The following is a 144,179-nucleotide window of genomic DNA, read 5'->3' as shown; positions in this document are numbered from 1 at the left end:
TGGTCTTCTAAAATGGGGCAACTTATAACTCATGTACATGTTTTTAAAAAAGGGGTTTATTCCCATAAAAAACAGTAAGAAACAATGAAACATTAGCATGCAGAAACTTTTTCCAGCTATTCAAACATCAGTATTTATAAGTCTACACCACATACTGTATATAGTGATATTTGGTGGATCAGCAGGAATGCAGGACATCAGCTTTATTGAACAAATGTATTCATTTTAAAAGCTTGACAGCAGCAAAACAAAAATTGCATTTCAACAAAGAGTACTTAAATGCTCGATTTCCGGCCAACATAATGACAGAAACCGAAAGAGAAACTGCTCCACTGAAGTATTATAGGTTCACGTAAGCATGAGTCCAAGTATTCCTTCCAAGCATTCCTTTCGTCCAGTATATTTCCATTCCCTTCAGCCTCAACCAGGATGAGGTGGAGGTGCAAGAAGATCCAAAACAGCGGACTCATCAGCATTCTGACGAAGTTTCCTGGGTCTGTGCTCCACAGATATATTAGAGAACCTGAAATGATTGGGTTATCCTGGCATGTGTCCCCTTATTCTGGTGCATCTATGTTACTGGCACATGGTCTGAAACTAGCCAGAACTTTCTTCCCAAAAGGTAGTACCAGATTGACTCTAAAGTCTGCCTAATGACCAAACATAACTACTCTACCACTGCATTTCCTTATCCATGGTTACCTTCTGATTGAGAAAGACCACAGGATTCTCCTTACCATGGATGTCCTATGCAGTGATGGTAGTAACTGCGTTTAAGTAAACGGCGTTACTTAACGCAGTTACTTTTCAGGGTAACGAGTAATCTATCTGATTACTCGTTCCCTCCCTGTAACGCCGTTGCCGCTACTTTCGGCTGCGTTACTGCAATTACATCTACCGCGACCAGATGGCAGTAGATAAAAAAGTAATCTATTTCTCAGTCTCACGCCTAAACTGTGAAATGATCTCCGCGCTCTAGGATGCACCAGCGCACAGCTGGTAAAGGTGAATACCAATGAAGCTGCTACTTAAACAAATATCAGGTATATTTGATGACACTGTAGAAAGAATAATAGTAGCGCTTGAAACAATATAAAAAAGTCTCTTAAAATAAACTATAGAGATCCCCCAAAATGCCAGTGTGGTTAGTGATTCAATCCTCCCAGCATTTGGAGAATAGTCCCACAAGCTTATTGAAGACGGTATAAATGAACATCAGTCCATTTCAAATCCAGATCTTCCACAATCATGAGGGTCTAAGTGTTCATAAAGAGACGCCAATAATTTGTGTAGTCTGGTAGGGTCACCGCTAATCCACCACCAAGTGCAGGGGGACAATAAGAAATGGCCACTCACTGGATCACAATGCTCACTTACTCTCATAAATGAGCACACCTCGCATGTACACAGCAAATCCACACGCAAGCAGATAACAGCAAGGGATAATTCCAAATCCGGTTCAGTAACTCTCTTCCTCTATTCCTCCCATATCTGGAACCTAATCAGATGCCGATGTTAAATTGCCAGGATTTCAGCAAATGTTAACTCTTCATTTGAAGACAAAGCTGATCAGCACACTTTTTTCACCTGCACTTCTGTCTTTGTATTATTTACATTATTTACATTATTTACATGTGCCTGTATACAGGCACATGTAAATAATACAAAGACAGAAGTGCAGGTGAAAAAAGTGTGCTGATCAGCTTTGTCTTCAAATGAAGAGTTAACATCTGCTGAAATCCTGGCAATTTAACATCGGCATCTGATTAGGTTCCAGATATGGGAGGAATAGAGGAAGAGAGTTACTGAACCGGGTTTGGAATTATCCCTTGTACATGCGAGGTGTGCTCATTTATGAGAGTAAGTGAGCATTGTGATCCGGTGAGTGGCCATTTCTTATTGTCCCCCTGCACTTGGTGGTGGATTAGCGGCGACCCTACCAGACTACACGAATTATTGGCATCTCTTTAAGAACACTTAGACCCTCATGATTGTGGAAGATCTGGATTTGAAAGGGACTGATGTTCATTTATACCGTCTTCAATAAGCTTGTGGGACTATTCTCCAAATGCTGGGAGGATTGAATCACTAACCACACTGGCATTTTGGGGGATCTCTATAGTTTATTTTAAGAGACTTTTTTATATTGTTTCAAGAGCTACTATTATTCTTTCTACAGATGGCAGTAGATGTAATTGTAATTCCCCCTCTCCTCTATGACCGCTGTCTGCGGCACAGGAAAGAGAAGAGGAGGAGACTCAGACAAGGAGACATGAGAGAATCCGCAATACACAGGTGTGAAAATCGATCTCCCAGAGAGAAGCAGTCTGCATGCGCAGGGTTTACCGAACAAGCCGAGCCCGATTATACCTTGGTATGATTAACCCATTATGAGATCGATGATGGCTGCAGAGGGGCGGAGATGATGGCTACAGCTGCGGAGGCGGAGATGCACTGCTCTGGCAGAACCTGCCTGGCTACATATCTATCCATGGAGGGTCCTGCAAACTACAGAGATGACTAAAGCGGGCGGAGGCAGATCGTTTTTCATGCTACGGAGCTGCGGTGTGGAGTACGGGGAGATGCACTGCTCTGGCAGAACCTGCCTGGCTACATATCTATCCATGGAGGGTCCTGCAAACTTCAGGAGTTGGGGCTTGCCATCCACCATCCATCAACTAACTCCCATCCCACTACTAAACAGGCCCAATACACACTTATCTGCAGCCCCCCCCCCCCAGAGCAGTGCACCTCCCCGTACTCCACACCGCAGCTCCTTAGCATGAAAAACGATCTGCCTCCGCCCGCTGTAGTCATCTCCGTAGTTTGCAGGACCCTCCATGGATAGATATGAAGCCAGGCAGGTTCTGCCAGAGCAGTGCATCTCCCAGTCATCTCCGCCTCCGCAGCTGTAGCCATCATCTCCACCCCTCTGCAGCCATCATCTCATAATGGGTTAATCAGGTATAAGCGGGCTCGGCGCTTGGCTTGTTCGGTGGAAATCCTGTGCATGCGCATTTGCGGCAGGCAGACCGCTTCTCTCTGGGAGATAGATTTTCACGCTACACCGGTTCACACTAGGTCGCTCCGACTTCAGGGGCGACCTGAGAGGCAGAGAGCACAGCGCGCCAGCCCCAGGAGGAGGACAGAGCCAGACGGACCCGGACAGGGTGCCAGTGCCTGCCAGGCCACACCAACTCCAGCAGCCAGCCCAGCACAGCAGGTACCAAAAAAAAACCTCACAGTCAGTCAGGACTCAGACCCCCACCACCGCCACCATCAGTGTGACACACCACCACCACCAGTGTGCCACACCACCACCACCAGTGTTCCACAACGCCACCACCAGTGTTCCACACCGCCACCACCAGTGTGCCACACCGCCACCACCAGTGTTTCACACTGCCACCACCAGTGTGCCACACTGCCACCACCACCAGTGTGCCACACCGCCACCACCAGTGTGCCACACTGCCACCACCAGTGTGCCACACTGCCACCTCTTGTGTGCCACACCACCAACAGCCAGCCACTCCAGGCAGCAGGTACCAAAAAACAAAACAAAATACAGTTACTCACAGTCAGGAGGACTCAGGACTCAGACCCCCACAGTGTGCCACACCGCCACCACTATTAAAGATCTTATAGAACGTAATTGCATTATAGAATAATAAAAATAAGTCGCAGTTTCTTTGCTGAGTAACTAATTACTTTTTCAATGTGGTAACTGAGTCACCAACTCAATTACTTTTTGGGAGAAGTAATTTGTAACTGTAACTAATTACTTTTTTAAAGTAAGATGACCAACACTGGTCCTATGACAGAACAGCACCAAGTCCAAAATTAGAGATGTCAATCTGAACAACAAATTCCTTTAAGAAATCAGTAGCTATTAAAATGAGATGTTGGTACAGTGCTGACTTGAGCTCCAGGAAGGCCTTTTCAGCATTTGCATTCCAATCAACAAGGAGACAAAATTAGGCACAAACCATTTGTACTTCCTCTATATGCCGAGGAATGCAAGTATCTGATTTTTGGTGAAGTAGCAGATCTAGGCCTGTATAGCCACTATTGTGCTGACTTGGGGCTTCACCATCCTTCCTACAATTCATAGTACTTTTTACTAATCATGCCTAAATCACTTTTTGGGGGTTCACAATAAATTCCCCTCTTCTCAGAGAGTGTAAGAAAACTCTGCATGGACTTTGGGGAAATGGAATTCCCTGTCCCTACTGAAAGTCACAATGTCACCCCGATACACAGAGATGTGCCTGTTCTATTGCTTGCTGAAAAGGGGTGGGAGCACTCGGAAGACCAAATGGCTTTCTTTTGTACTGAAACAGCTCCTCTCCTAAGCAGTCTTGGTTAAGGTTATCTGCTAATATCTCTTCGTAAGGTCCAAAGTAGAGATGGCCTTGAGGTTCGCCCAGCGGTCGGTTCGCGGCAAATTTTGCTTGTTCGCTACCCGCCAAATTTGCGAACACATGGCGTTGTTCGCGGCGGCCATATTAGTTTACATGGGGAGAACTTTGACCCATGACACAGCCGTCAGGTGGAACGGGACAGCCAATTAAAACATTTCAGCACATGGACATGCCCCCTACCCTATAAATAGACCTGAGCTGTCGGCCATTTCACATTCTGCTTTTTGCCAGCGTAGGGAGAGGTCTGCTGTATGCATCAGGGAGAGATTGCTAGACACAAATAGCTCTGTTAAGATCCACAAAAGTCCTTTTCAGGGCTGGTATTTCGGTATAGGTCTACTAGTATCTTTTCAGGTTATGGGGCAGGTATCCAGTCGGTGCTTTAGGGGCAGTTAGAGATCGGCAGCAGTCACACAAATCACTCTGTTAATGTCCACAAAAGTCCTTTTCAGGGCTGGTATTTCAGTATAGGTCCAGTCTCTTTTCTGGTTAGGGACGGGAATCCAGTCTGTGCTTTAGGGGCAGTTAGAGATCGGCAACAGTCACACAAATTGCTCTGTTAATGTCCACAGAAGTAATTTAAAGGGCTGCAATTCTTGGTAAAGGTCCAGTCTCTTTTCAGGTTAGGGACAGGTATCCAGTCTGTGCTTTAGGGGCAATTAGAGATCGGCAGGAGTCACACAAATTGCTTTCTTAATGTCCACAAAAGTCATTTAAAGGGCTGCAATTTTTTTTGTATTGCTGTGCAGTGCACTATATAGGGGGGGGGGGGTTAATCCACAGTATAATATACTTTGTAGAAAGCATATTATAGTAGATTAGTAGTATTATTGTGCACTGTGCAGCATTGTGACAGGTGTGGTGACTGAGTGTTGCTGCAGCAATACTACAAACAGTGACAAAAGCACTTATAATGTATTATAACTGGTGTGATAGACCAATGGCCCCCCAATACCACATATTGAAGTGGGGTGTTATCTGAGTATACTTTTACAAGTGTCCTGTAACAATATTGCCTCTTTTGCTGAGTTAAGTCTGATACACACAGTGCCAAACTCACTGGCCAATTTTTTGAACAACTGGTGTGATAGACCAGTGGCCCCCCAATACCACATATTGAAGTGGGGGGTTATTTAACAGTATAATTTTCTAAGAGTTTATTTTAGTCCTGCAAAAATTTGGCCTCTTGCTGTGTTAACTGTGCTACACACAGTGACAACAGTTACTGGCCAATTATTTGTAAAACTGTTGTAATAAACCTGTGGCCCCCCAATACCACAGATTGAAGCAGGGTGTTATCTGAGTATACTTTTATAAGTGTATTTGTGTCCAGCAATAATATTGCCTCTTTTGCTGGGTTAACTCTGATACACACAGTGCCAAACTCCCTGGCCAATTTTTTGAACAACTGGAGTGATAGACCAGTGGCCCCCCAATACCACATATTGAAGTCGGGTGTTATTTAACAGTATAATATTCTAAGAGTGTATTTTAGTCCTGCAAAAATTTGGCCTCTTGCTGTGTTAACTGTGCTACACACAGTGACAACAGTTACTGGCCAATTATTTGTAGAACTGTTGTAATAAACCTGTCGCCCCCAATACCACAGATTGAAGCGGGGTGTTATCTGAGTATACTTTTACAAGTGTATTTGTGTCCAGCAACAATATTGCCTCTTTTGCTGGGTTAACTCTGATACACACAGTGCCAAACTCCCTGGCCAATTTTTTGAACAACTGGTGTGATAGACCAGTGGCCCCCCCAAAACCAATATTGAAGTGGGGTGTTACTTAACAGTATAATTTTCTAAGAGTGTATTTTAGTCCTGCAAAATTTGGCCTCTTCCTGTGTTAACTGTGCTACACACAGTGACAACAGTTACTGGCCAATTATTTGTAGAACTGTTGTAATAAACCTGTGGCACCCCAATACCACAGATTGAAGCTGGGTGTTATCTGAGTATACTTTTACAAGTGTATTTGTGTCCTGCAACAATATTGCCTCTTTTGCTGGGTTAACTCTGATACACACAGTGCCAAACTCCCTGGCCAATTTTTTGAACAACTGGTGTGATAGACCAGTGTCCCCCCAATAACACATATTAAAGTGGGGTGTTATTTAACAGTAAAATTTTCTAAGAGTGTATTTTAGTCCTGCAAAAAAAATGGCCTCTTGCTGTGTTAACTGTGCTACACACAGTGACAACAGTTACTGGCCAATTATTTGTAGAACTGTTGCAATAAACCTTTGGCACCCCAATACCACAGATTGAAGTGGGGTGTTATCTGAGTATACTTTTACAAGTGTATTTGTGTCCAGCAACAATATTGCCTCTTTTGCTGGGTTAACTCTGAAACACACAGTGCCAAACTCACTGGCCAATTTTTTGAACAACTGGTGTGATAGACCAGTAGCCCCCCAATGCCACATATTGAAGTGGGGTGTTATTTAACAGTATAATTTTCTAAGAGTGTATTTTAGTCCTTCAAAAATTTGGCCTCTTGCTGTGTTAACTGTGCTACACACAGTGACAACAGTTACTGGCCAATTATTTTTAGAACTGTTGTAATAAACCAGTGCCCCCCAAAAAAAACCCATATTGAAGTGGGGTGTTATTTAACAGTATAATTTTCTAAGAGTGTATTTTAGTCCTGTAAAAATGTGGCCTCTCTTGCTGTGTTAACTGTGCTACACACAGTGACAACAGTTACTTGCCAATTATTTGTAGAACTGGCAGACTGACGGACCGGCAGATAGGGAGGAGAGGCAGGCAGAACTTGCATTGCACAAGAGGTACAAAGCAGACTGCAAATGTATCAGGAGCAAGCCATCAACCATGTACAGTGACATCTGGTGCTCCCAGGACACCGACACATGGCTCCGCAGTGTGGGCTTTTTTTTAATGTGTCCGTTGCTGACAACAGTGTTGCCATCTGCAGCCTTTGCAGTCAATGCATAAGTCGCGGTAAGCCCAACACTCACCTAGGGACAACCGCCTTAAGAAGGCACCTGAAATCCCATCACCAAGCCCAGTGGGAGCAACACCGTCAGAACCCACAAAGCCACACTCCAGGCTCTCACTGTCCAGCCTCTTCTCCTTCTCCTCTCCTCACATTTGTCCTCCACTCCACCTTCCATGATGCCATCGTCACTTTGTTCTGGAAAAAGGCAGGCTTCTGTGGCCCAAATGTTGGAGCGTAAAAAAAGGTGTCCGACAAGTGTCCAACTACATCGGGGTAACGGCCGATGTGGACGCTCTGAGGAGTGATGAACCCCTGGACTACTGGGTGGGCAGGCTTGACCTCTGGCCAGAGCTTGCACAATTTGGAATGGAACTGTTGGCTTGCCCCCCTGTCCAGTGTTCTGTCTGAAAGGACGTTCAGCGCAGCAGGGGGGAACGTGACCGATAAGCGCACTCGCCTAGCTCATGACAGTGTAGATTAACTCACATTTATAAAAATATATAAGGCACGGATCTCTGAGGAATTCAACACATGTGACGAGTAGACCATGTTTCACTGAAATTCCTCATGCCAGGCCACAAATATCCGCCAGAACGCCATCCACCCACAGCAATTCCTGGTCCTTGGCTAAGCTACATACAGCGGCATAAAAGGCATTTCATGTCCATTGAATGGCTAATTTTTGGGGCCTATACAAGCCAACACTTACTTCTGTATCCTGTGTGAATGCCTAATGTACCTCTAGCCATCAAATACACTACGTTCTTAGCTGTCAGTTAAACCCATGCGGGCTGATTTTTGGGGCCTATACTGGCCGACACTTACTTCTTTATCCTGTAAATGCCAAATGTACCTCTAGCCATCAAATACACTACATTCTTAGCTGTCAGATAAACCCATTTGGGCTAATTTTTGGGGCATATACAGGACGACACTTACTTCTGTATATTGTGAATACCTAATGTACCTACAGCCATCAAATACTACGTTCTTTGCTGTCAGTTAAACCCATGTCAGATAATTTTTGGGGCCTATACAGGCCGACACTTACTTCTGTATACTGTGAATGCCTAATGTACCTCTAGCCATCAAATACTACGTTCTTAGCTGTCAGTTAAACCCATGTGAGCTAATTTTTGGGGCCTATACAGGCCGACACTTACTTCTGTATCCTGTGTGAATGCCTAATGTACCTCTAGCCATCAAATACACTACGTTCTTAACTGTCAGTTAAACCCATGTGGGCTAATTTTTGGAGCCTATACAGGCCGACACTTACTTCTGTATCCTGTGTGAATGCCTAATGTACCTCTAGCCATCAAATACACTACGTTCTTAGCTGTCAGTTAAACCCATGTGGGCTAATTTTTGGGGCCTATACAGGCCGACACTTACTTCTGTATACTGTGAATGCCTAATGTACCTTCAGCCATCAAATACTACGTTCTTTGCTGTCAGTTAAACCCATGTGGGCTAATTTTTGGGGCCTATACAGGCCAACACTTACTTCTGTATACTGTGAATGCCTAATGTACCTCTAGCCATCAAATAGACTGTGTTCTTAGCTGTCAGTTAAACCCATGTGGGCTAATTTTTGGGGCCTATACAGGCCAACACGTACTTCTTTATCCTGTGAATGCCTAATGTACCTCCAGCCATCAAATTCTACATTCTTTTCTGTCAGTTAAACCCATGTGGGCTAATTTTTGGGGCGTATACAGGCCGATACTTACTTCTGTATACTGTGAATGCCTAATGTACCTCCTGCCATCAAATACTACGCTCTTTGCTGTCAGTTAAACCCATGTGAGCTAATTTTTTTAGCCTATACAGGCCGACACTTACGTCTGTATACTGTGAATGCCTAATGTACCTCCAGCCATTAAAAACACTACGTTCTTTGCTGTCAGTTAAACCCACGTGGGCTAATTTTTGGGGCCTATACAGGCCGACACTTACTTCTGTATACTGTGAATGCCTAATGTACCTCTAGCCATCAAATACACTACGTTCTTAGCTGTCAGTTAAACCCATGTGGGCTAATTTTTGGGGCCTATACAGGCCAACACATACTTCTTTATCCTGTGAATGCCTAATGTACCTCCAGTCATCAAATTCTACATTCTTTGCTGTCAGTTAAACCCATGTGGGCTAATTTTTGGGGCTTATACAGGCCGACACTTACTTCTGTATCCTGTGTGAATGCCTAATGTACCTCTAGCCATCAAATACACTACGTTCTTAGCTGTCAGTTAAACCCATGTGGGCTAATTTTTGGGGCCTATACAGGCCGACACTTACTTCTGTATACTGTGAATGCCTAATGTACCTCTAGCCATCAAATACTACGTTCTTAGCTGTCAGTTAAACCCATGTGAGCTAATTTTTGGGGCCTATACAGGCCGACACTTACTTCTGTATCCTGTGTGAATGCCTAATGTACCTCTAGCCATCAAATACACTACGTTCTTAACTGTCAGTTAAACCCATGTGGGCTAATTTTTGGAGCCTATACAGGCCGACACTTACTTCTGTATCCTGTGTGAATGCCTAATGTACCTCTAGCCATCAAATACACTACGTTCTTAGCTGTCAGTTAAACCCATGTGGGCTAATTTTTGGGGCCTATACAGGCCGACACTTACTTCTGTATACTGTGAATGCCTAATGTACCTTCAGCCATCAAATACTACGTTCTTTGCTGTCAGTTAAACCCATGTGGGCTAATTTTTGGGGCCTATACAGGCCAACACTTACTTCTGTATACTGTGAATGCCTAATGTACCTCTAGCCATCAAATAGACTGTGTTCTTAGCTGTCAGTTAAACCCATGTGGGCTAATTTTTGGGGCCTATACAGGCCAACACGTACTTCTTTATCCTGTGAATGCCTAATGTACCTCCAGCCATCAAATTCTACATTCTTTTCTGTCAGTTAAACCCATGTGGGCTAATTTTTGGGGCTTATACAGGCCGATACTTACTTCTGTATACTGTGAATGCCTAATGTACCTCCTGCCATCAAATACTACGCTCTTTGCTGTCAGTTAAACCCATGTGAGCTAATTTTTTTAGCCTATACAGGCCGACACTTACGTCTGTATACTGTGAATGCCTAATGTACCTCCAGCCATTAAATACACTACGTTCTTTGCTGTCAGTTAAACCCACGTGGGCTAATTTTTGGGGCCTATACAGGCCGACACTTACTTCTGTATACTGTGAATGCCTAATGTACCTCTAGCCATCAAATACACTACGTTCTTAGCTGTCAGTTAAACCCATGTGGGCTAATTTTTGGGGCCTATACAGGCCAACACATACTTCTTTATCCTGTGAATGCCTAATGTACCTCCAGTCATCAAATTCTACATTCTTTGCTGTCAGTTAAACCCATGTGGGCTAATTTTTGGGGCTTATACAGGCCGACACTTACTTCTGTATCCTGTGTGAATGCCTAATGTACCTCTAGCCATCAAATACACTACGTTCTTAGCTGTCAGTTAAACCCATGTGGGCTAATTTTTGGGGCCTATACAGGCCGACACTTACTTCTGTATACTGTGAATGCCTAATGTACCTTCAGCCATCAAATACTACGTTCTTTGCTGTCAGTTAAACCCATGTGGGCTAATTTGTGGGGCCTATACAGGCCAACACTTACTTCTGTATACTGTGAATGCCTAATGTACCTCTAGCCATCAAATAGACTGTGTTCTTAGCTGTCAGTTAAACCCATGTGGGCTAATTTTTGGGGCCTATACAGGCCAACACGTACTTCTTTATCCTGTGAATGCCTAATGTACCTCCAGCCATCAAATTCTACATTCTTTTCTGTCAGTTAAACCCATGTGGGCTAATTTTTGGGGCGTATACAGGCCGATACTTACTTCTGTATACTGTGAATGCCTAATGTACCTCCTGCCATCAAATACTACGCTCTTTGCTGTCAGTTAAACCCATGTGAGCAAATTTTTTGGGCCTATACAGGCCGACACTTACGTCTGTATACTGTGAATGCCTAATGTACCTCCAGCCATTAAATACACTACGTTCTTTGCTGTCAGTTAAACCCACGTGGGCTAATTTTTGGGGCCTATACAGGCCGACACTTACTTCTGTATACTGTGAATGCCTAATGTACCTCTAGCCATCAAATACACTACGTTCTTAGCTGTCAGTTAAACCCATGTGGGCTAATTTTTGGGGCCTATACAGGCCAACACATACTTCTTTATCCTGTGAATGCCTAATGTACCTCCAGTCATCAAATTCTACATTCTTTGCTGTCAGTTAAACCCATGTGGGCTAATTTTTGGGACGTATACAGGCCGATACTTACTTCTGTATACTGTGAATGCCTAATGTACCTCCTGCCATCAAATACTACGCTCTTTGCTGTCAGTTAAACCCATGTGAGCTAATTTTTGGGGCCTATACTGGCCGACACTTACTTCTTTATCCTGTCAATGCCTAATGTACATTCAAGAAAAAACAAAACCTCCTGCGCTCAAGTGCTGTCTGATGGAGTAGAAAGAGGTGCACTGCAAACTCAGATGTAGAGAGAGCTGTTTGGTCTTGCTGCCCCCTTCAGGATCAAGGGTATCCAGAACCACTGGTAGAAAGGACAAAAAAGAAAAAGAGGGGCGCACCGACCTAGTGCATTACCATAAAACCATTTATTAAAATATTAAAAAGTGTACAAAGTACTCACAAAACTAGTGTGATACAACACACATCGAGAATAGCATATACAGTCTCCAAGGTAGCCAGGTCCCAATTGTGACGAATGGGCATGCAGATGGTCGCATGGGGCTGCTATGACTAGGCTGACGCGTTAAGGGGCGAGCCCCCTTCCTCAGAGCCAGATGAAATGCATTTCATCTGGCTCTGAGGAAGGGGGTTCGCCCCTGAAACACGTCAGCCTAGCCATAGCAGCCCCATGCGACCATCTGCATGCCCATTCGTCACAATTGGGACCTGGCTACCTTGGAGACTGCATATGCTATTCTCGATGTGTGTTGTATCACACTAGTTTTGTGAGTACTTTGTACACTTTTTAATATTTTAATAAATGGTTTTATGGTAATGCACTAGGTCGGTGCGCCCCTCTTTTTCTTTTTTGTCCTTTCTACCAATGCCTAATGTACCTCTAGCCATCAGATACTACGTTCTTACCTGTCAGTTAAACCCATGTGAGCTAATTTTTGGGGCCTATACTGGCCAGCACTTACTTCTTTATCCTGTGAATGCCTATTGTACCTCCAGCCATCAAATACTACGTTCTTTGCTGTCAGTTAAACCCATGTGGGCTAATTTTTGGGGCCTATACAGGCCAACACTTACTTCTGTATACTGTGAATGCCTAATGTACCTCTAGCCATCAAATAGACTGTGTTCTTAGCTGTCAGTTAAACCCATGTGGGCTAATTTTTGGGGCCTATACAGGCCAACACGTACTTCTTTATCCTGTGAATGCCTAATGTACCTCCAGCCATCAAATTCTACATTCTTTTCTGTCAGTTAAACCCATGTGGGCTAATTTTTGGGGCGTATACAGGCCGATACTTACTTCTGTATACTGTGAATGCCTAATGTACCTCCTGCCATCAAATACTACGCTCTTTGCTGTCAGTTAAACCCATGTGAGCTAATTTTTTTAGCCTATACAGGCCGACACTTACGTCTGTATACTGTGAATGCCTAATGTACCTCCAGCCATTAAAAACACTACGTTCTTTGCTGTCAGTTAAACCCACGTGGGCTAATTTTTGGGGCCTATACAGGCCGACACTTACTTCTGTATACTGTGAATGCCTAATGTACCTCTAGCCATCAAATACACTACGTTCTTAGCTGTCAGTTAAACCCATGTGGGCTAATTTTTGGGGCCTATACAGGCCAACACATACTTCTTTATCCTGTGAATGCCTAATGTACCTCCAGTCATCAAATTCTACATTCTTTGCTGTCAGTTAAACCCATGTGGGCTAATTTTTGGGGCTTATACAGGCCGACACTTACTTCTGTATCCTGTGTGAATGCCTAATGTACCTCTAGCCATCAAATACACTACGTTCTTAGCTGTCAGTTAAACCCATGTGGGCTAATTTTTGGGGCCTATACAGGCCGACACTTACTTCTGTATACTGTGAATGCCTAATGTACCTCTAGCCATCAAATACTACGTTCTTAGCTGTCAGTTAAACCCATGTGAGCTAATTTTTGGGGCCTATACAGGCCGACACTTACTTCTGTATCCTGTGTGAATGCCTAATGTACCTCTAGCCATCAAATACACTACGTTCTTAACTGTCAGTTAAACCCATGTGGGCTAATTTTTGGAGCCTATACAGGCCGACACTTACTTCTGTATCCTGTGTGAATGCCTAATGTACCTCTAGCCATCAAATACACTACGTTCTTAGCTGTCAGTTAAACCCATGTGGGCTAATTTTTGGGGCCTATACAGGCCGACACTTACTTCTGTATACTGTGAATGCCTAATGTACCTTCAGCCATCAAATACTACGTTCTTTGCTGTCAGTTAAACCCATGTGGGCTAATTTTTGGGGCCTATACAGGCCAACACTTACTTCTGTATACTGTGAATGCCTAATGTACCTCTAGCCATCAAATAGACTGTGTTCTTAGCTGTCAGTTAAACCCATGTGGGCTAATTTTTGGGGCCTATACAGGCCAACACGTACTTCTTTATCCTGTGAATGCCTAATGTACCTCCAGCCATCAAATTCTACATTCTTTTCTGTCAGTTAAACCCATGTGGGCTAATTTTTGGGGCTTATACAGGCCGATACTTACTTCTGTATACTGTGAATGCCTAATGTACCTCCTGCCATCAAATACTACGCTCTTTGCTGTCAGTTAAACCCATGTGAGCTAATTTTTTTAGCCTATACAGGCCGACACTTACGTCTGTATACTGTGAATGCCTAATGTACCTCCAGCCATTAAATACACTACGTTCTTTGCTGTCAGTTAAACCCACGTGGGCTAATTTTTGGGGCCTATACAGGCCGACACTTACTTCTGTATACTGTGAATGCCTAATGTACCTCTAGCCATCAAATACACTACGTTCTTAGCTGTCAGTTAAACCCATGTGGGCTAATTTTTGGGGCCTATACAGGCCAACACATACTTCTTTATCCTGTGAATGCCTAATGTACCTCCAGTCATCAAATTCTACATTCTTTGCTGTCAGTTAAACCCATGTGGGCTAATTTTTGGGGCTTATACAGGCCGACACTTACTTCTGTATCCTGTGTGAATGCCTAATGTACCTCTAGCCATCAAATACACTACGTTCTTAGCTGTCAGTTAAACCCATGTGGGCTAATTTTTGGGGCCTATACAGGCCGACACTTACTTCTGTATACTGTGAATGCCTAATGTACCTTCAGCCATCAAATACTACGTTCTTTGCTGTCAGTTAAACCCATGTGGGCTAATTTGTGGGGCCTATACAGGCCAACACTTACTTCTGTATACTGTGAATGCCTAATGTACCTCTAGCCATCAAATAGACTGTGTTCTTAGCTGTCAGTTAAACCCATGTGGGCTAATTTTTGGGGCCTATACAGGCCAACACGTACTTCTTTATCCTGTGAATGCCTAATGTACCTCCAGCCATCAAATTCTACATTCTTTTCTGTCAGTTAAACCCATGTGGGCTAATTTTTGGGGCGTATACAGGCCGATACTTACTTCTGTATACTGTGAATGCCTAATGTACCTCCTGCCATCAAATACTACGCTCTTTGCTGTCAGTTAAACCCATGTGAGCAAATTTTTTGGGCCTATACAGGCCGACACTTACGTCTGTATACTGTGAATGCCTAATGTACCTCCAGCCATTAAATACACTACGTTCTTTGCTGTCAGTTAAACCCACGTGGGCTAATTTTTGGGGCCTATACAGGCCGACACTTACTTCTGTATACTGTGAATGCCTAATGTACCTCTAGCCATCAAATACACTACGTTCTTAGCTGTCAGTTAAACCCATGTGGGCTAATTTTTGGGGCCTATACAGGCCAACACATACTTCTTTATCCTGTGAATGCCTAATGTACCTCCAGTCATCAAATTCTACATTCTTTGCTGTCAGTTAAACCCATGTGGGCTAATTTTTGGGACGTATACAGGCCGATACTTACTTCTGTATACTGTGAATGCCTAATGTACCTCCTGCCATCAAATACTACGCTCTTTGCTGTCAGTTAAACCCATGTGAGCTAATTTTTGGGGCCTATACTGGCCGACACTTACTTCTTTATCCTGTCAATGCCTAATGTACATTCAAGAAAAAACAAAACCTCCTGCGCTCAAGTGCTGTCTGATGGAGTAGAAAGAGGTGCACTGCAAACTCAGATGTAGAGAGAGCTGTTTGGTCTTGCTGCCCCCTTCAGGATCAAGGGTATCCAGAACCACTGGTAGAAAGGACAAAAAAGAAAAAGAGGGGCGCACCGACCTAGTGCATTACCATAAAACCATTTATTAAAATATTAAAAAGTGTACAAAGTACTCACAAAACTAGTGTGATACAACACACATCGAGAATAGCATATACAGTCTCCAAGGTAGCCAGGTCCCAATTGTGACGAATGGGCATGCAGATGGTCGCATGGGGCTGCTATGACTAGGCTGACGCGTTAAGGGGCGAGCCCCCTTCCTCAGAGCCAGATGAAATGCATTTCATCTGGCTCTGAGGAAGGGGGTTCACCCCTGAAACACGTCAGCCTAGCCATAGCAGCCCCATGCGACCATCTGCATGCCCATTCGTCACAATTGGGACCTGGCTACCTTGGAGACTGCATATGCTATTCTCGATGTGTGTTGTATCACACTAGTTTTGTGAGTACTTTGTACACTTTTTAATATTTTAATAAATGGTTTTATGGTAATGCACTAGGTCGGTGCGCCCCTCTTTTTCTTTTTTGTCCTTTCTACCAATGCCTAATGTACCTCTAGCCATCAGATACTACGTTCTTACCTGTCAGTTAAACCCATGTGAGCTAATTTTTGGGGCCTATACTGGCCAGCACTTACTTCTTTATCCTGTGAATGCCTATTGTACCTCCAGCCATCAAATACTACGTTCTTTGCTGTCAGTTAAACCCATGTGAGCAAGTTTTTGGGGCCTATACAGGCCAAAACTTACTTCTGTATCTTGTGTGAATGCCTAATGTACCTCTTGCCATCAAATACACTACGTTCTTAGCTGTCAGTTAAACCCATGTGGGCTAATTTTTGGGGCCTATACAGGCCGACACTTACTTCTGTATCCTGTGTGAATGCCTAATGTACCTCTACCCTATACAGGCCGACACTTACTTCTGTATACTGTGAATGCCTAATGTACCTCTAGCCATCAAATACACTACGTTCTTAGCTGTCAGTTAAACCCATGTGGGCTAATTTTTGTGGCCTATACAGGCCGACACTTACTTCTGTATCCTGTGTGAATGCCTAATGTACCTCCAGCCATCAAATACTATGTTCTTAGCTGTCAGGTAAACACATGTGGGCTAATTTTTGGGGCCTATACTGGCCAACACTTACTTCTGTATCCTGTGAATGCCTAATGTACCTTCAGCCACAGAATACTACGTTTTTAGCTGTCAGGTAAACCCATGTGGGCTAATTTTTGGGGACAATACTGGCCGGCACTTACTTCTGTATCCTGTGAATGCCTAATGTACCTTCAGCCACAGAATACTATGTTCTTAGCTGTCAGATAAACCCATGTGGGCTAATTTTTGGGGCCAATACTGGCCAACACTTACTTCTGTATCCTCTGAATGCCTAATGTACCTATAGTCACAGAATACTACGTTCTTAGCTGTCAGGTAAAGTCGTGTGGGCTAATTTTTGGGGCCAATACTGGCCGACACTTACTTCTGTATCCTGTGAATGCCTAATTTCTCAGACTGGAAATGAAAAACAATGGGTCTGTAAAGGTTCCGCCAAATTGTGAAATGGATGCGGACCCATTTTACAGATGTGTGAATGGACCCTATATGTATTTGACATGTATTTACCTGCTGCTGTCAGTTCTGGCTGATTTATGAAAAAAAAATAAACATTTTTGCTGTAAAAAAAATAAAAACATTTTAGGGCAACTTTTCCAATTGCAATACTTCTGTTATGACATTGTCCATCTGCTGGGACTATTTGTGCACAGCTAGTACGTCTTTTGTGGCTGCAAATATTACCTAAAGGTTTTTAAAGTTCTTTTCCCATTAAAGTCAATGGGGCCCGCCATGAACTTGCGGTTCGCAGACTTTTGAGAAATTTTGCGGCTTACGTTCGCGAACCGCCCCGGCCGATGTTCGTCCATCACTAGTCCAAAGTGGTGATGTATTTGTGTTAGAACCTGGGTCTGAACCTGCAACCTCTGTGGTGTCTGGCTGTTGCTCTTCTCGCTGTGCCACCAGGGACAGCGCCTGCCTGATTCTTTTGACGACCTTACCTTGTGTTTTGTTTCTCTTTAACTTTGCACCATTTGCTCCTGACATGAACTTCCTGATTTAAGCCATGACTCTGCATTTTCTGTTTGCTAGATTATCGTGCTCTGTCCAGCTAATATTTTGCTCCTTGCATACCTGCTGATGTTTTTACCACTACCACTCATAACCAACTCTTAGCTTGTTTATTGACTATGCTGCAGTCTGATCCCATCCTACTACTACTACTTGTTACTGATCTTTGACTTCTTTACTGACTATCCCTCTGCTTGATCCCTACATGCCTTATTTGCTTATGGGACAATCTTGAGATCCATGACCTAGTACTAACATGCAAAAAAATCCATCTCTACCATCAGGAGCTCTAGTAAATGCCGGTTAGTGCTAAGACCCACGCTTTAGGAGAGCCCGCACATTACGCTAAGGGGATCTGCTTTTTCATTTCCAGCTGACTACCTGTGAGCCTCTCTACTGCTACAGACACAGGTCTCTGAGCATGACCCCAGATCGTGACAATCGGGCTGGACCTAGTCTTCAATTAGCTCATCCATCCGAGCATGGGGGGGGCTTTGCATTCTGAATATTGCAGAACTGCAGAGTGGTTGTTGGACTTGGGAACCAATACAATTGTGCTCAGCACACTCTGAAATCTCTCAATTACTAAACAAACAATAGGTATACTTGTGTGCTGCTATATTCAAAACAGTAAAGTGATATATCTATGATCAAAAATATGTGTATCTAGTGCTATGGGATCGCTCACACCAAAACACACTCTCATAAGCTGAGTATATAAATAAAGGGTGATACTGTTCATTAGTGTTGCTGTCTCTTTAAATCATTAATAACATCCAGAGAAAAAGTCTATATAAAAAAAAATGTGTGACAAAGTAAAAATAAATAAAACAGTTTATCAATGTCCTTCGGTGTAATGTAAACCATGTGAAACACCAACTCTAACAAAGTGTGAATTAGCTGTAAAGTTCCCCATGTTCCCAAAGAAAAAACGTTTTTACAAGTGTCCACGTCTATGTGCTGGAAATATCTTCAAAAATAGTGACTGTTCCTTCACCAGATGTGCCCTCAGCTGGGGGATATGACCAATGGATGGTCTATATGCGCCTTTTTTCCCACCATAGGGGATCTTTAGTCTTATTATATTATGGAGACCTCTGGGATTTTTCCACTCCTCGATTTCACCTCTTCTCAGCCAAGTCCCCATAAAAGATAAGTGAGCAGAATGGCATGACTGTTGTTCTGCTGGCTCCGGAACAAGGAGGAAGTTAAAGACAGCTTGGAGAGGCTAAGGGACATTTTCATTTTTTTTTTTTAGCATGAGGGGAATTAAAAAATAAAAACAACAATAAAACAGGAGTGCCACTTCAAGTTGACAGTAGCAATCAACAGGTGCAGAGATAGTGCTTGAATTTTTCATTGGACATTCTAGCTTGAACTGATCACCCTGTATTAAAGCTTTATTTGTAAAAAAAGGAAATATATATAAATAAAATAATATGTATAAACTATCAATTTATAAAACTAAAAATGTAAAAAAAACAAAAAACAAAAACAACACTAGTTTTCGTGTAAAGCATTTGTTAAATAGGTACGCTCAACAAATGCTTCCAGATCCCACTTTCTACCTGACGTGGAATGTTTTTTTTTTTTTTTTTTTTTTTTTTTTTTAGTACATACCTGCACAGATCTGCACAGATCTGCACAGATCTGCACAGATCTGCACAGATCCGCACTACATAGATGTTAACAGTGTAAGACTACAGTACATATTGACGTAGTATATTTTTCTGTATGCTCTCAAATATATTCTCTCCATTAGACAGATGTGTACTTGTGGTTTGAAAGAGACAGTATAACTATTTTTCAGTGTCAACACAGCTCAATGATGTTGAAATTTTCAGAAGTAAACACAAGAACAGCATTTTTTGAGTGGTTAAAAATCTTTACTGATGCATATAAATGATTTACTAAAGAAATAATTTTTATATTGCTGCAGGATACTGTATTAATTTGCTTTAAAAGAAAAAAAAAACTTATGAAACTGATTGGACATTGGAAAAAAAACAACTTTGCTGTCACAGTAACAATTCCTTGATTTTTAAATTACCCACAAAATGTAAAAGCTATACTATGTTATACAAGCTGTGGAAAATTCCATCACAAGATCTTAAAGAAATACAAACTTTGTGAATCAGGTGATGATCTATATACTCATGCTAAACCTGTGCACCTAGCAGTCAGAGGGTATCTGCAAGCAGACAGCTGAGTTACATTCAATACTGTATGTCTGAAAGCTGAAAATCGGAATGCCCAATGCAGTTTCTACTTGCATTTTTGTTAATTCTTACTCATCAGGTGGCCCTTCAGTTGTTGTGGAGCTACAAGTTCCATCATTCAATGCAGTTTCTTTTTGCATTCGGGCACATTCTTACTAAACAAGTGGCCCTTTAGTTGCTGTGAGACTACATGTTCCACCATGCTCTGTCAACACATGCCACACATAGAGAAGATTAGCTTTAGATACATCGTAACTTTCTATATATTGTTTATTTTTTTTTGGTTTGGGTTGAATGTTGTTAGCATTTTGTTGCTGTCTGTGTGAAATTGACTCTATTTGTTTATCCTGTTCACCACTATCATTGGGTCTGAAAGTAAGGCAATATAAGTTGCCTTAGGAATACAGGGGACCTTTTTCCAATGGGACACTTGGTCAAGTGAGATCTGTCTAAGAGGGTGGTACCTCAACTTTGGAGAGATTTCCACTCACTTTTGGTTGTGTCTACAGGGCAGGAAATAAAGGAAAATCTCTCAAATTGGACACAGAGGGCAAAAAAAAAAAAAAACCCTTTGTGGGAATTTTCACACACGATTTCACCAACATGAAAGAAATGTGGTTTCTTTGGATATACTTTAAAGTGGTTCCAAAGGCAAGATATTTTTTTTACCTTAATGCATTCCCTGCATTAAGGTAAAAATGTCTTACACTTGCTCCTTCCTTCTACCCTCCCTATATACCTTTTTCTTGATCCATGTGCCCAGCTGTTGTGGTTGTTCACTCTCTCCCTCTTCTCACATAGTGGGGAGTCATTGGCTCCTGCTACTTTCAATCAAATCTTATAATGAGGGAGTGGGGGGCAAGATTGAGTCATGTGTATGTCTTGGGAGTGCACCCATACCTCCACAGCACACAGCTTGCTATGGGGGTACTCAAAGAAGGAGTGGACAGCACTGGCAAGGGACCCCAGAAGAGGAGGCAGGGAACTGCTCTGTGCAAACTATTGCAAACAGCAGGTAAGTATATATATAGAAATGATGAGAAGGACTGTCTGCGCAACCACTTTGTTATGAAACAAAACCTGTCTAAAGCTGTAGCACTAAGACCCCGTTCACATTAGGTCGCTCCAACTTCGGGGGCGACCTGTGAAGTCGCGTGCACCGTGACTTCGGCGCAACTTGCACGGACTTCATATAATTGAAGTCAATGCAAGTCGCCTCCAGGTCGCCCCGAAGTAGTACAGGACCCTTTTTCTAAGTCGGAGCGACTTGTGTCGCTCCTATTAGAACGGGTCCTGTACTACTCATTGGACCCGACAGTGCGCGACTTGCCAGGCTGACCAAGTTGCCTGGCAAGTCGTAATAGTGTGAACCGGCTCTAAAAGAGTGTTTCACACTCCTATTATTCAAATAACCAAAAAAAAGCGCAGTTCTATTCATATATAAACTTGATGACTGTTAATCTAACTCTAAAAACTATTGCGCATATATGCTGTAAATCCATATTATTAAAAAATAAAATACACAAAGACTATTATAAAAATTATCAAAATAACAAGAATACCTTGTTATATCTTGTATATGCAGCTGCAGCAATGATCAAGATATTGTTTTTTAGTGCTGCCAATTCCCTTCAGTGGAAAACTAATCCTTGTGGCATACCAAACAATTTGGTATTATATTGTTCTTTTGTGCATTAAAATGAATAAAGTGTATTTTTCCCCCAAAAATTTGATAAACCACTAAAATAAGACTGCATAAAAATATGTAACACCCACCATTTTATTGCCTAGGGCCTCTGCTCAAAAATATATATTGTTTGGGGGTTCTATGTAGTTTTCTAGCAAACAAATTATGTTTTTTACATGTAGGAGAAGAATGTCAGAATTGGCCCAAACTGGAAGTTCTTAAAAGTGTGAATATAGTCCCACGGTCCTAGGTGCCAAGCCTAAAACTTGTGACACTATTCAAATTGAAATATGTGCTGTATTCCCAAAAAAACATTTAGCTTCCTCCACCAAGTGCCAGCTTACCTCCTACATATTTAATAGGAGGTCTAAAAGTGCATTAATGAGACCGTAGGTAATTTAATCCTCCGTCTCTATATTCAAACGTTACACAGAATCCGTACACCAGGGGTAAAAAAAAAAAAAAAAATCCTTACACAGCTCAGAAAAGGACTTCCTCAGAGGAAGTCCTTATCAGAAGTAACACATAAGGGTCAGCGCTTCATAAGTACTGTCATCCCTCCGGCACCCTTCTGGCTGTGGATCTCTGCAGTTACCAGCGCCTTCCAGTTGACAATCTCTGTGCTAGCGGCAGCTTTTGGCTTGTAATCTTTACAAGTATACAGTGTCAGCTTCCTGATGTCGAGCAGGTGGGTATCATAGCTACCTGAATGGATTTTTTTATTAAAGTCATCTATGTTGTTTACTCGTGGAAGTGGTTTATAAGTGCATTCGGATGTCTTTTAATAAAACATAGCACTATTTTTTAGGTTTGCAAATTTGTTGCATGTACGCTTGGAGCCATGTAAGGATTACTCTTTCTTTTTGTACATCACATGACACAGAGCCATACATCATAACATATGGGTTCTATAGCCACCTATAGGTGAAGGACACCTGCAACCAACCAGAATTGATGACCCCTTATATAACCCCTCCCACACAGGAAGTGCCTCCGTTTTCTCGCCAGTGTCTAAAAGGTGAAGGTCGCTGTGGAGAGGTGCTCCACATAATTGTAATGTTTCAAAGAAGAAGAAGAAAGAAGAGTATGCTAGCATACCCCAAACAAAGATCACTGGATCTAAGGGGTTAGCTAACAGATCCATCTAAAACAGTCAATGGACTAAAAAGATGGACCCGAGCCTCAGGAAGCAGATACAAGGTCTTGCCTGTAACACTGTCCTTTTTAGGCACTGGACCCTGGCAATATCAAACCCAAAAGGTGCTCAGTGCAGGGTGCTCTACAGGTCCAAGGCCATGCCCCTCTTATATAGGGGACCCAGTCCTTGAATGTCTTCAAGACAAAGCTCGCCGTATTGGGTGAAGATTGGATTCTTGCTTATAGCAGATTCCTGTGGCAGGACTGGTGAGTCCATTTTAAATATTTACACAGCAAACAAACCTTAAAAGGTTAAAATTACAAAATTGTAAATATTTTATGCACTGTTCCCTTTAATAAGATTACAGAGACTTGTGCCAAGTGAATTTCTGCTTGTAATTACATTTATTGTAGCAGGTTTATGGCAAGTAGGTTAAAAGCATGTTTAAAGCATATTGTTACACTGTTTCTTATCCTGAGCTGATCACCTGAGAGGTATCAGCTGTGACAAACAAGATTCAGCCCTAAGCTGCTCTCACCCCATGTTTACTGTTTTCGCCTTGGCGTTTAAGCGTCCGCATGTTCGTCTCCTGCTTCCTGGCATGTCTGTGGCAAAGGATTGTTCGCCGCATGGGAATCTTCATTTTTTATAACAGGCGTATGCCGCATAGGAAGGTGGGTTCAAACGCAATGGCATGGCATGCACGTTGATGCCACGTACATGCTGCGCATGCATGATTCAGTATAAAGGCGCAAGTTTTAATGGAAGTGTTTCCAATGCGCTATCCTCAGAGGCTGAAGGGGACACAGAGTAGCAGCAACTGGGTTGCGTGGGTGTATGTTACTGGCACAAACAGGTCCTGTATCTTAGGATAATCAGTGCTGTGTGCATTAGGCTGTATAAGCTTGGCACAAGCCTTGAGTACACTTTAAAGGTAGTACCTCAAGTTTGTCTTGCTATACAGCAAAATCTGCCCAAAAAAAGGCTGGAGGGAGCACAGTTGGAAAGGGCAACATAATGCCACCGTCAGGCCTTGAAGGTTCTAGTCGTGCTTCCACTGTGTCTACTCCTCCTGATAATAGAATTTAGGTGTAGCACTAGATACGTGACACACAACTAATGTCCATATCCAAAAGGAAAGGCAAATTCAGAGAGAGAGAGTGTCCAGGTGTTCATATCTCCTGTAAATGGTATAGGGACCACCACCAGCACCCAAATGTGAAGCCTCTTACCAGACAGTATTGACCCTCATCAAAAGGGTCAATATAATTTCTATTGTTCTATTGATCTGTTATTCAAGATCTTGTGTTGGCTGCTTGTTTATCGAACTGAGGTTGGTGCAGTATATTACTACATCCATTACTCCTCCTGATAAGCCAGAGGCATCTAGCCAAACTGAACCATTACGGTTGTTAGGCATAGTAGCTACTCTCAAGATAGAAAGGAAAATCCTAGCGCTTATGGTTCTGCAAGAAATAAAGTGGTGGCTGCTGCTGACTAATAAGGTGTCTGTGCCTTTAAAAGTGGAAGTGTGTGAGTCAGCGCTGCACTCAGTGCAAAAAATCCATACAAAATATTAATAAATATTCAAATGACACAAGTGTATTACATACATAAATAAAGTGCTGGGTGCAACAAAAGTCCTTAAACTTGCGTGAATAATCAATAAATAAATCAATCAGTAAATGTCCTCCAATTTCATAATATAAAACAAATGTCCTTCAATTTAGTGCACACAATTCATAAAGTGGCTGTGCTGAAAGGTGCTCCAGTGCTCCACTCCTGTACAAGGTGCTGGTGCTCCCCCCTAAGTATCCCTACTCAACGGGACCCTGTGTATATAAAGCCTTATACGCAGATGATGTTTCCTTCAACCCTGGTAATCCAACGCTGTTTCTATATCTCACTGCAGGGGACTGCTGGAATGTATTTCTGGCTGTTTCTCCCCTCGCACTCTTCTCTCTTCCACCGCTGGCTGTAGTCCCTACTCTGTGTACGTCTGCCACAGCCTATGTTACCAGAGAGGATTTGACATCGGCATTAGCCAGCCTAGAGGGTAGGATTGCTGACATGATTGCAGCACCACATGGAGGAAAGAAGCCCCTCTCCTGAGCCGCCTCCTGAATCAGTTCAGGAATGGGCAGAGGATGTGGAAGATGTAGCTGAGGGTGACCCTATAGAAGGTCAAGCTGAAATTTCCACTTCCAGGGAGTCAGAGGAATCTCTATCAGCCTCTCAATCCCAGAGATTGTTTATTCAGTCTCTTGCTGTGATGGTTCAGGCTGAATTTAAACTTCCGCCCTTAGAGACAACTGAAACCTCTTTTTCCTCCTTGGGCTCCTCAGAGTCCTCGGACATTTCCCATACATCCGCTCTTGGAGCAAGAAGTGTATAATGATGGGGATCATCCTGACAGGATGTTTGTTCCTCCTAAAAGGTTTTCATTGTTATATCCTATGGAGGATAAGTTTTCTAGATGGGAAATTCCCACTGTGGATGCAGCCATTTCTTTGGTTAACAAGAATTTAACCTGTCCTGTGGATAATGCCCGGGTTTTTAAAGATCCAGCAGATAAGAGGTTGGAATCTTTATTGAAAGCCTCCTTTGTGGTTGCAGGTTCTGCAGTACAACCAGCAGTAGCAGCCATAGGTGTTGGACACTCGCTTTATGCGGACTTTCAAAGACTGACAAAGACAGTTCCTTCTCAAGGAGAGTCTGTGGAAGACCTGTCAGATCTACCTCCCACTTTGTGTTTCGCAGTAGATGGTTTTACAGAATCCATAAAGCAAATGTCATGGTTTGCTCTGATAACAGTGCATATGCACAGAATCCTTTGGTTAAAGAGCTGGTCTGCGGAATTACCATGTAAAAAATGAGTGGCTAGCTTCCCCTTTCAGGCAGTGACGACGGCCTCAACCACCTGCATCCGGACCCAAGCCATTAGGGCAGGCTCAGAAAAAGCCCTGGGCTGGATTTATTTCAGCCAATCACAGCGCACACGGTTTCCCTGGCTGCATGAAAGTTTCCTGCTGTGTCCCAGATCTGTTCAGGAAGAAGCATAACAACAGTTGTCTACTGCAAAACAAGACATGCTTAAAAAGTGTCTTTCTCTATATGGTCTGAAGTCATCATCTGACACCTAGAGAGGAACCGTGAGGTGACTGTTGGAAGAATCTTTCGATCATACCAGTTACATATAGAAGTTCCTGCCTTATATTGACCCTTGTAATGAGGGTCAATACAGTCTGGTGATAGGCTTCACTATTGGGTGCTGGTGGTGGTTCCTCTACAATTTACAGAAAATTTTCATTATATGAACACCTGGACACTCCCTCTGAATTTTCCTTTCCTTTTGGACATAGACATTAGTTGTTTGTCACATATTTAGCGCTACACCTATTTTCTATTGCTTTATTGATTTGGGATCTTGTGTTGGCTGCTTATTTATGCATTTGTGGGATAGAATTGAGGTTGGCGTGGTATATTATTATTTCAATTCTGATTGGCTGCCAGTGTCCTTCACCTATAGGCGGCTATATAACCCATATGTTATGATTTATGGCTCTGTGTCCCTTGATGTACTTCAAGAAATGGATTTTACAGGTAAGTATTAATTAAAAATCCATTTTTTTTATCCCCTGGTGAACTGGTCCAGTGTGACCCTTAATATGAAAATGATGGATTAAATTATCTACGATCTCTTTAGTGCGCTGATAGACCTCCTATAATATTAGAGGTCTATATAGGAAGTGAACTCTTGGGCTGGTCTGTGGTGGAGGAAGCCAAATGCTTCTTGAGAACACAGTACGTAACTTGATTTGAAAAGTGTCACAAGTTTTAAATGTGGCACCTTGGACTGTGGAACTATATTAACACTTTTAATGTTGTTTTGATAATTTTATAATAGTCTTCGTATATTTTATTTTTATTGCTATTGGATCACAGTATATATGTGCAATATTTGTTTGTGTTAGATTCACAATTATCAAGTTTATACATGAATAACACTACACTTTTTTGTGGGGTTATTTAGGTAAGTATAACATATTTATTATTTTAGGTAAAAAAAAGGAGCTTCCACAACCATATTAACTTTTATTTTTACCAGACAGATCAGCAGTAATCAGCACTCACAGATGGTGTCTTTCAGTCCAAAGCTAAATGCAACCGGGCCTGGCACAGGAAAAGGTGAGTATACAGAACAGTTGGTTTATAGCTGCTAATTTTGGAGTTGTGTTGGATATATGTTAGGGTCAGTAAGGTATAATGGTAACAAAGATTAAATTACTTCACACAGTTGTCCTATAATATGTTCTCCCACCTCCGTAGTGCTGTACACTAGGGGGTTGATTTACTAAAGGCAAATATACTGTGCACTGCAAGTGCAATTGCTCCAGAGCGTAAATGAGGTAAACCTTTACTATGCAAAGAATACTCAATCACATGCAAGGAGAATTAAAAAAACAGCATTTTTGCTTGCACATGATTGGATGATACAAATCAGCAGAGCTTCCCCTCAAATCTAGAGCAAGTGCATTTGCAGTGCGCAGTATATTTGCCTTTAGTAAATCAACCTTCCCAAGTAATACCTTCAGCCCTGCTCTGAAGATATTCATTGTGAAGCCCCTCCCAGAGCCACAAAGCCTTTCTACTGAAAATAGTGACTTTGCACTGCACAGGTCCCATTCATTTCTATTGGAAAGCTGTACTCCAAGTGAGAGCTTGAGGCTGCCATGAATATGGCTTTCATAGAAGAATGAATGTTCCTGCAACATGCATGTATAGATTTAACTGGTCATTTTCAGGAGAATGGCCTTGCAGCTCTGAGAGAGGATGCACAATGAAAATTGCTGGATGGGGATGAAGGTGAGAATCTCGCCTGGTGGGCAGCAATCAAAATGCAAGGGCAACCTATTATAAGGCCAGTGGACAATGGTACAGTTGCTTTTTAAATTGTGTACACTTTTCATACCAAATCCTGTGCAAAACAAATTTAAAAATGTTTTAACTTGTCCTTGGATGAATAAGCTAACAACTCTCCAAGCTAAGTGATCGTTCAGTTTAAAGGTGATCATGTACTCTGCTAAGCCGACAGTCTATATACCTTTAATAAATCAACCAGGTAAAAGCCTTGAGATTTTAATCCCTGGGATAACACACCATGAACAGATACTAGATGAATGAGATTGATTTTCTAAAGGAGTAAAGACTGTTTACCTTGCAAAATTAATGCAAAGCAGGTAACACTATGGGGTTGATTTACTAAAGGCAGTTTCAATTAGCAAATGAGGGAAAGCTCTGCTGACTTCCATCATGCAATCACATGCAAGCAAAAAATTCTGTTTATTTTTTTCCTTGCATGCCATAGGGTAATCTTTGCACAGCAACATTTTACCTCTTTTACTAAGTTCTGGGGCAATTTATTATTTGCCTTTAGTAAATTTACCTCTGTGTCTTTCCTCATCCAGGCAAATGCAAGCACAATAACTTTTTATTTTTTTATATTTCTCTTGCACTTAATTGTTTATTGAAAGTAAAGAAACTGTAGCTTCAGTGCATACTTAGATCTATCTACGAAATCAATACCAGTCACTTCAAGGTCAGGCATATTTAGTTTGAGAATACAAGGTCTGCCTTTTTTGACCCTCAATAGCTGTATGCGATAGACTTATTTTTACTACTTTAATTAGTTCTGATTTGTTCAAAGTCAAAATATAACATTCCATACAATGCACGACAGCTAAATTATTAATTTACATTTGTTATTAAATGTGGTTCAATACATAGCACAAAAGCTGCTTTCAGATTTAATGTCCTCACTCGCACAGGTCAAACAAAATAATATTTTGGTAATTGTATGTTACACTTAATAGCATATTAATACTATCTGTTGTGCTATTCCAAATGAAGGATAAATACCATTTTTTTATCTTACGTATGGTGCTGTGAGTTAAGGTATTGTTAAAAACAGACTTCAGAGAGAGGAAAAGAGCAAACAGAAACTATAATCCTGCAGACTTGAGATGCATAAATAGGAAGCCTGAAAAGTCATTTTTTTTCTGCAAATTTCCAACATTTTAATAGGTTATCTGCTTTAGCCCTCCAAGATAACTCCGAAGAATATCATCAGCGCTTATCTTTGCTGATCTGAAGTTGACAGCAAGAGATGGACTAATAAAATGTTAGCTTTAGTATTAAATCACCAAAGAAATGTTTTGACTTCAGAAAATATTTGAAACTAGTTTCCAGCATATTACCCTGAGTATATATTATTACAAATATGAGATTATTTCCAAGTAAATACTGAAATCAGATATGATAAAGCAATTTTAATAGAGGCACTACAAGATAGTAAGTGGCTGCCCATGTTTTGCTATTCCATCACAAGCACTGTTGTCACTTAGCTCTTGCATATAAGCTATACATATTTCTGAATATATACAGTATTTCTTTCTCTCTCTCTCTCATACATTGCATTTTTCTCAGCAAAACAATTTTGCTCCTTTAACTAACATAAGCCTTCCCACACCATGTGGGAAAGGACACTTGGGAAACGTAATTTTGGGGTGTCTATGTCAATAGGAACTAAGCTCTCCCCTGCACCTGCAAGAATATTACACAACTAGTGAAATCATTACTGAATAGCAATACTTTTTAAGCAACCAGCTGAATGTTATCAGTAAATGTTATGTTTGACCCCTGCTATTACTATTGACATTCCACTTCAGAATCTGCCCTCTACCCACATGAACGTGACATTTCTAGACCAATAGCTCCCTCAAAAGAAAACATGAAAGAAAAAGTTCAGTGGAGCAATGTTCCAATGTTGAAAGATTGAAGTTTTCTCTCTAATTTGGTATTTAGTTGTAATTTCAGCAGCCGTAACCAAGGTTTCCATATAGTGTCAAAAGTAATTGTATTTCCATTTCTCAAGGCCAGCACATTTTCATTCAAGTAGTGTGTTCTGGCCAAATCAAATCGTTTGTGATGGGTTGGATGCTAGATGTTGCTTCCATTACCTAGTTATGGTCATTCTTTTTGCTAAAAGGATGTCCATGACGATTGTACAGAAGTCGACTGTAACAGTATTGATCTCCAAATTTAGAATAGCTAAGAATGTTTTGGGGGTATTAGAACACCAGTCACCTCAGAAATAATCTGAAACTAGTTATGCTCTTGCAGAACCATAGAATGTACATTAAATTCCTGTTCTGGCCACTCCCTCACCAGCATAGAGGAGAGTAAGAAGGTGAGAATGGAGTCAGACAACAGGGGGTGAGATACCATCGTAATGTAATCTTTTGTGCCAACTCCCGTTGGCATTACACCATGTATAGATTTAGGGGCCAAGTGTCACTAAAGGTAGGGAAAGTAAAAGTAAAGATCTACCTCCCATTTAGGAAAAGGTTTTGCTTTACCAAAAGCATCTTAACCTGGTGTTGGTTATAAAATGGAGAATTGCCTTTACACACAGGTGTAGAGAACATATAGAACAGCCACACCTGATATGGAATATGTAACCTCGGGGGGAGGGGATGCAGAGAGGAGATGTTGAATCTGCATATAAGTAAACTGCTTTTTGAGTCATCAACCCAAATTCTATACACAACTCCTCTATGCTCTTGGGTACATTTGCATAACCATGCTTTAAGTGAAAGATGTGCGATAAGTGATTCAAGAACAGTAATAGGTATCTGTAGTTGAGTGTTAGACCTTCCCATTTTAGGAATGGAGTGGAAAGACCTCCATGCTAAAAGGGAAGCTTGAGCTTGAAGAGAGAAATCGTCTAATTTTAAGGGCCGCCACAGGTCCACTTTCAAAGCAGTACAGTATAGTGATCTGGGAAGAAAACTACGACTCAATCTCTGTCCAAAGAAAGGAGGTTGAGAGTTGAATCCAATATTTGAATTACCCATGCCACAAGTCATTCTATGTTTGATGAGTTGGGAGTATTGCCCCCTTCACCCTTGTTCAGACTACATCACAGTATATAATTTTGGTCCTTCCTGTCACCAGGTGTCGTTGCCAAGTGGCACCGCCTTACCTATAAAAAACTGTCAAATGACAAATTCCAAAATTACGATTCAATTAAGCTATCAGCACAGGTTATAACATTAGCATGGGGAATCACATATATTGGGTGTCCATACGGTTATACATTTAACACAAGGTGCCATGGTGTGGGATGATATATTCACTGACCAGGTGCATCTATCAGATATCACTGATAAGGGCAGGTTAGACTATCCCTACAAAGCTAGCATTCCTGTCACCTAGCAGTTAGGCAGATGTCATTCCAGATCCACCAACAGGGACATGGCTGGTCCACGCATGCGCAGTATGGCCCCTCATGCCAATATAGCATGTGATGTCAAGGGGGCCAACCACAGGAGCCCTGGGAACACATGACGCCAGAGTGTGCTTCTGCCCAATTGATTGTTAAGGCTTGTAGCAGTGTAGGGGTTCCAGTGCTCCGACAACAAAAAAAGAAATAAGTACAAAATAAGTCCCCAAAATATCAAAGAGTTGCATATGTTGCAATTGAAGAATTTGTAGGTCTCTGAAAATATTAAAGGTGATCTTAGGGTACATAGGCAGTATTTCTCAACCTTTTTTCTGTCAAGGCACCCTTTAAAAATTATGGACAATCTCAAGGCACCCTTTAAAAATTATGAACAGTCTCAAGGCACCCCATTCTAATATGTAAAAACTATTCATAACAGTTTTACATAATGCAGCAACATTCACAAGGCCAAGTAGGACTGGTACTGACTAGTATTCCAATGTTTCTCTTCTCACTCAGCTAATGTGAACCCAAGGGTGATGGAGAGGGGCAGGGGAGGGTCAAATACGAATGCCATGCAGGCGACTGACATCCTCCTTATCCACTGATGAGGCCATTGCTTGTTAGGATGACGGCAGCTAGAAGGTTGTAATGATGCACAATAAAAACCTGTGGCTTATTGTCACTAAAAGGCAGCTTTCATCCACATGCTGGCTTGTTTACCATTTTTGGGCAATTTCAAGGCATTTTGCCACCCCTGAAAAAACCTCAAGGCACCCTGGTTAAAAAAGGCTGTACTTAGGTTTAAAGTCTGCTTGTACCAACAAGTCACATAAAGTTCTCTTTTGTCTGTGAACAAGTGGTGGCAGTGTTTCAAGGTTTGGTGAGAATGAATTGTCAGATCCTATGTGTAAACATGATTCTATTGATTGCCTTGGGAGATTTGATATGATCAGCCAAAGATTAGTGCCAGTCCACTTCTTGGATAAAAGACGATGACCGTGCGTGGGACTTCCGAGGTGGATGCATAAGCTCAGAGCTTCGGCCCGCTCCGGGCCATTCCAGCCCCACATCAGCTAACAGCCTGATCACTGACTTCTCCTCCCGGGGTCGTTTGACAGCAGAGCTGCAAGGGAACAGTCCCATGCGCCCAGGATTGGTCAGGAGAGACCTGTCCCGGCAGCCTGGATTCAGCAACCTGGCCCCAGAAGCTGCTAAGATGGTGCCTGGAGCTCAACATGAGGAGGGAGACAGGGAGAGAGACGTGGTGGCAGGTGCAGGGAACCCACAAGCCAATCCACCTTCTGGGCATAATGAAGTGAGTAATATACTCTGTCAACTACTATCATCAGCATCCACAGTCTTCCTATTAGAAAGAACGCTGGATGAGCTGATAACTTCATCAGCGAGAGACACAATTGCTAGTCCAGCAATGTCAGAAATACTAGGCCCCAATTCTCATGCTAACCAGATAGATTTTCACAATATGATGAATACCTTCTCTAAAATGCACTGAAGAGGGCTGGCCCAAACTGCAGCCCAAATTACCTCCACCATACAAGCTGAACTACAAAACCTAGGCACCAGGATTGAGGCCATTAAACAAAAAGCGGAACAGACAGTCTAAAGGACTAACCAAAACACAGCCCATATACAAGATTCACAAGATCAATTAGACATGGCCCTCTCCAAAATTAATGGCCTTGTAAATTGATCCAGGCGCAATCATTTTTGGATTAGGGGGCTACCTGAAACAATTACAGAATTTCAAGGGGCAGTTTGTGCCTTTATTAAAGAAATTATTCCTGACATCCCAGACCATTGTTTAGAGTTGGACAGAGCTCACAGAGTGCTTCATCCCCCCCTCCCCGTTCTGATGGATTACCCAGGGAAATAATGGTCAAACTGCACTTTTGTGGACTGAAGGAGGAGGTTATGCATTTTTCAAGCTATAGAGATCAACTTTCCATACATGGTCACCTAGTCCAGGTCTTTGCAGACTTATTGCCCTTTCCCATACAATGGAGGAAATCACTGAAACCCCTTCTCCAGGTGCTATCCCAAAAATCTATCAAGTATTGGTGGTCATTTTCTTTTCATCTTTCCGTTTCATACAGAAACAAAATGCATGGCTTCTCTATTTTCCATAATGGGAAACGCCTGCTGGTACCCCTTAACCTTATCTCCTTGGAATCATCCTCAAACTAAAGCTCTGGGGGGTTTTATATCCTTATTTGGGGTACCTCTTTCCTCTTGTCTTCTCACTGGCTCTAGAAACCCCTGGAGGGGTGTTGGGGAGGAATGGGGACTTCACTCACTTCTCAACTACAGGTCACTCCAACACAGATGGGCCCTCCAATTTTTTGCTGGAGTGGTTGCTATGCGCCTCCTTCTGCCTCTAGGTGCTAAATGTGGGAGCACTTGCGGGGGGATGTAGGTCTGCTCTTAGGGCAGAAGTCTGTGTTATCAAATGTTGGAATGGAAGCTGGGTTTACGGCTCTGTCTCCTGGGTTCTGGGGGGGTCAATGGTAGTTTTTACCTGTGAGCTTCCCGGTTCTCACTTATTTGTTTTCTCTCTCTTTTTTTTTTCTCATTTGACTTTTTTTCTTTTTATCAGGCACCAAATAGGCTCCACAAGATTAACAACCGAGTCTGGTATCTCACAGTCGTCCTCACCCTTGCAGTCCACAACAGTGGTTTTAAGGAGGCAGCAAGGTCTCTACTCAGTGATGCAGAAATTGTGTCGATGGATAGGTAGACTAGAAGAGTGTTATGCCACCCCCCCTACAAATTTGTTAGAAAAAAAGCACCAAAATTCCCTAAAGAGTAAGAGAGTAACTGCGATATAGGGATAAAAACTGTATAATTTATTTCCCAAAAAAATGGTATTAAAGTTGAAGGGAAATGTCTAGTACAGAACACCCCCAAATCTCATAAAATATAAACACAACATATAAAGAACTGCAGGGCTAGCAATGTAGAACAAGAGGTATGCATTTCTCAAGAGTAGGAGAACATGTTGAATACTGTACATATAGGCATCCACTGTTCACATAACCATCCCAACATGTTTCGGAATTTCAGGTAAAAAATTGCAGCAGAAAACATTTTTTTTATCTATAAATACAATATAATAAACATTAATATCATACATAATGTATCAGCAGTATTGCAAAGCACCACATGATATCCATATGTGAGTCATAAGAGTTGGCCATCCATACTTACAAAAATTAGAATAAATCATAGGAAGATGAAAGTTTGCTGTGTAGGGTGCCGAGCTCCTTGGGTTTCTCACCTGGGCCCTTTGGGGCAACCAGGCTATGTCGCCTGGCACGGGCATGAGGTTCCCTAGGGAATTGGCTGGAACTCTGAGGGGCTCTGTGTAATGTATGTACAAGTTGTGATATGAGCTATATTTTCTCATGTTGTATTATCCTGTTCTATGCAATGCTAACGAAATATGTTATTGTATGTTGAAAATCTTTAATAAAAACTTATTGAAAAGAAAGTTTGCTGTGGTTCAAAAACACAGGAGTTTATGAGGGTAATTCTGCTGGGCCAGGTAGGTTACAGGCATCCAAAAACGTGGTCAAATTAAGATTAGCATTGCTGCCAAACAATGGTCTGAGTAATCTTGAAAATGCGTCCAGATGCGTCCTCAAAAGTCACTCAGAAGAGCCGCCATATAGGAAAGGGAGCCATTCTAAACATAAAAGGAGGTAAGAGGAGGAAAAGGAAAAGGAGCAATGTAAAAAATGCATATATAGGGTTGTATACTATAAATGTGTGTCAGTAAGACACAACATCAAGATCCACCATTGTCCCCTTACCTGGGTGGAATATCGATGGGTCAAATCAAAAATGGTCTCTCCTTAGTCCGGCAACCAGCAGCACAATAAAGGGGCTCTAAAACTGATCCTTATAAGGCATCCCAAATGTTGAGCTCACCTGAGGGCAGTTAGGCATCAGATGATCCACTTCCCCCATTTGTTCGGGGGATCGTGGAATCGGAAAGGCCGATGCAAAATGGTGTCCGGCAAAACTCTGTGATGCATGTTGCATTCTCTCTGATCCATGGCCTCAAGTAAAGGACACTCAGCACCTATCAAAGTAGCCTCACATAACGTGCAGGGCTTCAAATCACCACTTAAATGCCACCAATATTTCCAACACATTCTCAGCATCTTGAAGTACTTCTTTTACAGGAAACCCATTTCCCCAAACAATATAGCCCTCAAGTTTTGCATTTTAAATTCCCAATTTCTACTTAGCTAATGCTTCAGACAAGACTAAAGGAGTGGGGATCTTTTTCTCCAAAAATATTGCGTTTTCCCCTCAGAAAGAAATCAGAGACATGGAGGGCAGATATATTCTCATTGCAGGGTCCTTAGAGAGGGTCCCATACAAGTTTGTCTCGTACTATGCCCCAAATCTCAGACAAGCTGCCTTTTTTTAAATCTATGGTAACTTCTTTGTCCTCTCATTTTATGGGCACTCTAATTATGGGAGGAGACTCCAATGTTGCATTGGACCACATGTTGGATAAATCTGGGAATGGTCAATCTCGTTTACTACGCCCCCCTAAACAAAGTTTAAAGATAGCAAAGCTTCTGCACTCTTATCAGTTGGTGGATATATGGAGGGAATTGAACCCTACAGCGAAGGATTACACTAATTTCTCTGCCCCCCACTCAAACTTAGCAAGAATAGATCATATTTTTACGATGGCCTCGACAGTCCCCTCTGTCTCAAAATCGCTTATCAGGGACTCCCCGTTATCTGATCACTTAATGGTCATGATCAATATCAGCACATCACATGTGACTGCCAGCCAGTTTAGTTGGCGCTTGAACAAATCCCTGTTAAACAACCCAGTCCACTGTACCATGATAGAAAAAGACATCGGATAATATTTTAGAGTCAATGAGAATGGGGAAACTTCTTCCTCAACTCTATGGGCTGCTCACAAGGCTGTGATCAGGGAGAAGATTATCCAACTCTCCACTAAGCTTAAGTGGGAGCGGCAGGCAGATATAGAACAAATGGAACAAGAGTTTCACAAACTCTCTAAAAATCATAAGACTAATTCTACCCCTAAGTCGCGAGCCTTATTACATTCCAATCGGGTTTCCCTGACTCTTGCCCTGACCACCCAAGCAGAAAAATACCTCCGGTGGACGAATGCCCGGTTCTATCTTCATAAGGATAGAATAGGCCCCAAAATGGCTTCTAAGTTATTTCCCGCTCCTTCTCATTCCCCAAAGTTTGCGATTCATTAGGGATGCTAACGCAGAATCCTCAACGGATCATGGATACTTTCTATGATTTCTATTCTAAATTATATAAGGCAGATGGGGGACCTCACCCCCACTCACTATCTGAGTTTTTGGATGAGATCTTGCTACCCAAACTGAAAAAAGAGCATTGACTAAATCTTGAAAAACCTATAACAGATTCTGAAGTTCTGGAAGTTATCAAGAACCTTAGGAAGAGATCTGCTCTAGGTCCTAATGGGTTTTCTTCCTGCTATTATAAAACTTTTGCCCACACTCTCACCCCTTATTTAACGTGGATTTTTAATACTCTTTGGGAGGGATTCAATTTGGATAGTGCAGCCAATCAGGCATATATATCGGTCATCCCCAAACTGGGTAAAGACCACTCGGATGTGAGCAATTATAGGGCAATATCCTTGATCAACAATGACTAGAGTTGAGCGGACACCTGGATGTTCGGGTTCGAGAAGTTCGGCCAAACTTCATGAAAATGTTCGGGTTCGGGATCCAAACTCAACCAACAATGGGGACCCAAACTTTTGGGCACTAAAAAGGCTGTAAAATAGCCCTGGAAAGGGCTAGAGGACTGCAAAAGGCATCACAATGTAGGTAAATCCCCTGCAAACAAATGTGGATAGGGAAATTACTTAAAATAAAATACAATAAATAAAAATTAACCAATATCAATTGGCAATTTGGAGGAGGAGGTGGAATAGGAGGTTGCGGTGGCATCAGGTGGGAATGCTATGTGAGTTGAAGTTCTCATCACAGCCAAAAAGGATTCATGTCTGCCTGCAGTGCCGCAGGCCTCACTCACAGACTCAGGCCAATGGCAACCATACATGGGAGTTGAAGTTGTCATCACAGCCAAGAAGAGGTTAATGTCAGGCACCAAAACAGCAGGCGATTAACTGAATTGTAGGCCCCTGACACCCAGACAGAGGAGAGGTCATTTGACAGCAAAAAGAGGTTAATGTCACGTACCAAAGCAGCAGGCGATTCACTGAATTGTAGGCCCCTGAAACCAAGACAGAGGAGAGGTCATTTGACAGCAAAAAGAGGTTATTGTCACGCACCAAAGCAGCAGGCTATTAACTGAATTGTAGGCCCCTGAAACCAAGACAGAGGAGAGGTCATTTGACAGCAAAAAGAGGTTAATGTCACGCACCAAAGCACCAGGCGATTAACTGAATTGTAGGCCGCTGACACCCAGACAGAGGAGAGGTCATTTGACAGCAGAAAGAGGTTAATGTCACGCACTAAAGCAGCAGACGAATAACTGAGTTTTAGGCCCCTGACACCCAGACAGAGGAGAGGAAATTTGACAGCAGAAAGAGCTTAATGTCACGCACCAGATGGGGGCGTGTCCGACTTCCGGGATGTGAGGAGCGTTTTTAGGCAGCTCCGCCGCCACTGAATCATCCGCCACATAATCCTGCACCATCCGCAGCTATACTCACCTCGATTTGCCTCATCCATACTCCGGGAAGCCTCCTGACCTGCACGGACATGGTAAAGTACGGTAGAGATGTCCCGCCATCCCCGTCAGGCCGCGGCTCGGGTTCCCCCGAGCAGGCCCAAGATAGCGGCCGCCCTCAGTCCCCAGGCGTGGAGGCCTCGATTAGCCCGCTACTGCTGTAGCTGGATGATGGGGGGATTGGCCGGCACTGCAACCTTCACCTAGTCTCGCAGGGGGGGCTGGAAACAAGCCGACTGTGTGGATTGTGGAGCCCACCCTGCTCCAGATAATGGATGCCAATAAAGGGTGCCAGGCCTCTCTAACATCCCATATAGATGCCCTGCGAGTGAATTTCTCCCTCCTTAAGGAAGATGTCAGTAAGATCAGGCAGCGGGTCTCAGCGGCAGAGCAGCGGATCAGTTCTGTGGAGGATGATGTCTTCCCTCTCCCCACAGCCATCCGGGACATACAGGCTGAATAGAGGGCGCAGGCTGCAAAGCTGGGCGATATGGAGGATCGCCTGCGCCGCAACAATCTCTGCTTTTTAGGGTTCCCTGAGGGTGCCGAAGGGGGACAGGCAGGGGACTTCCTCATGGACTGGATGCGCAGGTCCCTGGGCCCGGACACTTTCTCTCCGCTCTTCGCTATTGAGAGAGCGCATCAGGGCTAGGCCCAGGCCTCTGCTTGCCCGCGTTCTACACTTTAAGGATAGAGACGCAGCCCTGAGAAGGGCCAGAGAGTTACCAGACCTCAGCTTCAACAACAATATTATCACCATATTCCCTGACTTTTCTGCCTCTATGCAAAAACAGAGGGCTGCTTTTTTGAGTGTGAAAAAAAGGCTCCCTTATAGCATGCTCTATCCTGCAAAACTTAGAGTGGTGCATAAAAGTAAGGTGCATTTCTTTCTGGATCCTGCTGATGCTGACCAGTGGCTGGACTCGCTGGGCAGAGCTTGATTTCCTGATGTTTAATGTGATGCTCCTGCAGTGACCTGTCTCCTCTTCCTACAGGATGGACTGTCATTGTGTCCTCTCCCCATTGTGAGTGTTCCACTGTCCATGAGTCTCTTTGCTACCCAATTTATTTTTGGTTGTTTTTGTTATCCTTTTCAGCGGTGGACCTGGAGGACTCCTATACTTGAGGCTCATGAAATCCTGCAGCTCGGATGCTGTATATCCGTGGAACCTATTGTGGCCCCGGAGGTCCACATGAACAATGCAACTTTGTACTTTCCCTACAGTTCTACACCTGGTTTGGTTTGGGGCATAGGTTCGTAGCAGTTGGGGTTTGCGAACAGGGTGGGGGGTTTGGGTTTTTTTTTTTTTGGGGACTGTTATCTAACCTATATATTTTCATGCTTTTTATTCTTGTTTTTTTACTTTTTGACTCCAGTCTGGCCTCTACTTCACGCTCTTGCCCTGGTGTCCGCTAGGGGCGCTTCCTTTCCTGGCGGGGGCTGTCGTTGTCTCTTCTGTTATGATGGCTGAGGAGGCATTGACGCTCCTGTCCTGGAATGTCAGGGGCTTAAATGACAGAGTTAAGAGGGCTCTAGTGTTCAACTATATTTAGAAGTACAAACCACATATTATTTTCTTACAGGAGACTCACCTGATTACGTTACGCATACTTTTCATGCCACATTTTCTAGCCATGCTAGAGGTGTCTCAATTTTGGTTGCACGATCTCTAGGCTGTACAGTTAAACAAGTGATTACAGATATATATGGTCAATATGTAATCTTGCTCCTACTCATTGATAATGTGGTATATACCTTTGTGTCTCTATATATCCCTCCTCCGTTCACCTTGGCTCTCTGGGACACCATAATGTCCCAGCTTCTCCAGGTGGCGGAGGGACCGGTGTTGATTGCCGGGGACTTCAAATCTGTATTATCCCCTGGTTTGGATAGATGCCCAGGTGAGGATGGGCCTTCTCCCTCATTGGCGGCCTCCCTTGCCAGGTATACTCTGGTGGACTGCTGGCGATGGAAGAATCCGGATAGTAGGGAATATTCATGCTATTCTGCTACTGACAGAACTCTATCTAGATTTGATATGTGTTTGGCGTCTCCGGATTTGCTTCCCAGGCTGTTGGCTGTCTCATATTTGCCCAGGGCTATTTCGGACAAATCTCCCATGCTGCTTAGGTTTGGCCTTTCTGCAGCAAGGGGACTTAAAACCTGGCGGCTCAGCCCATTGTGGCTGACTGAAGAAATTTTCTTCAATGCCACGGCCAAGGAGATTGCCCACTTCTGGCAGGTTAACCCGGAGACGGCTTCTGGGGCTATTGTGTGGGATGCCTTTAAGGCCTCCATGAGGGGTACAGTAGCGGGGGTTATTCACCAGTTAAGGGAGGACAGGGCATGGCGGGGGGAGTCTTTACAGTCGTAGGCGACTGCGACAGAACTGGAGTATGTTAGAAACCCTTCCTCCTCCAACTATTCTTTGTGGCGAGACAGTGCCCGACAATTGGACTTGGTACTCTTGGAAAAAACAAAGAAAAAATAGATTTATCAAAAACAACGTCTATTTGAATTGGGGACAAAAATAGTAAACTTTTAGCTTTTCTTTCTCGTTCCGAACATCCTGTTACGGCCATTTCGGCAGTTTACGATGAGAGTTCTCAATTATACACCACTAGGGAGGATATCACAGCAGCTTTTGTCTCCTTCTTTACATCCCTATACACCTCTCAGGTTTCCTATACCACTGCTGAGCTGGATGTATATCTGCAACAAATCTCGTTGGCTGAGCTAGAGGATGAAGATAGGCTGGCCTTAGACGCGCCTGTCTCTGTTGAGGAGATAGAGGCTGCTGTAGCTTCTTTTGCCGCCAATAAGACGCCGGGGCTGGATGGCTTTCCGATTGAGTGGTATCGTGCTTATTCGGAACTCCTCACCCCACGCCTGTTGGCCATGTACAAAGAGGCTTTTGACAGTGGGGAGCTCCCACCTTCTCTTCGGGAGGCCCTCATTGTTCTAATCCCCAAGCCGGGCAAGGACCCCAAATACTGTGAATCTTACTGTCCTATTTCTTTGATTAAAGTGGATGTTAAAATTTTGGCTAAGGTCTTATCACGTAGAGTGAACACCGTTATTTCTAAACTTATCCACCCGGATCAAACCGTTTTTATTCCCGGACGCTCTACGGCCATAAACCTGCGCAGATTTTTCACAAATCTTCAGCTGCCTTCAGAAGCCCCGGACACCAGGGTGGTGGTGTCCTTGGATACTCATAAGGTGTTCGATTCTGTGGAGTGGCCTTACCTGTTTGCCGTTCTCGCAAGGCTGGGTTTTGGACCTAAGTTTCTTGAATGGGTTAGACTACTATATAACTCCCCGGCGGCTAGGATTCGGGTTAATAATATTGTCACTGAACCATTCTCTGTGAGTCGTGGTACCAGACAGGGGTGCCCTTAGTCGCCCCTGCTGTTTGCCATGGCCATAGAACCCTTGGCAGCCCTACTTAGGGGGGACGATCGGATACAGCGCTGTAGGATAGGGGATCTAGTCGAAAAACCTCACTGTATGCTGATGACATGCTTCTTTATCTGGCAGATTCTGATGAGTCCTTGACGGTGGCACTGAGGGTGATCGAGGACTTTGGACGATACTCAGGGTTTAGGGTCAATTGGACTAAGTCGGTGATCTTTCCTTTTGATCCTACCTTGGTATCCAAGATGATTATTGCTCACCCGCTTCAGGTGGTTTCCAAATTTAAATATCTGGGGGTGACAGTTCAACAGCCTGGTCCAGTCTTATGTTGATAATAATATTACTCCGCTGATTCAGAGACTTAAGTTGACACTATCCACCTGGATCAAGTTGCCTTTGAACTTGATGGGAAGGATAAATATTTTTAAAATGATATACCTACCTCGTTTTCTGTATCTCTTCTGGCAGGCCCCGGTGTATCTCCCCAAGTCTCTTTTTAAAGCTATCGAGTCTCTCCTGTCCTTTATTTTGGGAGGGAAGCCGGTGAGGATTTCCCTCCAGACTCTGCAGCTCCCTGCTACTGCTGGGGGGCTGGCGGTCCCTGACCTCCAGGCATATTATTTAGCAGCCCAGTTGATCCACGTGCATGCATGGTTCTTCCCTGACCTCCCGAACGTGGCGGTTACTACTTCGTCAGCAGTGATGGGCTCCTATGAAGCCCTTCTAAACTCTTTGTACAGGAAGGGTCCTTATCCTTCGGAGAGGGCAGAGATTTCGAAGCTTTCACATAAAATAACGCATATCTGTAATAAACGTATGGGGGGATCCTCCTTTAATAACTCTCCTAATGCTCCGTTGTGGTATGACCCTGGGCTCCCTGAACTGTATAAGCTGTCAAATCCCCGGAGGTGGGCAGGCTTTGATCTGAAATATGCACATCAATTGTTTGAGGATCATGCATTCAAGTCCTTCCTGATCCTTAGGCGGGAGCTGGGTGTGCCCTCTTCCTGCTGGTTCCTGTATCAGCAACTTAGACATGCCGTGGCAGCACAATTTGGCCTTACGGGGGTACATTTAGCTGTGACACGCCTGGAGAAGGAGCTCATGGACGATGATCATGGCAAACTTATTTCTAGGTATTACTCTTTGCCCAGGCTGGATCAAGAAGATAAATTGGCCAAACTTAAAGGCCGTTGGTGTTCAGACTTGCCACAGTTGGAGGAGGAAGTTTGGGATGAGCTTCTTGAATCCCAGTTTGATGGAATCATAGCGGCTGGGGATAGAGTGATACAACTTAACTACTTGCACAGAATCTATTATACTCCGTATAGATTGCATCATATGGGTAGGCTCCCTTCTGCCGCATGTTCTAGGTGTCAGGCCTCTAGGGGGGATTTCTTCCATATGGTGTGGACTTGTCCCAGCATCCATGTCTTCTGGAAGGGAGTCTGCCGACTCATGGAGGAGAAACTGGCTCTCCCGAATGTCTGTTCTCCGGATAAGTGTCTTCTTGGCAACCTGTCGGAGGAGGACCTTCGGCAGTCTCAGAAGGTGTTGTCACGGATTCTGACCCCCCATCTGTGGAGGCTTGGGTCTCTCTTGTTAATAATGCACTACCTCTTTACAAGCTTACTTACCTAGCTAGGGGTTGTCCCAAAAAATTTAACAAAATATGGCTGGTTTGGGTGGTTTTGACTCAGTTTCGGGTTCCCTGGAGGTATAATGTTGATTTATTTATCGGGGGAATCTCCTGATTATGATGGTGGTGATCCTGTAAGCCCTGTATATATGGGTTTCGTCACGATACTGGTACTCATATTCTATCTCGCTTTTCGTATGGGTCGGATGGTTGGGTGGGGGGAAGGGAGGGGTTTTCTTGTTACATCAGTTTCACGATGGTCTATTATGTCTGATTTCCTAATGAATGTGTGCTCCTTGTATACGCATCTCCTGTATTTATGACTGTCCTTTGTGAACTGTTTTATTGTCAATGTTTTGGAGTTTTTGTCTGTTTACCTTTGTATTAATAATAAAATACCTTTAAAAAATGTCACGCAGCAAACAGCAGGCGATTAACTGAATTGTAGGCCCCTGACACCCAGACAGAGGAGAGGTCATTTGACAACAAAAAGAGGTTAATGTCACACACCAAAGCAGCAGGCGATTAACTGAATTGTAGGCCCCTGACAACCAGACAGAGGAGAGGTCATTTGACAGCAAAAGAGGTTAATTTCACGCACCAAAGCAGTAGGCGATTAACTGAATTGTAGGCCCCTGACACCCAGACAGAGGAGAGGTCATTTGACAGCAAAAAGAGGTTAATGTCATGCACCAAAGCAGCAGGCGATTACCTTAATTGTAGGCCCCTGAATCCAAGACAGATGAGAGGTCATTTGACATCAAAAAGAGGTTAATGTCACGGACCAAAGCAGCAGGCGATTAACTGAATTGTAGGCCCCTGACAACCAGACACAGGAGAGGTCATTTGACAGCAAAGAGAGGTTAATGTCACGCACCAAAACAGCAGGCGATTAACTGAATTGTAGGCCTCTGACACTAAGACAGAGGAGATATCATTTGACAGCAAAAAGAGGTTAATGTCACGCACCAAAGCAGCAGGCGATTAACTGAATTGTAGGCCCCTGACACCCAGACAGAGGAGAGGTCATTTGACAGCAGAAAGAGGTTAATGTCGCGCACCAAAGCAGCAGGCGATTAACTGAATTGTAGGCCCGTGACGCCCAGACAGAGGAGAGGTTCATTCAACTTGGGTTTGTCCCCAAAATAATGGTAAAAAAATTAAATAAAGAAGTGGCCTGGAGTACAAGAATGTATGGTTGAGGGCGAGGCAGTTATAAATATCTATTCTGCACAAGGTACGGACAAGTCCTGTGGGATCCATGCCTGGTTCATTTTAATAAACGTGAGCTTGTCCACGTTGGCTGTGGACAGGCGGCTGCGTTTGTCTATAATGATGCCCCCTGACATGCTAAATACACGTTAAGACAATACACTTGCTGCAGGGCAGGCCAGCACCTCCAAGGCATAAAGGGCAAGCTCTGGCCATGTGGACAATTTGGAGACCCAGAAGTTGAATGGGGCAGAACCATCAGTCAGTACGTGGAGGTGTGCGCACATGTACTGTTCCACCATGTTGTCGAAATGCTGCCTCCTGCTGGCACGTTCCCTATCAGCTGGTGGTGCAGTTTGCTGTGGCGCGCTGACAAAACTTTTCCACATCCCGGCCATGCTAACCCTGCTGTCTGAGGGGCTGGCCGTTAAACAGCTGCGTTGGCGACCTCTTCCTCCTCCTCCTCCTCCGCCTCTGCCTTCGCCTTTTGCTTTCACTTGTCCCCCCGTGTCAGTTGGGAATGCCCTCAGGAGCGCGTCTACCAGCGTGCGCTTGTAGTCGCGCATCTTCCTATCACGCTCCAGTGTGGGAATTAAGGTGGGCCCGTTGTCCTTGTACCGGGGATCCAGCAGGGTGGCAACCCAGTAGTCAGCATTAGTTAAAATGTTGGCAACTCTGCTGTCGTTGTGCAGGCACTGCAGCATGTAGTGGCTCATGTGTGCCAGGCTGCCCAGAGGTAACGATAAGCTGTCCTCTGTAGGTGGTGCATCATCTTTGTCCTCCGTATCCCCACAGCCACGCTCCAGTGATGGCCCTGAGCTGCATAGGGTGCCACCCTGCAGTGAAACCAGTTCCTCCTCCTCCTCTACCTCATCCTCCTCCTCCTCGTCCTCCAGAAGTGTGCCCTGGCTGTCCACATGTGTACCTGGCCTCTGCTGGTGCAGGAACCCACCCTCTGAGCCACTTCTGTATGACCTGCCTGAAACCCTGTGAAATGGCCCCTCTTCCTCCTCCTCCTGTGTCGCATCCTCTTCCATCATTGCCGTAATATTTTTTTCAAGGAGACATAAAAGGGGTATTGTCATGCTAACAATGGCATCATCAGCACTGGCCATGTTGGTTGAGTATTCCAAAGACTGCAACAAGGTACACAGGTGTCGCATGCAGGACCAGTCACTGGTAGCGACTGACCCATGCATACTGCTTCTGGAACTCCACTTTCGCCCGCTGCTGCTCGTACAGTCTCTCCAGCATATGTAAGGTGGAGTTCCACCTGGTGGGCATGTTGCATATGAGGCGGTGAGCAGGAAGGCCGAAGTTACGCTGCAGTGCAGACAGGCGAGCAGCAGCAGGGTGAGAACACCGAAAGCGCACATATATGGACAGCTCTTTCAGGAACAGCTCTGATATGTCTGGGTAGTTTTTAAGAAACTTCTGCACCACCAGATTCAGCAAATGCGCCAGGCAAGGGATGGGCGTCAAACCGGCTAGTCCCAGAGCTGCAACGAGATTTCGCCCATTTTCGCACACCACTAGGCCGGGCTTGAGGCTCACTGGCAGCAACCAGTCATCAGTCTGCTGTTCAATGCCCCTCCAAAGCTTCTGTGTGGTGTGGGGTTTGTCACCCAAACACATGAGTTTTAAAATCGCCTGCTGACATTTACCCTGGGCTTTGCTGAAGTTGGGGGTGAGGTTCTTTCGATGACTGGATGTGGGGGTGGTAGAAGAGGAGTAGGAGGAGGAGGAGGATGATGCAGAGTAGGAGGAGGAAGCAACAGGAGGCAATGAATAATGCCCTGCGATCCTCGTGGTGGAAGTACATGCGCCAAACCGCTATCCGCCTCGGGCCCAGCCGCCACTACGTTTACCCAGTGTGCAGCTAGGGAGATATAGCAACCCTGGCCGTGCTTACTGGTCCATGTATCTGTGGTTATGTGAACCTTGCCACAGATGGCATTGTGCAGCGCACACTTGATTTTCTCCTCCACTTGGTTGTGCAGGGAAAGGACGGCTCGCCTGGAAAAGTAGTGGCGGCTGGGAACAACGTACTGGGGGACAGCCACCACCATCAGCTGTTTGAAACAGTCTGTCTCCACCAGACGGAATGACAGCATTTCAAAGGCCAGTAATTTTGAAATGCTGGCATTCAGGGCAGGGGCTAGAGAGTGGGTAGGTGGGTAGTTCATCCTTCTCTCCAATGTTTGGGAGATTGACAGCTGAATGCTGCCGTGTGACATGTTGGAGATGCTTGGTGATGGTGTCGTATGTGGTAGTGTTGGTGGAACATCCTCTGTTTGCTGGTCGCCAAGTGCCACGGTGATGTCAACGGTGGAGGGAGAGGCCGGGGCAGCAGCAGAAGAGAGAGTAGGAGAAGCATGAGAGAGTTTCTTATTTTTAGGGTATTTTCCTCCAATGCAGTTCATGCTTTGCATGTAGATGCCTGGTCATGCAGGTTGTGCTCAGGTTAAGAACGTTTATGCCTCGCTTCAGGCTCTGATGGCACAACATGCAAACCACTTGTCTCTTGTCGTCAGGACATCGTGTGAAGAACTGCCACGCCAATGAACTCCTTGGAGCAGGCCTTGGTGTGCTCAGTGCCTGGGTGCGGTGGACAGTAGCAGGCGTACTGTCTCTGGAATGGCCGCTGTGCATTTGCACCCTGCTGCCTCTTTTGCTGTGCTGTTGCCTCTGTCCGACCACCGCCTCTTCCTCATAACTGCACGCCTCACTAGCATGACCTTCAGTCCAGTCTGGGTCTAGGACTTCATCATCCTCCACATCAACTTCCACCCATTCAAGACCCCTCCTCGTCGGTCTGCACATTGCAGAAAGCCACAGCATTTGGCACCTGTGTGTCGTCATCATTAGAGAGGTTTTCTGGCGATATTCCCATGTCCTCATCCTGCAATAAAAGTGGTTGAGCATCAGTGCATTCAAGGTCTTCCTCTTCTGGGGCAGGGCTAGGTGGATGGGCCGGGGAAACCCTGGCAACAAAGTCATCAAAAAGCATAAAACTTTCCTGCATGATTTGGGGCTCTGACTGCTTGGCTGATTTGCAAGGGGGTGAGGTGGAAGACTGATGGGCCTGGGCTGCAGGTGCCAACTCTGAGCTTTCTGCAGAGGACTAGGTGTTAGATACTGTGAAGGAGGTGTCCAGGGATAAGTTTAAATGAGGGAAAAAAAGGCAAACGCCATAGCGTAAAACCACAAAACAAACGATGATAGCACCCAAATAGTGATAACTAAAATTCCAATAGTGGTGAATAATGACAGCCACCACCGAAGAGGGTAGATTCCCTTATAGATTGTACCAAGAAGTTTAAACAGGTAGTGAGATAAACCGCTTACCAGATAGACTAGAAGGTAGACGTATAATAGAACCTAGAGGGCACCAGTGAGAATGGGTACTCTTACCAGCTCCAGATATTAATTGAGCGGGGGTTCAAAGTGACGCTGGACAACACTCCTGATAGCGCTCATCAACCAGACTCAGGGAGGGATGCAGGTTACCCAAGAAATGAGGAGGGGAGAGCCATAGCATAAAATCCAACGACTAATTTATTAACACAAAATGTATTGCACTTACAAAAAATCAGACGACAAGGAACGTGGATAAGAGGGGTTGGAGGGAGGTAACAGCCGCCGGCCGGACGGCTCCGCTCGCCCGTCCTTCACAACAAGTAGGTGGATGTGACGTCAGCACGCCGCGACCTGACTAGTTTCATCAAAGATGATTTTTTCAAAGGTACGGGCGGCGTGCTGACGCCACCTATAAATATAGTTGAATCAATGACCGGAAGTTCCTTTTCGGCCATTTTCGTTATGGTAATAGAAGACCGGAAATACACGTCATAGACCGGAAGAGGATATGACGTATGTTGCCCAAATGTAAACAAATAGCAAAAGTGGAGCTCCGCATCCAAGGGATCAGAAATTACATCAACACAGACCAGAGGTCCACTACGAAATCCGGGCTTTAGCGCCGAGACTCCAAAACAGCCCCAGATGGCAAATTTGTCAAAGATGCTATCTCGTCGGCCAATGAAAAATTAAAATGACATAAATAATATTATAACTGAATAATTAATTAGGATATTCCGGTCATGGATTCCTAAATACATTACAAATGAAAAGCTAAAACTAAAATCACTAAATTAATTAAAAAATATATTAAAAAAATATATTGCAACATATTAAAAAAGTACATAAAAAGCACCTATACAGAACATGTTGTCCCTTAAAAAGAAATTAAAAATTCACCAACCAAAAAAGTATTATTCTTTGAAAATCCTAATCAGCTCAGGAGTTATCAATGAATTTTTGTGTTAATAAATTAGTCGTTGGATTTTATGCTATGGCTCTCCCCTCCTCATTTCTTGGGTAACCTGCATCCCTCCCTGAGTCTGGTTGATGAGCGCTATCAGGAGTGTTGTCCAGCGTCACTTTGAACCCCCGCTCAATTAATATCTGGAGCTGGTAAGAGTACCCATTCTCACTGGTGCCCTCTAGGTTCTATTATACGTCTACCTTCTAGTCTATCTGGTAAGCGGTTTATCTCACTACCTGTTTAAACTTCTTGGTACAATCTATAAGGGAATCTACCCTCTTCGGTGGTGGCTGTCATTATTCACCACTATTGGAATTTTAGTTATCACTATTTGGGTGCTATCATCGTTTGTTTTGTGGTTTTACGCTATGGCGTTTGCCTTTTTTTCCCTCATTTAAACTTATCCCTGGACACCTGCATCACCACGGTACGGGTTGCTGCCTTCTGAGGTCTGTGGATTCGGTTCCCATTATTTTGGCTACAGTATCTGCTACTTCTGGTAAGCGGTACCCGCACAAGTTACAACGCAATTTTTCCAATTTTTTTACTGGTTTACACTATGGTGTTGTTTTTCTCCTTCTATTCATATACCACTGAGGAGATTTACATCGGAGCCCTATGAAGCTTGCTGTGTTCCACATTTGAAGACTTTGCCTCTAAATTTCTTGGCTCTTTAATAATTGGAATCTGGTAAGCGGTACCTGCACAAGGGTCATCATTTTTCCCTTTCATTTATGGACATTCACATGGACTGTTTCATTTGTTAGCGCAGCTTTATGTATATATTTTCTTCTTGGGGTGTCAGTCGCACTTGAAGCTGCTGCTTTGCTTTTTTGAATTAGCGCAGTTGTTTTTTCTCTTTTAGATACTGTGAAGGAACTGGAGGCACTGCCAGCCACCCAATTTACTATCGCGTGTACATGTTCGGGCTTCACCATCCATAGAGCAGCATTTGGGCCTATCAAATAACAATAACAAATAACAAGAGCTCCAACAACACCACCACGACTGCTATATATTGGAAATAATTATTGAAATGCCGGATGCACAGCTGTTTTTTCTGCCTAAAACGCGTCTTTTTTCAATAACACCCCAAAATGCAGTTTTTAACTGCTGTACTTTAACAGTATATATTTATACTAAGTATGGACACCAGATTTGGGGACCCAGAGCACAGATTTGGTCATCAAAATTCACAAATGCAGTAGTGAACTTCTAAATATTGGAAATAATTATAGAAACGCCGGATGCACAACAGTTTTTTCTCCCTAAAACGCGTATTTTTTCAATAACACGCCAAAATGCATCTTTTAACTGCTGTACATTAACAGTATATATTTTTACTATGTATGGACACCAGATTTGGGGACCCAGAGCACAGATTTGGTCACCAAAATTCACAAATGCAGTAGTGAACTGCTATATATTGGAAAAAATTATTTAAACGCCGGATGCACAACAGTTTTTTTCTGCCTAAAACGCATATTTTTTCAATAACACGCCAAAATGCATCTTTTAACTGCTGTACATTAACAGTATATATTTATACTATGTATGGACACCAGAATTGGGGACCCAGAGCACAGATTTAGTCACCAAAAATCACAAATGCAGTAGTGAACGGCTATATATTGGAAATAATTATTGAAATGCCAGATGCACAACTGTTTTTTCTGCCTAAAATGTGTCTTTTTTCAATAACACCCCAAAATGCAGCTTTTAACTGCTGTACATTAAGAGTATATATTTATACTATGTATGGACACCAGATTTGGGGACCCAGAGCACAGATTTGGTTGCCAAAATTCACAAATGCAGTAGTGAACTGCTATATATTGGAAATAATTATTGAAACGCCGGATGCAAATTTGTTTTTTCAGCCTAAAATGCAGCTTTTTTAAATAACACCCCAAAATGCAGCTTTTAACTGCTGTACATTAACAGTATATATTTATACTATGTATGAACACCTGATTTGGGGACCCAGAGCACAGATTTGGTCACCAAAATTCAAAAATGCAGTAGTGAACTGCTATATATTGGAAATAATTATTGAACGCCGGATGCACAACTGTTTTTTCTGCCTAAAACGCGTCTTTTTTCAATAACACCCCAAAATGCAGCTTTTAACTGCTGTACATTAAGAGTATATATTTATACTATATATGGACACCAGATTTGGGGACCCAGAGCACAGATTTGGTCACCAAAATTCACAAATGCAGTAGTGAACTGCTATATATTGGAAATAATTATTGAAACGTGGGATGCACAATTGTTTTTTCTGCCTAAAATGCATCTTTTTTCAATAACACCCCAAAATGCAGCTTTTAACTGCTGTACATTAACAGTATATATTTATACTATGTATGGACACCAGATTTGGGGACCCAGAGCACAGATTTGGTCGCCAAAATGGACAAATGCAGTAGTGAACTGCTATATATTGGAAATAGTTATTGAAATGCCGAATGCACAGCTGTTTTTTCGTCCTAAAACGCAGCTTTTTTAAATAACACCCCAAATTGCAGTTTTTAACTGCTGTACATTAACAGTATATATTTATACTATGTATGAACACCTGATTTGGGGACCCAGAGCACAGATTTGGTCGCCAAAATTCACAAATGCAGTAGTGAACTGCTATATATTGGAAATAATTATTGAAACGCCAGATGCACAACTGTTTTTAAAACGCAGCTTTTTTAAATAACACCCCAAAATGCGGCTTTTAACTGCTATACATTAACTATAGTACTATACATAGTATAACTATATGTACTAATTGATAGCTTAAATGGAATATACGGTTTAGTGCATTGTAATACCAAGTGCTCTGCGGGACCACACATCCCAGGCTAGACAAATGGACTATGTCACCCCCTTAAACATACAAAAGGCAATATAGGGGGCTTGAGCAGCCAGAAAAAAAGTTTTTTTTTCCTTCACTGAGCTACAAAATAGGATTAGGCTGATGTCCCTGGCTGGCTGGCACACATGTAGTACACTGCAGTGGCTAATATGGCCGCCGAGCACCACCTCAGTAACAGATGAATTACAAAAAAAGATTTCCCTTGCAGTGGCTGGGTACAGAAATGTTGGATTGCTGAAGCTCCCTCCCTCCCTCTCTATTTGCTGTATCTTGTGGATTATAGTAGCACAGGTTCTTCTGATATGTGCCCTATTCTGTCCCTGATCGCGGCAGCAGCACCCTTTCCCTAAGCTCACAGCAGCAGAGTGACGTGCGGCAGTACGTGACTCCAGCTTATAAAGAGGCTGGGTCACATGCTGCACTCAGCCGATCACAGCCATGCCATTAGTAGGCATGGCTGTGATGGCTTCTTAGGGCAAAAAGTAAAACGCTTGCTGATTGGCTGCTGTGCAGCCCTTCAGAAAGCGGGAAGAAATCGCCGAATAAGGGACATGGACCCGAACATTTTTGAAAATGTCCGGGTTCGAGTCCGTGTCCCGAACACCCCAAAATTCGGTAAGGACCCGAACTATACAGTGCGGGTTTGCTCAACTCTAACAATGACCTAAAAATGTTGACCAAAGAGGGGGCGTGGTCTGACCTCGCATGGAGATGGCTGCCTGATCCCTGCGCTCCCGCCGCTACGGACACAAGCCTCAATCAGCAAGAGAGACTTTGCCGTTCTACAGCCCGACAACGATGGGATCCACCTCCCGAGCTTCCTCCGCCACTCGCTCGCGCTCGCCGAGGGACACAGGGGCTAGGCTGAGCCAAAGCATCCCCGAACTGTTCCGGACCCAGGGGACAAACATGGCGATCACAGGCAGCGTGGCGCCCTCCTCCACTCAAACCCCGCAGCCTGCTCGCTCCTATGCCGCCGCTGCAGCCTCGGGCAACGATCCCCCCGCCATGCCGACCCCCCTTCCTCCCTCGGTAACGATGGCAGACCTCAGGATGATCGCAGCCGACATCAAGGACACCCTGGGCTCGGCGATCCAAGACCTGAGGGAGGAGATGAGGAGCCTGACCGCCCAAGTGCAGGGCATGGAAACAGTCACAGCACAGCATGACAGAGTGCTGCGGTCTGTCACACGTGCGGTGGATTCTCACTCCCTGCAGCTTAGGGACCTTCAGCGGCACATGGAGGACCTGGATAATCGGGGTAGATGTCACAATCTGTGGGTACGTGGTCTCCCCGAATCTGTGGAACCCGACATGGTCGCCTCTGCTGTCACAGGTATCTTTAACACCCTTCTTGATCGCCCCATGCAATCCCCCATAGATATGGAGCGGATACATTGTGCTCTCCGCTCGAGGGGAAGGGATGGCGATCCTCCCAGGGACGTGGTCTGTTGCCTGGTGGACTACAAGCTGAAAGAAGAGATACTGCGAAAGGCCAGGAACAGGGCTAACCTGGAACATGAAGGTGCTGCCATTCACATATATCAGGACCTCTACAGCATAACCCTGCAGCACCGAAGAGATTTGCGTCCCCTGCTGGAGGCCCTGAGGCTGAATGGGGATACCTTATAAATGGAAGTTTCCTTTCTGTCTGTCAGCCACCGTGCAAGGCCGCACGGCTCTCTTGAGGGTCCCGGAGGAACTCCCGCACTTCTGTGCCGCCATGGGGCTCCTGCTAATTGACGTCCCTAACTGGTACGCTGCATTCTGTGGGGGTCCGCCAGCTGCATCACCGCCCAGAGAGGAACCTATGGAGGCTCATGATTCCCGCTTCAGGCACCCTCGTTCGCCCTCACCGCTCCGGCCCCTCGTGGCTCTGCAGATACCGCCTGTGGCGGCGAGTCCCACGAAACCTCCCAAGCAAAGGAAACCCCGCCAAGGAGACTGATAGTCGGGACTCCCGTGATCGTCTGGCAAGTATCACTGTTGTCCACAATGTATGTTCCCTTGCCTTTTCCTTGATATCCCGCTGTTTACTGGACTAGCCACTTTCCCCCCCCTTAAACGTGGAGCACACGTGTGTTTGTTGTTGTATTATCCCATGTTTTGGCTGACTTTGACTTGTCCTGCCTCCACTCCACATGCCTAGCCAAAGTGCCTTGTGATCCCCCTCGGACTGCTCCCTGACTCAACGCTTCTGCATTGCCCGGCACCCCTATGTTCTAACTGTCCCGCCCTTTTGTCCACTGAACGCAGCTGTCTGCCCACCCATGCTTGACGGGGTCGGGCGGTCAGCCCCCCTCCCTATTTCCCCCCTCCCCCCGGCTCAGTCACGTTGCCGCATGGATCTCACCTCACGGCATACGCAGCAATATGGTCCCCTATGTGCCTTACCTGTTCGTGCCATGTGCTGCTCAAAGGTCGCCTTGCCTCTGTTGGACTTCCATATACTGTTATGCCCCCCCGGTTACCACGGCCTAGTGGATATGGACCTTACAGGCGTCCTGACTGTTGCGGTACTATGTGTGGCACGGATTACTTTTGCACTGGGTGGGGTTGGGGAGGGGTGGGTTTTGGGTTTTTGGGTTTTTGGTTTTTGTTCTTTTGGTTTTTGGTTCTCATCGGACATGCCAGGTGTACCCTACACGGGAGGTCCGCAGGTTAAGGTAGCGCTGCTGGCAACAGCAAGGTTGCGCATTTCAATGTAACTTAATGTTTATCATACTGTGTTGCTGTTACCTGGGATAGTGCTGACTTGGGGGGTCGGGTAGGCTTGCCGGGGTCGTGCAGGGGGGGGGGTCGCCTGTTCTGGACGGGCCCCTTCCGCCCCCGGGGAGCCGGCCGGGCCCCTCTTGTGTGATATATGCTTGGAGAGTGGACTTCATAATACGTGTATATGTTTTATTGCTCCTGTACTGCTATAGCTGTAAGTTGAGGGGGGCACACCCTCCCTGGTGGCGAACGTCCACCGGGGGTGATGGTCCTACCCTGCCCCAACCGGGGTTTCCATGTTTTGGTTATGTTTTGCTAGCTCGCTCCTGGCCTTGTGGCGGGTGACACCGGTAACCCCGGAGGCACGCGAGCGACCAGCTGCTTTCCAAAGTATGTGTTACACTCCACATTGGTTCTCTAATATACCCCATGCCATGTTTCTACTGATGCACCGTCCTCACGGGACTCCCTCCCCTATCCCTATGGGCACTTGCATCTTGTCCGTCTTTATTGTCTCTCCCCTTTTTACATCCCCTTTTTATTGTCCGTCGGCGGGGCACACGGTCGGTTGGTACCTGTTTCTACCCTTTTTTCTCCTTTTTTCCTTTTTCCCACCCGAGTGTGGAAACAGGATCCCACGTGTGCCCTCCGGGTTGGGTTTCATCCAACCCCCCTAGTGTGTTACGGTAGACTGCGTTTGTCAGTTTAACAGCTCTCATTAGCACATCTACACTACCCTCCCCTTTGTTGTTTCCGTACTTGACAGGTAGGCGGGACCTCCTGCCACCGGATTGTTCCCACACCCTTCTCTCCCTCTTGCCCCCCTCGTCCCCATCTTAGCCCTCCTTCTCCTTACCCGCCCCCTCTCCCTTCTTTCTTTCCTTTCCTCTCCCTCTTCTTTCCCTCCTCTTTACCCTCTCCCCCTCTCCCCTCCTTCTTTCTCTCTTCTTTGTGCTGAACGCCATGCTTACCTGCTCTAGGCGGCGTGTGGCGCACTCCCCCGGAATGAACGTTTCAGAACCACTCCTGAAAATCCTTTCCCTTAACGTCAGGGGCCTGAATGTTCCCGAGCGTAGATCTAAGCTTTTGCTCTCTGCCCGTCAGGCTAAGGCGGATGTGGTGTTTCTGCAAGAAACCCATTTCCGCTCGGATAAAACTCCCCGCCTTTGCGATCGTTTCTTTCCGACGGTTTATCACTCAACGTCCAGCATTTCTAAGTCTAAGGGAGTTTCTATCCTTGTCTCTAAAAACTGTCCGTGGACTCTACAAGACTCCGTCTCAGACCAGGAGGGACGCTTTCTCTTCATTAAGGGCACCATACTTGGTCAAGTCTTTACGTTCGCGAACATTTACGCCCCGAACAAACGCCCCGTACCCTTTTTTAGGACAACGCTTCTTCACCTGACCGAATTACAGGCGGGCACCTTGGTGGTGGGTGGGGATTTCAACGTAGCCCTCTCCCCCCTCCTAGATGTCTCCTCGGGCTCCTCCTCCCTTCCATACTCCGCCCTGCGAGCGATTAAGACTCTCCTTAGAGACCTTCTGCTCCATGACGCTTGGAGGACGCTGCACCCGGAAGCCAAAGACTTCACATATTTCTCGCACCCACATAATAAATACTCCAGGATTGATTATCTCTTTGTTTCACAAACTGCCCTCTCTTCTTTACGCTCTGCGTCCATTGATCCTATGTTTCTGTCCGACCACCACCCGATCGCCATTTCCCTTTCTCTGAAACCCGACCCTGGTCGCTCCCGCTCCTGGCGCCTGGACAACTCCCTACTGTCCGACCCGGTATATGTCGCGGAATTGAACTCTGCTCTGCAAGAGTATTTTGCGTGTAACACTACACCTGATGTGACCCCTGCTACGCTGTGGGCGGCCCATAAGTGCTCCATTAGGGGCGTCTTTATTGCCATGGCCGCGAAACGCAATAAGGAACGACGGTTTCGTATTGATACCCTCACGAAACGCGTCCACTCCCTGGAACGCGCGCACAAGCTTACTCTGGCCGCACACACTCTGACTGAACTGACTCAGACCCGACAGGACCTCCTCCTGGAATTGGGCTTTATAACGCAACGTAAATTCGCTCTACAGCAGCGACTGTTTTACGACTTTGGCAACAAATCAGGCAAATTCTTGGCCAGAGCGCTTCAAGCACGTCGGGCGGCGAGGACGATCCACTCAATCACGGATCCGCGTTGCGGGAAGGTCACCTCCACCAGTGATATCGCTCAACAATTCCTTTCATATTACCGTGAGTTGTACAATCTAGGTACCCCGGACCCTGGAGTCTCCCCCGCAGACAGGGACGCGCATATTCGGGCATTCCTGCAGGCCTGCCAGCTTTACCATCTTGTGTGTGCATCATCTACAGCTTTAGTCCAGTTCTTTTGCACCTTTAGTATTTGCTTTGTATTATGCTTCTCCAACATTATCAAGGTTTCACAACTAATTTTTATGCAGTTGCTCCTTAGCTGCCAAATTTGGGAATTTTTTATACTGCAGAGTCATTCCTGCATTTCACCTGAATGTTTGCTGTGTGTTATGCTGCTTTACACTGTCAAAGTGTCACACATAATGTTTCCGCAGCTGCTTCTGTAAAGTTTATAGTCTTTGCTGCAGGTTGCATCATACTCTTTGTCTCCTATTTTTCAGCCTATGCCAATGTTCTGCCAACCACGAATATTTGTGGATATTGCCTCTTTGAAATAGTGTAGTCTAACAGTCATTTTTTTACCATTAAAACCTGTCTGGTCTCTATATACTGTGGAAGTTTTGCATAAGTTCTTAGCTTCTTGCATTTGTGCATTGAATATGTAAAATATTTTGATGAACTGTTTCTGGTCAAGTATTGCAGTCTGATGTCATTGTTTTAATTATAACATGCCTGGTGTCTTTTCCATTCAAAATATGGACAATTGATCGTATTTCTTTACTGTGAAGTGGATCAGTAAAAATATGTTCTGGGAAATAAATACTCTGTAAAGTAGATTTCTTTATTTAAAGTTGGCTGTTGTCCTTTCTGTTGAAAATAAAGCCTATCAAAGGCACCTAAACACTGACTCTGAAGCTATTAATCATTATTTATTTCTTTTTCATGTGAAATATATACACTTAAATGTGGAATTTTTTGCTTCAAAAGTGAATTTGTCTGTTATTTTAAAAATCCACATTACTCCAATTGATTAAATGCCAACTATACAATATTTCTGCCTCTTGTGTCTGCCATAATCCACAATCATTTTATTTCACTTCAAAACCCACCTAATTTTACCCTTTTGAAATGCAGGCTACTTAAAGGCTTACATGATATGCAGCGTGTCTGTGCAATATTTTTGCCTCTTGTCTCTCTGTCTTCAAATGTAGCCTACTATAAGGGCGTACATGTTATCAGTGCATCTGTGCAATATATTTTCTTATTGTTTCTGACATATTCTATTATAATTTTTAATTCATTTAAAAACATGCTTCATCTCTCCCTCTTCAAATGTGATTTACTTTAAGGCTTATATGATGTGCAGCACGTCTGTACTGTATTTCTATTTCTTACCCCTGGCATAATATATTACAGTTTTTAATTCATGTTTAAATATACTTCATCTCTCCCTCTATAAATACAGCTCACTAAAAAGCATGATGTGCAGCATGTTTGTACTATATTTCTGCCACATCTTGGACATTATTCATAATAATATTTTTATCACATTAAAGCTGCATCATCTTTTCATGTTCAAACATGAGTGTCTTTGCTATTCCTTGGTTCTGGTCTATGACATATTACACTGTAATATTTTTTATCCCATTACATAGCTTCCCAGTGCATCTGCTTATATACACTACAGCCACTTGCGCTATATAGCATGTCTGGCTACTGTCTCTGAAATATAACTGTAATTTTGATTTCTTCATTACAAGTACCCCATCTCTGGTATGTTTGAGCACTAAGGGTGAACCCATTTGATAAGACTGACTATGGTAATTGGGGCTAAACATGCCAAATCATATCAAGATCCAGCAAATCTAAGAATATCTTTATCCTGAAGAAGCCTCTAAGCACAATGCGTTAAGGCTGAGAATACATCTGCATGTTAAAAAGAATAACTATTATTATTATTAGTATTATCATTATATTTACTACTATTAATACTTTTTGTGAGCAGATTTAAAAAAGAAAGAGTGGCATGCTTCAATTTCCTTTTTTTCTGCATGGTTGTTGACCAAACATATGAAACTATTATAAAAGGGCAGATCGTTTGTGTCCTACTAGAATTAATGGTAAAATAATGTCCAACGGGGGCGTGGCCTGGAGCGTGATGGGATAAGTCGCATGTGGTGAGAGCTCCGTCTACCCGATCTCCGCTTTACCCATCCTGATCCGTTATCCTGGACTTTCTTCATCTTACTTCGTTCCCTGGCTTCTCCTGACTCTCCGGGCACTATGTCTCCGCCTAAAAGAGGCACGACGGCCGGCTCCCAGCTTGACAAATTTCACCGGCAGGATCCGGCCTTGCCGGCTCAAGATGGCGCCGGCTCCTCCGCCTCGTCAGAACCTACGACGGCAGAGACCTCCAGGGTGCTGGAAGCCATCTCCCTGTGTCAAAGTACCCTTACCTCCAAGATCGAGGAGGTCAAGATCGACATCTCGTTGATACGGCAGGACATGTCCGCGTTGCGTGACCGGGTCACCGAGGCTGAGACACGGATCAGTGCGGCTGAAGATATCCTGCATCCCCTGCAGCACTCCGCCGAGGACTTCACATGGCAACTTCAGCAGCTCCATTCCAAGCAGGATGACATGGAGAACCAGTTACGAAGGTGCAACCTTCGGTTTATTGGCCCGCCTGAGCGTGCTGAAGGTACTGATCCGGCTGGGTTCCTGGAGGATCTCCTCGTACAATCCTATGGCCGTGAATCCTTCTCGGTGATGTTTGCGGTGGAGAGGGCACACCGCATCCCTGCACGTCCCCCTCCCCTGGTGCCCCGGCCCGCACACCCATCGCTAAGTTCCTTAACTTTTGGGATAGGGACAAGATTCTTCGCCTCTCCAGGGACAAGGGGAACATTCCCTTCCAACAAGGCCATGTTGCTGTGTTTCCGGATTTCTCTGGGGAGGTTCAGCGCCAACGGGCCTGGTTCCTAGAAGTTAAACGCCGCATGCGAGCTCTCCATCTGAAGTATGCCATGCTTTATCCGGCGCCTTCGGGTGGAAGTGGATGATCGAGTCCAATTCTTCGAGGACCCTGCCTTGGCCATGGATTGGCTGGATCGGCGTAATGTGGCCCCTGCCTGAAGCCCCTCACTTTCCCCTGCTGCAGATCTTGGACCTCTTCATTTCTTTTGGATCTCCTGCTGAAGAGAAAGGGGGACTCCGGATGGCTGTGACTGATGCCTGGTCAGACTATCCTTTTTTGTGCTCCCCCCATTTCTTTCTGTTTTTACGTTTCTTGCACCCTCTAGTACCCAACTTTTTCTTGCTGTCACATACCCGGAGATCGTTAATACTGTTGGGAGGGGAGACCTTTTTTTCTTTTTTCCCTCCCTCTCTTCATTCTGGGAACTGTACATTTCTTGTTACCGCAATCGCTGTTTTTTGGGTAGCATTGTTTAGCTCTACCGGACCTATTGTGCGATCCTGTTCCTTTTGGAATGGGGCTTGTTCTCTCTCCACGTTACTCAGTGAGACTTTCGTCCCCGAATACTGCTGCTGGATTTTTTATGCTATTCCCATTTTTACTCCTGCTTGTCTTTTTCATTTTTACAAGCTATCCGTGTGAATGTGGAAATGACCAAAGTGTAGCGCCCCGGTGCTCGCCTGTCCCCCGTTGTGGGGCTCGGGTGGGGTGCCGGCGAATTGCCCTATGTGTTACTTTTTCATTATCTGTTCTGTTTGGGTATTATGCTCGCACATGTTGGGGGTGGTGCAGAGCCGGGTGGGTTTGGGTTTTCTGTTTTTTATGTTTTTATGCTGCCATGGGGTCCCCATATGCTGTTTTTTTGTGCCTCTTGCCTAACCTTGCCCTTCGGGGCTTTGTATATTGCCAGTGTGTCTTATGTCCTATCTACCATGCTAACTCTGGGGGTTCCCCCCTGCTACTGAATATGTCTGCTGCTATAGGTGCTTTGCTTTTTCAAAGCCATCTTTAACTTTTTTGACGTGGAACGTCCGAGGTCTTGAGGATAGAGTGAAGCGCACAGCTGTTTTTTCCTATCTGAAACGTCAGCGCGCTGACGTGATTGTACTGGTCGAGACTCACGCTGCTGGATCCATGCAGCGAGCGCTGCGGCGCCCCTGGATCGGCTGGGCGTTTCACTCTACTCACACCACCTTTTCCAGAGGGGTCTCAGTATTGGTGGCCAAGTCGGTACAGTTCACCGTTTATGAGGTTGAGCTGGACCCTCAGGGCCGATATGTCTTTTTACGGACTGTTATTGATAATTCACCTGTGTTGCTTCTGGCATGGTACATCCCGCCCCCCTATTGCTCGAGTGTCCTCACAGAGGGGTTCTCCTTCATGTCTCGACACCCGACTATCCCAGCCGTATGGCTTGGTGATTTTAATGCTGTGCTGAATCCGGGCCTGGCCAGGCTTGGGCAACCCGGGAGTGCCCCTCTTACCCTTCAAAATACCCGCTTTGCCCGTTTATTGTCAGATTTTGCACTGATTGACACTTGGAGACACCTTTACCCTGCCCGCAGGGCGTATTCCTGTTTCTCGTCTACTCACTCGTCCATGTCCCGCATTGATCTCATTCTGGTTTCCCGCCACCTCCTCCCCAGGCTGCAGGGTGCATTTTTCTGTCCACGCATACTATCTGACCATGCCCCGTATTGTGTTACTCTCTGTAGGACGGTAGTACCCCCCCTGGTGACTTGGAAGCTTAACTCCTTCTGGCTGACTATTTTGACGAGTATTGCCAAGCTGGCGGATGAGTGGCAGTTCTATTTTACCTCTAATGTGGGCTCGGCCTCTCCCGTGCATGTCTGGGACATGTTTAAATCACACGCTAGGCGTCTACTCAGTGAGCATATTAACAGGCATAAACGGGGGGCCGAGGCTTCCTATGCTCAGGCTCTGACTCGGCTTACCGAGCTGGAGGTTGACTATGTGGGGGCCCCTTCCCCTGCTGGCTTAGCTGATATCAGACTGCAGACTCGAGTTACTGACCAATTGTGTTACGAGCGGGCCAAGCGTCGCATGTTTTTTGCTAAGCAGCGGTTTTTCGAGCACGGGGAATGCCCGGGTAGATTATTGGCATATCTTGCACACCTTGACTCTCGACCCCCTGTTGTGGTTTCGCTCCTTTCCCCTTCGGGGGATTTGGTGTCGGAACCGGCGGCAGTGGCGGCGGAGTTTGACGCGTTTTTTTCAGATGTTTACAAGACTAGGGCGACCTATTCTGATTTGGAGCTCCGGACGTTTCTTGACCAGTTTTTATTTCCTACACTGACTGATGAACAAATTAAAACACTGGAAGCTCCCATTACAGAAACGGATATAGCTACTGCGATTTCCCTTTTTGCCCGCTCTAAGGCCCCAGGGTCGGATGGCCTGCCAGTTGAATTCTATCAAACCTTCTCTGAGGTCTTGGTCCCTAGGCTTCTCGAGGTTTACCGGGCGGCCTTTGAGGCAGATGCTCTCCCGGATTCTATGACGGAGGCACTTATTGTGCTAATTCCTAAACCAGGTAAGGATCCTCACCAGCTTGGCTCATACAGGCCGATCTCCTTGTTACAAATAGATGTCAAGATACTAGCAAAAGTACTGGCTCTGCGTCTGAACAAGGTGATCCTCTCGCTTGTTCACGCGGATCAAACTGGGTTTATGCCTGCGAAGAATACCGCGTTTAACACCAGGCGTTTGCATATGAACATCCATGCGTCCCATTCGCAAGTTGGCACCAGGGTGATAGTTTCGTTGGATGCAGCCAAGGCGTTCGACTCGGTGGAATGGCCATACCTGTGGCAATGCCTACGCTGTTTCGGCTTCGGCCCTAAATTTGTTAAATGGCTTTCCATTCTCTACACTTCCCCGAGAGCAAGGGTGGTAGTGAATGGGTGGACCTCTGCTGCTTTCCCCCTCTCGAGGGGGACGCGTCAGGGGTGCCCCATTTCTCCCCTTCTATACGCCTTGGCTGTTGAACCACTTGCTATGGCCTTGCGGGAACACCCTGGTGTCACTGGTCTGTGTTCGGGTGCTTTGGAAGAAAAGGTCGGTCTGTATGCAGATGACATGGTTCTGTACCTGGTTGATTCTGGATCCTCCCTGACTACTGCTCTCAGCCTTATCGAGGCCTTTGGGACCTTCTCGGGTTTGAAAATCAACTGGGATAAGTCCCAGATATTACCTATGGACCTCTTCCCACCCCCACTGGAACAGGCATCCTTGCCTTTGCAGAGGGTTAGTTCACTCAAGTACTTGGGGATTCAGGTATCTCGGGACTTCTCAGATTATGTCCCTCTAAATGTAGAACCCCTGATTTCCTTGACTAAGAATAAGACGCAGATTTGGTCTAAGCTGCCCTTGGGTGTTATGGGTCGTGTAGGCTTGGTAAAAATGGTGTTGTTGCCTAAGATACTGTACATTCTTTGGCACTCACCGGTTTATATACAACTGAAATATTTTCGGGTTCTGGAATCTGTCCTTAAGTCGTTCATCTGGGGTTCGTCCAGACACAAGCTGTCTTGGAGGACACTGAAGTGCCCCACTAGATTGGGAGGCCTGGCGGTCCCTGACCTCGGCTTGTATTATATTGCTGCACAACTCTCTCATTTTTTCTATTTTGACAAACTTGACAGGCTACGCTATGAATCTCTGGTCTGCACGCAATCCCCTGGCCATTTCCCGCACCCCTTTTGTGATATTCTCAGGGGTCTTGGAGGAGAGCCGGGGGGTTCCGGCAGACATACATTTAGGTTCCATACCAAGCGGATCTGGGACTTGGCGGTGGCGAAATTGGGTTGCCCTTTGTTTCACGACGATACGCCCCTGTGGTTTAACAGCCACCTAAGGGAACTGTTGCTGATCCCTGACCCGAAGATTTGGGTACAGCATGGTATTTATTTATTGTCTCATGTACTCCACGACGGTCGCCCCAAATCTTTTGACAGACTGAAAGCCGAGTTCCACCTACCGAATTCTATGTTCTTCCGATTTCTTCAGTTGCGCCATGCCCTATCCGCACAGTTTGGTGATGCTTGTCCCCATTTGCAGCCTTTAGATGTCCTGCTGGTTGCAAAGAGAGACGAACCACGGCAGCTGATCTCTTTGTTTTACGATATGCTTCTTAACCCCTCGTCGACGCAGTTGGCCTATGCCCTTAAGGCGCCATGGGTGGATTGTGCTGGTGACATGGACGATGATGATTGGAGTGAGGTGCTGGAAGTGGGTAAATTGGTGTCTCCCAAGATGTCTGACAGACTGACACATACCTATATTTTACATAGATGCTATCTTACGCCTGTCAGGATGGCGAAATTTGATCCTTCCCGATCCCCGGATTGCCCCAAATGCCTCCTTTCCCCCGGGACGTTTGAACATTTAATTTGGCAATGCCCTCGTATTAATTGTTTCTGGCAACAAGTTGTTCAGTTCCTACATGACCAAATGGGCTCCCCGGTCTCATTGGATCCTAGGCAGTGCCTGCTGGGCTTGTTCCCAGATTTAGAAGTAGATAAAAATTCTTTGAAATTCATACATGAGACGTTGTTCAGTGCCCGCAAGTTGTTAGCTCGCAGTTGGATGCAGTCCTCGCCTCCTACCCTGGCCGCGTGGATTGCTGACATCAATGCTACTCTGCCATATAAGAAGCTGATATATGTTACTAGGGGGTGTCCTGCTAAGTACCATAAAATTTGGGATAGATGGCTACAGTCGTCACTGACGTGCGCTTCCTAGGAGTCCACTCTACCTATCGTATAGTTGAGGTTATGTCTTCCTGTACTGCACGCACTGGATGGCTGCTGAGACGCATGATGTGTCTTGGATGGGCCCTTCTGGCCCGGGTGGGGGTCCCCATGGCAGTTTTTTTTTTATTTGGGATTTTGTTTTGGGGGGGGGGTTGTTGTTTTTGCATATGCCACTTAATTATGGTAGACAGTATTGCATTTATCGCTTGTCTTTTATATTTGCTGTACAATTTTGTGGTTTCATAAACTTTGCTTTTGATTCAAAAAAATAATGTCCAACACTATTCACTTAGTTTAATTTCTCTATAGATAAACAGGATGACTTTTGATTGGAAGGCTTTAAATAAAACAACTGGTTCAAATGTCAGTATAGCGAACACTGCACATTTTTAACTTGTTACAACAATTGCTATTTTTTAACTTAGCGTTAAAAAATGTGAGTAAGTGCACACCCGCTGGTCATTGTAATAAACTCTGTATGAATATATTGTTTTACAGCGTTTTGTTTTTTATGGGAAAATCACTACAGCAACAGGTTACTGAGGTTAACACAGCCAGAAGATTAAATTATACTTAAGATGAACAGAAGATTATTATGAATCACACAGGGAACACAATTTAAAAGAAGATAAAAAAAAAAATGAAAGTAGCTTCTGATATGTTCCTCTTCTAACTCCTAGATATGTACCTAATATAGCTTATTCAAAATAATATGACATTCTACTACCCAGACAATCCATTTTTCAATAAGTTATGCTATATTTGCCTTCTCCTATTATCTTAAGACCATAACTTACAATGTTATTAATACTTTGCATACAAACATAAACCTATTAATACTAATAACAGTTATGTCAGCAAAACATTTAAACGTAAACAGATTTATAAGATATGTGTCTATTTTGGGCCTCTTGTTAAAATACCCTCTAAATATTGGTTAGCTGGTATTAAAAGGTATGTATAGTAATTTTATACATTTCTTCATTTAATCTGGTAAAGGACCAAAAAAAAAGAAATATTTTCTTTTCAAAACATTTTTTTTAAGTCAGGTAAAGATTATTCCGTAATTTATTGATTTATTTATTTTAACTCTTTACAGCCTTTTGAAAAAATGCTTTTTACATTTAAGAGATTTAAAGCTGAAATTTACACACAATGTGAATGTCTTAGCACAGTGAATCCTCCCTACAGCCCTGTACAAAATTTCAATCTGAAACAGAGCTTCCAAGCATGCATCACCTATACCGTCTCTTTAGCAAACCCAGTGCTCTGGGATTCTTTTGTTGTATTTAAAAGTTTATTTTAAAACAAAGATTATACATATATTTTTTTAAAAAAAGTATTAAACATGTAGAAAGAGAAAAAAGAGCACCCAAATGTCAGACTGTACAGGCCAAAAACCAGGAGTTTGATTTCAATAAAATTTAAAATGTTAATAAATATATCACATTAAAACAATAACAAACACTTTGAAAAAACAATAGTACTGGGAAGCTATACACTTAGGCCAGGCAAGCAGAGTGCTGTAGAAGCAGTCTTCATGCGCCAATATGTTTCGCCATATTGCTTCATCAGGGCTTATGAGGATTACAAAGCATATACTGTATATCCATGAAAGGCAGTACCTGCTAAATTATTCCTTGGGTGGGCGCCAGAGCATCTAGAGTAGCCACTTGGGGACCATCCACATATGTAGAATAGCTGGTTGCCAAGCCATATACTATGCAGTCACTGGACCCAAAGCTCAAAAATACAGTCAGGTGAGTCTTAAACCATAACTGTCTTTTCTTACTGATAGTAGAAATCAATATTACATTTAGCAGACCCAGCTACATCCAGTATCTCTATATCGAGCATCTATCTATCCTTCATTGGAGACCCGTGAGCCATGCATATTCAGGTGATGACTGGTGATGACTGGCAGGGAGATGTTTGCTGTTATAAACAAGTGATTCATACAGCCTGTTCCAGCCTGCTCCAGCGTGCTCCAGCCTGCTCCATCCAGACACTGCAGGAAGATCAATGAACTATGAGAGTAATTCATTCATTAACAGAACTCCACATGACCATGCTGTTTTTATGGGTGAGTTTGATATGTGGTAGCACCTGCCAAGCTTGGCAAGCCAAGTTAAATTTGCCCTGGCCACAAATCTAAGCATTGTAGGGGATTGGGGGGGGGGGGTGTAGGGATCAAAAGAGATTAGAGTGCACATAGTAGTTTTTAATTTATTTTGAATTAATATCCAAATAAAATACTTGGCGCACACTTAGTTACATAGTAGTTGAGGTTGAATATAGACAACAGTCCATCCAGTTCAACCTGTGTAGGTATGTGTGGACGTATTCATTTTCCATACCCCTAAATGTTTTGATCTTTGAGATGTATGTCCAAGAGTCTTTTAAACATAGCCATACTCCCTGCAGTTACCACCATTTGCAGTAGAGAGTTCCACAATCTTATAGCCCTTACTGTAAAAAAAAAACCCTGCGTAGCCTGAGGTTAAATCACTTCTCCTCTAATCACATTGTATGGCCTCGTGTCCTCTTACATTCCTTGCGACTGAATCATTTTCTTTCAATTCTGAGGTCATCATTGAGGTATTTGTAAATCGCTATCATGTCACCTCTCAGCTGTTGTCCCTTGTTTAGTGCTTTATCTGCATGATAGTGGTGCACTGACCATCCATACCCATCCACCTCCCCTCTCCTTCCTGTAGTGCCGCTCTTCACTGTCCACTCCTTTTTACTACAATATTTAGGCCACTTTGGTAATAGTGTAAAGCTTAGAGTAATTTTTCACTAAGAACACTGGCTCAAGTGCTTATTTATTTGCCACATGCTATCGGACTATAATCCAATAAGTGCATATTACATTTAGTGTGATTTGACCTTGTTGGCACAACACGTAGAACTTGTGGGATATCGTTGTTGATCTGATGCATGAGAAATGTGCAGAAATTTACACTTAAAAAATTATGTATTTCCCTTTGCTAATCCACCTTAATGTGTCAGTGTGTGCTGGGAATAGGGGGTGGTATATTACTTCTGTATCATGCATGAGAATAGTGTTGTATTTGTCATCTCTTGTTGTTGTTGTTTTTGTTGTTGCTATTGACATGGATATGCAAATGGTCACTATACACATGCCCACCTCCTGCACCCATGTTACTGTGCCTAGGTCACTTAGGCCCGAAGCAATGCATTGTCATTATGGAGGGGCAAAAATTAGGGTAAATGATATGTTTTGACAGCTATCAGGTCCTGCTGGTACTTTTATTTTTTTCCCCCCACAACTTTGTTTTAAGGAAGATAGAGACACACAAGTTACAAAAAAGGCAATATTTAATTTTCTTTTGTGTTACAGCCATATTTTTTTTCTGTAGGTGTTTTATTTATTTATTTATTTATTACAGGTACTTCAGATAGTGTTTTGTTTATAATAATTTTCAAAAGTAATTATTTAGTAATGTATAGTTACATTTTTATATCACATAACAATAAAAGCTTTTTCAATAATGATAGTAGTTTTATGCTACAATGTTTTCCATATAACCATTGCTACTGCTGAAATAAAATGTAAATTATATGTGCCCACATAATAAAATTTTGCTATCTTTGGTGCCCACTTCAGTGACACTAGGAAGATATACTCAGTTAAAGGTGGTTATTTTTATATTATAATGGAAACAACCACCCCTGTTTCTTCAGCATTAATTATTAACAGCTAACATTTGGGTATGCTGAAATAATGTGAAACACATTGACTCAGTACTTCAGAGATAACAAATTAATAATTAAAAGCTTATCACATTAATGCAAATCTGATTCATGAAGGAATAGAAAGGTACGGCACAGCGTTAAGAATATCTCTTCCTATAAAAAAAAATGAATAATATATTACTATTTATTAATTGACTGGCTTCAGTTTTTCATATACAGTTCTTTATTCTGTATAGTTAATTCTAGTTTACATAATAAAACCATTATGCTTGAGGTCTTGTAGTACTTTTAGTATATTAACAGCGCAGTCACTGTCACAAAGCAATTATTTTTAATTATAAAAATGTATTTTAACACAATCTCGAGTAAAGTATATTCGTAGGAATATATATATATATTTTTAAGTAATCACAACCATTTCCAATATAAGGCAAATAAAGAATCTTGTTTCAATCAGAACTTCCTGGGCTGAGTAACATTTGGTAAAATGTGGTGCATGGACCACAGGGGGTGAGATTTCTGCTTTCTATATGTCTAGACCAACTATCCTGAACCATCCGCTTCCTACTCCGAACAGCTGTCTGTTGTTACTTCACTGTGCAGTCACAGAGTGGAGACAAGGAGGTCACCTAGTTGGGTCACTTATCTGTAGCAGAGAAGGGTTAGATTGCTAAACTGGCTTTGCTGAGCATGCAAGCTGTGTAATTATCAGAAAAAGATGGACAGTAATGCAAATCCTGCAGCTCATACAGTATGTATGAATTTCAACTTTGTATTTAGCTGTCTGGCTATGGTTAAGCTGTAATCATTTCTTAAAAAGAGGAGAACAGTTCTTTAGCAGTTTATGAATCTGCCAAAGTCGTATGCTCTAATTTATAGAAGATTTTTTGGATTATCTCTAGCCCTTTCCCAATAAAGGAGTAACTGGGGAGAGTTTCTGTAATAATTGTTTTTCAGTTGATATGCTATTTTCTTATAACTATCATTTTTTGTCCTGATAAATAGGTAAAGAATGCAAGACAGAGTGGGGGTGGGTAGGAGGGGGTGGTTGCGCATAAACCACCGGGCTCACAAGCCTCTTCTCTTGGTGCATCATGTCAGCATACAATGGGCTGTGCCCCCCCCCCCCCCACAAACTGATAGGACTCGTTAACTGAGAATAAAAGACAGACCTGGCTCGCAGCATTTTCCTTTTTGTCCTCACCTGATCAGGACTGGTGTTGCGAGGTATCCCTTACCATTTGTCACTCCAGCCAGGTTCAGCCTCTCCTGGGTGGAAGTCCTTCCTGTACAGTCTCTATATGAGCTATAAGTTTGGAGCCCCATTCTGGTGGTCTGGGAGGCATAGTTCAGCCTCTCCTGGGTGGAAGTCCTTCTTGTACAGCCTCTAAATGACCTATATCGTTGAAGCCCCATTCTGGTGGTGCAGGCCTGTCAAACAAGCTTTGACGTAAGTGACAGCATTTTCCCATTGCTTTTCATATGCTTTTCACTTCTTTTTTCTGTTTTGTGGGCATTTGCCATTTCCAAGATGGCTGCAGCAGTGCACTCTGAGCATGAAAGGCAGGACATGATGTGGCCCCTGTGGCCAGTTTCCTGGCTAGCCCTTTTCCAAGATGGAGATCTGAGCATGCAGAGGCACTGATTCTGTTCCTAACTACTCCTACTCCACTTCCTCATCCTCTACCGCCTCCTCTTCTGGTCAGCGTAAAACCTTCACCACCAACTTCAGCACCGCCAGGGGTAAACGACAGCAGGCAGTTTTAAAACTTGCCTGTTTGGGTGAAAAACCACACACCGCGCAGGAGTTGTGGAGGGGCATTGAACAGCTGACCGATGAGTGGTTGCTGCCAGTGAGCCTCAAGTCCGGCCTGGTGGTGTGCGATAACGGGCGAAATCTCGTAGCAGCTTTGGGCCTAGCCGGTTTGACATACATCCCTTGCCTGGCGCATGTGCTGAATTTGGTGGTGCAGAGGTTCCTTAGAAATTACCCCGATATGTCAGAGCTGCTGCAGAATGTGTGGGCCATCTGTGCGCACTTTCAGCGTTCTTACCCTGCTGCTGCTCGCCTGTCAGCGCTGCAGCATAACTTCAGCCTTCCTGCTCATCGCCTCATATGTGACGCGCCCACAAGGTGGAACTCCACCTTGCACATGCTGACCAGACTGTGCAAGCAGCAGGCCATAGTGGAGTTTTAGCTGCAGCACGCACGCGTGAGTTGCTCTGCGGAACAGCACCCCTTCACCACCAATAACTGGGCCACCATGCGAGACCTGTGTGCCTTGTTGTGCTGTTTCGAGTACTCCACCAACATGGCCAGTGCCGATGACGCAGTTCTCAGCTTAACTATCCCACTCCTATACCGTCTTGAAAAAACACTTCGGGCGATGATGGAAGAGGATATGGCATAGGATGAGGAGGAGGAGGAGGAGGATGAAGAGGTATCATTTCCAAGGCTTTCAGGGCAGTCATTCGCCAGTGGCTCCGAGGGTGGGTTTCTGCACCCACAAACGCCAGGGACACAATTGTCCAGCAGGGGCACAGTTCGGGAGGATGACGAGGATGAGGAGGAGGAGATGGAGGAGGATATGGAACCATGTTCACAGCAGGGTGGCACCCAGGCCAGCTCATGGCCATCACTGGTGCATGGCTGGGGGGATACGGAGGACACAGAGGATACACCTCCCACAGAAGACAGCCTTTCGTTGCCTCTGGGCAGTCTGGCACACATGAGCGATTACATGCTGCAGTGTCTCCGCAATGACCGCCGAGTTTCCCACATAGTAACTTGTGCTGATTACTGGGTGGCCACCCTGCTGGATCCCCATTACAAGGACAAAGTAACATCCTTAATTCCCTCACTGGAGCGTAATCGGAAGATGCGCGAGTACAAGCGCACGCTGGTAGGCGCGCTGCTGGTGGCATTCCCACCTGACAGCGGGGGCACAGTGGAAGCACAAGGCCAAGGCAGGGGAGGAGGAGGAAGAGGTTGCCAACGCAGCCAGGGCACCGCCACCACCTCAGAAGGCAGGGTTAGCATGGCCGAAATGTGGAAAAGCTTTGTCAGCACGCCACAACAAGCAGCAGCATCACCAGCTGATATGGAACGTCTTAGCAGGAGGCAGCATTTCACTAACATGGTGGAGCAGTATGTGTGCACACGCCTAGACATACTGACTGACGGGTCAGCCCCCTTCAACTTCTGGGTCTCCAAGTTGGGCACATGGCCTGAGCTTGCCCTTTACGCCTTGGCGGTGCTGGCCTGCCCTGCAGCCAGTGTATTATCAGAAGGGGTATTTAGCATGGCTGAGGGCGTTATCACAGACAAGGGCAGCCTCCTGTCCAGAGCCAATGTGGACAAGCTCACGTTCATTAAAATGAACCAGGCTTGTATCCCACAGGACTTGTCCGTACCTTGTGCAGAATAGACATGTATACTGGCCTTACCCAGCCATTGTTGTATTTTTGATCTTTCTCACTCTTTTGGGGTGTACCCTAATTTAAAAAGAAATAAAATAAAAAACAAAAACCAGTGTTGGCTACCTCGTCCTCCTCCACCGCCGCTTCCACCTACAACCCCACCTCAACCTCCTACTCTATATGGGCCTCGTCCTCCTAGATCAAGATGATTATTTTTCATTTTTATGGCTTTTATGTTATTTTAAGTTATTTCCCTATCCACATTTGTTTGCAGTGCACTTACCATGCTCTTAACAAGCTTTTGCTGCCATTTGCAGCCCTCTAGCCCTTTCCATGTTTTTTTTAGAGCCATTTTAGTGCTCAAAAATTCGGGTCACCATTGACTTCAATGGGGTTTGGGATCGGGGTTAAGTCCGGGTCCCGAACCCGGACTTTTTTTCAAGTTCGCCGAACGCGGACATCCTGGTGTTTGCTCAACTCTACTGGTTACGTTAAAATCTTAAGTGGGTTTAGTTATGGTTGATCCAGGCAGAGGCGCCAACAGCAAAAGAAAAAATTTTTTGACCTTGTGTTGTATTTATGATTCTTGCTGGGAAAATCCTTATATGTAGGAGAGCTGGAGTCATTGCAAACAATTTTTCTCCTCTGGGAGTTTGGCTTTTCTGCATTGCACCTCTCTGGAGAAGTTTGGGTAAAAGGAGATCAAAGCACAATAGTATATAATGTCTTTCTTTTCTTTGGACAGTGTGACAGAGCAAGTAGGCATGTGTTGACGTTGCAAATGGAAACGGGATTTGGATGAATCTGGGATTTGGATGAATCTGAATCTCCGAATAACAAAAGTAACAAATTTCAACAAATCAGAAATAAACTGTAATGAAAACATCAAAGTCATTTGTATTAAATTATTTCATTTGGATGACATTATGCAATAGTTTGGGCTTTTTGTTAATGTTTGAAGCATCCGAAATAACTTAAGGACATAATGAAAGATCCAAATTAATTTTATCCTTTAGTTTTTGTTCTAGTGAGAGTAGTGTGAATATTCTAAAAAGATTATTTTTGTATTGGGGTTGAACTTGAGCGACCATTTGTTTATTTTGTATGTGCAAGGCCCAACAAACAAAGGCCTAGTTCACACTTGCTCAAATTACTGACACTTAACAAACTCGCATATAATGGTAATGTGAGTTGTCTATTGAATTTAACACATGTTTAATGAGTGCATTGAAAACACCCCCCAAACTCGCCATATGTGTTTGCCACTCATTAAAGTTTTGTTAAAAACACACCCCAGATGACCATTTTTTTTTTTGCGCTGTTGTGAACAAGGCCTAATGCACCATCACAAATGCACTAAGAATGCATTGCAGATGCGCTGCAAATGCATGCAGCACATTTATGGGGTTGTTACTATAGACTAGAATGGAAGGAGTTGTGATGCTTCAACTCCCTTCCAAACTGCACACGAAAGGAGAAGTATGACCAAAGCTTTTTTGGCTTTAGTGCTCTTATAGATCACAGGAATGTAGTTCACTTCATGATGCGTTTTCAGTCAACAGCCTGCTAAAGCCTGTCAATTAGCTGGTCCAGGCTTGAAAAAGATCCCAACTTTACAGCAGCTGGCTCAGCCTCTAAGCTGAGCTGCTGGGAGACTGAGCCAGCAGCTCCCTCCCTAGCCCAGCTCTCCAGTGAGCGCTGGAGATGCATAGATGAGAACCAGTAAATGACAGTCACTACTCTCTTCTCAGAGGAGGGGAGAGAAGTCAGCAGCATTTGATCACTTAGTTCTCAGTGCAGAGGCAGCAGGGGACAGATGCCGTATCTGATTGATGCTTTAACTAACTAGATGAGTATATGTTTTTATTTTCTTGTTTGTAAACCCCCTACTTCTCTTTGAAGCTTAATTTTTGAAGTGAGGCAACATGATGCGATGCAAATGCTTCATATTATGATACTGTGAACAGCACTGCGTGTTGTTCATATTTTCAATTGCAGACTGCTTTAATAGAAGTTTGAGGAGATTTAAAAACGCACCTCAAACTCCTGGTTTTGATACCAGTGTGAACAGGGCCAAAGTCCGTTGCAAATAAGTTGCAGTCCGTTGCAAATAAGGAAATAATTCAACTTAATAACATAACTAATTTACAGACATTTCTTTTTGCATTAACATTTTCCATTATTATAAAAAATGCACTACATATGATATGGAAACATATTTTAATAAATACAGTATGGTATAAAAGCGAAATAAGTTGATTCCTACTTTTTGTGTTTTGGATAGATGGAGGTGAATTCATCAGAATCTCTGAATCATTCCACAACAAATGAATCTAAAAAAAATAAGGAAATAATACAATAAAACAAATATATAGTAGCTAATCTTCCAAAAGAATTTCCAAAAATACAAATTAATGCAGAAAAACGCATATATGAAACAAATCCAAACACATGAAACAAATTCCAAAAACAAATCATTCTAACATAACGAATATGAAAAAACAAAATGATTTACTTGAAAAATAAATCCGAAACTAAACAATGAGTGTAGAGATGGCACAGGGCTCCCAGAGTTTCAGCTTGATTTGTATTATGAGCAGGGAAAGTTGTGTTTAAGATTTCTCTGGGTTCTGTAATTCCAGATCAGGGCCTGGAGCTTGAAGGTTCCAAGGTGTTTTTGGCGGTACAGAACATTCAATCCTGTTTCTGGGTTTTGCTAGATGCCTGCAGCCTGTGTGAGTTAATGGGTGTGCAGGGTCATTATAAGCCAGATCTCATGAGAGCTCAGGGCAGTTGCTGCCATTTGAAAACACAGTCTGTGTGTGAGAATGATGTGAGAATGGTGTGTTCCAGTCAGGAGGGGTGAATTGCTCATTAGATGAGACCCCATGTTGTCCCCCATTGACCCCATGGGTCTGGATTGAATGGGAAAGCAGAGATTACTAGCCAGTCTAGAGGGGCTGGAGGGAGTCTGAGTTCCTGAGGACTGTGTGAGAACCTGGGGTGCTGGGCAAACCCTATCAAGAGGCCATGACTAAGCCCATACTGCAAGGTGCTGTAAAAGGTGAGTCTCAATAACCCTAAGGATAGTTTACAGACGGGTATGGTGCCAGCTGATTGGAAAAAAGCCAACGTGGTACCAATATTTAAAAAGGGGCCGAGATGTATCCCGGGTAACTATAGGCCGGTCAGCCTAACATCTGTAGTCTGCAAGATTTTGGAGGGGATGGTAAGGGACTACATATAAGACTTTAGTAATGAAAACTGTATTATTAGTAGTAATCAGCATGGATTCATGAAAAATCGTTCTTGCCAAACCAATCTATTAACCTTCTACGATGAAGTGAGCTGCCACCTAGATAAAGGAAAGCCTGTGGATGTGGTGTATCTGGACTTTGCAAAGGCCTTTGATACCGTTCCCCACAAATGCTTACTGTACAAACTAAGGTAGGTATGGACCATAAGGTGAGTACCTGGATAGAGAACTGGCTTCAGGGGAGAGTCCAAAAGGGTGATGATTAATGGGGAGTACTCAGATTGGGCGGGCGTGGAAAGTGGGGTCCCCCAGGGTTCTTTCCTGGGGCCAATTTAATTTATACATAAATGATCTAGAGGAGGGGATATCTAGTACAATCTCAGTATTTGCGGATGATACTAAACTAAGCATGCCAATATCTTCTATGCAGGATGTGGAAACCTTACAAGCGGACCTGAACAAAATAACGGGGTGGGCAACTACATGGCAGATGAGGTTTAATGTTGAAAAATGTAAAGTAATGCACTTGGGGGCCAGAAACCAGAAAGCAAGCTACTCACTAGGGGGGAACCTCTGGGTGAGTCTAGGATGGAAAAAGACTTGGGGGTACTGGTAGACAACAGGCTTGGCAGTGGCATGCAATGCCGAGCCGCTGCAAGCAAAGCCAACAGAATACTGGGATGTATAAAAAAGGGGATTCACTCCAGAAATAAAGAGATTATTCTCCCGCTCTACAAGACTCTGGTCCGGCCACATCTGGAGTATGCTGTCCAGTTATGGGCACCGGTCCTCAGGAAGGATGTGCTGGAATTGGAAAGAGTCCAGAGAAGGGCAACAAAAATAATTAGGGGAATGGAGGACATCAGCTATGAGGAAAGACTACAGGCACTGAACTTATTCTCTCTGGAGAAGAGACGCTTGAGGAGAGATATGATATCAATGTACAAATACTGTACTGGCGACCCTAGCATAAGGAACAAACTATTCAGAGAAAGGAGATACAATAAGACACGTGGCCACTCACTAAAACTAGAGTAAAGGCGGTTTAACCTTAAAATGCGTAAGGGGTTCTTCACTGTAAGAGCAGTAAGGATGTGGAATTCTCTTCCACAAGCAGTCGTATCAGCAGGGAGCATTGATAGTTTCAAAAAACTATTAGATGGGCACCATAGAGACCACAACATACAGGGGTATACAATGTACGGTTAAAAGCAAACACACACTCACATCATAGGTTGAACTGAATGGACTGATGTCTTTTTTCAACCTCACTAACTATGTAAATATGTAACAATGTAACCCTATGGTCTGGAAGACCAGTGCTAGTAGCAGCAGTGTTTCTAAAGAGTAGCCAGGTGGGCTAGCATTTGTCAGTTTCCATTTATGATGCCAAAGATCCTGTCTGTACACTTGACTGCTGTGTGAACATTCTTTGACTTTTTCAATAAAAGAGGGCTGAAAAGCCTTTAAAAACCAAGTTTGGACTGACAGAGACTCACTTAAAATGCTTACCACCTCTGAGTCTAATCACCCCATATCACAACCATTTCAGTAGAAACTCATTGTAATCCTTGCCACATGGTGAGGGCACATAGGTGTTCTATGAGCCTGTTTTTATAGAGAACAAGAGAGTGAAGGCCATTCTTCCAAAAGTGTTAAAAAGCCATTCAGATAAATGGATTGAGTCTGCAACCCTGTAGTCCATATAGCGATTTTAATGGCTGGTAACAAAGAGTGACAGACAGAACATCTGACGCGTTTCAGCAACAGCCTTAGTCATAGCATGATGAATATAAAAATGTAAAATATAAAAATGGCAATACATTTATACTCATATAAGTTCCACCCTAAAGTAAATTTGCACACTAAATTGAAACAGAACTAAAAAAATAGGGGGTTAATATCACAGTACCAAAATGCAGGAAAAGGACTAAGACAAGAAATATATCACATGATATGTTTCAAAAATAGTGAGAGCACAGTGGAAAACTATATATGATCATCCTACACATTCATGGATCACAAAGAAAAAACATATCAATAGGAAAAAAAATCATAAAAGGAGAGAAAATCCACATGCTAATGCTTATAAACCATGTATATATATCCATATGGCATCACGGTAAACCATTGTGCATAAGACAGAAAAAACAGATGTTAAGTGCGTTACATGTTCGAGAATATTATTCTGAACGAATATAACGAGTTATTTTTAATCAATAATTAATTTAATTTCTTTTTAATAGCATTTATCAAACATAGTGAATACAGACTACAGTAGAGAATATACAGTATAAGTATATTTATTCACAAGACATGCATTCACAATAAATAGTTAGACTTGAGGTGACACAAAAAGATAACTTTCACATAAAATACAAACTTCAGTGATGATTGCAATTGGGATATTTGGCTCAGTAATAAAAGTAAAAAGAAAGCAGGATTACGTTTTCCCAGGAATAGTAGAAACCATAAACAAGGGTTCTAGATATCAGACCAAAATTGTCTGCGAATTGCGCAGCCAACAGTCACTCCGCTGCAGTTGGAGTGAGAATAGGCTATGCAAAACGGGAGACTAAAGTGCTAATATTGCGCTAAATTGGTACTAATAGACAAAAACGAAAATCAGTTTTTAGAGAAAAATCTACTATGGTAAATATGACTGAGAATGTAATCTATTTACTCTGAGCATAAGATTCAAAACATATAAGGAAAATAATAAGCAATAGTAAATAATAATCAAATAATCAACAATGGATATTTACCACTTTAAAATGGCTGCTGGCTTAAAATGGTCGTTACCAGAGTCCTTAAGATGGCTGCCTTTCCCAAAATGGTGGCCGGTTAGGGAGGAGTTGCGTCTGGCGTCCTTCAGAGTTTCAAGTGAGGGATGGAGCAAGATGGAGTATGTATGAGTGAGTATGAGTATGGATGTAGTAGTGTGTGTGTTGAAGTGCATTGAAGTGTTGTTGCTTTGTAGTGTGTCTCATCTCACATCTGGGTTCCTTTTTATTTTGTGTTGAACAAAAGGGCCGTAAAATTATAATAAGCCGAACCCAGAAGGAGGAACTTCTTTCCCATTGGTTGGGATTACTTAACCATTAACTGGTGGGGTTTTTGGGCGACACCTCTACTAGTCACCCAGTGTATTGTATATTACAATTATGTGATAATTTCTTCATTTAGTTATAATCATAAAAACAATATGAGAATCTATCCATATTCTCATGGTACATGATGGATATTTCCATAATGTATCTATGTAAGGATTGGATCTGGTAACGCCGTTTAATAAGGATGCATTATTAATATAGTATATATTGATTAGGAATAAACGATTTACCCAGATATTATATATTTTACATTTAGTAGCATTAAAAACCATGTGGATACATATATATTTATACATATATTGCTACACGACAACTGATATGTAAACTTTTCTAAATCTGCGTTATTTTCATTTAGAATACTATCTAAAATAATATGCTTCCCATGGGGGTTTGTCTGTATGATGCAATCTCTCCCCCTTCTTGGTGTAGGTAAATGAATGACACGTTTATGTCTCTGTCCAGAGTTTTTCAGATATTTGTCTTCTCATGGTTGGAACAATAGTTTATTGGCTAGGTAATGAACGAACACAGGTGTAAGGTTGAATTTGAGTTTTGGCCATTGTGTGTTAAAACATTTCCTGGCCAGAACATGATGTTTTACAGCTTTCCCTGAGACTCCTTTCTTCAAGATATGGTTTTTATAAATTGTAAATAATGGCTAAACAGGAACCTAAAGGATTCTGACTGAAATAGTGATGAGGTCATTTGAGGCCTCAAAGTTCACAATTCTTGATCTGTAATATGCCTATTTCGTATCATAGGCCTGACACAGAGAACCTCATAGAAAATGTCTCAATAATAGTCAAAATAGTTAATAGTTAATGAGGACTCAGATATGGAAGCTAGAACAGAAAAGCATAATATTGGGAGAGGATAGGGGATATACTGTAGGTTGCATTATTTAAGGAATAGATCTACATACCATTCATTCCAGCGGGGATCCGCGTCTCCAAGGAAAGGATCCATTTCACTTCCTGTTCTAGAAGCCACGTGCTGCTTTGTTTAATTCTCTGCACTGTACAGAAGGAAAATGAGGTCATGTTGCCATCATGCATTGTTTTGAAATGTTTTGATACGTTAGACATCTTTTTTATGTTGCTTGATGCAGTACCATTATAATGCTCATTAATCCTGGTGTGCAGAGGCCTCATAGTGCATCCTACACATTGTAACTTACAGAGGCTGCAATCAATTATGTATATCACATATTTTGTGCTGCAATTAATAAAATCCCTAATGGGGAAAGTTTTGCCATTGTGATATGAAGTAATGGATCTATGGTTCTTATTGTGCCACAGCTATATGAGCCTGTGGCACTAAGCCAGGTGTTAAAAAGCCATTCTTCAACAAAATCAATGTAATTAAGCCCCTCAAACTGTTCCCGGAGGCTCACTAACCTGATGATGTTTCTTCACAGACTGTTCTCAATGTCCAATGTTTTTTTTTTTTTTTTTGTTGATTATTTACAATTATGTTTGTGCATTTTGTTTCTTTAACCAGTGAGGGCATCTTATCTTCTAGGTCACGTACCCTGCTTTTCACCAACATTGTTCTTGCATGGATTTTTTGTAGATCTTGTTGATTCAGTGATATGTTCTCTTTCCCATTTTTATTTTAAGTGTTAACAAGATAAATATTTTATAGCACTTTTATTCAATAGCAGCTTCTAAACAAAACCACGATCACCAGTTAACAGAACTTTCTTAACTTTCCTTCAGGAGCCATATCCTTAATGCTGGCAAGCCAATTCGCTTTAACACCATACAGTTTTCATCTTCCAGGATGTCCCTCTTCCCTGCATTCCTGACCATTAGATTATTACATCATGTTTGTACAGCAAAAGTAACTATATCATATTGTTCGGAACTATTTTGAGTTCTCTGTTTCTTTGTCCTTTCTCACATGTTCTTTTTTTGCATGAGATTGTGTTGTGGATTGTGTATCCACTTGTTACCAGCTATCTGCAATTACTACTGCTAATATATGCAATTGCTGTATAAAATACATTGTTAACTGATTTCATGTGACACCTATTTATTTAAGTAATAAAAGCTTAGCTCTGTTTCATTTCTAAATCGAATAATGAGTGTCTCTGGCAGCAAACATGAGATGCTTTATGTGTAGATCTAATGGAACATAAATATCAAGTGACAAAGACTTTTTATGGCTCCAGTAATATTATCACAACCCACAGCAGGATTTGAATTGAAGATTATAAAAATGAACTGTTAATAAAATGTAAACAAAAAAGTAAAAAATATTTTGCACTATGTATTAAATCAACATGTGCAATTGTGCTTTTTTTTAGAGGATGGAATTAATGAAAATAAGCAAATGAACAGCAGATTTATAGGTCACATAATCTGTGCTTTTTCTCAAATTAATAAAAGCTGAACTCCAAGTAAAAAAAAAGACACAAATTAATGCAGCAGTTTATATATATATATGTATGTATGTATACATGCTTGTGTTGTGTGTGTGTATATAAATATATATATATATACAGTATCTCACAAAAGTGAGTACACCGCTAACATTTTTGTAAATATTTTATTATATCTTTTCATGTGACAACACTGAAGAAATGACACTTTGCTACAATGTAAAGTAGTGAGTGTACAGCTTGTATAACAGTGTAAATTTGCTGTCCCCTCAAAATAACTCCACACATAGCCATTAATGTCTAAACTGCTGGCAACAAAAGTGAGTACACCCCTAAGTGAAAATGTCCAAATGGAGCCCAATTAGCCATTTTTCATCCACGGTGTCATGTGACTCGTTAGTGTTACAAGGTCTCAGGTGTGAATGGGGAGCAGGTGTGTTAAATTTGGTGTTATCGCTTTCACTCTCTCATACTGGTCACTGGAAGTTCAACATGGCACCTCATGGCAAATAACTCTCTGAAAATCTGAAAAAAAATAATTGTTGCTCTACATAAAGATGGCCTAGGCTATAAGAAGACTGTCAAGACCCTGAAACTGAGCTGCCGCATGGTGGCCAAGACCATACAGTAGTTTAACAGGACAGGTTCCACTCAGAACAGGCCCGCCATGGTTGACCAAAGAAGTTGAGTGCACATATCCAGAGGTTGTCTTTGGGTAATAGACGTGTGAGTGCTGTCATCATTGCTGCAGAGGTTGAAGGGGTGGGGGGTCAGTCTGTCAGTGCTCAGACCATACGCCGCACTACACTGCATTACTGCATCAAATTGACCTGCATGGCTGTCCTCCCAGAAGGATGCTGGTGCACAAGAAAGCCTGCAAATAGTTTGCTGAAGACAAGCAGACTAAGCACATGGATTACTGGAACCATGTCCTGGGGTGTGATGAAACCAAGATAAACTTATTTGGTTCAGATGGTGTCAAGCATGTGTGGCAGCAACCAGGTGAGGAGTACAAAGACAAGTGTGTCTTTCCTACAGTCAACCATGGTGGTGGGAGTGTCATGTTCTGGGACTGAATGAGTGCTGCCAGCACTGGGGAGTTACAGTTCATTGAGGGAACCATTAATGCCAACATGTACTGTGACATACTGAAGCAGAGCATGATCCCCTCCCTTCGGAGACAGAGCTGCAGGGCAGTATTCCGACATGATAACGACCCCAAACACACCTCCAAGACAACCACTGTCTTGCTAAAGTAGCTGAGGGTAAAGGTAATAGACTAGCCAAGCATGTCTCCAGACCTAAACCCTACTGAGCATCTGTGCGGCATCCTCATACAGAAGGTAGAGGAGTGAAAGGTCTCTAACCTCCACCAGTTTCGTGATGTTATCATGGAGGAGTGGAAGAGGACTCCAGTAGCAACCTGTGAAGCTCTGGTGAACTCCATGCCCAAGAGGGTTAAGGCAGTGCTGGAAAATAATGGTGGCCACACAAAATATCGACACTTTTGGCCCCATTTGGACATTTGCATTTAGGGGTGTAGTCACTTTTGAGCCAGCGGTTTAGACATTAATGGCTGTGTGTTGAGTTATTTTGAGTGGACAGCAAATTTGCACTGTTATACAAGCTGTACACTCACTACTTTACATTGTAGCAAAGTGTCATTTCTTCAGTGTTGTCACATGAAAAGATATAAAAAATTATTTACAAAAATGTGAGGGGTGTACTCACTTTTGTGAGATACTGTGTATGTATGTATGTATATATATATATATATATATATATATATATATATATATATATATATATATTTATATATTTACACTGTGTGCACAAATATTAGGAAAGTGAGTATTTTAACCAAATCATTTTTATGCATATTGTCCAACTCCAAGCTGTATAAACTTGAATGCCTATTGGATTTAAGCATATCAGGTGATGTATATTTGTGTAATTAGGGAAGGTGTGGCCTAAGGAGATCAGCACCCTATATTAATGTGTTCATAATTATTTGGCAGCTTCTTTTCCTCAGGCAAAATGGGCAAAAAAAACAGATTAAACTGACTCTAAAAAGTCAAAAATTGTAAAAAGTCTTTCAAAGGGATGCCGCACCTGAAATTGCTAAGATTTTGGGGCGTGATCACAGAACCATCAAACATTTTGTTACAAATATTCAACAGGGTTGAAAGAAACGTGTTGAGAAAAAAAACGCGAATTAACTGCCAAAGATTTAAAAGAATCAAATGTGAAACTACCAGGAACCCATTATCCTCCAGTGCTGTAATATTACAGAACTGCAGCCTACCTGGAGTGCCCATAAGCACAAAGTGTTTAGTGCTCAGAGACATAGCCAAGGTGAGGAAGACTGAAACCCGACCACCACTGAACAGGGCATATATGTTAAAATGCAAGACAGATATTTCAAAGGTTTTATGGACTGATGAAATGAGAGAGACTCTTGATGGACCAGATGGATGGGCCTGTGGCTAGATCAGTAAGGGGCACAGAGCTCCACTTCGACTCGAAGGTGGAAGTGGGGTCCTGGTATGGGCTGGTATTATTAAAGATGGGCTAGTTGAAGCTTTCCAGGTTGCAGATGGACTCAAAATCAACTCAAAAATCTACTGCCAGTTTTTATAAGACACTTTCTTCAAGCAGTGGTACAGGAACAAGTGCATCTTTCAAGAAGACCATGATATTTATGCAGGACAATTCTCCGTCGCATGCATCAAAGTACTCCACTGCGTAGCTTTCTAGTAAAGACCCAAATATGAAAGAATAATGACATGGCCCCCTTCCTCACCTGACCTAAGCCCTATTTAAAACTTGTGGACCCTTCTTAACCACTTTACCAGCAGCGGATTTTGCTGTCTTATGTCTGGGCCACTTTTTGCGATTTGGCACTGTCACTGTGCGACTTTAACTGACAATTGCGCGGTCATGCAACGCCGTACCCAAATGAAATTTATGTTCTTTTATTTCCCACAAACAGAGCTTTCTTTTGTTGGTATTTGATCACCTGTGCAATTTTTACTTTTTGCGCTATAAACAAAAAAAGAGCGACAATTTTGAAAAAATAACAATATTTTTCACATTTTTTTAAATGAAATTCCCCCCCAAAAAATATAAAAATCAAATTTTTTTATCATTTTAGGCCAATTTGTTTTCTGCTACATATTTTTGGTAAAAAAAATTGCAATAAGCGTATTTTGATTGGTTTGCGCAAAAGTTATTGCGTTTACTAACTAAGGGAAAGATTTCTGTCGTTTTTGGTGTTTTTTTTTAACAAGTAAGGGCGGCGATCTGCGATTTTTTGCGGGACTGCGACATTGCGGCGGACAGATCGGACCCTGACTGACATTTTTGACACTTTTGGGGGTACCAGTGACATTACTACAGTAATCAGTGCTATAACTATGCACTGTTACTGTAAAAATGACACTGGCAGGGAAGGGGTTAATTAAATTGAAGAGGGAGGGGTTAATGAATGCCTGGTGCTTACTGACATGTGTGGGGGGAGGTGACTGAGTGACACAGGGACAGATCGCAGGTTCAGCTATGCTGAACCCTGCAATCTGACCCTGCCTGTCACTTAGGAGATCCGCCCGCTTTGTTTACACAAGCGGGCGGATCTCCACACTCGATTCCCCGAGAGAGGGGAATGTCTGGCAACGTAGCTCTACGTTATCGAGCCACTTTACCCCAGTAGAGCTCTAGTGAGCAGCGGTAAAGTGGTTAAATAGGAGATTAACAGTGAAGGAAAACAGTACACCTCTTTAAACAGTGTCCGGGAGGCTGTCGTTGCAGCTGCATAAAAAGTTGATTGTCAACAGATCAAGAAACTAACAGACTCCATGAATGGAAGGTTTATGACTGTTATGAAAAAAAGGGTGACATTATTGGTCACTGATTTTTTTTTTATTTTTTTTTTTGAAATGTCAGAAATGTTTACTTGTAAATGTTGAGTTGTTTCTTTATTATTATTACTTTAATAGATGAAAATAAACAAGTGAGTTGGGAAAATTTTAGTTTTTCATTTAGTTGCATAATAATTCTGCACACTAATAGTTAGTAATAATAGTGCACACATAGATATTCTCATAAGAGAGCCAAAACCTCACTTTTACTTTATTAAATATTCAGATTTGAGGTTTATTTACATTTTGGTTTGACTAAGAGTACTGTAGTTGTTCAATAATTAAATGAATCCTTAAAAATACAACTTGCCTAATATTTGTGCACATGGTGTATATGTGTGTGTGTGTGTATGTGTATATATATATATATTGTAGCAGAGCGTCCCAGAGAGAGCTGGGAAAAATCCTGTCGGGGTTTATACATCTCCCAGGCTTCTCTCATAAACATTTAGGGATCTCTGATCCACGATCCAGTTCGGGTCTTGGTCCTCTCCCCCAGGCCAATATATGCTCACCTTAGAAAGTCAGCCAGTACTCTCGGCAAGCTGTAGGCTTGCTCAGCCTGTTAGGTAGGGCCTGTATTTTTGTGTAGTTAGCGCTGAGGCATGGCTAGGTTTTTGTTTTGCTATTTTTGTTCCTGTTTGTTTTCTGAGACACTGTACAGAACCTGTATATAGACTTGTAAATGTCACAAATAAACACTGCACTGTATTGTCACTACCTCACTAGATTTGATATCTGTGCCTGAAAGACTTCAGGGAGCTTTGTACCTGCTAACTTTTCCCCCGTTACTATATATATATATATATATATATATATATATATATATATACACAGTGCCTTGGGAAAGTATTCGGCCCCCTTGAACTTTGCGACCTTTTGCAACATTTCAGGCTTCAAACATAAAGATATAAAACTGTAATTTTTTGTGAAGAATCAACAACAAGTGGGACACAATCATGAAGTGGAACAAAATTTATTGGATGTTTCAAACTTTTTTAACAAATAAAAAACTGAAAAATTGGGTGTGCAAAATTATTCAGCCCCCTTAAGTTAATACTTTGTAGCGCCACCTTTTGCTGCGATTACAGCTGTAAGTTGCTTGGGGTATGTCTCTATCAGTTTTGCACATCGAGAGACTGAAATTTTTGCCCATTCCTGATTGCAAAACAGCTCGAGCTCAGTGAAGTTGGATGGAGAGCGTTTGTGAACAGCAGTTTTCAGATCTTTCCACAGATTTTCAATTGGATTCAGGTCTGGACTTTGACTTGGCTATTCTAACACCTGGATATGTTTATTTGTGAGCCATTCCATTGTAGATTTTGCTTTATGTTTTGGATCATTGTCTTGTTGGAAGACAAATCTCCGTCCCAGTCTCAGGTCTTTTGCAGATGTGCACCCATTTAATTCATTAAGCAGGTGTTCAGCAGACAGTTTGATTATAAAAGGGCATTACTTAACAAAGAAAACCCCTTCGCATTTCATACTGTCAACAATGACACTACATGGAAGAGAAATGTCACAAGGCCTGAGAAAGAAAATAATTTATTTACACAAGAAAGGTGAAGGCTACAAGAAGATCAGCAAAGCTTTACTTAGTACTCAGAATACTGTAGCAAAAGTGATACTAAAATGTAACAAAGATAGAACTGCAACCATCTCGCAGAGAGACATCCAGACCATCCATGGAAGATAACAGCACAATAGGAGTGTCTTCTGATGAGAAGGGTTGAAGAAAATCACCATGCAAGTTCACAGCAGTTAGCTAAAGAAGTACAAAGCCAAACTGGGGTGATTGTTTCCCATGACACAATACAGGAGGAATGGCATGCATGGGTGTTGTCCACCAAAGAAGCCTCTCCTAAAGCCCATGCACAAAAAAAAGAAGAACACTACTGAGACTCTGTACTCTGGAGTGATGAGACCAAGATAAATGTTTTTGGAACTGAAGGTTTCAAAATTGTATGGCGTGGCAAAGGTGGGAAGTACAAAGAAAAATGAATGGTGCCTACAGTGAAACATGGTGGTAGCAGTGTCCTTCTGTGGGGCTGCATTAGTGCTGCTAGTGGCAGAGAGCTGCATTTCATTGGTAGCATGAATTCACAGATGTACTGACTTTATATTGAAAGAGAAGATGCTACCATCACTCCATGGCCTTTGTTGCTGTGCACTTTTCCAACATGACAATAATCCAAGACACACATCTAAGGCCACTGTTGCATTTCTAAAGAACAGCAGGAAAGTGTTTCAGTGGCCAAGTTCGATTGATCTGCACCCAATCGAACACCTATGGGGAATTCTGAAGAGACAAGTTGAGCATCACTCTCCATCTAGCATTTAGGCTCTAAAAAGAGGTCGTTCTTGAAGAATGGAAAAAGATAGATTATGCAATATTTTTCCAACTTATTCATTTCATGCCTAGAAGACTTGGCACTGTCCTTACAAATCATGGAGGTCATACAAATACTAAATGTAGTAGTTTTTTGTTGTGAGATGTATTCATTTTTGCATCAACTAATTTGAGTAAAACTGAAGATTTTGTAACCTAAGGTATTTTGTTGAACTTACTTTCATGTAATGAGCTAAACAAATATTCTATAAAACTCAGTTCTGTCAAAATTTAGAAATTTTTCTTTTGTTCATTAAGATATTGATTAAAATCTTACTTTTTAAAAGAGGTGTACTCATTTATGCTGAGCACTGTATATATATTGGGATGATGTCGATAGGAACCAGTTAGAGCATTTTCAAATGGCCTCTTACTTCAGATTTACAAACAAATTAATGCAGCTTTGTATTTATTAATATATCATAAAATTATTTTTAAATGCAAGCAGTGTAAGTTCCTAAATTTGAATTTATTAATTTCATGCAATACCTTGACTGTGAGAGGGAGGAGCAGGACTTGGAGACATCAGGTGTGCTTCGTGGAAATATGGTGACAAGGAGCATGCTAATATGTGGAGAAAGATAGAGGCTTCATCAGTCTGCTGTTTGCCCTTTCTGAACTGATAAAGAGGGATACATTTTAGCACACAGTATGTAGGCAAAGGACATGTTTTTGGTAATGTCCTGGTTACATGGGCCACAAAGGACTCATAAACCACACAAGTGCTTTCTGACCTCTTTTTTTTTTTTACTTTTTATTGGCTTTTTAAAATACCAAATGCAGGTTGTATGAAAATTTCAGTGTAGCATTTTTGGTAGTAAAAATAATAAATTTCTTTTATAAAGATGTACACATCAGACCAAAAAGAGAGACAACTGAGGCATTATGGGGGGACAGGGGGATTTGGTCTCAAAAGAGGGACAAACCCTCCAAATGAGAAACTGTGGGAAACTATGTATCACTGTGTTTCTTAAAGGAAAAGTTTAGTGAAAGTTATTTTTGGCTATATTTCTCCTGTAGGTCACAGGAGCGCAGTTCGTTCTGCACTCCAGTGACCCATTTACAGGCAACAGTGGGCTAAAGTCCGCTGTCGGCTGACGTCACTCGCCCGATCCAGGCTTAGGAAAGATGTCTGAACCTGCATCTGGACGCATGACATTACCCCGCAACGTCAATGTGGGGACATGGTGACATCATGCTGCGCCTGGGGGGTGGAGCGGCATCAAGTCGGTCAATAGGGGATTCAGTTCCTTTACACTCCACCCAGCTTTGGACCCAGGTAATCCCAATTGGCGCAGACATCTACTGATATTTTTTGTTGGTCTCTTTAGTACAGGGATCCTCAAACTACGGCCCTCCAGCTGTTGCAGAACTACAATTCCCATGAGGCATTGTAAAACTCTGACATTCACAGACATGACTAGGCATGATGGGAATTGTAGTTCCTGAACAACTGGAGGGCCATAGTTTGAAGACCCCTACTTTAGTATATCATTTGGGCTTTATGCATGTTTTTTGTTTAGCCCTGTGGTTTTTCCGTTTTCCTTGTCATTTCCCATTTTGTTTGTTTCTGTTTCCTCAGCTACTTTTTTGGGACAAAATATGTAAGGATTACAGGTCCTGCTATAGTTGGAGAGAGATAAAGAATTTGCCTTGGAGATCAGGGACCTTGTTGTTGTATTTATCCATATGTACGTGCATAATGTGGATACAAATAATGAGTGCATTTTCACATGTAGATGTATTTTGTATTTCAACGTTTTACTCATTATATCATTATATATGGTTATATTATTCCTGGTCCCCATGTGCAGTAGCATATAAAGAGTTTGCACTAAAAAACGTACATTTTATTAACACCAATCAAAATCCAAATAAAATCAATCTATTTTATAAAATGTACAAACAATTGATTCAGGGAAAGAGAATTACCTAAGTACAACTGGATTTTAAGGTATTTAGATTAATCAATGACAGGTGTGTCTTTGTCATGATTAAGCAAATTCTTTGTGAAACGCGTTAACAACTGCTGTTTCCTGTTATCTTGCTACCTTGATGCTACTGTGATGTTTTTGTGACATGGAGTGTGGTCAACCTTCTTGTTCTTTATCTCTGGACTGCAACATCTACAGATCGGACCAGTACCTGATTGCACAGTGGAGGGGCTGATGCATAGTGAGTTTACCAGGAGCGATGTTTGTCTTTCATTTAGTGGCACTCACTTCCACAATAGCAGGTCAACCCTGCTTCCAGAAGTGAAAACTAAATGTCCCTCTGCTTGCTCACATAGTGTGTGTGTGTGTGGCCTCCTTATCTGAGACCCTTGACTCCTCCCACCAGGTCAAATGTTGATAGACGTGAAGACTAGCAAGCTCTGGGTGTGACTTCTCCTAAAAAGAGTCCAACATAAATGCAGTGGGGAAATATTAAAATGAACAGCAACCTCTAGTAGTGACTGCATAAACTACAGCAGACATCTTATTAGATGTATAACCAGTGCCAGGGCAAAGTCAACCGGTGTCCAGAATTATGATGAGAAATGGCACCCTCCCTTCCCAACATCCCCCACCACCCCACTGTGCCTGGAGTTGCCATGCTGGGGTCCCTCTGTGTGAGGCACAGTGTCACTTGCAAACAGGGAATCTGGCACAGAACGTCAGCTTCTGTTTTTAGAACAAGTGACAGCAGTGAGCACAGGGATAGCGCTAGAGGTCTGCAGACAAGACTGCAGTCACTCTTGCCAATGAGTAGATAAGCGACCACAGAGATGAGAGCCTGAGGAAAGATATTGCCAACATCCCAGTAGAATATACAATGAGAAAGATTACCCCCACATGAATTGGGACTTTAAAGGCAATACAAAGCCAAATATATTACTTTATATGTACAAAATACAGTAAAAACATTCTTATGAAAAGAAAGATCAACTCCAACACTGAAGTCACTTCATGTCTGTGTGACATCAACATGCTCATGGCCTCCCACAACACCCCATGATTGTCTCCCCCTTTGTGTGGACAGCTGGCCTCAGCAGGTCCTCCTTGAGTGCTCTTTACGGTGGTGACCCAAGTGGGACCATCTTATGATTTCAGTACTCTTTTAACCAGATTACAGCCATGTTTAGTCTAAATACAAAAACCTTCTAATGTGAACCACACCTCTCTTGTTTATGCACTCTTAAAGAAAGAAAATAATTTTCTGAAATGCGTCAGTTATTTCCCTCCAGTGTTATTATGTCTGGTGAAGGACACAGAGAGGACCTTAATTTCACACAATCTACCATTGGACTTATTGAGATATATTCCTGTATTAACTATATAGCTGTTTCTTGTCTTTCTTGTTATGAGAATGTTTGTACTGTATTTTGTACAAAGTAATATATTTTAATATAAAGTTTGGCTTTATATTGCCTTCAAAGTCCCAATTCATGTGAGGGTCATCTTTCTGTAGTGGACCCCTTACTTCTCTGATCCCTAATGGAGCAAGCAGCCAGGAACGAGGTATTTTCAGCCAGACACATTAAATCTCACTGAGTCCTCAGACAGCAATCAGGCAAATAGTGTCTTTGTTTTTCTTTTTTTTTTGTTTTGTAGAACTGGGATAGGGATAGGGAACAGCCTTGGGATACCCTGACTTGAATGAGGACACTATCTTGAAGCAGCTATACAGAATAGAGCAGAATTTCCCTCCACAAAAAACTAGTATACGGTTTTAGCACAGAGGTCTTTTCTTCTCCAAGGCACACTCTGGCAGCAAGTCTGGAAAAATCTCTATAGCCAGAACGGGTGTACAGGAAACAATTTCTCTCTTGAGAATTCTCTAAGGCCTACTCACTGTGACCCAGCAAGGGTCTCTAATGCCTACTCACTGTGAAAACCTCCTATCAGCTTCAGCTTGACTCTGCCTGAATTCTCCCAGGAAGATTCCTTCTGAGTGTTGCCTTGATTGTTCCTGTGAATTTAGGGTTGATCCTATGGCTCTGCACTGAGCAAGAATCGTCCAGTACTTCTTAAGGTTTCTTCTAAGCTTTGGAAGGCTTAACAGCATTTCCAGGCTGGGTCACTCTCAGCAGGCAAAAAGGACCCGGCTACTCTCTGTTCTCAGCCTTATGTACCCTGCTGGCCATTCTTTCTCTTCCAGAGATTGCCTGAAGTTGTATCCAGGGTCAGCTCAGACTGTGCCCTCTCCTCTCAGTATGTTTCCATAAGATTCTGGAAAAACCAGGGGAGATAAAAGGAGCCCACAGCTGCAGAACTTAGAGTAGGAAAAACACAATCATATCTCCACTTTTACCAGCAGAGCCAAAAGCTAAATTTGCCTCACTTCTGGTACCTGACCTAGGAGGGTGCTACATTTCTCTTGCCAATGAGTAGGAAAGAATGGAACTGCTGAATTTCCCAGCACGGCCCTGCCCCTACATAGATGTTTTACAACCTGGACATCTGCTCCTTCTACCCCTCTTCCCTTGTCCCAGCCCTGCATGTAAATAGAGAATGCTAATACCCTGTTACAAACATTTATCAACAAATTACACCTTTAGCTCTTCCACCATTAATGCTACCTCCAACTCATCATAAATTCAAGCTGTCTCTTTTAACACTCATAACTTATTTGTTAACTTTTTTTTTAAATATAGTTCCCTCCCATGCAAAATAATTAGCTCTAAATAAAAACAAAAACCAACACCAGCACTAAATAGTAAAAGTTATATACCACAGTCAAGAGACAGAACAGGAAATAGTAAGAAATCTCCTCAAAATGGATGAAAATCCCCACTTTGCCAGAAATCTCCAGAAATGTCTCCATTGAGAAAATTACCTTCACATTTCCTTTTGATTCCCCAGGACAGGAAGCAAAGCAAAGTCACCAGGACAGGAAGCAAATCAAAGTCTCCTCTATGACGACAAAAAAAAAAGTATTGGCTGAAGTTGCAAATTACCGTTTTTTTTCCCCAAACATACAACTTGACCTGATGACTCTGAAAATGGAAAAAAAAAATACACTCTTGTATCACTCAAATTCTAACTTTTCTTACACTGTGACTGCAAACCTATTTCGTCCCAATGATTTGAAAAGAAATGTGTTTTCAGATTATTTTCACTGTGTCATGTCAAAATGTAACTAGTGTATGTTAAGTGTCCATTCAAGCATTTGCTGTTATGGTTTGAAGGATCACATATATCAAGATACACAGCGGTAATCCAAATTGGTGAGAACAGAAATATGTTCCAGAAAGAGCTATCAAGCTGGGTTCCCTACTTAATTAACTTCTTCACTCGATTATTTCATTTTTTTAGGCCCTCACTTTTGGGTAATTGTTGTTCATTGGATGAAATATATCATTTCAGATTTCAAAGTGAGAAGTGATTTACAGTAGCAAACAATATAAATATAGTTTTGTGTTGCACTATATGGTTTCAAAACAAGTTTAGTATAGTGCTAAAATATTTGTCAGCTAGAGAAGAGAGAAAAGTGATAGATACATTTACTGAGTTTGAAAGTTGGATGGATCTGGTTATTTTTTATAGATTGAGCTTTGAGAACATTTGTAAGTCTATATTTAGAACAAATTTCACATTAGGCATTAACTCATGGTACCTTGCAGGTCTACCAGTTTCTTTTTTGCCTTTTCAGCACTGTTTTTTAGCAAGTCAGGAGTAGGGATGAGTTGAATGTACCTTTGCTTAGCTTATAGCAGAAGTTCAATAGTTAATCCAAATCCTATTAAACTCAATGCCAGTTTTGAAATAAAAAATAAGCCTTCTTATATTGTCGATTAGAAAAATGAACAAGGTGTTATTTTCACAGAAGTAGTCCACAAATCGAATGGTATTGTTGCCCCTGGATTTTACCTAAAAAAAAAAAAAATTTCAAATACATCTGATCGATGTTGGGGATGTTTAGCCCACATAGGCACCATGTATTATACAGTATATGGTGGAATTGTCCTATTTTACGTCCATTTTGAGACAGTGGGCACAATTCACTATGCGATATATGACCACATATGAGTAGACGGTAAAATAACACACAATGTTCTGAAAAAAAAAATCCACTGAAAATCACAAAGAAACTGTCCTTAAAAACTTGCAGGAGTTATCTTTCCGAAGTATGCCTTAAATACCGCATGAAACAGTGCAGTAAGTTATCGCAAGCTTCTCTGTGTTGAGGGCTTAAGGTACCCAATGAGTTGAGTATAGAGTTGCATGATACGTGGCTTGGATAACCTGAACTTCTGCAGGGTATCAGCATCAGAGAATGGATCCAACAGTGTGCACTCCTTAAAGGTTCTTTCCTTTAAAAAGACCACTTGAGATCTTCACCTCCTCCTCACCTGCATTACTTTAAATTCTAGAAGACTGGATTCGAAGGGCTCCATCCTCTATGCTATACTGTCTGCAAGCCTCCAGAAACAACACCTCACTAAAATCTAGCTGACACCTGCTCCAGCTTGCACTTTCCCGCCTATTTTTTAAACCAACCACTTGGGGGAGGTGGGGGGGGGGGGGGTCTGACCATTGCCATAGTTACCACAAGTTTTGACCATTACTTAATTGCCACATGCATTTATTTATTTATTACCTTTTGTGAATTGACTTGGGTTTTTTTTATGCAGTATTTAACAAATGTTTTTGGTGTTTGCACTAAATACCACATACGAGCAATAGTGGATTTGCATTACACTGTCTTTAAAATATATAATGTTTTTACCTCAGATACAGCCCCTCAAACCCCCCAAATTGCATTATTACCTATGCTCCCAGAATCTATCTCTAGAAATCAAGAAACGGATTTTCTTATCCAATAATTTTTATTGAAATTTTCAAAAAGATAACAAAAGATCAATAACAAACGAGGCATAGTAATAACTTGCTTACACATGAACTTTTGTGCAGAACAGTACAAGAACAGATAGACTTGGCAAGAAAACAAGGCAAGCGAGTGCTGGAAAAACTGCTGATCAATAAAAAACTCCCAGTATGGCTGAATTCCAAGATAGATTGAGAGCCGATCGCCCCGGGGCACCCCTAATGGGCTCATACTGTGCCCCAAAGAGAAGCGGCTAAAGACAGCTGAGAGAAAACTGCCTTTGTCTCTGAAAACCTGAAGGGAGGAAAGGAAACTTCCGTCAATCCCCAATAAAAAACATGTATTAGCCAATAACTACCAGTGTAATTATGGTACGAGGTACTACATATGCCTCATAAACAGACTTAAACGTGGAACAGGATAGAGCAAGTGGTAGGAAGAAGAAGAGTAGAAAGAGGAGAGATATCAGAGGGGGAAGGAGAAAAGGAGGGGATGGAAGGGAGAGAATAGAGAGAGAGTTGAGGAGAATAATCCCATGGTCCGACCCCACCTAACCCATAGATGGGTATCAAAACAGAAAGAAAAGGGGAAAACCCCAAAGAAAAAAAGCGTCCTTCCGACTGAGCCCATCTTAGAGTGTTACATTCACAAATGTCGCCCAGGGTTCCCAGACTGACTCAAATATTGCCCTAGAATCATTCAAGATACTGTACATCTTTTCTTGGGTCATCATCCATGAAATTTTACGCTTCGCAACCAGGAAGGAGACCGTAGACTGTTTTCAAATGCTTAGCTATTGTGATTTTAGCTCCTAGGAATATATAAGAAATGAGAATCCGGGTGTGCTTGGGGACCCTGAGAGGATGATGACCTAGGAGGGCATATAAAGGTGATTGCTCAAGGGAAACCCCCGTAACGCGTCGTATTGTGTGGAACATCCGATTCCAAAAAGAACGGATTTTTGGGCATTCCCAAAAAATGTGTAAAATGCTCCCCAGAAGATCACAGCCTCTGAAGCAGACCAGGGACAAGTTAGGGAAAATTGTCGCCAAGCAAGAAGGAACCATGTACCATCGCATCAAAATTTTAACTTTAGCCTCCATGAGGCCCACAATGTGGATCCCACGAAAGGCTCTTCCGGCACAGGTATGCCAAGCATCTAGGTCCCAATCTACATTCAGGTCCTGTTCCCATTTCAGCATGTAGGAGGTTTTATCTTCGGGAGAAATTAAAGAGGCATAAATGAGGGAAATCCCTCCCTTGATGTCTTGAATTTTGGAGCACCATTGCTCGTAGGGGGTTACTGTGAGGGGGCCCGAAGATCCCCTCTGAAGCGTGCACAAAAAGTGTGAGATCTGAGAGAAGCGAAATCGCTCCGCAGGCGGCATCTTCAGATTAGTTAAACAATGTGAGTAGGAAAGAGGACCATTTAAAAGCCTCAATGTTAGTTCCAGGAAGGAAGTCAGGGTTATGAAAAATATGTTTGAGAGGACCCCAGGGGGAGGAAATCTTATTGGACTTATGAATAAGGTCACAAAGAGCAAATGAATGGGAGAGAGTAGGAGCCAGGATTGGGGGGTGGGAGGCAGGAGGGCTCCAAAGTAAGAAGTCCAGCGTAAGGAGAGGGATGGCCTGTCTTTCCATGTAATACCAATCAGGTTTTTCTCCTTTAACATATATAACAGAAAATTGTGCCAGTTGGGCAGCTAAGTAATACTTCCAAATGTCCGGTACCACGAGACCCCCATTTTTACGAGACATAAAAAGTGTGGATTTGTTGATCCTATGACCCTTCCTGCCCCAAATAAATTTGAAAATGCGTGATTGAAGGGATGTAACTTGTGACTTCACTAGCGGAATAGGGAGAGTGCGAAATAGATATAAGAGACGTGGAAGCAGGGTCATATTGACTGCGTTGATTCTTCCCAGCCAAGAAATATTATATTTTGACCAGTCCTCTAGGTCCTTTTTCAGTTTATTAATAAGTGGTGGAAAATTGGCTGAATGCAGATCAGAAATCGAGGCAGTGATATGCACCCCCAGGTAGGGTATTGAGTCGGAATGCCAGGAAAAAGGAAAATGTTCTTTTAGGCGAGAGACCAGGGATTGTGGAAGGTTGACGTTCAGAGCCAGGGATTTGCTCATATTCACCCTCAGTCCCGAGACCGCCCCAAAGCTATGGAGGAGTGATATGATGTTGGGGAGCGAGATAAGGGGGGACGTGTCAAACAGCATAAGGTCGTCGGCGAACAAAGCGCATTTATGCACTGTATTGCCGCAGTGTATGCCACGTATATCAGGATGGTGACGGATGGCAATAGCTAGGGATTCCAAGGCAATGGCAAAAATAAGGGGTGAAAGAGGGCACCCCTGCCGTGTACCCCTGTGGATGGAAAAGGAATCAGAATAAAGGCCTTGCATCTTAACTCGTGCTGAGGGGTGGGAGTACAGGGCCCGGAGAATGGCCAAAAGGGAGGGGCCAAAACCCCATCTCTCCAATGTGGAGAAGAGAAACGGCCAAGAGAGCGAGTCAAAGGCCTTGTGTAGGTCTAAGGATAGTAGGAAGCCCTCTTGGGGAGGGGCTCCATCCCAGCCCGAACGCAAGAGAGTAGCCGCATCAATCACTCTTCTAATTTGGTCGGTCCCTTGTCTGCCTGGGATGAAGCCTACCTGGTCCTTGTGAATATAAGAATGAATGAAGCTGGAGAGGCGAGTAGCTAAAATTTTTGTTAGGAGCTTGAGATCATTATTAATAAGGGAAATGGGTCTGTAATTACTAACGTCTGTGTGATCCTTACCCGGTTTTGGGATGACCGATATAAAAGCCGCATTCATGGATTGGTGCAGAGGTTTCGTGCCTCTGAGGGAGTTAAAGAATCTTGCCAGGTAAGGGGCAAGTGTGTCAGCATATGTCTTATAATATATGTTAGAGAAGCCATCGGTACCCGGGGCGGAATTGGTGCGTAGAGCTTCAATGGCAATTAGGATTTCCTGCTCGGAAAAAGGTTCTTCTAGCAGGGAGCGTGCTTTCTTGCTAAGTTGTGGAAGGGGGACCCGTCCCAGAAAGGACTCAATATCATGTTCCTGGGAAGGCTTAGGGTCAGCATACAGGGTAGAATAAAAGGATTGGAAAGTAGCCATAATCGAGGCAGGATTCCTCGTGAGTTCCCCGGACCTAGCCTTAATTTTGGGCATAGAAACAATCCTATATTTCGGTGTCAATTTAGAAGCAAGCCTAGGTCCTATTTTATCCTGCGTGGCCAGCAGGCGTGCATTTTGCCACTGTAAAATCTTAGCTGCCTTGGTGGTTAGAGCCAAATTAAGGGAAAGCTTAACCGCATCGAGTTTGCCCAGAGAAGTCAAGGTCGGGTCACGTTTATGCTCCCCACTCAGCCTTTTAAATTCCCGTTCCAGCTCAGTAATTTCGAACTGTCGTTCGCGCTTGAGTTTAGCCCCCAATTGAATGAGATGGCCCCTGATGACACCCTTGTGGGCTCCCCAAAGGGAGGAGGGAGTTATGTCTTGTGAGTCGTTAAGGGCGAAATATTCTAGGATAATTTTTTCTATAGTGGATTTCCACACCGGTTCGTGGAGAAGAGATTCGTTCAGGCGCCATGGGGACGGGCCAGTACGCAAGGGTGTGCTCTTGAGTTTAAGGAACACTAAAGAATGGTCAGACCAGGGTATGTCTCTAATTACTGATGAAAGTGCCGAGGGGATGTCCATGGTAGGGACAAAAATATGATCAATTCTGGCGAGTGTATTGTGAGGAGCTGAGAAGTGGGTGTAGTCCTGGCCGGAGGGGTTAAGTTCTCGCCAGATGTCCACTAAACCCAAGGAATGGAGAAGCTTGGCTACTCGAAGGCTTTGCTTAGGGGGTCTGCGCAAGCGTTGAGGTCCTCGTTTAGATTTATCTAGAGCGTGGTCAAAAGCTAAATTGGAATCACCTCCCAAAATGAGTCTACCTTCAAAATGGGTGGAGAGAAGAGGGAGCACCCTAGAAAAAAAGGCCGCCTGACCCTTATTAGAAGCATAAAAGGAAACAAAGGTGTATAAAACACCGCCAATGTAACCCTTTACCAAAATGTACCTCCCCTGGGGGTCCGCTATGGTATGAGTATGTGAAAAAGCCACAGTTTTTGAAAAAAAAATTGCTACTCCCTTCTGTTTAGAGGGTGCATTAGCCAGGAAAAAGACTGGATATTTATGGTGGACTTATTTAGGCCTATATGACTCCGGGAAATGGGTTTCCTGAAGCAGGAGGACCTCAAGTCCCTGGGAATGGTAATGTCGGAATTCCTTTCGCCTTTTCACTGGAGAATTGAGGCCCTGAACATTGTGTGATGCCACCTGTAGAGAGAAATCGGTACTCACGTTTGCCGTCATTGGAGGAGCGAGGTTCGAGCGCCACGGTGTACAGCTGTGGAACAGTAGTCGGTGGATTCAAACTGGAGTCTAGAAGGCTGCGACAAGAACAGAGAGCTCAATTGAATAATGGGATCAGACCATGGGATGCTGAAAAAGAGAAGGAGAAATAGAAAAGAAGGAAAAGGGATAGTAAGGATGGGAGAGAAAGGCAAAAAACATGCCAGGACAGAGCCTAGCATGGTGTTAGGGAGGCAGGGGATAAGTCCCATGCCCCCTAACCAAAATCGTAAAGGCACCCTATACCAGATAGGGTGCTGTCCTGTAGGGGCCAGGAAAAAAAAAAGGATTTTCCAAGCTCTTACTGGGGTGTGCGCACTAAAACCTCTCCGGGCATGGAGCCCCTACCCGGACGATTAGAAGAAAAAAAAACAAAAATGGTGGTCGCCCCGACCTGAGGCAGAGTAAAAGCGCATAAAGAGGAAAGGGGAGGGAGGAGAAAGGGGGAGGGGGAGGGAGAAGGGAAGGGAGGGAGAAGGAAGGGGGGAAGGGGGGAGGGGAGGGAAAACGAAGGGGGAAGGGAGAAACGGGGAAAGGAAAGGAACACGGGGAGGGGGAGGCCTCTGCTACCGTATTATATCAAAGGGAGAAGTGAAGGCAAGACATGCGATCACAGCCCAATAACTTGGGACCGGTCAATATGAAAAAGAGTAACAAACATAAATCGGTACCCCAAACTGTATGGTAATACACAAAAGAAAATCAAGCACAAGATAAAAGTTCCGACAGACAATGTCCAGCGAAAAAAGGGGGAGATGAGAAAAAAAAAAAAGGGGGGGGAAGGGGGTTAATGGTCAACTCATTCCAGCGGAGAGCGACAAATCCACTAAGGATGGTTGGAGTAACATTCTGGATCAATCAGGAACATCAGGGAGGCTTGACATCACGGTGGCGTTTATGTTGTTGCTTGTTCCAAACAGACGATGAAGGACTGATTGGCGGAGGTCGCTTGGAGGATTCCCGTGTCGGGTGAGAGGAGGAGGGGGAAGGATCTCTGGAAATGAGTCCCAATTGAAGAAGCAGGTGCTCCCCATCCTGAAGGGACGAAAAGTCGTGGGTTTTGTTCTGGAAGAGAAAGTTCAGTCGGAAAGGAAAGGACCACCAATATTTCAAAGATTTAGCAGAGAATTGACAACAGCGGTTTCAGGGCTCTGCGACGCTGAATGGTCATAGGAGACAGGTCTGCAAAAAGTTGCATCTTGTGACCCTGGATGGAGAGGTTTTCCTTGTCCCGGCTCTTCCTCATGAGCTCCTCTTTAACCCCATAGTAATGGGTTTTAACGATTACCTTCCTGGGAAGACCGTCCTTACGGGGCAATTGGAGTGCTCTGTGCGCTCTGTCAAGCTCCAGGCGGTGGTCCGGAATATCTGGGAGAACGTCTTTGATAAATGTTTTAACGGTATCGGGAATATCTTTGACAGACTCAGGGATCCCCCTTATTCTGAAATTTAGACGGCGACTCCTGTTCTCCAAATCATCCAATTTGGATAAAGCAGTGTCCAATTGTTCCTGAAGAGTCTGGATACAAGCAGTATTTTGATTGCTTCTTGTCATGGCATGGTTGAAAGTATTCTCTATGGCCTCAATCCTGGAGCCTAAATTTTGTAGATCAGCTTTGATAGATCCTGTGATCTGTGCGGCATTATGAGCCAGTCCAGTAGCCAGCATCTCAGAAAATCTATTCATGAGCATGGAAATGTCAGGGAAGTGGCTCTGAGAGTGGAGGCCTAGCTGATGCTGTAGAGCCAGGGCCTCAGGTGATACCGTGCCAGGCTAACCAGGGGATTGCTCCATGGCTCTGCTCAGCAGGGATGCAGTGGAGGCTGGTGAGAGGAGCTGTGCTTGTGGGAGACTAGTGAGGGTTGCTGGGGAAGGCCAGGGCTCTGGGGTGGCTGGTCGGATAGCAAAAAGTACAGTGGATGTGTCCCCTACCTCCTGATCACTGCGGATGGGAAGAGAGGAGGCGGCCGCCATCTTGTCCGGATCCCCCTGTGGTGAATCAAATATCAGCCGGCAGGAGACCTCCCTGCGGGGTTCCGCAGACATGCAGGGCCGGATCGCTGATGTTAGCAGCGGCGGTGGTGTAAGTGGCGGGGTGACCGAGCGCAATGTGCCGAAGTAGGGGCCGACGCTGTCCGGAGAGGTGTGGAGCTCCGGGACTAAGCCGCCATCTCGGAGCTCCCGTGCATGCGCACCTCAAGAAACGGATTTTATGTTTATTTCTGATGGCTGCCAGGGCAGTAATTTAGAGACTTTGGCCCAGCATGTACCCTTTATAATAGAATGGATATCTGAACTGAAAAATCTCATGAGAATGGAAGAACTAGCACAGCTACATGACTGGTACTCTCATTTTCAGGAAATTTGATTCCCTTGGATATCTTTCATGAATGGTTTATAGTTTTAAACTTTACTATCTTAGAACTCTTTTATTTGGCCTCCAAACCTTCCTTAACCCTATTTTTTTACACAGTATTGGCTACTTCGCCGACAAGCCCATCTTTTTATTTTTTCTTCTTTTTCTTTCTCTATTGAGCCCTCATTTTATATATTTGATGTTGCTTTTATACGCTTTAATAAAAAGTTAAAGATAAAAAGAAAAAAAATACTTACCTTGGCCCGAGCTTCCAAAAAACATAACTGTGCCTCAATGGTGCCTCCTAGGATAACTGTGTTCACAAAATACCATAACAATACACCTCTGAAATGGGTTGGGGTGCATTCTCATGTGATTTTGAGTGCCCAACTATCCCAGGAGGCAGCAGTATAGCAACATTTTACCCACACCTCTTGAAAGCGTTGGTAGTTTTTTTTTGTAACAGCTTAGAGAGGAGTTCCAACCTGTCAAGAAAAAAAAATAAAAGTCAACAGCTACAAATACTGTAACTGCTGACTTTAAATATAAGGACACTTAACTGTCCAGGGATCCTGCGATGAAGGCAACCCTACCTGATTCGTCCATCAGCTGTGAGTGCAGGCGCTGGCATCTTCACTAAGGGAAACAGGAAGTAAAGCCTTGCGTTGAATGGTCCCGCTGTTCTGGGACCTGTGTGTCTACCAGAAAGCAGCAGGGGGAAAGGAGGAGGGGCCAGAAATGTTGTAGATCGCCGCGATTGGTGTGCAGCGATCTTACCAGTAAGTGGGAGCAAGTACCTGGTTTTGACAGGTATCTGCCCCCCCCCAAAAGTGCCAAATGTGGCAGGGGAAGAAGGGGGGTATGCAAACAAACTGAGCTTTTTTTAAATCTCCTTTGCAGTGAATTGACTTTGTGATGTGGGGAGGCTTTCATAAAAGGTCCACTTTAAATGGTGACAACAGTAAAATGTGCCTGGTTAATGTGCATCTGCACAGATTCTTAAAGTTTTCTTTGAGAGAGCATGTGACAGGGTAGTTTACAGGTAGAAAATTTTGGGAGACAGGAGCAGTGTTGTCACTCCACAACCCAAAGTGCCCAAACAAGGACCTTTATTAGTATCACAAGCTGTTATTTTCATAAAAGTTAGTGATTAAATAGGTTTTCCAAGTGATTTTATAATGTTAAGGCTTAGATATCTTAGAAAAAAGATTTGGGTGTGCAGCGCTAGAATTTGAAAAGAAAATATGTTTTTTTTCTTATGTGCCCTACCTGTGTGCACAGATCTGTACACTCAAAAATATTTTAAGGACCAATATCTGTTCACAACAATCAACTGATAGCTATTTCTTCTATTACCAACATCCTAGCTACTTGTTTTCCATTAACTGGTGTCTTTCCAATTTTTTTGTTATACATTTTATCTAGGGGAGATTAGAACACTGCTCACCCATGCATCCCATGTGCACTGCAGCCTCCTGCCATATCCCAATATACCCAAAAAGTCTTCAGTCTTTCTTGCCCTTCTCCACATGTTGGTGGAGGGCAAGAATGGCCTTTGTAACAAAGTAATGGCTGCTTGGGGATAGACTTCTGTGCAAAATAATGGTGGCTGGGTACTTCCTATTTTAGTGTAGCATAGCCAATAAAGAGATGATTCCACAAGCTGGAATGTAAGCAGAAGCAAAGCGTGGGAAATTTGCGACCATTTTGTTTTTCTTCTGTTCCTGCAAAACATACTATTAATAGCCTACCCTGCACAACTCTGTGAACCAGCCATAGGAATAAATGTGGCCTCGTGGCCTCTCATCCCGTTGATTACTCATAGCTTAAGAGAAGTAGGAAAAGGGCACATAAGCATTACTTGCAGAAAGAGAAAGGCTTTGAAGACACTTAAATACATCCAGTGCAACAAGCTATTGACAGGGTGGAAAAACCAGCTCCTCAGAGTTTTTCTTTATGCCATATTTACATCGGAGGAGGAAGAAGTGAAAAAGGATGGGGAGAGAAGTAGTTGATGAGTAAAGGGAGGGTAAGTGAAAATGGGGAGGAAGGGGAGAAGAAGGGAAAGGTCACAATACCAAAGCTCAGTTTGTCACTTACTATCTCTATGCACCAGTACTTCTACGTCCGGTTGTCTGACATTTTTTTTACAAAGTTTTTTTTTGTGGAAGGGTAGGTAGCCTATAGCCACAGAATTGTATGTTTGTTTTTCTGCTGGGTGCCCCTTTTCCTGGCCATGTAATATTCCCCTCCATTTGCTGCTGCCTGCCCTTCTTCCAGTCTTATGGAAGGGTGGGCAGCCTATGCTGTAGGTTTCCCCCTGCAGCTACACTGTCCGAACTACAAGGAAAAAAAAGAATACAATGAAAAGGCTACTACTGAAGGCCTGAAAGTAGTAATAATGCTGGCAAAGAAGACCTGCCTGCCCTCTTCTATATGCAGTCCAACTGCCACATCAGTACAGAAAATTAAGAAAAATAAAAACAAAAATAAAGAAATATAAATACACATGAAAACAAAATATGTAAAAAGAATACAAAAATAACATAAAAAAAGGAAAAATGTGGGAATGTACCACTCTAGCAAAGTCTAGCCCAGGAAATTCCTAATATACAGTGCCTTGCGAAAGTATTCGGCCCCCTTGATCTTTGCGACCTTTTGCCACATTTCAGGCTTCAAACATAAAGATATAAAACTGTAATTTTTTGTGAAGAATCAACAACAAGTGGGACACAATCATGAAGTGGAACGAAATTTATTGGATATTTCAAACTTTGTTAACAAATAAAAAACTGAAAAATTGGGCGTGCAAAATTATTCAGCCCCTTACTTTCAGTGCAGCAAACTCTCTCCAGAAGTTCAGTGAGGATCTCTGAATGATCCAATGTTGACCTAAATGACTAATGATGATAAATAGAATCCACCTGTGTGCAATCAAGTCTCCATATAAATGCACCTGCACTGTGATAGTCTCAGAGGTCCGTTTAAAGCGCAGAGAACATCACGAAGAACAAGGAACACACCAGGCAGCTCCGAGATACTGTTGTGGAGAAGTTTAAAGCCGGATTCGGGTACAAAAAGATTTCCCAAGCTGTAAACATCCCAAGGAGCACTGTGCAAGCGATAATATTGAAATGGAAGGAGTATCAGACCACTGCAAATCTACGAAGACCTGGCCGTCCCTCTAAACTTTCAGCTCATACAAGGAGAAGACTGATCAGAGATGCAGCCAAGAGGCCCATGATCACTCTGGATGAACTGCAGAGATCTACAGCTGAGGTTGGAGACTCTGTCCATAGGACAACAATCAGTCGTGTACTGCACAAATCTTTCCTTTATGGAAGAGTGGCAAGAAGAAAGCCATTTCTTAAAGATATCCATAAAAAGTGTCGTTTAAGGTTTGTCACAAGCCACCTGGGAGACACACCAAACATGTGGAAGAAGGTGCTCTAGTCAGATGAAACCAAAATCTAACTTTTTGGCAACAATGCAAAACGTTATTTTTGGCGTAAAAGCAACACAGCTCATCACCCTGAACACACCATCCCCACCGTCAAACATGGTGGTGGCAGCATCATGGTTTGGGCCTGCTTTTCTTCAGCAGGGACAGGGAAGATGGTTAAAATTGATGGGAAGATGGATGGAGCCAAATACAGGACCATTCTGGAAGAAAACCTGATGGAGTCTGCAAAAGACCTGAGACTGGGACAGAGATTTGTCCTCCAACAAGACAATGATCCAAAACATAAAGCAAAATCTACAATGGAATGGTTCACAAATAAACATATCCAGGTGTTAGAATGGCCAAGTCAAAGTCCAGACCTGAATCCAATCGAGAATCTGTGGAAAGAACTGAAAACTGCTGTTCACAAATGCTCTCCATCCAACCTCACTGAGCTCGAGCTGTTTTGCAAGGAGGAATGGGCAAAAATTTCAATCTCTCGATATGCAAAACTGATAGAGACGTACCCCAAGCGACTTACAGCTGTAATCGCAGCAAAAGGTGGCGCTACAAAGTATTAACTTAAGGGGGCTGAATAATTTTGCATGCCCAATTTTTCAGTTTTTTATTTGTTAAAAAAGTTTGAAATATCCAATAAATTTCGTTCCACTTCATGATTGTGTCCCACTTGTTGTTGATTCTTCACAAAAAATTACAGTTTTATATCTTTATGTTTGAAGCCTGAAATGTGGTAAAAGGTCAAAAAGTTCAAGGGGGCCCGAATACTTTCGCAATGCACTGTAAATAGGCCCTTAAGTGCCGGTTCACACTGTTCCGACTTGTCAGGCGACTTGGTCGCCTGACAAGTAGCGGACCGTGGTGTGCAATTGGAACCGCTGTAATTGGAGCGACTCAAGTCGCTCCGACTTAGAAAAAGGTTCCTGCACCTTTTTTTTTGCAAAGTCAGAGCGATGTGCATTGACTTCCATTATGTGAAGTTGTTGCAAGCCGCGCAGAAGTCGCAGTGCATTAGTCGCCCAAAGTCGTGTCGCCCCAGTGTGAACCGACACTGAGTGTTGCAAAGGAAAATATAAATAAATAATACATACAGTTTTGCCCCATTTATATATCAGCCACAGCTTTATGCATTATGTGAAAAAACCCTAAAAACGAATGTGCGAATGCTGGTTAATTCACACAGAGTAAATTCGCATGCAATTTCACTGGACAAATAGCTTTGTTGTAAAATAATACATTTTACTACAGCAATGAAAGGGTCCCTAAACATTTTTAATGAAAAAATGTCCGCATTTATTATCACAGCAAATAATAAATTATTTCCACGCAATATTTAAAGACTGTGTTGTTCTCAACATGGAAGACTAAAACAGGTTTTGCAGCATTGCAGCATTTTAAACAAACTTACTTTCTAGAAAATAAACACTAGAAATCACTTTGATGCAGACTTGGTGGCATATTCTGCTGCACCCAGTCCATACCACTCATCTTAATGAACCTTCATGTGTATATTCTTTTCAAGTGTGTGCTGATTTCATCATCTGCACCTTCAAAGCTCTCACACCTGCTAAAATTTTGTATTGAACTCAGCGAGCACAATTTATGCAAATTATTGTGTGTTATATTATTTTAGACAGTTATGTACTTTGTTAAATTTCTTTTAATTTATTTCTTTAAAAGGAATGCATATGATCATAATTCATATGTACAAAATGAATAAATATTGGCACCAACTGAATTATGTGCTGATAATAGAACTAGCAGCGGGGACAAATAAATTATATACAATATTACTTCTGAAAGAATACCTTGGTGATTTAAATTCACAACTATATCTTTGCATAATGTATGTTTCTGAGGGGTTTGAAAAGCACATTTTAGTATGTATTGGTAGCCTCTTTTTTAAAATATTTCAGTTTATTTAACAGGACTTAATAATATAGATGATGAGAATCTATCAGGTCCTACAAAGTGCATAATCTTAAAGTGATTGTAAAATAATTTTTATGTTTTATATTTGTTTTTAATAACAAGCACATCATACTTACCTGCTCTGTGCAATAATTGCACAGAGCAGCCCCAATCCTATTCTCAGGTCCCCCACTGGTGCAACTGCCTCCTTTCCCCTGCTGAGTGTCCCATAACAAGCTGCTTACACTCGTGCGTGCTAGCTCTTTTGCTAGTTTGAGGTGTCCATAGACATACAAAATTAAGCTGGGCCCCCTCCCTCCTCACTGGCTGTGATTGACAGCAGCAGGAGCCAATGACTCTCATTGCTGTGTCTTAGCCTATAAGGAGGGAGAGAGAGGAGAGAGCTTCTTTTCTCATGAACAGCCCTGGATCAAGATCAGGCTTAGGTAAGTATAAAGGAAGGGCGGAACCATACGGAATCATACGTCAACGTCACTTCCGGTCTGTAGCTCGCCGTGTGTGGAACGCGGAAGCTCCCGCGGCGCTGCATACACTTTCTGAATCGATCTACTACAGCTTAAGCGTGAGTCACTGCTGCTCCCTTCTGTAATTCCTGATTACATACTACGCTATGAGAGGTTTTTTGCTTATTACTCAGATGGGATCCACCGGTCCGTAAGGATAGTATGGTGCCAAATCTGGGGAATTTTCTCTTCACCTACCCTTTGCAGCCAGTATTAATATGCTGAGGGGTAAGTGCGACCTCTAGTGGAAGTTGGGACTTAGCAACCGAAGCTCACTATCACCACCACTATTTTATAATTTTGATCCAGCACATTTGTGGACACTATATTCACCTTATATCAATTATTATTTATTGTAAATATACTCATACCCTATCTTGTCACATTAATTAAATATATTCACCAGCACTTTGTAATTTTTTAATCATCCGACCATATATTTTACCGCTTTTATCTACACGATTATTCTTGTACACAACCTTTACACTGGCACTTTATTTGCACATTTTTTATCATATGGTCTGGATCACTGGTTGTTTTTATTACGCATATTAAAGGTAGCACCGTTTCCAACTACCTCCCCCCCTCCATATGACTTTTGGCCCCTAATTTTAGGGGTTGGTTGGTGGCTGCAACCTAGATAAATTCAAAGTCTCTGGGATATTATCCATAGCGCTGGTTCTTCTTTCTTTGCTTTCATAAAGGAAGGGGAAGGGGGTCTGGGGGAGAAAGCTACGTACTGAAGCTTTTTTGCAGAGAATGCATTAAGGTAAAAAACCATAATCCTTTAGAACCACTTTAACAATACTGGCATTGATGGTGCCTAAAGGTTCTTGTGTTTATCTTTAAGTTCATTAGTGGACCCTGAATTTCAGGATAAGGCTGTATAAATGACCACATAGATAAGCACTAGACAGATACGAAAGGTACAAGTTAAAGCAGAACACAATAATTGTGAACAGGAAGATTTTTATTTCACTGTTCGCCAACTCTCTCACTATTACGCTGTGCCAGGATAAAATAACTCGAAAGCACACAAACAGAAGTTACAGACTCCTGGACTAGCCAATCAAGATAGCTGGAGATACAAAACTGGGAAGAAGACTGGGCAAACATGTTGGATGAGGAGGCCTAACCTGGAAGAAGACTGGGTCAAGGATCTTGGGATGTTGGCCTTGTCCCCGTCAACATGGGGACAGGATGATTTGCCAGGGGGGAGGCCTTATCGACACCCCTGGCAAGGTACCATCCCAATGTTGAGGGCACGTGGTCTGATATGGTTTAGGATAGAGAGGGCTGCTCACTCATGGCCCCTCTCTTTCCTGGCCAGCCAAACTGTATGGATAAGGGCTGGTGTAGATTTTGAAGGGAACCTCCCTCTTTTTTTTTTTTTTTTGTTAAACAAACAGTACACATTATTTACATTATTATTTATTCACATTATTTAGTGGTACACACTATGAGACGCAGCCATTGTACTAACATTCCGATGTTAGTACAGCAATCTCCACTGCTGAGCAGTTGTGTTCTGACAGGGGGTTGCCCCCGCCCCGCCAGAACACTCTGATCATCATTGTGAAAGGGCGATTTATATAAAGACATAAAAATAAATCGTAGTACTTGTACAAGATCACCCAATCTTATCTATCTAGACTGTAGAAGATTCTCAGCTACAGCTACAAGCACTGTTTACATTTTTATTAGAACAAGGAGGAGATCCAGGCAAAAGGTACAGCAATTACCAAACATTAAGGGCACTTTCACACTGGTGGAGTTTGCCAGCGGATCCACCCGCTCAGCAGGGGATCTCTTCGCTGCTCCCCGCTGAACAGGCGGATGACAGGTCCGTGTTTGCTCCACTGATGCAAAGTGAACACGGACACAGCCCGCTGTCCTCTATGAGCTGTCAAATGGAAATGGACCTGCTTTGTCCGGCACATGTCCGTTGACATCCCCCACTCCATAGAGAGCAGTCCATGGTCTAAACGGGTTTGCCTGACAAACTGACAGGCGGACCCGATTGGTTTGTCAGTGTGAGGGCCGGTTCACATTAGTGCGATTGCGGAGATCGCATGTAATTCGGAGCGCACTGCTCCTAAATGACATGCAATCTCATGTGCGGTGCGAATTTCAGCCATACACTTTGTATGGCTGAATTCGCACCGCATCCGCAATAAACTCGCACATGAGGCTTTTTTTTAGCCGCAGCAGAATCGGATCGCATAGTGGTTCACACTAGTGCGATCCGATTCTGTGCAAACTTGCAGACCGCACTGCGATATGCGATCGCAACTGGGGGTGTCTTTAACTTCTAATTGACACCCCCTGCGTATCGCATTTGGCAGTGTGAACTGCCAGAGGTGTGGATGCAATGCGGGATCCTGCTGTATATTCGCAGCATTCAAATGTGAACCGGGACTGAAAGGGGCTTAATACACATGGATAGATACTAGAAAGAACCTTCAGCTAGCATGCAGACACTCAAGATCAGGTGGAAGTGATTGTAGTAAATGCACAAGACCTCACCACAGTTTGTCTATCTAGACAGAAGCAGACCCTCGGCTACAAGCATCATACAAACATAACAATAACTTGCAGTACAAGTACAAGATCTCCTGACAGTTCATCCATTTAGACAAAGGCAGACTTTCAGCTACAAGCACTATTTAAATTTTCATTATCAGGGAAGAGATCCAGGCAAAATAAGTACAGCAATTAGCAAAGACACTCGGGATAAGTTAAAGATGAATGTAGTATCTGTGGGGAGATCTTGTGAATGTACTACAATCTGCATGCCATCTGAAGGTTCTTTCTGGTATCTACCCATGTATTAATGTTTGTTAACTGCTGTATTTTTACCTGGATCTCCTCCTTGTTCTGATAAAAAATGTAAATAGTGCTTGTTGAAAGTCAGCTTCTGGCTAGAAAGAGATCTTATGCATGCACTACAATTTATTGTTACATCTTTGTATGAAGCTTCCTTTCATAGATGCATCAAATTTGAAATGCTGACTGTTTGGAATGCTGCATATTATTTATTTAAAGTGTATTATTTCTGTGTTTTTCTCAAAGAAACACAATCTATGGTTCTAGCACCCACACTTATGTAACTACGTCTTTGTGTATTGATGTGCTGATATGGGAGTGCATTAGCCTATTTCTTTTTTTGTTTTACTAATTGTGTGTGAGCCCCCAAATATCAAGCTCTCCCTCCTACATGAATGAGTGATGGGTATGTAGAACCCTTTGTTTCTCATTCACAGAAAAAAAATGTAAAATAGTAAACACCCACTAATCCTGTAAAAAAAAAAAAAAAAACAACGTACCACCATGTGAACACACATCATCCAGGGATGTAGATCTAACATCAACCATTAGGAATTCACCAGCATGGCAAGCCATGCCATTATGATCCTCTCTCACTGGTACTGCACTGCTAGAATATAAACACATCTCTGGGGAACCTGAGTAAAATAATTGACTATATACAGCCCAAGCAATATTTGGTCAATGACATCACTCAGGCTCCCTGGTGTTGTGTTTACATTCCATTAGTGTCCGGGCACTGTCAATTGCGGGAGTATCAGCAGAAGAATATCATCCATTGTGACTGACATTGGATCTACATGGGCGATGGCATTGATATTGGATTTTTGCCATGAAATACTGTTTATTTATTTTTTTTTCTAAATTGTCAGTGTATTAATTTACTATTTAAGTTTTCATTACTATTATTTTAATTATTTTGAAGAGAGCTTGCAGATTCCAATAAGTCTCTTCCCTTCACAGACCCCCCCTATTAATGGGGTCAGGAATGTTGGGTATGGGGATAAGGTTAGAGAAATGTGGCCTGGTATGGTTCGGGGGTGGGGGGGGGGGTACATACACACCTTGCCAAACGGGCAGAATGCGAAGATAGGAGTCTGCTATGTATTATGATTTGGATTTGATATGGGGTACACCTCAAAATTCATACCAGACCCTTACCCAATAAATAAGGTTCTGGTATGACTATAGAGGGGGTCTCCACATTGGGCCAGTCTAGAAATGTCATTTAGCCGCAACATTTTTTTTCCCTAAATGTTACTTCGTACAGGTGAGCCTTTTCAGGTTCAAGTTTAGGTTGTCCTAAAAGTGTGTTATTTAAAGGAATTCTGTATTTGTAATGTTACTATTTATTTTTATTAAAAGATCAGCTCCCCATTAAACAGTATTTGTTAGATACTCATGCCCTTTCTTGGCCAAAACCTTGCAAACCAGCAAAAATAACAAGATTCTGCTCCCATAGACTTCACTGATGTTTAGGCACTATGTTCAGGGTTTGCAGATTTCAGTCTCAGTTTACAGATCCTTCCACGATCCAAATCTTAGCAAGTTTGCTCATCGTGCCAGATACAAATAAAGGCATAATTACTAATCTGATTCATTTACTTTAACTTTGTGCCATTTTAGCATTTGCTACATTTACTAGTTCATTAATAACGACTATTGCATTTTCCTCTGAGTCATTAATAAACAGTTCAATTATGATTTTGGAATAATGTGCACACTTTCAGAATATCTTTTTGTAACATGTCACTAACAGTACTATCCTACACAATACTGAGAAATAAAGCAGAACAGAAAATGGAAAATTGTATCAAATACTTACCGTAATTTTCCTTTCCTGACGCCAATACATGGCAGCATACAAAAGATTTAGCTCCGCCCCTATATCCACCCACAGGACCTGTTTAAGTCTATAAAAGTCTGACTGAGAGCAACCTCCCCCATTCTCCATATAAATCACAAAAATCAAAGGCAGGGTTTATATGCTGTCATGTATTGGCGTCAGGAAAGGAAAATTAAGGTAAGTATTTGATACAATTTTCCATTTTCCTGATGCCAACATGGCAGCATACATATGATAATTAGTGAGCTAAAAAGGGTGGGGTATAATCAAACTTTAATACCATGGACATGGAAGCCCATTGATGTACAAGCCCCTGGATCTTCCCTGTAGCGCTTTAGGTAAGTGCACCACGCCAACCAGCCTACTGTTCTGCAGATGCCTCTATAGGCAAATGCCCGAATTTAAAGATGTAAAAATTGACCTAGCTGAATGAGCATGTATCACTTCTGAAAGCTCTTGCCTGGCTGCACTGTAAGTTTTCTGGATGACCTTGACTCTTCAAGATGACAAGGTTTTGCTGTAGGTTCCTCTGAACTTTCCTGATGGATACGCAATCAGCCTTCTGGAGGATTTTACCTAGTAAGTTGCTTGAAAGTTGGCATTTTAGACACACTGTTACATTTAGTGAAGGTTAGGCACGGTCTCTGCCGGAAAGGATAGAACCAACACTTTGTTTGTAAGATGAAAACAGAGTCCAGCTTGGGAACAGAAGTGCTTGAGGAGCATATGCCCCAATTTGTCTGGAAGGAATAAGATGTAGGACTTTGTAGCTCCAAGTGTTTGCAGAGCCAATATTTTGCCCCTTGAAGTTATCGCCTGAAGTTATCAAGGGACACTGCCTCTCGAGTGATGTCCCACTTTCTTTTGAAATTATATTTTTATTGGAAAAAAAAAGAAACATTACAAAGAAAATCAACAAACTAAGGGACGGTGCCCCCCGTAATAAAATAAAATTTGAACAACGAATTGTCAACTGGAAAGTACCAAAGTACAAAATATCACAGTATTGCACATAAAGAAAAAAGGGGAGATAGACAGGCATCAATGTAACCCAGAAGAATGAAGATCCCAATCATTCCAAACAGCATTAAACTTTGCAAGTTCATCATGGACTGTTGCCGTAAGAAGTTCCATTTCCCGAATCTCTGAGAGCAAATGTAAAAGAAGGGACTTATCAGGGGGTATTTACTGCAGCCAACAGAGCGGAATAGCTCTTCTAGCGGCCAAAAGGAAAAAAGATAGCAATTTATTAGTCAACTTGGAAACACCGGGGAATGGAAGACCCAGCAAATAATGTAATGGGTCCAGCGGCAGTTGCAAATCAGTAACAGTAAATATCAATGACATAACCATTGACCAAAAAGGCTGTATATCAGAGCATTGCCAAAAGATATGATATAACATGCCCAATTCCACGCCACACCACCAGCACAAGGCAGAATAGGATGGGTCAATCTTATGGAGGTGTGCCGGGGTTCTGTACCAAAATAGAAGCATTTTCAAAGCAGTCTCTCTCTGCACCACGCATCTAGAAGATTTAAAAGCAGAAGTCCAAATTTTATTCCACATAGGGAGAGCCATGGGGCGTTGCAAAATCCCAGACAATTTCTGCATATAGGAGTGATAATCCTCAGTCAGTGGCAGTGCATCATGGAGGATATTGTAAAGTGTCCCTGGTGAGGGCCATGGGCACATAAGTATTCAAAGGCAGAAGGCCTCTCCAGAGACAGGGAGGCCGACAATGATCTGAAAAAATTACGTATTTGTAAATAAAAATAAAATGAGTGTTTAGGAAGAGCAAACTTATCACGCAGTGTTTCAAAATGGATGGACCAAGTTACGGAGTTGAAAGAGTGAGGCTCGTGTCCAAGCCCACACCTGACCAATATGAAGTCCATCCGGTAACAAGGGATTGAATAGAACACTAGTGAGAGGTGGGCATGGTGAAGAGAGAGAGAACTTACAAAAGCATTTGCGCCAGACCTCCATAGTGACCGCCATGGAAGCCAAGCACATACCCCTCAACACTCGATCTGTATGCAACGTAGGAGACCAGAGCATTGAGCAGAGATGGACTGGAAAAATCACACCCCGCTCTATTTCCGACCACCGATTGGGAGCCACCAAGGAAGACCAGGAGGCCACCACTCAGGTGGGAAGCATAGTAATATTTAATAATATCTGGAGCCCTGAGACCCCCTCGCCTCCTAGGAGAAAACACCACAGAAGCGGCCACTCTAGGGGCCTTATCATTCCAGATGAATTTAAGGAAGGTCCGGTGGAGTGCCTTATGTTGAGTCAATGGGATTGCAACAGGGAGAGTATCGAACAAATAAAGCAATTGTCACGAACCGGCAGGACTGGTAGTGGATCCTCTGGACCAGAGAGGCGATGGCGCGGGTTGTACTAGAGGACGGGTTCTAAGCAGTTACTGGTCTTCACCAGAGCCCGCCGCAAGGGGGGATGGATTTGCTGCGGCGGTAACTACCAGGTCGTGTCCCCTAGTAACAACTCGACCTCTCTGGCAGATGATATGGCGTGGTACACAGGGAGTAGGCAAGAGCGTAGTCGGACGTAGCAGAGGTCAGGGCAGGCGGCAAAGGTTCAAAGGCGAGTAGTCGGTAGCAACGGGTTCGGCAACAGGCAAACTAACACAGTAGGGAACACTTGTAGGAAAAGAATTAGCCACACATCCAGGGATTCCAATAGGTTTCAAATACCTTTATTTCCAAAAAGTTGCAAGTGATGACACCAAAGACACCAGCATGAAGTCTCGTAGACGCGTTTCACACATACATCTTGTGCTTAATCATTACAATGACTGTAGCTGACTATAGATCTTAAATAGACCGCCCCAATGAAAACAGGTGTACCGGGGGCGGTAACAATCAGCAGTTGTGCACAATTCAATTAATCACCTAGCCTCAGCCCCAAAGGGCATCTCAGTGGTGATTTAAATATAAAAATCAAGCTGAAGTTCCAGCCCATCGTGTGTACCGTGAACTAACCCATACACACAAAGACCTGGACCGACAATCACATAGAAAAACGTTTAAAAAAACGTTTTAAGAAAAAAAACGTTAAAAAAAACGTGTAAAAAGTACCAATGAAAATCATTGGAAAAAATGTGAATACATACAACGTAACAAACAGAGAAGAATAATGACTATAACAAATGTAAGAACCTTTGTATAGTATGTGTATGTACCTGTATGTCGGTTTACACCCACACATACCTGAATACACTTCCTACATGAATATACAAAAATACAAAAATTGGTACATAAAATCATTGTGTCTTCCATATGGTGTACTATCACCACAGAAGGATGCATGAACTCGTGCATCCATGTATACATTACAAGGAAACTATCCTCAACATATTAACCATGCGGACACATGTAATCCACCTAAAAGGAGAATAAACCATAATGTAAAGTATACCCAAAAAAATAGTTTGTGGAAATGTGCCCATACAGAAATGTATGTGGATAAAGGAACAATAGCATGATCATAAATATGGATCTTATAAAAATACTGTAAAAATACATGGCATAGAGCAATGTGAAAAAGAGGAAAAAGGAACAGGGAAGGGAGGATGGGGGAGGGGAAAGGGTGAGAAAGGGGGGGGGGAAGAGGAAGAGGGGGAAGAAAAAGAGGGGAGCTGCCACAACACATGACTGGATATGTTATCAGATCTAAAAAGGTACCTGGATCGCAGAATGGTGGGGGAAAAGCAACCACTAAATTTACTCATAAAAATGGCTAACATCCCACTCAAAGTTGAGTCAGAGCGGGATGCGACTCTGCAAATGGAAAATCCAAAATACTTCCTTACGGCAAAGGGATCTAAAGGCATCGCCCCCTCGCTTAGGTGTCCTGACCTTTTCAATGACTTGAACCCGCATGGCTGTTTTATCCCCATTGTGGCGCCCATTAAAATGTCTGGCCACATTGGTGGACAAATTTTTCTCTATGCTATAAATGTGTTGCTGGAAACGGTCCCTGAGCCGTCTCGTGGTCCTGCCTACATATTGCATTTTACAAATAGCACATGTGATTAAATAAATGATGTAAATGGTATTGCAATTGAAGAAGGAACTAATGTCATACACTTTATGACTAACGGAGGACCTAAAGGTGGTACCATTCTGGATATGACCACAACAGGCACATCCCACAGCCCCACACTTGTAATTCCCTTTGCAGTGTAACCATGTAACTGATTGGGGAACCTTAGTGTGGAAAAAGCTGGGAGCCAGGGAACACGCTAGAGATGGAGCTCTACGTGAGACAACATTCACCCCTCCCTTCAAGATCTTGGAACAGATATCGTCAGAAAATAAAATAGGCAGATGCCTGTTGAAGATCTGTTTTATTGTATTAAATTCATTACTGAAGGGGGTCGAAAGTGTAAGCTGGTAACTTTTGTTGGTTCGTGGCCGAGTGTCTTTCCCAATTAGTTCACATCTATCTTTGTTTCTAGCTATGGTAAGTGCCCTATTCAACATCCATTTGGGGTATCCCCGCTGTAAAAATCTTACATAAAGGGACCGTGCCTCCCTTTCAAATCGTTCATTACTACTGCAAATACGTCTGATTCGCAGGAATTGACCTACAGGGATACCCCTAATGGTGTGTCTGGGATGGCCCGACTGGGCGCGTAAAAGAGAATTGCCCGAGAGAGGTTTCCTATAGAGAGTGGTGTACACTCTGCCATCTGCACCTGTCAGACAAACATCCAAGTAGCACATGGAGTTTCTGTCTGCGGCGCCAGTGAATGAAAGATTTAAATTATTATTGTTGAGATATGATAACATAGATGGCATGATTTCCACTCCCCTGCGGACCACCAGCAAGAGGTCATCTATGAATCTAAGATAGACCACAATTTCTGTTCTGTAGGGGTTTCCACCCCCAAAGATGTGGGACCGCTCCCACCAACCCATGTAGAGGTTGGCCAATGAGGGCGAAAATTTTGGCCCCCATAGCTGCCCCACACCTCTGGAGGTAGAAAACCCCATCAAAAACAAAGAAATTGTGTGACAACAAATAATCCAATACATCAGCAATGAACAATCGATGTTCCATTGATAGATCGGTCAGCAATTCAAGGTAAAAAAGCAACGCTGCTATGCCCTGCTTGTGAGGAATAGAGGAGTAGAGGCTACTGACATCAAAAGTGACCCAAGACAAATCTTCCTCCCACCTGAAATTTTCCATAATATAAAGGAGGTGGTTGGTGTCTTTGAGATATCCGGGGAGCTGGCTCACCAGAGGCTGTAATTGTGTATCCAGCCACTGACCCAACCGCTCATTAAGAGAGTTAATGCCCGATATAATCGGTCTACCATGGAGGGGGTCTAACCCCTTGTGCATTTTGGGTAAGTGGTGGAACGTAGGGAGAACAGAACAATCAGGTATCAAAGCCTCAACTTCTTTTGGACTAAATAAACCCAGTGTCCCGCCCCTCCGTATTAATTCCACCAACAAACCCCGGCAGGACTGGTAGTGGGTCCTCTGGACCAGAGAGGCGATTGGCGCAGGTTGTACTAGAGGACCGGTTCTAAGCAGTTACTGGTCTTCACCAGAGGCGGGATGGATTTGCTGCGGCGGTAACTACCAGGTCGTGTCCCCTAGTAACAACTCGACCTCTCTGGCAGCTGATATGGCGTGGTACACAGGGAGTAGGCAAGAGCGTAGTCGGACGTAGCAGAGGTCAGGGCAGGCGGCAAAGGTTCAAAGGCGAGTAGTCGGTAGCATCGGGTTCGGCAACAGGCAAACTAACACAGTAGGGAATGCTTTCTCAGAGGCACAAGGCACAAAGATCCGGCAGGAAGCTGTGGGAGGAGAAGGTATTTATGGGCAGTGCACAGGTGAAGCCTAATTAAGTCAGCACTGCCTCTCACAAACCTTAACCCTTAATAACCACTTTGGGCCAGGCACCAATCACTGGTGCACTGGCCCTTTGAATCTAAGAGTCTCGGCGCGCACGTGCCCTAGAGAGCAGGGACGCACATGCCGAGACGCTGGAGTGCTGCCTGGGGGCATATACGCTGTGAGCGCTCCGAGGCCAGCAGGGGGCCCGGAGCGCTCAGCGTAACAGCAATTTAGGTAAGATGGACTTTTTCAGGACATTAATTCGCCCCAGGAGCGATAACGGGAAACCCGTCCACTGCCTCAAAGATCTGGAAACCTCACTAAACAGGGGGACATAATTCGTGGAGTATAACGTTGAATAGGAAGGAGTCAGTTTAACACCCAAATATGTGAGGGCTGAGGAACACCACCTATACGGATAAGAGTGCTGTAACTGGGACAGGAGATCCGGAGGCACATGGAGGGGCATGGCTTCAGTTTTAGAGGCGTTGATCTTGTAACAAGAGATAGCACTAAAGGAAGACAACACTGAGTGAAGGGAAGGCAGGGGCATCAGGGGACTGGTTAAAGTTAACAGAATGTCACCTGCGAACAAAGAAAGTTTGTACTCTCTGTGTCGCATCAGGACCCCACTAATATCTGGATGGGAGCAAATGGCCTCGGCCAGGGGCTCCAAACATAAAATAAAAAGTAAAGGAGGCAGGGGACACCCCTGACGAGTACCGTTGAACATGGGGAACGGAGGCGACACAAAAGCAGACGACATGCGTACCTGGGCTGTGACAGGAGAATAGAGGGCCTCCAGAGCTTTATAAAAGGGGCCTTTCAAACCATATCTCTGTAATGTGGAAAAAAGATCAAAGATCAAAGGCCTTTTGAGCATCTAAACTTAAAACCACTGCTGGGCGGGGGAACCTATTGAGAAGATCAATCAAGTCTACTGTGCGCCTAGTGTTATCCCCCGCATGACGGGACATAGCAAAGCCTTCCTGATCCCGATAATTCAATTTAGGGATAATACCAGCAAATCTATTAGCCAAAACTTTAATAAAGATTTTATAATCAGAATTCAATAGAGCTGTAATTGGTCTGTAATTATCTGGGAGTGAAGCATCCTTCACCGGCTTAGGAATAACTGAAATATATGAGGATGTGGAACCTTTCCCTGGAGCAATGAGGCATATAACTCAAGTAAGTGCGGATCTAGAATGGGTAAAAAAGTTTTGTAGTAAAGGTAAGGCAAACCGTTAGGATGTGGAGCTTTTCGAGAAGGCAAATATTTAACAGTAGTGGCAAATTCATCAAAGGAGATGTCTGCGTGCAACTTGGACAAATCGGCAGCAGAAAGTTTAGGGAGAGAAAGATCGTGAAAAAAAGCATCAAAGTTGTCTTGGGTGAAATTAAAGTGGTTTTCAGGAATAAGGCAATTGTAAAGCTTACTATAAAAATTACCAAACACTTAAGCCATAGTGTAGAGACAGTGAGTGGGAGCACCATGAGGCTGAAGCAAGAGGTCCGGGACCGAGTGAGGTGTTATAATGAGGTATGTTAGAATATTCATAAAAATGCTGGCGAGCCTACATCAAGGACTTAGCCATCCTAGACATTTCCAAAGCCTTAATGCGTTCCCTAGGGCACACCACCTTACGAAGTGCTGACACTGAGGGAGAGCCCACAAGACGGGATTCCGCTGACCATAGGTCGGCCATGAGAGAGGACCTAAGACTCTCAGCCTCCCTTTTTAAGCGTGAACCCTCAGCAATACACAAACCCCGGAAAAAGGCTTTGTGGGCCTCCCACAGCCTGGAAACCTCGTCAACTGAACCTTCATTCAAAACAAAAAATTCCTACAGGCCCTCGGTTAGTCGGCCCCGAATCTCCCGGTTCTGAAGGAGACGGTCATTTAAGCTCCAATGGCAAGCCTTTGGGGGAGAGGAAGTCAGGGATACTGCAATAGTAATGGGAGCATGATCTGACAAGGTGATAGGGAGAATGTCAGAGACAACCACACATGGTATGAGATGGGAAAAAATTAGAAAATGATCAAGTCTAGAATGCATCTTATGTGCAGCCGAGTAAAACGAATATTGTCTATGGATAGGATGTTTGATTCGTCAAGAATCAAAAAACCTATGGGATCGGATACTCTTGCGAAAAGCTTTAGCCTGAGACAAGAGTCGCCGGGAAGGAGCATCTCTATGAAGTGAATGTCGATCTCTATAGGGGGACATGATGAGATTAAAATTACCCCCCACAACCGTAAATGGCTGTGAGAGATGAGAGGTGGACTGGAAGACTCCGTCCAGGAATTCCAGTAGGCCCGAGTTGGGAGCATAAAGGTTAATCACCGTGAAGGAGGTCCACAAATAATCACAGACCAATGCAATAAATCTTCCATGGGGTCAAGAAGAGACTCCCTGACCCAAATAGGGCAAGACTTTCTAATCAACACTGCTACACCTGCCTTCCCAGATGGATCAGAGGCTACATATGAGGTGGGGAAGTATTTGGAGGCGAATTTAAAGGAGCCTTCAGGACGGAAATGCGGCTCCTGAATCAATATGATATCTGCCCCAGAGGAGCAAAACTCTTTAAGCGCCAACCAACGCTTCTGTACAGAGTTCAGACCTTTCACATTGTAAGAGAGAAATCTCAAAGCCATGACAACAGGGAGGCTGAAGAGCGGACACAAGCGTTGAACAAAATATCAATTGCATAGAGTAAACAATATACAAACAAGCAATAAATATTTCCCGATGCAGTCTGCGGCACGTCAAAGGACAAGACACAGAGGCACAGATCCACAGGTATTTGAGCAAGAAGCCAGACCAAAAACAAAAGGGGTCTAGCAAAAGAAGAAAAGGAAGGGGGCGTGTCCAAGGCGCGGATCCGGACGATCGCATGTGAGAGACGTTTCGAGCTCGGTTGAGCCTTCTAATCACTCCCCGGGGCCTTTTCGCTTGGAAATTTTATTCCCAAACTACCTGATCACCCCCGTGGGACCTTCTAGTGTATGCCTACCCCCAAGAAACGCAGGAAGAAGCCCGTTCAGCGGTCCCTGACGACATATCTTCTCCGAGTCAGGGAGAAGACTATGGCCCAAGATGGCGCTCACGGCTCACAGTCTCCGGCTGAAGCCACGACCCAGGCAGTTCCTACTCCTGTCTCATCGGACCGCAGTGAGTACGCTCCACAACTGACTAAGGCAGACCTGGAGGATAGCCTTGCTAGCATGTATGACCGGATTGCACAAAAGTTCCAGGCTGAACTCCATAAGTCCACGAATACTCTCACTGCAGAGATAGCGGCCTTAGGTGGCAGGACGGACATGTTAGAGACTAAGCATGATGAGCTGACACTGGCTCATGCCGACCTGAGGAAAGAACATGAGTCGCTCTCGGAAACGGTTGTCCAGCTTCAATCACACCTAGAAGATCTGGACAACCGCAATCGGAGAAATAATCTGCGGGTGCGGGGGGTACCGGAGACCACCACAGATTTAGTAGCCGGAATGAAGAAGCTTTTTGGCTCTCTCCTCCCTGAGCACCCTGCCTCGTCCTTTGCGTGTGACAGGCTCCACAGAGCCCTCAGGCCTAAACCCACCCCAGACAAACCCCCAAGGGATATAGTGATGTGCCTTAAGGACTATGTCGTGAAAGAAGACATCCTCAGAGCTGCACGTACCACACAGCATATCCAACTGGAGGGGGTCACTATACAAATCTACCCCGACATCTCCCCAACGACCTTGGATAAAAGGAGAAAGATGAAGGAAGTCACGTCTGTGCTCCAGACAGCCAGGATCCGGTATCGCTGGGGATTCCCTTTCAAACTTACGGTTCCCCATAATGGCTCCACCTATACAGTATTCAATGTGGTGGAAGGAAGGGAGCTCCTGGTGAAGCTGGGACTCATGGAACCCCAAAACAATCATAGGCTTCCTTCTACCCCCCGTCCATCTGCTATTTGGGCGACACCGTCACCACAGAGAGCCAACAATGGTGGACCCCGATCTAGGGATCGTGCTCCTTGATCATCTCTAATATAGAAACTTATAGGGGTCGAGCTCACCCTGATTGGCAGCCCCCCCCCGTGCCTTATTCTCTCTCTCCTATTTGGATTTGAGTACTGTATTCATATGCCGGGGGACGGGGACGGGGGGTGGGTATTTTTGGATGCTCCAGGATGTTTTTTTTTTTTTTTTTCTGGGCACCCTTGAAGGGACTTTATGCATTTTTGATTGAAATTTTTTTCATCTTCCTGCTGGAGTTGTTTTTCTTTTTTTTTGGGGCCATACAGAAGGCTCTCTGTGCCCGCCCATTTATTCCCCCCACTCTTCAGCACTTACTGTATTGCCGAGAATTCCCTGCACGATATTTGCAGCGGGGAAAGCAGCGGTACACAGCTTGATGCTGCAGGTTTGCTTCAAACCTAAAAGAGTGTAGGACGGTTTAGTCCTAGGTTACTCCTCTTTTGGAACCGGGGTTCTGTACCCCGATGTTCTCCAGTGACTTGAACTGTGCATTTTTGTACTTTTTCTTTATTTTTTTTTTGTTTATTGTTCTCTATATGAAAATAAGTTTCTCCCTTTTGTTCTATGTGTCCCTGATCTTATGTAGACCACTGAGTGCTGACGGGGATTTATCATCGGCTCTCCCGTTCAATACACGGCCCACTGAGGTATCCTATCACTTGTTTAATTTTATCTCCATTGATATAATAGTGCCTTTTAGCCAATGGGGTAGCAACTTTCTCTTATATATCCAGTTATGGGACTGCGAGTAATCTCACATAATGTGAGGGGTTTTAATACACCTCAGAAGAGGCGGAAAGCATTCCGCTCCTATAGGCACCTGGGAGCGGATATCATTATGCTACAGGAGACGCATTTCTCTGCCCTGAACCACCCCAAATTTTTTGATAAAGCATATAATCAGGTCTATTTCACCACATATACTTCCAAGTCTAGTGGTGTCATGATCCTGGTTCGTGGCTCTCTCCATTTTGATGTCCAACAGGTGTTTAGGGACCCAGACAGCAGATTTATCATAATACAGGGTACTATCCAGGGTAAATCAATTACAATTGCTAACCTGTATGCCCCTAATGTATCACAGGGTTCTTTTTTTCAACATTTTTTCCAGATCTTGGAGCGATACTCCTCTGCACATGTCCTGGTTGGAGGCGATTTCAACTTGGTGGCACATCCCATGCTGGACAAGAGCAGATCGGTGAGCACGGCCAATGCCTTCCCACGAGCATTACATAAATCATTGACCAACTTTCAATTAATAGATACATGGAGGGCACTAAATGTGGGGGTGAGAGAGTATACCCACTACTCGCACCCACATGACAGCTATGCCAGGTTGTACTATGTGTTCAGCACTCCGGTTCTGTTAGCAAACTCTTCCTCGGCAGGTATTCATGTATGCCCATGGTCTGACCATCATATAGTATCTTTCGCTACGGAACATGTAGGCCTCCCGTTCTCCGCGTCCAACTGGAGAATGAATGACTCTATCTTTTCTAATCTAGAGACATTCACCACAGTAACTGAACACCTCCGTGAATACTTTGCCCTTAATGATAACGGTGAAGTGTCTCCCCCTATGCTCTGGGCTGCCCATAAGGCAGTGATGAGGGGAAAGTTGATTGAGCTGGCCACCCAGGCCAAACGGAAAAGACTGGCTGATATCCGCTTGTTGACCTCTGACCTACATAGACTATATCACCTACATAGCCAAAACCACTCTCCAGAGGTACAACATCAAATCTCACAAAAGAGAGTTGCTCTGGACTCTATTTTATCCTTGGCCACTGAGAAATCACTGAAGTGGGCGAAAGCAAGATTTCTATTGCATAGTAATACAGCCTCGACCATGTTCACCAGGAAGCTCCACCAGTCTCTCCAACCGGCACATGTATATAAGGTAAGGGATGAAGGGGGCAGATTGGTCTCACATCCTAAAGAGGTACTGAGTGTTTTTTCACGGTTTTATAAGAAATTGCTTTCCCCTCCGGAGGTCGGCGACCGGGATGTATCTTATTCATGGGTAGATAATTTAGAATTACCGGTTCTATCTGGGGAGCAGCTTGGCAGTTTGAACGCCCCATGCACGGAAGAGGAAGTGGCAGCTGTGATCAAATCCCTTAAAACTTCTAAAGCTCCAGGCCCTGACGGATTTACGTCCACATATTATAAGAAATTTATAGACTTTTTATCTCCTAAATTGGCACGGGTCTTTAATTTTGTTTTACAAGGTAACCCGCTTCCCCCGGATATGCTACATGCCAACATGACTTTAATCCCTAAACCTAACAAGGATCACTCTCTACCCCAAAATTATAGGCCGATTTCTGTCCTTAACAACGATCTTAAGATTTTGGGGAGACTGTTAGCAGCTTGATTAGCACCTATAATCTCATCCCTGGTGGCCCCAGAACAGACAGGTTTTATTCCATCCAGGCAAATAACAGACAATATCCGCCTAGCGTCGGATATCATTCAGGATGCCGACCTATTCCACCGTAAGGCCTTGATACTGGGACTTGATATCAACAAAGCATTTGATAGTGTGCTTTGGCCATATTTGGATGTCATTCTGGCTAAGTTTGGTTTCCGGGGGGCTTTCGTGCATGGCTTTAGGGCTTTATCCCGGGATCCCCAAACTAAAATAAAGCTGCCGGGCTGCTCTTCGGATCTTTTCCCCCTGGGTAGGGGCACCAGACAAGGGTGCCCCCTCTCACCACTAATATTCGCACTGGCCATAGAACCCCTGGCTAGGGCTATCTGTAGTAATCCAGAGATCAGGGGATACACGAAGGGTTCGGAGGAACATAAAATTAGTTTGTACGCTGACGATGTGTTGGTGTTCCTGCCGGACCCTTTGGTCTCTCTCCCTAACTTGATACAGGTATTAAGGGACTTTGAGAGGGTTTCAGGCCTGAGTGTTAACCTTTCTAAATGTTCAGCCCTTTCGGTGAACATCCCTCAAGAAATAATGGACACTATCACTACCACATTTGGTTTTCCAGTCTCGAAACAGTCCCTGCAGTATTTGGGGGTACGACTAGCTCCGTCCCTGTCAGCTATATATAGCGTTAACTACCCTCAAGCTTTTGCCAAGGTAAGACAATGGTTATCCCTCTGGCACTCTTTCCCAATCCCTTTTATGGGAAGGATAGTGGCAGTTAAGATGTCTATATTGCCAAAACTATTATACCTCTTTCGTGCCCTGCCGATTGTACTCCGGAGGGGGGATGTGGAGGACATTCAAAGGGCAGTGAACAGATTCATATGGAAAGATAAGAGGCCCAGATGCGGAAAACCCACGGTTTATAGGCCTCTTTCTCAAGGGGGACTGGGAGTCCCTAGCCTGTGGCATTATTATCTGGCTGCTAGACTGACCCAGACCGCACAATGGCATGCAGGAGCCCCGCTGCCACCTTGGCTGAGGTTCGAGATCGAGTCTGTTCGCCCCTTTAACCTTCAGGGCCTACTTTGGTCCTCCATGTCGCACCCTCGGGACTTCAAACAGCTTAATAGTATAGTATGGCACACTCTAAAGCTTTGGTCAGCATGTCATGACAGGTACCAGCTGCGCTCCTCTAGACCTCCTTTAATGTCCTTTGTAGGTAATAAAAGCTTTGCACCGGCATTTACATCTCCTGACACCTATAACTGGTGGATGCAACACTCCTTGACCACCCTCCACGCCTTGTTCCAAGACAACTCCTTTTACTCTTTTGAAGGCCTTAGGAACAGATATAATGTCCCGGATTCTGAACTCCATAGATTTATTCAAATCAGAGACTTTTATAGCTCTCAGGGCCCTTTGACAGGCTGCCTTGAATCTTCCCCCTTTGAATTAATCAGCCGTACCTCATCTAGAGATAGAGGGGTAATTTCGAGATTGTATAGTTACCTCAATGGCCTCCACCTACCTGACAAATCTCGGGCCATGTTGGCGTGGGAGGCTGATCTCGGAGTGGAACTGTCAGTTGAGTCGTGGTCTTCCATGCTACAAAATATGCATAAATGCACTAAATCAATGTCAGTGAAGGACACGGTCGTGAAGCTCCACACTAGGTGGTACTTTACACCGGACAGGGTCCATAGGTTTTATCAGGGGGTCTCCGATCGCTGCTTTCGTGGCTGTGATGCTCCGGGCACCATACTTCACACTTTTTGGGAATGTGGCAGACTATCTATGGTTTGGAATAGGATATCAGAGGTGGTTTCTCAAATGCTGACATCAAGAATATCCATTACCCCCCAGATGGGACTACTGTTTGCTAAAATTCCTGGTGCCCCTGCACCAATTCAAAGACTAGCACACACACTATGTTGCTCTGTGCTGTGGGCGGTGGCCCTTAACTGGCGGTCGGAGACGGTCCCTTGGACTCAGGTGATGTCGAGAATGGAGGCGATTAGGAGTATGGAGAGGGTTCATCACACTTTATATGATACTATGCATATCTTCCATAAAAAATGGGAGAATTGGTTTACGGGCTAATCCTGTTTTAAGTTTTCATGAGGTTGCCCTTTTTCAGCACTCGGTGGTCTACTTGGGGGTCCTACCCCAGACAATAACTTATATCTCAGGAACAATCTGTTAATACTTTTACTGTTAGTTTTTCCGAAGTATGCACTAAGAAACTTGATATGATCAGGATATCAAGCTAATATACTAGTCTATAGCACATTTATTATGACATCGATCTCCATGCCTTACTTTCCAACTGGGACTCTGATATGTCTTATCATTCTTTGCCTTCTACAAACACATGACTATGCCCCTGGTTATTAAGCATGTGATATCGCTGCCTTACATAACTTGATATACTGTATACCTTTTCTTTTTTTTTCTTTGGTATATATATTTACCTTACCATGTGCTATATATGACTTGTTTGGAATAATATGTACTGACACAGCTTTGATATGTCATACTTTGGTTTTGTTTTTTTGGCTTTCTTGTTTATAAAGCTCAATAAAAACGTTTGTATTCAAAAAAAGAAAAGGAAAAAAAAACAAAAAAGAAAAAACAGTAGCACAGAATGTACCAATAAAAAAGATAAATAGGAACATCAGAAAAAAGCCTGAGAGACCACGGTATCTCAGGAAGCCAGGGCCACAGCCCTGGATCTCGCGGGGCAACACGGGTGCCTGCAGAGGACAAACTCCAGCAGGAGATGGGCCCCACCGACTCTCCAGCGGACGTAAAAAAGAAAAAAGTACAAAAAGTTAGAAACATGAGAAACCCCCATGGGAGGGGAAAAAGTGGCTACCCTAGCCAGGGTAGCCAAAAAGCTCACAAAAATGCCGCAGGGGCAGCAGGCCTAGGAAATCCCACAGAGGAACCAGTCAGTTCAGGTCGGGAGTTTGGGGAAACGGGAACGCAGAGGGTTCACAGCAGTCTTTCGCTGTGGGGTCTTCGCAGGAGTCCAAAGGCATCCCGGGGTAGCTGGAGCAGGGCGGCTCAAGGTATGTTGCAATGCTAGCTCCTCATCAGGGAGAGGAGGGAGGCCCAAGCTTCGGATGAAAGCCTCCGCTACATGGAGGTCCCACATGCTGTATTGGGTGCCCTCCTTTGTGATGACCAGGCGAAAAAGGGAAACCCCAGTAGTATGGGATGCAGTGTTTTTGCAGATGGGAAGTCTCTGGTCTCAAATTCCTCTGCTTGCCCAGTGTAATAGGCGAAAGATCATTAAATATTTGAATTCTGGCACCTTTATAGTCCATCTGCATTTTGATGCAGGTAGCCAGGGTCAAGGCCTCTTTACTATCATAGTAGTGGAAATGAACAATAACATCTCAAGGTCTAGCTCCAGCGGGTGGTTTGGGACCCAAAGACCTGTGTGCTCGATCCAAACGCCAGTCGATGTCCACTATGTTAGGGGCCAGAGTATTAAACAGACCAAGCAAATAGGAATGTAAATTGTTATCCCCCACATTTTCAAGGATAACCCGAAAACGCAAATTTTGGCGCTTTTCACGATTCTCCAGGTCCTCCTGTTGTAGTTGAAGTTGGGAGACTGAATGCTTCAAAAAGGAGTTTTCTTCCTCCAGAACTTGCACATACTGCACCAGATCATCAAATTTAGTTTCCAAAGTGTCAGTGCATTCCCCAATTTGTGTAATCTCCCCCCTTAATTCCAGGGATAACTTGCCCACCTCCTCAGCTATGTTGCAGGTGATTTGATGAAGCAATGCCTGTAACTTCTTGTCTAGGATAGCAGGGGTTAACACAGGCTGTGTGAAAAGCGGGGGTGAGGGCCCCCGAAGTGATGTGGGCATGGGGGGATCGGTGAAATTCTCCAGCCCCAGCGAAAGGATCCATCGATTTCTCAGTTGAGAAATCGAGGCTGGGGATTGCGGCCTAGTAAGGAAGCGGTCCATAGCGGCCTGGGAGCGCGGCTCTAATGGTGCTGTATATCCTTGCCGCTGCTGGCGAATCTTGCCCATGGGGACCAGTAGAGTGTAGGGATATCGAGAAGCTTACCCCTGAGGTCTGTGTATAGGATGATTGCTGTAAAGGGGCAGCGGAGAGGCAGCGGGGTCCGGAGCTCACACACTAAGCGTTCGCCATGTCCAAAAGCCGCACATGCGCCCTGAGGACTGCTTTCTGATAATGCTAACAGAGTCCTGGCAAGAAACCAGGACCAGAATAAAAACTTACTGGGGAACGTTTTTCCTCCTCAGGGCAACTTCTCAGGGCTGACCTCATGAAGCATTCCCCTGGCAGCTCACATGCCCATTTTCCTTGGTGAACACTGAAATGAGCCCTTACAGGACTAGGCTGAGCAATAAATCCAGAACCATGTGAGGAAATTATAGCAACCTCTGGGTTGCAAGGATCAAAATTCTGCTCAAGCTGTGAACCTATTTCAGTCTTTGGAGTATATAGATTTGTTAACGTCTTTTCTGGAACCTTGTCAGGATTAAACCACTTCTAAAAGGCAGTCCAAGTCCTCCAATCTTTCCCGCTCCATTTACAGGCTATCATGGGACAGGTGTTGTGGAAACACTGGTAGCTGAAGTGCCTGGTCCTCCCTGGAACTTCATGACCAAAGGCAGTAGAGGAAAGGAATCTGTTAGGTGACTATTTCTTGGGTGAGTGAGGGCATCCACTTCCTCCACCAACAGGTGAGGGTAGGAAGAGAGGCACCTTGTGAATGGATGGTAATGCAAACAGACTCAGCTGAGGGTGGCCCTGCACCTGAGTGATTTGGACAAAGTCTTCATATTAAAGACTTATTCATTGGGAATCAAGTACTAGCACCGATAATGAGCCTACCGAAGGGATCAAGTGAGGGTCCCCTGACATATCCATCACCGGAGGCTCCTGCAGTGCACATCTGGGAAGAAGCACCTTGAATCAGCTGCCTTTTGCATTGCAAAAAGAAAATTCATTTGATGTCCAGAGAATCCAGGGTGTCCAGGGTAGCATAGGGATGCAAGACATCATCGTTTCCAAGAGACCCCTGCATCCTATGAGGAGGAAGGCCAGACTAACCACCGATTGCTCCTGGAATAGTGCTTAGGGTTAGGATGTACATGTGACTTATATTCCTGGCCAATAAAGTATTTCAAAGATTATACGGCAATCAAAAGCCGACTGCAAGCACCATCCCTCTGCACAGCAAACTGAGGACAACCAGAATTGAGCTGCGGTGAGTTTCTTGGAAAAGTTAAAAATTATAGTCAGAGAGAAAATTGTCATCATACAGGCACTTATGACCACCCAGCCTGAGGACAGGTTTGTTGACCTAGAACTGGGCTTTCAAGCTCCCTTCATTGTGCAGCATTGCCTTAGGGGAACATTGATAACAACAAATGCTACTTCATCCACAAAATCCGCCAATCACTTAAGCTCACCAAGAGTACTTATAATCTCCTCTTTCAGCGATTTATGGGTAATGGAGACCTCCACTCTGGATCCCAATTGTGCTGCACTTGCAACAAAGTACTGTAATTACTGGCTTACAAACACCCCCTGCGTTTTGATCTAAATCTCTCAGATATCCATCAATTCATGGATCGTAGATACAGCTAACGTAAACAGAATCTTCCCTAGGAAGAACAACACTCTTGACAAAATGCATAATGGTAGTGGCCATACCTTTGCAGTAGGGTGCAGTGCTGTAAAGTGTGTGCTACTGCAGCGCATGTTAAAGAGGTTGTAAACCTACAAATTATTTTTTTTTAAAAACAAACACCTGAAAGACAAACACATAATGAGCTAGTATGCATCGCATACTAGCTCATTATGAAATACTTACCTTAGAACGAAGTGCCGACCGCTCACCTCTCTCATGGGTGACATGTTGTGTCGCCCTTCTTCTGGGTTTGCGGCATCCGGCCATCTGATTGGCTGGAGCTGCGATGACGTCACTCCCGCGCATGCACGCGGGAGCCGACGGTCACGGCACGGGGCTCTGAAGGAACAGCATGAGCGGCTGTTCCTTCAGAGCGCATGTGCCAGTGATGTCACTGGCTGTATGCAAAGTAAATATCTCCTAAACAGTGCATGTTTAGGATATAGTTACAGTACCTATAGGTAAGCCTTAATATAGGCTTACCTATAGGTACAAGTTGCAGAGGAGGGTTTACTTCCTCTTTAAGTTCATTAGCTCGATGCAGTGCCATTCTTTTTTTTTTAAATAATCTTTATTTAACAAATTCAAAACAACATACAGAAATACAAAATAGCAAAGAAGTGCAGAAATGCATGTAGGAAGAAAAAAAAAAAAAATACAGAAAAGGCACAATCGGCATTATGTTCAGTCCGGACATCATTAGTGAAACAAAAACACGTCCATAGGGGTCAATTAATCAGTCATTGTGAAAGCGTGTGCCAATATCGGCCAAACAGCAAATACAATTATGGACCCCCAGGATGCACTGTGTCTGTCAGTGCCGCCCAAAAAAGAGGGATCCCCGCAGAGGAGGCCGGAGGGCCCGACAGACACCACACACAGTTCCAGCATCTGTACACATTAACGTCCGTGTTACAGTTTATACAGCCGCAGAATCGACTACTGGCCTCAGAGAGACAAGAAAAAAAAAAAAAAAAGGGGGAAAAAAAAGAGGGGGGGGGGGAGAGATAGTATAGGGGAAAAGACAAACATGAAGGATAAAACAGGTAGAGAAAGGGAGGTCCGGGCAGGGGGCGCGGGCCCCAGGCTGGAGAAGACCAGGTAGGAGTCCTAGAGTTCAGCCGCTAGTATTAGGAGTGTGTTCATCCGAGATCTCATCAGAGTAATACATCCACCCCGTCCAAGTGTCCTTAAAGCGTTCCTCCCTACCCTGTGACGTGAGAACACGTCTTTCGGCTTCCATCACTAGGTTGACCTCCTTTTTCCATTCAGAGAGCGTGGGGCAGGCGGAACTCCGCCAATGCCTCGGTATGAGGCACTTGGCGGCGTTCAGCAGGAAAGGAACTATACTACGTTTGTAGCGTTTGATCGAGGAGTGTGTATCATGGAACAGGTATTGAAGGGGAGCACGGGAAGGAGGGGTGAGCGACAGCTTGGATACCCAAAGATGTACAGCGTCCCAGAAGGGCTGCAGTAGGGGACACTCCCACCAAATGTGGAGGAAAGTGCCCACCTGACCGCAGCCCCTCCAACAATGGGGGTCCGAGCCCGGAAATATCCGAGCCAACTTGGCAGGGGTCCTGTACCATCGGGCCACAAATTTATAGGCCGACTCCTGTATCCTGGTGCTAATAGAGGAGACATGGGTCAAACGCAGAATGCGAGAGAGTTGCGGAGGGGAGAATTCCACCCCCAGCTCTCTCTCCCATTCCTTCATGAAATAGGGAGGCGAGGAGGAGACCCCGCTCAATAACAATTTGTACATGTGCGACAGTAGGTGGCGGGACTCCGGAGGGTCGACAAACCACTTCTCGAAGTCCGAGAGGCCAGTTATCGGGCGTGGAGCAGTTGGGAGTGTGGCGAAAAAGTCAGTCAGTTGCCTATAGCGCCAGTCAGACATCGGAAAGTCGCCGAAGCGATCGCGCAAAGTCGCAAGGGACAGCAAAGTGCCTGCCGGGGCAAATTTCCCGCAGTACAGTTTGCCATCAGCGTTCCAAGAGCGAAAAAAGCGTACATCCTCCCCCGGGGGGAACCAGGGAAATCCCCCCAGGGGAGCCAAAGGGGACACGCCGGAAGACATGGCGCCCGACGCATTAAGGCCATCCCAGATGCGGAGTGTGGCCACAGTCAGGGGTGACGTCCAGGCCGACAGTCCACGATCGCCCGAAGGAATCCACGGGGCACCCGCAAGATTCCGGCCCGCCAGCGTTTTCTCCAAGGGGACCCAAGGTTTAGACTGACCGTCGTGCGCCCAATTCAGCATACGAACTAATGCCATAGCTTTATAGTACAATGTAACATCCGGAAGCCCGACGCCACCGTCGGCTTTCGTCCGCCTGAGGACAGCATAGGCCAGGCGGGGGCTCCCCTCCCTCCAGACGAATTTTAGAAAAGCCCGCCGCAGACGTTTAAAAAAGGATACCGGTAAATGCATGGGGACCGTGTTGAACAAATAAATCAGCCGGGGAAGGATGGTCATTTTAAGCACGTTAATGCGGCCAAACCAAGTTACCGAGTGGGATGTCCACGATTCCAGGTCAAGATGGATACGCGCCAGCAGGTCGCCGAAGTTCTTGTCATATAGAGTTTTCAAGTCAGGGGAGATGTTCACGCCGAGGTATGGGAGGTAGTCCTCCCGCCATCTAAAGCCAAAGGATCGCCGTAGAGTCGAAGCCAGGTCGGGGGGTACATGAATAGGTAGCAATTCAGATTTATCATAATTGACCTTGAAATTGGAAAGTCGCCCGAATAGATCCAGCTCTCGTACCAGTACAGGGAGGGTGAGCTGTGGTCGGGTAAGATAGAACAGCAGGTCATCGGCATATGCCGACACCTTATGCTCCGTACCACCCACCGTAACACCAGCAATGTCAGACAGTGCCCTCACTCTCCTCAAAAAGGGTTCCAAGGCCAGGGCGAAAAGAAGGGGTGACAGGGGACAACCCTGTCGGGTGCCATTATAAATGGGAAAGGGATCCGACAGCAACCCGTTCACCCTGACCCTGGCACTTGGGCCGTGATATAGGGCCAAGATCCACCCCAACATACGGGACCCGAGCCCCAGAGATCGAAGAACCCCCGACAGGTATGGCCAGGCCACCCTGTCGAAGGCCTTCTCCGCATCCAGGGATAGAGCCAGACAGGGAAGTCTGTCCGGTCCATGCTGAGCCCAGTGGAGCACATGGAGAGCCCGGACAGTATTGTCCCGGGCTTCTCGGAGGGGCATGAATCCCGCCTGGTCAGGGTGGATCAAGGACGCGATATGGTCTTGGAGGCGAAGCGCCATAATTTTGGCCAAAATCTTGGTATCAGCGTTGAGGAGAGAGATGGGCCTATAGCTGGCACAGTGGTGGGGGTCCTTACCCGGTTTCGGGAGTACTACAATGTGGGCCAACAGCGCCTCAGGTGGGAGGGGCCGTTCATCCGACACCGCGTTAAAGTAGGTACACATATGGGTGCCAAGAATGGGGAGCAGGGACTTATAATAGTGGTTCGTGAAGCCGTCCGGGCCCGGGCTCTTGCCTGCAGGCAAGCCAGATACCACCCTGCTCACCTCCGTCTCGGTAATGGGAGCCTCCAACTCCTCCAGGACCCCATCCGGGAGCCTGGGGAGTCCGGAGTCTGCCAAGTAGTCTTGAATGTCGGACGGCTGACCCCCCCCCAGCCCGAGGAAGATGGTACAGGGACTCGTAAAAGCGTTGGAAGCAAGTGGCTATGCGCGGGGAACTGACAACTTTGCCCTCAGGAGTCTCCAAGGCGTGGACATGACGGGCTTCCGACCTTTTATGTAGCATTCGGGCCAGCAAGCGACCGCACTTGTTCCCATGCTCATAAAAACGGTGTGCCCAGAAGCGCAGCTTATCCCGGGCCCGTCTGTCCAGGCAGGAAGACAAAGTGTTCCTGAGCTCCTCTAGGGAACGAGCATCCTCAGGAGCCCTGGCACGCTTATGTTTGATTTCCAAATCGTGGATACGATCCAGCAAGTCAGAAATCTCCTGCTGTCGTTGCCGCTTCAATCGTGCACCGTGCGAAATGAGGACCCCCCTGATCACAGCCTTATGGCCCTCCCAGACAGCGGACGGGGAGACATCAGGCGAAGAGTTAAGCTCAAAATAGGAGCGCACCTCTCCAGTAACCTGGTCCAAAATGGAGGGGTCATCCAGGAGGTTTTCATCGAGGCACCACGTCCGGGTTACACGGTGAGCCCCGGGGGGCGTGATCATCAGGGAAACCGGGGAGTGATCAGAGAGGGTAATGGACCCAATCGAAGCGGCAAGGACAGAGTCCAGGTGGTACTGATCCACCATGAACAAATCCAGTCTGGAGTACATGTCATGAACTTTGGAGTAGTAACTGTAGTCCCTAACCCCGGGATTGAGGATCCGCCAGCAGTCTACCAAATGCAGGGCCCTGAACTGCCTCCGAAGGTGCTTCTGAGCTCGAAAAGAAAGAGGAGAGCATCCCGAGGAGGAGTCCAGGGATCAAGTACCACATTAAAATCCCCCCCTAAGAGAACAATGCCCTCCCGAAACCCCTTGAGCTTGGTAAGGGTTGTGGACAAAAAGGAGACTGTTCTAGAGTTAGGCGCATACACATTAGCAAGAGTGTATGTGTGGCCATGGATCGTACCCTTCAGAAATAGGAAGCGCCCCTCAGGATCCGTTAGGGAGTCCATGAGTACAAAGGGACATTGTTTGTGGATGGCTATGGCAACCCCCCTGGCTTTGGCAATTGGGGATACACTATGATACCACTGGGAAAACATCTGGGTAGGTAAGCGGGGAGTGGAGGAGGCAGTGAAGTGCGTCTCTTGTAAATAAAGCACATCAGGGCGCAAGTGACGCAGTTCCTGCCACATCCTTCCCCTCTTATTGGGAGAGCAAGCCCCCGTACATTGTACGAGGTCACTCGCAATACATCAGCCATAAGACAGCGATGGGCAGTCGGCAAGAACCGGTAAACAACATGCGATCAAAGACCTCGCCCCGATCAGCAAGGGAAGCAAAAAGAACTCCAAGACGCATTGCTCCACACCTCCACCGTGGGCCTCAGGCCCCCCCCCAGACCACCCAAGAAAAGGAAAAGAGAGAAGGGAATGGGAAAAAGAGGGGAGAGGGCAGGGGGGAGACAGACAGAAAAAATAGGACAGTGGAAACAATGAGTAGAAAAGAGAGAGCAGGAGACAAAAACCATCCCCAGCATGGAGAGCCATCCCGAAGGGACACGCCCCCTCAACCTCAAAAAAGAGGGGGCAGCTCCAACTAACCATAACCAAAAAAGAAGGGAGAAAAAAAACCCTCAAGGACTCGGGATTACCCAGACCCACGGGGCCACCTACTGTGGGGTAGTGACTGAACCACCAGTGAGAGGAGCAATGCATCTCCGAGCCATTGAACATCAACAATGAAGTAAACATGACCTGTAGCCAGGCTGGGGGGGACCCACGGCCCCTGAGGGCCCCGGGTCAGCCCCAGTCCGCAGGGGGGAAAATCCCACCCTGAACTCATCAACATGTAAGTCAAGCATATTTAAAAACCTAGTGCAAATACCACCATAACAATAGAGGGACCCAGACGAGCCCCCCATAGCAGCAGAAGTGGAGTAGAGCCCACCGTCCGGCAAGTCTCTAGCGAGAGTGAGCAACGTTCAGTCGTGCTGGGAGGCCCGGGCGGAGCCCCGTCGCGAGCCTCTGCGACGCTTCCCACCTTGCGAGGTGACCTGCTGCCACCGCTCAGGGCGTTGCGGCAAGGGGAGAGCACTCTGCAGTCTCCAGTCAGGAAAGTCTGTCAAGGGGACATCCAGGGCAGTACAGAAGCGTTGCAAGTCATCCTTGGTGCGGAAAACGGCCGACTTGCCATTCCTGGAGGCAGTAAGACGGAAGGGGAATCCCCAGCGATACACCACCTGGTGAGAGCGTAAGGTATCCAGTAGGGGGCGCAGGGAGCGCCGTTGCATAAGTGTCCGCCTAGACAGGTCGGGGAACAGAGAAAGTTGTGCGCCATCAAAGTCGATTACAGCCATAGACCGTGCAGCCTTCATGATGTCCTCTTTCACAGCATACTTATGAAGTTTGCATATGACATCCCGGGGTGGTTCCCCCTCTTTTGGTGGGGGAAGCAAGGCCCTGTGCGCTCTGTCAATGTCAATGATATCAGGGGCTCTGTTTCCCAAAATCTGGCGGAAAATACCCTGAACAGAGGGGACCAGGTCAGGAGCTCTGGTGGCTTCAGGAAGCCCCCGAATGCGGATGTTCTGGCGTCTGTCCCTGTTCTCATAATCATCAAGCTGATCCATAAGTGTATTAAGGACAGTGTCGTGCGTGCTAGCAGCCTCCTGAAAGGAGGACAGGGAATGCAGTATATCATCCTGGCTGGATTCCAGGGAAGCCACCCTGTGTCCCAGAGCCTCCGTGTCCGCCCTCAGCCCCTCCAATGCCTGAGTGACCGACTGCTCCACCGTAGTGGTGATCAGGTGCACAATCTCCGTCCTGGTCGGCAAGGCCTTAATGTGGGCCTTCCAGTCCCAGTCCTCCTCCGTGTCTCCAGAGTCTGTGGAGTGAGGTGACACCGCAGTATACGGCAAGAAGGGGTTGGGGCTGCGCCCCTGTACCTGGGATAGCTGTGTTCCAGAGGAGGAAGGTGGTCCCGGGAGCAGCGTGGAGGCCGGAGAGGATCGGGGCGCCGCCATCTTGGCCGCCTCGCGGCGGCTCCGAGGGGTTGCTGAGAAGAGATCGCGGAGGTCCGTGGAGCGTGCAGAGAGCCCTCCGGGGGGCTGGGAGGACGGTCGCTTCTTTGGTGGCATCGCCAGTAGGTAAGTAGATGATCGGTGGTCGCTACAGGTCAAGCGGCAGGCTCAGGGAAGCAGGAGCTCGCACGAGATGCGTCCTCACACCATCACGGTCAGGCCACGCCCCCTGCAGTGCCATTCTTTTGAGCAGAAAATTTGCACTTCCCTCTGGAGTAGGGTATAGTTTTGCCGCTGCTTACTTCTGTAAAACTTCATATCAATACTGTCTGCCACTACTCTTGAATTAGCCTCTTCACCCTTCCATTCATTGGGGAGTATGAAAGGACATGTCTTGAAAATGTGATGTACTGACTTGGAAGGCAGTGATCTGGGTCATCTCATTCTAGGCCTGCTTAACTGCCCTAATGAATGACTGGACCCAAGAGGCACTAAAAAACCTGCTTAGCCTCTTCAAGGGGCACGACTGATCCTCTTCTAATTCTGGTGTAGCCAGGTGTAAGGCAGCAGTGAATGGTTTGGATAAAGGTGCCCTCAGAGCCGGGAACAAAGTTGGCTGTAATGGGCTTGGGGCCCTCTTTGGTTAGAAGGGCTAAATGTGATGCCCTGAACTCCTCTGCAGGGCTGTGTCCTTGATGTTGTGCCCGGAGTCAGCTGGCATAAGTGATTGGAGAACTCAGTTAGAGACTTGCCCATGAACCGCCATGACTTACAGCATTCTTTGTCCTTACAGAGGTCTTGGCGACAATATCCACAGACATTATAGTCTGGTAATAGCTCCGTGCCACAGGCCCAGCACTTCTTACCCTTTTGTTGCTATTAGCACTCAGGGGAGGAGTAAATGCTGACATTCACTGGTAATCTTCTGTACCTCCTGGGCGAGACCTGCTGAGATGGATGAGCCACTGTCCACACTGGACTTGTCGTGACATGGCAACGCTCTTTTAGCTTGACCTTAAGCAAGAGCGAGATCGGGCTAAGTTGCATCCAAAGATGAAGGCCACGCTCATGGAAAGGCACTCTTTTTCCTCTTCTTACTTACCAGACTGATAGTCCCTACCTGAGCACATGGAGGTCTTGGCTTGTTAGCAGAAAGTTCCTTTTGGAGCAAGTATGTCATCACTGTGCATGAAGGAGACTCATAGATAGAAGTAAACAGAAGATGCGTGAGCTTATACATGCCATAGCAAAGATGGCTGCCACACGCCATCTGCACTGTGCATATATGGATGCCATAGCCAGCCCTGAGACCGGAAACATCCACAAAACCTGGACCAGATTGTGCACACACGCACATTGGTCAAAAGAAGAGCCACAGCTGAAAGTAAAAAACTGCAGACAAAAGAAAAAAAAAAACAAAGTACTAGAGCCAGCACATTGTGAGATTATCATCATGTGAAAATAGTAGTGTGTGGAGTGATCTTTTCAATCAGATGTGAAAGGCAATTCTGACCCCATCTAATGGAATATGTGCAGTATATGTTTTGAAATATGAACTAAAATCTCTGCAGTGAACTCATGTCTTTGTTTTGTGATCGTAAAACACATTTCACCAATAATAGTGCATGGGGTCATTGGTTTAATTTAAGTGGCAAAATGACAAGGACAGAACTAATCTTTTGGTGTGTAGGCAGCGCAGAACAACAAGCAGAGGAAGATCTGCAATCAAATTTTAAGCCTAATGAAGTTAAAGGCAAGGGAGGAAAACAAAAAAGGATAGCACATACCTGTAGGAAAAAAGAAACTGCAGCACTGACACCAGCATCAGGATTCAGCACAGATGTAGAGAGACACATGCACCATGGACTCAAGCAAACAAACACCACCACAGGTGTAGAAAAACACATGCACCATGGACTCCAGCAAACAAACACAAATACAGATGTGTAGAGAGACACATGCATCATGGACTCCAGCAATGAAGCACCATCTCAGGTGTGCAGGGAGACACATGCATCATGGACTCCAGCAACGAAACACCATCTCAGGTGTGTAGAGAGACACATGCATCATGGACTTCAGCAAACAAACACCAGCACAGGTATGTAGAGAGACCAGTGGCGGCTGGTGCTCAAAATTTTTGGGGGGGCGCTAAAAGAAAAATGTAATAGGTATTGCTTCACGGCAAAAAACACGGTAAAAAAATTGCATGACTTTGAGGTTATGATACAGGCATGGCACAGGTGATGGTACAGGCATGGCACATATGATATAGGCATGGCACAGGTGATGGTACAGGCATGGCACAGATGGTATAGGCATGGCACAGGTGATGGTACAGGCATGGCACAGATGATGGTCTAGGCATGGCACAGGTGATGGTACAGGCATGGCACAGGTGATGGTATAGGCATGGCACAGGTGATGGAATAGGCATGGCACAGGTGATGGTACAGGCATGTCATAGGTCATGGTACAGGCATGGCACAGGTGATGGTACAGGCATGTCACAGGTGATGGTACAGGCATGTCACAGGCATGGCACAGATGATGGTATAGGCATGGCACAGGTGATGGTACATGCATGGCACAGATAATGGTATAGGCATGGCACGGGTGATGGTACAGGCATGGCACAGGTGATGGTATAGGCATGGCACAGGTGATGGTATAGGCATGGCACAGGTGATGGTACAGGCATGGCACAGGTCATGGTACAGGCATGGCACAGGGGATGGTACAGGCATTTCACAGGTGATGGTACAGGCATGTCACAGGCATGGCACAGATGGTATAGGCATGGCACAGGTGATGGTTCAGGCATGTCACAGGCATGGCACAGATGGTACAGGCATGGCACAGCTGATGGTACAGGCATGGCACAGGTGATGGAATAGGCATGACACAGGTGATGGTAAGGTCATGGCACAGGTGATGGTAAGGTCATGGCACAGGTAATGGAATAGGCATGGCACAGATGGTACAGGCATGGCACAGGTGATGGAATAGGCATGGCACAGATGGTACAGGCATGGCACAGGTGATGGAATAGTCATGGCACAGGTGATGGTAAGGTCATGGCACAGGTGATGGAATAGGCATGGCACAGATGGTACAGGCATGGCACATGTGATGGAATAGGCATGGCACAGATGGTACAGGCATGGCACAGGTGATGGAATAGGCATGGCACAGGTGATGGCAAGGTCATGGCACAGCTGATGGAATAGGCATGGCACAGATGGTACAGGCATGGCACAGGTGATGGAATAGGCATGGCACAGGTGATGGTAAGGTCATGGCACAGGTGATGGAATAGGCATGGCACAGATGGTACAGGCATGGCACATGTGATGGAATAGGCATGGCACAGATGGTACAGGATTGGCACAGGTGATGGAATAGGCATGGCACAGGTGATGGCAAGGTCATGGCACAGCTGATGGAATAGGCATGGCACAGATGGTACAGGCATGGCACAGGTGATGGAATAGGCATGGCACAGATGGTACAGGCATGGCACAGGTGATGGAATAGGCATGGCACAGGTGATGGTAAGGTCATGGCACAGGTAATGGAATAGGCATGGCACAGATTGTACAGGCATGGCACAGATGGTACAGGCATGGCACAGGCGATGGAATAGGCATGGCACAGGTGATGGTAAGGTCATGGCACAGGTGATGGAATAGGCATGGCACAGATGGTACAGGCATGGCACAGGTGATGGTAAGGTCATGGCACAGGTGATGGAATAGGCATGGCACAGATGGTACAGACATGGCACATGTGATGGAATAGGCATGGCACAGATGGTACAGGCATGGCACAGGTGATGGAATAGGCATGGCACAGGTGATGGCAAGGTCATGGCACAGCTGATGGAATAGGCATGGCACAGATGGTACAGGCATGGCACAGGTGATGGAATAGGCATGGCACAGGTGATGGTAAGGTCATGGCACAGCTGATGGAATAGGCATGGCACAGATGGTACAGGCATGGCACAGGTGATGGAATAGGGATGGCACAGATGGTACAGGCATGGCACAGGTGATGGAATAGGCATGGCACAGATGGTAATAGGCATGGCACAGATGGTACAGGTGATGGTAAGGTCATGGCACAGGTAATGGAATAGGCATGGCACAGATGGTACAGGCATGGCACAGATGGTACAGGCATGGCACAGGTGATGGAATAGGCATGGCACAGGTGATGGTAAGGTCATGGCACAGGTGATGGAATAGGCATGGCACAGATGGTACAGGCATGGCACAGGTGATGGAATAGGCATGGCACAGATGGTAATAGGCATGGCACAGATGGTACAGGTGATGGTAAGGTCATGGCACAGGTAATGGAATAGGCATGGCACAGATGGTAATAGGCATGGCACAGATGGTACAGGTGATGGTAAGGTCATGGCACAGGTGATGGAATAGGCATGGCACAGATGGTAATAGGCATGGCACAGATGGTACAGGTGATGGTAAGGTCATGGCACAGGTAATGGAATAGGCATGGCACAGATGGCACAGGTGATGGAATAGGCATGGCACAGGTCATTGTACACAGGTACAAGCATGTCACCCCCCCCCCATCAACGCAGAGAGAGACCAGCGTGCGTACCCCCTTCAAGGCACCAGACTGTGACAGTGTGCAGGCCGGCCCGTCCCCCCCCCCCCCGAGGCATCGCTTACCGTCTCGGCGGCTCAGTCTCACACTCTCACTGCTGCTGCGGGTCTGTCTGCGGCCTGCGGGACTCGGGAGTAGCGTCTCTGGGCTGGCTCTGCGGAGTCTCCGGACTGTTATCTCGGAAGCTGGAACCCGATACTGCGGAGAGGGGCCGGGTGGAGAAGAGGAGAGTGCCAAGGGAGCGGTAAAGGTGCGTGACTGACGCACGCACCGGCACCGCCCCCATTGCGAGTCAGCGATGTCCTGGATGATGATTGGTCCAGGCTGGAGACTGGACCAATCACAGCCAGGATATCACGAAGGTGGGGGTGGCTCAGCGCTTTTTGCTGCGCCCAGGTTACGCCCCCAGAAGGCAGCCAATCAGCGCCTCTTCTGGGTCGTAAACCCCCCCCCCCCCATATCCACTAGGCCGAGCGCATAGGCCTGCAAACCCAATTTTTTATTTTTTTTCAAAACTTTATTATTTTTTGTCATTTTTTTTTTTCTATTTTTTTTCTTCTTTTTTTTTTTAGGGGGGGGCGGCGCTCCGGCGCCCCCTATGCACGGGCCGCCACTGAGAGAGACACATGCATGATGGACTCCAGCAATGAAGTGCAATCTCAGGTGTGCAGGGAGACACATGCATCATGGAGTCCAGCAGCCAAACACCATCCCAGGTGCACCACATGAGGTTCTGTTGTCTCTAGTTAGAGAACTTCTCACCCCCAAAAGACCCCCAGAAGGGGCTCCCCACCTTGTTGGTGCATTTAGCAACCTAAGATGTGGGACTGCACCTGGGAGAGGCTGAACCCAGATGGATACCGACACAGTCGGCAGGTAGGGACTTATCGCAACATCACAGTCTTGCGTGTGTATACCTTGAGGACAAAAAGAGGAATGGGGGAGTTTGCTCTCAGTCAGACTTTTATAGATTTAAACTGGTCCTGTGGGTGTATATAGGGGCGGAGCTATATCATATGTATGCTGCCATGTTGGCGCCAGGAAATGTGGTTGACCTCAACAAAGAAAGTTTAGTGTATAGTCATCTATAAAATGGAAAAAAATGCCCTGAGAACACAGTGGATATGTGTTAATAAAAAGTTACATGATGTGAAAAATATGTTAGCATGGTATCAAAATGAAAAAGTGTTCTAAGATGCAGGGAAGCTACTAATTGGAACAGATGAAAGAGAAATAGATTTACTGTCATTTAAATTATACAGTAACCTCCCTTTTATGTTGATTAAAGAAGCAGAGATGTGATTCTCAGTAATAGACTGTTTTTGTTTCTGAGTATATGTGTATCTGTTTCAAGGCTTTTAGCCACTTATCTTGCTTTGTTTTTTTTTTTTTTCCTTTTTATTTCAGATAAAACATAAGAAGAAAAGGACCTGTGATGTCTTGTGACCAGAGCAAAGACCCCTGCATAAAAATGAAGTATTCATAGATTTAAAGGTTGGACTGGGGATGTCAGATGTAAGCTTTTAATGGACTTTAAATCAAATTATTATTTGTTTGTGCATATTGGAAAACAAATGTGGGATGACAAAGGAGTCTTTTTTTTTTGCAATCTGTTTAAGAAACCTATCTTACTATGGACAGATTTACACGTGGTGATAACGTGGTGTGCTGTCATGGTGTTGAAAGAGTTTTAGGGCACCCAGGATTCTCAACTGGGCAGGCTGAGGGGCTCCAGGAGGCCTACTCTATTTGGAGGAAACTGGTGTAGCAGGATTTCCAGGTGTGACGGTGTTCACCGTCACTGAAATTTAAGGACAGATGGGTAATGGTTTGGATTGCTTCATATTTGTCAGCAAGGTCTCCATGTAGAAATATTGAGATTTGTTCCCATTTGCCATGAGGTCTCTGACCAGGAAGTACAACTCCTAATATGGTCATTCCAGGAAGTTCAATGAGGAGACTGACTGTCTAACAATTTAGCTTTTGTCTGAGGTGGCTTTCCATTCACCTATTGTCGGGGGTGCTAATGAACTCACCTGTTGTCTACTAAGGGATGTATTGACACTCAGGGTAATGTGTATTGGGGGCTCGTTATGGAACCATTGTTCTGTGTCTGGCTATTGTGTACACTGATTGTCCCCTGGGGCCTTCTGTCTCATTACACATAACAGTCCTTCTACTCAAGCTATCTGACCAATCCCTGCTGACTCATTTTCAAGTCCTCATTTGCATGGCTAAGGAGGACCTGAAGGAGAACGGCATGTACTGTGCAATTGACCAATGGGAAAGCGGTTGTTGGCGGCAGGATGTTCCAAATTCTGTATAAAAGTGTGCTGTGTGCTTCCAATAAATTGTCTTCCTGTTTGAACTTACATACAGCCTGCTTGGTGTTTGTTCTAATGGATTCCGAACGGCACATAGCTGTAGTTTGGATCCCGGAGCCTTGGTTGACCGAACCATCAGACGTTGCGATCTGCAAGCTGACTCACTAAAAACAGAGGAGTGTCGGGAGAGCGGAAGCGAGCGAGCAAGGGTCTCGTTACACCAGGCATTGGGCCTGATATGGGTCTGCCATTGTTACTGGTAACACCTTCAGCCCATTTAAGCTGACACTTCAAGGTCCTCTCACTAGGCACCCCCTCTGACACTTCAGGGTCCTCTCCCTAGGCACCCCATTTACAGCTAGCTATCTCGTGGATCCCTTGGACCTTCACCGGAGCGGTCTCCTCTTGCTAGGCAGACCCCCAGGGGCAGTAGTAGTACTCACAAACTTAGAATGCTTTCCTGAAAGTGGACCCCCTCAACTCCGCTGGTTCTCGGCACACCGGATCCTCTCTGCAGCTCAGCTCAGCCCAGTTCTCTGTCCCCTCAGGTAAGCTGCCATGGACACCCGATCCTTCTAACAGGAGGAGAGATAGCCATACTCTCCCTCCTGGGACTCTGCTTACCGCCAAAGACCCTGCGTCATGCGCTCCCTTCAAACTTATACCCACTCCCAGAATCCTGTGCAGCAGAATCTGCCTTTCTGGGGTAGATAAAAGCCTAAATGTGCCACTGACTGGGTTTCCTCCACTGCCCAATGAGAACCCTCTCATTGAGCCAGTGGGGAGACTCCCCATTCCCAAAAGCAACACCTGGGAGACATGAAAGCCCAGCTGAAAATCATGGCCCTGCTGTCAGGCAGCCAAGGCCCACTATACTTTTGCCTAGCACCTACCTTCTAGGGTGTTACACTGGGTTTTCAGTTTTCTCAGTGGTTGATTAAACCCAGAGATTTCATAAAGATTTGGGAGGGAGAAATTGTCAACTCTGGGACAAGGTTTTACAGACTACCAGCACACTGATGCCAAGGTGTTCACACCTGTTATAGTCTGGGACCTGATGGTAGATCGGGTCTGCTCCCTCCCGAGAAGTCCGGTGGTTGCAGAGGAATAATTCGAATTGTGCGTGTCGGCATGGTGCAGTCTGTGATATAATAGACAGAGGGTTAAACCCTGTGGGCTGGATTAACAGGGAGCTGCTAGAAGGAGAGATGACAAAGGTACATCGTTTGTACATGAATACAGGGATGGTCAGGAGGACTGGAGCACAAGGCCTTAGCAGCAGCACTGCTAAATAGAAACAGGAGGCTGAATATTGCTTAATTTCATGTTGATGGCAGAAACCCCTATGAGGGAAAATGTTTGTTCTGTTGGACTTTTTCATACTGTTTTAAAAAAAAAAAGTCGGCCAACAAGCCCTTAAACTGCATACTAGTCATTGACTGTACCCACTGGTGAGCTAAACAACCGATAAACATCACAACATCTATTAGAAGCTCAAAAAATCACTCTCATTACTTTTATCAAACGGGGTACCTAATCCAATACTTAAAGCGGAGTCCGGCCACGGGGGTGAAATTTAGCTAAAAATACCCCCGGGGACAGTCAATGCTAGTACATTCCACAATGGATAGCCTCTGTACTGTCCCGGGTCGCACTTACCTTTTAGAAGAAATACTTACCTTGAAAATTTCTTCTCCTGCGCTGCCATCTTGGATGTGGGCAGCTGAAGCCAGCATGTCCTCTTCTGCGTCCTCTTCCGTGTCCTCTTCTTTCAGAATGCGCCTGCACCGGCCCCACTCGTCACTTCCGGTGCGGGCGAGTCATTCCTCCACAGCTTCTGGGCATGCCCAGAAGCTGTTTAGCAGGGAATGAGGTGCCGCACCGGAAGTGACGAGCGGGGCCGGTGCAGGCGCATTGATTCCTGGGAGCGATGACGTTCAGCTCCCAGGAATCAATGCAAAGAGGAAGTGACGGCGCGGGCCGCGGCTGCAGTGGGAGGAAGTGGAAGAAAGGTGAGTATATTTTTCTTCAATAGCAAGGTAAGTAAAAAAAAAAATCGTAAC

The sequence above is a fragment of the Pelophylax lessonae genome (genome assembly GCF_965119305.1).
Source record: "Pelophylax lessonae genome assembly, chromosome: 1".
Taxonomy (NCBI): domain Eukaryota; kingdom Metazoa; phylum Chordata; class Amphibia; order Anura; family Ranidae; genus Pelophylax; species Pelophylax lessonae.
This window is presented reverse-complemented; position numbering follows the sequence as displayed.